Source organism: Pelophylax lessonae, assembly GCF_965119305.1.
Source record: "Pelophylax lessonae genome assembly, chromosome: 11".
NCBI lineage: Eukaryota > Metazoa > Chordata > Amphibia > Anura > Ranidae > Pelophylax > Pelophylax lessonae.
Window position 1 is genome coordinate 170005504 of NC_138778.1, and position 121896 is coordinate 170127399.

General features: G+C 43.2%; 1 protein-coding gene across 2 annotated transcripts; it reads left to right on the top strand.

Moving 5' to 3' along the window:
* Positions 1-4079: 4079 nt before the first annotated feature.
* On the top strand, positions 4080-106607 carry LOC309566679 (lysozyme C-like). 2 transcript variants are annotated; one of them, XM_082271934.1, is made up of 4 exons: positions 4080-4232; positions 95496-95645; positions 99107-99185; positions 106398-106607. In XM_082271934.1, the coding sequence occupies exons 1-4, from the start codon at positions 4094-4096 to the stop codon at positions 106462-106464; spliced, it is 435 nt and encodes a 144-aa protein (XP_082128060.1). In that variant the 5' UTR covers positions 4080-4093; the 3' UTR covers positions 106465-106607. The 2 variants fall into 2 exon arrangements, with proteins under 2 accessions (XP_082128060.1, XP_082128061.1); XM_082271935.1 differs by lacking the exon at positions 4080-4232 and adding an exon at positions 87548-87704.
* The last annotated feature ends 15289 nt before the right edge of the window (positions 106608-121896 follow it).

Below are 121896 nucleotides of genomic sequence, written 5' to 3' on the forward strand. Positions count from 1 at the left end.
GCCGACAGCCGACAGCAAAAGAGCAGAAGACCGGAGAGGAGAAGAAAAGAAGAGAGGACAGCAGAAGAGGGGACAGCAGAAGACCCCGGAGACAAGAACACAAGAAGAGGGGGACAGCAAAAGAGCAGAAGACCCCGGAGAGGAGAAGACAAGAAGGGCGGACAGCAAAAGAGCAGAAGACCCCGGAGAAGACCCCCGGAGAGGAGAAGACAAGAAGAGTCGGATGAAGATTTTTAATAAACTTTCCAAAACGTCTCTTGTCGTTATTTCCATACACTGCCTTTTATGGGGTGAATGGGTAGGGGTACAGTGTACCCCATACCCATTCACATAGGGAGGGGGTCCGGGATCTGGGGTGCCCCCTTGTTAAAGGGGGCTTCCAGATTCCGATGAGCCCCCTGCCCGCAGACCCCCACAACCACCGGCCAGGGTTGTGGGGATGAGGCCCTTGTCCTCATCAACATGGGGGCAAGGTGCTTTGAGGTGGGGGGTGCAGAGCTCCCCCTGCCCCAAAGCACCAACACCCCCCCATGTTGAGGGCATGTGGCCTGGTGTGGTCCAGGGGGGGTGGGGCCGCTCGCTCGTCCCCTCCCCTTTCCTGGCCTGCCGGGCTGCATGCTCGGTTAAGGGTCTGGTATGGATTTTGGGGGGGACCCCATGCCGTTTTTTCGGCATGGGGCTACCCTCAAATTCCATAACAGACCCGAAGGGCCTGGTTTGGAACCCTGGGGGGGACCCCCACGCCGTTTTTTTCCCATTTTGGCGTGGAGTTCCCCCTCAAGATTCCCACAGCGCAAGTCACCCCGCAAGTCGGATCCGACTTGCGGTGTTGCGGTGCGACCTCCATTCAAATCAATAGGATCCCATAGGGAACCATTGATTTTGAATGGAAGAAAAAAAAACGTATAACGTGGCTTAACGCACGTTAAGCAACGTTATAGCAAAGTTATTCAGCTTTTAGCAGCGTCAGGCGTTTTTAACGCTGTAACGCTGGTCCTCAGAACGCGCAGGTGGTGGGTTCTTGTTGCAGCCTAAAAACGTCTAAGCCACTTACAGCTCAAAAACGTCTGAGTGTGCATGAGGCCATAGAATAACATGGAGGGGCGTTTTTAGGCTGCAAAAAGAAAACGCCTGACGCTGCTTACAGCGGCGTTAAAAACGTCCCGTGTGCATGGGGCCGAAGTGTAAAGATCAGACAGATTAGAAAACCTTGTCCAACCACTATAGGTTCTTCTAATATATCCCTGCTCCCAGGGCTGCTGTTAGAAATCACAGGGCACTGTACAGCCTACCTGACAGGGACCAGGGACCCCCCCCCCCCCCCAAAATTATAGCTAAAATGCCATGGCCGCACTGCTATGCTTTGTACTCATGGCATAAATTATATCCTTGTTGAACCATACCCATTAGAGTGAATACCGCTGCTCAGCAAGTGCCTCGCAACCACAAGCAAAGCATTAGTGCAGGGTTAAAGCAAGTGGCCTCTTTACTGCCTGCCAAATAAAGAATGAAGAGTGATTCAAATGCTGACTACTCTTCAGACAACAAAGCAAAATTCTTTATTTTCCTTTTTGTTTAGAATTGTATTTATTTATTTATTTTTACAATTTTTTTTTAACTGCCCTTTTGGGGGCTTTGGTGAAATATCATGGGTCTAAACAGACCCCTGATGTCTCACATTTGAGACAAAGAAAGGGAATGAGGACATTGATTCCTCAGTTCCTTTATCTGTAACCTCAGCTGCACAGATGAATGAACAGGAAGCCCTCTGTTGCTTGCTGTTCATTCACAAACTGAAGCATAGTAAACAGTTTACTATGCTCCAGTAATAAATAGACACAAGAGTGAAAGGTACAAATCGCTCACTTTGTTCAATCAGGAAAGACTTATGACATATTTACCGGCCCCAGGTTCTCAATCCTAAAACAATCCCCTCCTGTAGGAGTCCCTGGAGGAGCTTCCAGTGGCAGGGGAGAGAAGCCAGCAGAGTTAGGAAGGAAATGGGCACACAAGGGTGCCCGACAGATAATAGAAGCCCCCTTCTATTAATAATAGAATCCCCCGCAGCCAGCCAGTAGGAGCCAGCCAGCATCACTGCAGGGGAAGGCACAAGGCAGTACAGCTGACCCTCCTGCTAAGCATTTTGAATAGATGGGGCCTGGGCCCGGTACGGGAGGTCCTGCCATACTGCCTTATCAGCAGCCCTGTCTCCACCAGAGATGTCTATCTGCCCTCCATTCTACCCATTTCTCAGGAATAAACATGCATGTCCTAACCATTGCTCTACCCTTCTCCACTCTATCCAAAGAACATAAAAGGTAGGTTTTTGTCTTTAACTGGATCTAGTTCAACTGTGATCATAAAATGTTGACCACACCACATGGTCACCATTTTAGTCATACATGTGTAGGTGCTTGGGTTAGAATGAGAGCGAGAGAAACACTGGCTGCAACTGCTCTCTATAGCTACTGCTCTGCAGTGCTGAACTGGATAACAACTGTGTCAGTGAGAGGAAGGAGCTGTTGGGAAGAAAGGGTTCAATAGACTGAGTCAGGCAGCACTTGCACTGTGGGAACTGTGGTCCATAGGAGAGAGACTCTACTGTAACCAAGAACTTTTGAACCGCATTTCCTAGAAAGAGAATGCCAGGAGAGAAAAATGTTGCATTTCTCAAGCTGTACAGGACACAGTTCTGTACAGAGATTCCTCTTGCCATGAGGGAGACCGGAGAGTGCACATCACTGTCCAGTGCACACCATCACTGCTGAACATCGGTGGCCTGAGCAGGATCCAAAGTGCTGAGTTTGGGGTGTCACCTGGGTGCAGAGCAGAGAGTGGACTTATCACTATGCGTGACTGGAGGGTGAGCTGTAATATCGCTGGGACTGATGAGTTTCTGCTTTGGGGATTTACTATCTGTTGCTAGAGAGACTGAGCCCTTTTAGAAATGACCAAACAGCTATCTAGTAGCCTTATTGCTGGCTGCAAGCTTGACTGGGATCATTCTCGTATGCACCAACAGTACCATTGAGACCCAACACTTGCAGACTGAAGAGTTAGGACTAAAGACTGCCCCTTTACAGCTGCTACACAGAGACCTTTACCTATTGCTTATGCTAAGATATATATCTCAAAGGACACTACACTGCATTCTAGCCTTCCCCCTACTGTGGACTGTAGACTAGTTATAGTATTATTATTCACTTTGCTGTTAATGTTTTTCCCTGACTTATTCCAAAGCTAAAAAAGTAATTATTGGCTGGAACTGGACTTTGTCTTGGGTATTTCAGTGTCATTATTGAATCCCTGAACTTCCAAACCAGAGACTTTTCCCAAAAATTACCAAATTCTAGTGTAAGTTCCAGATTGTGTTGTATTATTTCAGTAACCATTCAGTATGTCCATGTTACTACTAGTTAAGGTAAAGAGAGAAAAGGCCTAAGGCTAGGTTAATACTAGGTTCATACCTTCTGCAAGGGCTGCTGTACCACGTGAACCGCACAAAAAAAGGTACATACACCATTTTAAAAACCCGGTTGCAGGGAAACCGCATGGTCTTTTTGACCATGTGGTTTCCCTGGGGTTCCCGCACTCATGATCACGCTGTGCGCTAAGATGAATGGGGGTGCCATTCAGAATGAATGGCAGCCCCGCGTGTCTCGCAAGAGCAGTGTGATTCGGCTGCAGGTGGTTGCAGGTGCAGGAATCGATGGATGAATTAATAATAATTATTTAAACAATCAAAACGAAAATGTTATGAAGCCAACGCAAAAGTGCAAGTAGACAGGCAGTGACTGTAAGGGATTCCAGAAGATCAGCATTACTGATATACAACAAAAAAAATGAAAGAAAAGAAAAACTTTATTCAATTCAAAACATTTTCTTTGGCAACCAAATGTCATTCAGTTAGGGCTAATGTAAACAAAGAATTTGGTGACAACTGTCACACCTAAACATCTTTTTTTAGTTCTCGAAATTGGCAATTGAAGAACCTCCTTGTTACAACCCATCATTTCTGTATGCACTCCACCTAATGTTGCACAATGGTAACCCATTATATTCCCCAGGAATCAAGGCTCAATCAGAACTCATCATGGCTCTACAGAAGATCATCGCTTTTTCCCTGCTCGTTGTTGCTGTCAGCAGCGTGAAAATGAACCGTTGTACTTTTATTAATAATCTAAAGAAAGTTCCAGGTCTAATTGGCTACAAGGGTTATACAGCGGGGGACTGTAAGTAATTTTCCACATATTTAGATTTCTATAGCTATTTGTATTATAATAATGAGAAAACACTGTATTTCAGCTTCATGCAAAAATTGCAGTTTTATGCAATTATGCTTTCCTGTAAAGCCCAATTAAAGTTGTTTTTATTATTATGCAGTCATATGCTTTTTTAATCTTTTAAAAGTGCTTTAGAGCTAAGTTAGATCTGGGCTGCTGGCCTCATGCAGAGCACAGTGGACTTGGTCTCCAGCGGTCTGACACTCCCCCTAATCAGTGCTCCAATCAACAATGCTCACTTTTTCTGAATATTGTTGTTAATTGGAGTACTGTGCAGGGGAGTGTTTTTCTTGCTATGCTTTAGGTGAGAGCAGCAGTCCAGATCCCCAGCATGCTGCAATTGGTCATTAAAAATGTAGAAATTTATTTTTACATAAAGCCAGCATATTTACCTAAATCTGTCTTAATATTAGCTGCTATATATACCCCTACACAGAAGTTCAGATGTTATGCCTGCCTCCAAAGACATCCAAAAAATGCCCAAAAAAACGCCTGCTACAAAAACGCCCAGGTGTGTTGTTGCAGGCGTTTTTTTTGGGTATTTTTTGGGCGTCTTTGGAGGCAGGCATAACATCTGAACTTCTGTATAGGGGTATACACACACACACACATATATGTATTTATACACATACACACATATAGGTGTGATAGGAGCGAAGTCCTATGCCTGTTAATTATTTCATTAGCGCTGGCATAGTGTTCTGCTACTTTCACACCTATATATGTGTGTGTATATACTCCTACACAGAAGTTCAGATGTTATGCCTGCCTCCAAACACGTCCACAAAAAAGCCCTATAAACGCCTGCAACAAAAAGCCTGGTGTGAAAATAGCGAAGCCACTATCCTGTTCTACTGCAATTCTAATACAAACAAACTTTTTTTTCTGGTTCTGGACATGCTACAGAGCTGAAACTTCACAGGTACACTTTTTAAACTCCCCAGACACTAAATCCAAAGAAATCTCTTTTTTTTTTTTTCAATCATTTTTTTCAATAATTGGCTCTCTATCAAAAATGACAATTTTTAAGAACTTTTTTTGTGTGATTAATAGTCCCTGGGGCATGACCCAGAACCCTAGGCACTTTTTAGGGGCATTTATTGGGTTTTATGGCTTCAAAATGGTGTTTTTTGATTACCGAAGTTCGGGTCCCATTGATTTCAATGGGGTTTTGAAATCCGGGCCGAACTTTCGGGAAGTTCGGGTGTTCTGGTCGAACCGAACTTTTCAAAAGTTCGATCATCCCTACTCCCTAATGCAGTTAAAGCAATGAAAAACTGACAGTGGTTCTAACCACTCACTATTTTATCCAAAGCTAAAAAATGTTTAGCATTTAAATATTCTTGCTGGTGTCATCGTTTCAGTTGGGTTGGCCAATAAAACAGCTGGCATTTGTTTCAAGTGTTGTTCAGCCAAATTCTTTTTTTTTTTATAGATAGTGTGGGGGAGGATTGAAAGTGCCCCTGTTCTCCTTCATCCAGAGAGGGGGCACTCTAATACAAGAGGTGTGTTACTGGCCAGATCACCAGGTGAAAACAGAGAGTAAAAAAAGCCAAAAAATAAAACAAATACAACCACCACAACTAAGGATTGGTAACCTGCCATATACTGTATTACATTTTTGGTTTTGGATTTAATCTGGCTTTATGTTCACAATGATCATAAATGGAAAGCTACCTGGCCAGTTGATTTGGGAGTATTGGTAAATGGGATTTACCTAAAAAGCCCATCGCCAGCAATTTTTTTTTTAAGTAAGATAGAAAAAGGTACCGTTGCCACCTTTTTTAGAACTGCCTGTTTGCTGCTGCAAAAAAACAGCTGCTAATAAGTGTGCCTGTAAATTCTGTACCACAATCTTGAAATCTTGGGTCTATCTTTTGCTTTCTGTGCACCACTGAAGCCTTGATGAAAAAAAGGAGGGTGAGGGAGTTGGAAAATTCTGGCCTCCAACATGCTTTGGGTAATACACAGATTTTGTGGATATATCTTTGGATTCCAATTTTTTGATGTGGCATTCATGTACTTTCTCTGATTCCAATTTGAAACGGCCTTGCTTGCTTTTCTGTGCTTCATGTGAGAGGTGCCTTAACCACTTGCCTACAGTGCACTTTCACCCCCTTCCTGCCCAGACCGATTTTCAGCTTTCAGCGCTCTCACACTTTGACTGAGAATTACTCAGTCATGCAACACTGTACCCATACAAAAATTGTGTCCTTTTTTTCACACAAATAGAGCTTTCTTTTGATGGTATTTGATCAATACTGGGTTTTTTATTTTTTGTGCTATAAATAAAAAAAGACTGAAAATATCGTGAAAAAACGCATTTTTCTTTGTTTCTGTCATAAAATTTTGCAAATTAGTCATTTTTCTTCACAAATTTTGGCCAAAATTTATACTGCTACTTATCTTTGGTAAAAAAAACCCAAATAAGTGTATATTATTTGGTCTTTGTGAAAGTTATAGAGTCCACAAGTTATGGTGCTATTCATTGAAAATTGATCACACTTGATCACACCTGATGTACTGAAGGCCTATCTCATTTCTTGAGACACTAAAAGGTCAGGAAAGTACAAATACCCCCCAAATGACCCCTTTTTGGAAAGTAGACATTCCAAGGTATTTAATAAGGGGCATGATGAGTTTTTTGAAGTTGTAATTTTTTCCCACAATGCTTTGCAAAATGAAGATTTTTTTTTTTTATTTTTTTTTTTTTACAAATTGCCGTATTAACAGGTTATTTCTCTCACACAGCACATGTATACTTGCAACTACACCCCAAAACACATTCTACTACTCCGCCTGAGTATGGCGATACCACATGTGTGAGACTTTTTCACAGCCTGGCCACATACAGAGGCCTAACATCCGAGTAGCAGCGTCCGGCATTCTAGGAGCACAAATTACACATATCATTTCCTGACAACCTATCGCACTTTTGAAGGCCCTGGAGCACCAGGACAATGGAAACCCCCATAAAATGACCCCATTTTGGAAAGCAAACAGCCCAACGTATAATTTTTGAGGCATAATGAGTCTTTTGAATATGTCATTTTTTTCCACAAGTTTTTGGAAAATGTGGAAAGAAAATGAAAACACATTTTTTTTACACAAAGCTGTCCATTTATGCAATATTTCTAACACATCGCATGTACATAGCAAAACTTGCACCCCAAAATACATTCTGCTATTCCTCCTGAGTATGGCGATACCACATGTGTAACACTTTTTCACAGCCTGGCCACATACATAGGCCTCACATCCAAGTAGCGCTTTACACAAAGTTGTCCATTTATCCACTTTAAGACTGGGCCTATTTTTGACACTTGGTGTTTACAAGCTAAAATATTTTTTTTTTGCTAGAAAACTACTTTGAACCCCCAAACATTATATATTTTTTTTTAGCAGAGACCCTAGAGAATAAAATGGAGATCGTTGCAATATTTTTTATCACACCATATTTGCGCAGCAGTCTTCCAAATGCGATTTTTTTGAAAAAAATTCACTTTTTTGAACTAAAAAATAAGAAAACAGTAAATTTAGCCCAATTTTTTTCCATAATATAAAAGATAATGTTACGCCGAGTAATTAGATACCCAACATGTCATGCTTCAAAATTGCGCATGCTCACAGAATGGCGCCAAACATTGGTACTTAAAAATCCCCATAGGCAACATTTTAAAAATTTCTGCAGGTTACTAGCTTAGAGTTACAGAGGAGGTCTAGGGCTCAAATTATTGCACTCGCTCTAACGATCGCGGCGATACCTCACATGTATGGTTTGAACACCGTTTACATATGTGGGCGGGACTTGCGTATGCGTTTGCTTCTGCGCGCGAGCTAACGGGGACAGGGCGCTTTAATTTTTTTTTTTTTTTTTTTTCCTATTTATTTTATTTATTATTTTTTTATTTTTACACAGTTTAAAAAAAAAAATGTTTTGATCATTTTTATTCCTATTACAAGGAATGTAAACATCCCTTGTAATAGAAATTGGCATGACAGGTCCTCTTTATTGTGAGATCTGGGGTCAAAAAGACCTCACACCTCACAACTACACTAAAAAAGAAAAAAAAAAAAAAAAATTGTTGAAAGAGGGAAAAAAAAAAAGCAAAAAAAAAAAGCGGCCCTTTAAACCGGTTGCTAGGCAACGTCTTTTGACGTAGCTCCGGTCCTCCAAGACCATAGAGTTGAGTGAGGGCCATCTTGCCCTCACTCGACTTCCTGTCTCTGAGGATCCGGGACCGGATAGTTTTCCCCGCTGCCGGCGGGTCCGGTAAGCTGGGAAAACGTCTGGGACGCGGCAGGAGGGGGGGGGGGCACCTCTTCCCCTGCACCGTAAGGGTAATTCCGCGGCGAATCCGCCACTGGGACCACCCTTATCTGAAAGCCGACCGCCCGCCGTTTCAAAAAATACCGGGGTTATGGGGGCTATCTGCTGCCATAACCCCAGTATTTAGCTTTTAATGGCCGACGCATATAGTCGTTAGGCGGTCAGTAAGTGATTGCATGTATATGGCAAACAGGTGACGATGACTGACGGGGTGACAGGTGACGATGACTGACGGGGTGACAGGTGACGATGACTGATGGGGTGACAGGTGACGATGATTGATGAGGTGACAGGTGATGATGATTGATGAGGTGACAGGTGACGATGATTGATGAGGTGACAGGTGATGATGATTGATGGGGTGACAGATGACGATGATTGATGGGGTGACAGATGACAGTCACTGACGGGGTGACATGTGATGATGATTGATGGGGTGACAAGTGACGATGACTGATGGGGTGTCAAGTGACGATGACTGATGGGGTGACAGGTGACGGTGATTGATGGGGTGACAGGTGACGGGCGATGGTCACTGATGGGTGACAGGTGACGGGCGATGGTGCACGGCGGTACTGATGGCAGTCTCTGGTGACCGGTGAACTTTAGGCTATGTTCACATGTGAGCGTAGCGATCACGGTCAGAATCACTGCGATTCTGCCCGTGATCCAGAAATCATTGCAAATTGCGGGGCGCCTGTGCGTTGCCCGTGATTTGCAATAGCACCCCAAACGCTGTGCGATGTTGCTGCCATTTCCGCCTGCCGAATCGCAGTAACATCGCGCAAACAACGCATGACGCCCCAAAGAAACTCTTGTACCTTTTTTGGGCGTCATGCGATGTTTGCGCGATGTTACCGCGATTCGGCAGGCGGAAATGGCGGCAACATCGCACAGCGTTTGGGGTGCTATTGCAAATCAGGGGCAACGCACAGGCGTCCCGCGATATGCAATGATTTCCGGATCCCGGGCAGAATCGCAGTGATTCTGCCTGCGATCGCTGCGCTCACATGTGAACGTTATGGGTGTCAATTTCTGGGCACTGATGAGGTGACTGTTGGGTGACAGGTGACATTGGGGGGGGCTGAGGACTGTGTGGGGACCTTTATTTGTGTGATTTTTACTTTGTGACATGTGTACAGAGCAGTAACTCACTATTTCTAGCTCTTCTCCCCTCATACTGGAAGCTGTATGAGGAGAGAAGAGCTAGTAACACTGAGTTACTGCTCTTTGTTTACATTTTCTGATCGGCTGTGAATGGATTCACAGCCGATCACATAGTAAACAGTCACTGTCAGTGACTGTTTACTACCGCCGGTGACAGCTGTGTTCCTACGGAACACAGTGCCACCGACATGACCGCGCTGCGCGCTCCCGATCGCGCATGCGCGGTCATCTAGTGGGCGCCTTCATTGTGATCGGCTGTGTCATTGGAACACAGCCGATCACGTGGGAAACAGCCGCGCCCATTGGCTGTTTCCCCCCTGCCGGTGACGGGGGGTGTCCCGGGGACACCCCGACACCGGCAGTGCAGGGCGGCGCGCCCGCGATCGCGCGCCTGCCCTGCTTAAAGTGCCGCCGTCATATGACGGCGGCCCAGGATAATGGTCGCACCGCTCCGCCGTCATATGACGGCGGGCGGGCGGCAAGCGGTTAATGTGTCAAAATGCTGTGTGCACCACCAACTCCACAACACTGCGTGGTGGTAGAATTACCTTGGAGAGGCAGCATCATCTACCTATCTCTCCTTTAAATAAGTGTTAAATATTGTAATATGGACACATTTGCATACTTCTTGCTCATACTTTATGTTCTCCCTTCAGTGTTTTATGTATGCTCTTTACCTGCAGATACTTGCTTGGCAAGTCACATTAGTGGCTATGAAACAGCACTCCACAACAGTCCCACTGAGTATGGATTATTGCAGATAAACTCCTATTTTTGGTGTGATGATGATCACACAGCTGGCCGCAAGAACCTGTGTGGAGTTAAATGCAATGGTAAGAATTGAACGAAAAGACGGGTTTGGAAAACAAAACATACTGGACTGAATATTTTTATAGGTACCTAAAAAAACTAGTTGGCAGCTGGTTGTAAATGCCTGATTGCAATTGCAAATTGTAATAAGTGCAGAATGCACAACAGTGCTATGTATAGTAAGTCTATGTCAGCTTCACGAGTTTTTCTCAGACATTGATAAGAATAGGTGTAGCTTATATTGCTCTCAATAATGATTTGCTTTAAAGCAGAGCTCCACCCAAAAGAGGAAGCCCTGCTTGTGTGCCCCCTTCCCCCTCCGTTGCCACATTTGGCACCTTTTGGGGGGGGGGGGGAGCAAGAACTGGTTTTAACAGGTACCTGCTTCTACTTCCAGCTAAGTTTCGCAGTTCCCAAAGTGAGCCGGAAGTTCACCCCCCTTCCCCCTACAGCTGGCCCATTCACAGAGCGCAGCACGATTCACACATGCTCAGTAGGAAACCGACCATGAGGCTGCTGATCATTATGCATGAATCCAATAAAACTGGTGGGCCATGAGTTGAAATCAGCCCTGGGCCAACAACACAGTTAATGAATTAATCACTGCCCAACTGCCAAAGGAACATTATGCAAGTATGCATATTCAGATTAGATAAATATGTGTATTTAGGCCTTTAAAGTAGAATTTGGAGCACTGTATATCCACTCCTCATGTTGGCTCATTTCTGGGTGAACACAAAAGTTATCATCTGGGAACATTCAATCGAACTGTTAAGTTCCTTCCTTGATAAGGCTCATGTGGTACATATACAGTAGAAATGCAATTGTTGCCAAGTTTGACCATAACTTGATCTAAAGTCTGTAGATATAACACAAATAAGGAATAGGTCTACTGCCCAAAAAAATGTAACTACAGTAGTAGCAGCCAATGCAGGTGCTTGGAGCCTTTGGGCAAAGAAGGCCCAGTCCACATCAGATAAAGGATTAGAAAAAAATAAAAAATTGATTGCCTGCTGTATTCATCAGTTTCCCCAGTGTAGCTTCTGATTTACTAGGCATTGATCCAACTGTCGAAACCAGCTTGGCTCTGGCTAGCCAAAAAGGAGAATTTACTCTCCACAGGGTCCATGCAACATCATCTACCAAGGAAGAAGCTGAATCTATAAGTAATCCTGACTTTCCCTGCAAACTGGGAAGTGAATCTTTCAGATTATCTGGTTACAGCTTAAAAATGTTTGATCCGTGGCCACCATTGTTGAAGAGTATCAACCGAACCCCAATCGGGTTTTTGTTGTAGGCCATGCCCAGCTGACCACCAGTGGCAAGAGACTGTAAATAGCCCTGTCTTCAATCAGGGTATACAGCCCAATTCAAGTTTATAAGAACTCCCTGCGTGGCCACCAATGGAGAAAAAAATTCAGGCTGAAGGATGTTGGGATGCCATAACTGTCATGCGGAGGTAAAAAAGCAGCTGGGAAGAGAGTTTCCAGGTTAGTTTAGGTTAAGGAGGTGTAGTTGCATGAGTGGCAGTGATGGACTAAATTGAAAGAATTGGTTTTAGATAATTGGTAGTTAGCAAAAGCAATATCGCCCACATGTTTTGGGGGTTTGAGTTTCTCCTACTTTAAGGCTCTTAGAAACAAGAACAGAACCTGCTGTGGGTGCTTGGGACGCTTTGTCTCGGACTTAGATTGTTCCAGGGTGTCTGTGTTTACTAAAAGCATTGACGAAAGAGAAACCCAATCCTCTGAAATGCATTGGTTGTATCGGTTCTACTTATTACCCATAACGCCTGCAACCAAACTTTTATTGTGTATGACTCTTTGCTTGAAGTGCTTCTAACTGAACACCACATACATAACATATTATCAATTAGTTAAGAAGCACCATACAAGGACACACATCAATTAATTAAAAGGAAGCCAGTGCCACAAATAATATGAAAACCAATGCAAACTTAGTGTGCCGCTCAGACTCTGTTGAATCAGGGTGTGTATGGATTTTTGAGTACCGCCACTGGGAGTGTCAGCATGGGATGGAGCTTGTCCCAGCTCCTGCTATGGCTTGTACAAAAGAAAAGGATACCTATAGCTGCACATCCGTGTGGTCCCTGAAATCAGTGTGAAAGTGGAAACCACAGCCTGGACTCCAGGCAGGCCATGCCCCCAGAGTGGGAAATTCTGATTGAAGTCCCAAGGGAAGGGATATCTACACATAGGGCTACCAGCCCAACATATATCAATTTTGCTGACATTTAGGTAAAATACCCCTGCCCCGTCCTTTCTCATTAGTAGGTATAATTTCTGTGGCTGAGGACTGCTGTCTTTGCTGGCTTCACCAACTTCTCCTGCGTCCACTCCACTATGCTTGCTCAGAGTCTGCCCACAGTCAGAGAGCTGGGAGAGAGAGACTGGGGGGATACGTGCAAGAAGGTTGTAGAGACCAAGTACATGTCGTATAAAAAAAGGGCATTTGTACAGAAGAACAACACAGCACAACACTAACACCTTTCCAGACTTAAGCTCCATCCTGGACCTGCTGTTTCCCAGGCTCATTAATAAATATAAATAAAGCAGAAGCAACATCTCTGCATACAACACCATACATGGAAGACATCAAAGGACCCTTAAGGCCTAAGTGTTTTTTTGAATAGGATTCTTCTCATTCTAAATCGGTGCTGCATTTTTTTCCCTTCTATTGTCTCCTAGAGTTGGTTCTTACTCTAATGGCTGGTTTTTTTCCAACAGGATTCATAAATATGGACATTATATGGGCTTTTGTTTTCTTACTAGTTTATTTGTTTTATTGCACTCCCACTGATGACTGCTGGGATCTAAATGCTTCATGACAAGAACCAAAGGGCTTCCTGTGGTCCTCAGGCTAGCACCAGGAGAAGTGCCTCTGAGTGCTTGTATTGTACTTAAAGTTCTAAAAGCTTGCCTAATAAATATATGCTGTGCTAAATTTAATAAGGATTAATATCACCATTATTAACACAATGTTTCATTATTTTTCTTCTTCCAATTTAGCCTTACTGGATACTGATATTAAAGATGATTTGCAGTGCGTTAAGAGAATTGCACAGGATCCTAATGGACTGGGGGCTTGGTAAGTGATCAATAGAGATATAGAATATTTTTCTTTTCTTTTTTTTTTTTTTCCATAAGAAATTTTTATTAAGATTTAAATAGGAAACATACAAAATATACACGTTACATGAGTACAGATACATGGAGTGTATACAAAAAAAGGGCTGGTATGTTAATAAAGGATTGACATAACATAGCAAAAACAACTAGAATATACATCAGTATGATTGTAGCGGGTTTATGCAGAGCATTCACATATATAACATGGCCAGGTGCTGGTCTAACCTGTATGACGGGGTCCCTTGACGCAGGGAGCCCGTCTAACTGAGGACAGGCAGGAAAAAGGAGTCATGAGCCACAGCGGCATCTTTTACTGGGTACTGTTAGCCAGGTTGTATATAGGGTAGGGGTTGATTTTGGCCAAGAGGCAAGAAAGGACCCACTGGCTATAGAGTAGTGAGTCATTTTCACCAGATAAAGAGGACGAACAACAGATTGGGTGGGAAGGATGGGAAGGGAAAGGAGGGGAGGGGGGGTGGGAAGATAGAAGGGGGGAAGTGAGGAGAGGGTAAAGAGGAAGGGGGAGAAAGGGAGGGGTGAAGGGATGTAAAGGGGTGATAAGGGGTTGGGGATGGAAAAGGTAAGAGGGGATGAAAGCAGGGCGGTACGTGGTCAAAGGTGTTTCAGTAATCAACATTAAGATGGGAGAACAAATGGGAATAGAACGTGATTATATTCTCAAATCCTGGTAGAATGCTTGAGTTTATGTTGGGGGGCCCTTAGTCTCCATAATCGTTTTGTATGTGGTGGTATCCTTGAACCGGATCCAATCTATCCATTGGGCTGAGAATCTGTGAATTTGATCATTTGAAATGCTGATTAGTTCTTCCATTTCCTCAATTCTATTGAGTCTAAGAAACCACTCCTTAGACGATGGAATGGAGGTTGATTTCCAGTGGCATGGTAGGCATAGTTTGGCAGCGTTTAGCATGTGACGGGCAAGAATCGGCCTGCGCGCGTTGTGTGTATCTAGGACATGGTTGAGAAGGAAATGGCCAGGGGTCAGGAGGAGATCACAAGACGTGACCTCACGCACCAACCTGTGAACCATCTCCTAGAAGGGCTGAATAATGGCACAGTTCCACCAGATATGGAGCATGGAGCCGGGTTCCTTCTGACACCTCCAGCAGGTGTCTAGAACTCCTGGTTGAAATTTATGAATTCTGTCTGGTGTTCTGTACCAGCGCGTTAGAATTTTATACCCATTTTCTTGGGTTGTGACGTTGACAGAGGCCTGATGTACTGAGCGACATATAGATTCCCATTCTTTCTCAGAAAGAGAGAGTTGGAGGTCACGGGACCAGGCCTGTGTAAAGGGGGCCAGAGAAGCTGAAGGGGCGTCAAGTAAGTGGCCATAGAGTTCAGAAATCAAATGTCGCTGGGGCTTGGCTCGGATACTGATAGCTTCCAGGGGAGTCGGGGATCTCGACCAATCTCTAGAGGTGGCTGACGTGGTAAGAAAATGTCGTATCTGGAAGTAGGACCAGAGTGGGAGAGTGTAAGGGGCTAGGGAACGATTGATCTCCTCCCACGATAGGAGATTCCCATCTTTAAAGAATTGTTGGGCAAGTATTTCTTGGTGGGGCCAACTGTGCCGAAGGAAGTTTATTAAATTGCCAGGTGGAAATGCGGGGTTCATCCTCAAGGAGGTCAAGGGGCCAACTTGCGGGTTGATCTGGAGCTTTTTCCACCACTTGTCATGGGCCAGGAGCGGTGGGCCAATTAAAGGGTGGCATTTAAGGGTTGGAGAGACTGAAGAGAGGGGCATCCAAGCCAGTAGGTGAAGTGGGATCTCCGAAAAGGTGTTTTCAAGATTAACAACCGATTTACAAGAGGAGTGGAGATTCCAGTCCAGAAGTCTAGCCAGGATGCAGGCCTTGTGATAGATTTGTAGATCAGGAAGGCCCAAGCCACCTTTGTGTTTAGGTGCCGTCAGGCGGGTGAATTTGATCCTGGGAAGTTTCCCGTCCCATAGGAATTGAGAACTGCTAGCCCGGAGGGTCGAGAAGAATGATGTCGGGAGTTGGATGGGAGCTGCCTGAAAAAGATATAGCAGTCTGGGGAGAATGGACATCTTGAGTAGGGCAGCTCTGCCAAACCACGAAATGCGTAAATTCTTCTACGTCCGCATGTCACAGCAGATAGATGATATGGTGTCAAAAAGAGGGAATCAAGGCGACGAGGTATATGTATGCCCAGATAGGGGATGGAAACCGGTGCCCACAGGAAAGGAAAGTTGGCTTTGCATCTCTCCACGCCTGCATCAGGGAGAGTGACATTCAGGGCCATGGACTTGGAGTAATTTACTTTAAGGTTTGAAAGAGAGTGGAAGAGTGCTAGATCTTGCAGCAAGTTGGGTAAGGAGATGTGCGGTTGGGAGAGAAAGAGCAGCATATCATCTGCAAAGGCCGCTACCTTGTGGGTGGTGTCGCCTATCGGAATCCCGCGGACATTGGGGTTTGAGCGGATCATATTTAAGAAGGGTTCCAGAGAGAGTACAAAGAGGATGGGGGACAGGGGACATCCCTGTCGAGTACCATTGGAAAGGTGGAAGGCGTCCGACAGGTGGCCATTGACCCGTACTCAGGCTATCTGATTGGTGTACAGGGCGCGTATGCTCAGTAACATTCTCTCTCGTAGTCCTATAGATGTCAGCATAGATGAGAGATAATCCCAGGCCACTCTGTCGAACACCTTTTCCGCGTCCAGGGAGAGAAAAATCCAGGGGAAGTTGTGGGAGGTAAGCCAATGGTGGACATTTAGTGCCCTAGTAGTGTTGTCCCGCGCCTCTCTCCCCAGGACGAACCCAACTTGGTCTAAAGAGACCAGGGAAGGGAGGAGCGGGACAAGACAGTTTGCCAAGATTTTGGCATAAAGTTTGGCGTCAACATTTAGAAGAGAGATAGGACGATAACTGGAAACAAGCGTATCATCCTTACCTTCCTTCGGGATCACTGTGATGTATGCCTCTGGAAGCGACGTAGAATGGTGTTGGGATTCTGCAAGACTCCTAAAAGCTCTAACAAAGTGAGGTTTAAGTATGTCTTCAAAGGCTCGAAAGTAAAGCAGGGGAAGACCGTTTGGTCCAGGTGCTTTATCCGGTTTCTGTTCAAACGGTTTTTATTAAGGCAGAAGGAATGTAGTACAAAACAATACCAATAGGTAACAGTGGTGCATAACAGATGAATACACGTCAAAATGACATCATGAACAGCAAGTAGTAGCATAACAATCAGGTTAAGGTATAGGAAAGGGGCAAGCTGGGCGCCCGGAATACAGGTACAAGGGATAAACACAGTGCACAGGGGCGGCTGGGGGTAGGGCAAAAAGGGAAGCCGTAGTGCAGCAAAAGTTCGTGGTCCAGCCACAATAGGGAAACAAATTAGGTAGCGGCCAACTCGAGGCAACAAAGGGGGGGGGAGAAAAAGAAGGGAGTAAGAGGGGCAAGGAGGACGGGGGGGGCTTTATCCGGTTTCATCTCACGGAGAACCCTAGAAAACTCCTCTGTGGTGATGGGGGATTCAAGAGCTTCGGCATCTTGGGTGGAGAGGGGAGATAGGCCATGAGATTTGAAAAAATTCTCGAGTTGGGCTGTCCTTGAGGCAGTCTGAGAAGGGCTGCTCGGGGTGGGGGAAAGGTTGTATAAGCCCTTATAAAATTCTTCGAATTGGCAGGCGATAGCCACATTAGAGGAGTGTAGGGTACCAGCTGAGTCTCCGATTGTGTGGATGGAGGTAAGGTTGGTTTTAGCACAGGTGGCCCGAGCCAGGAGGCGACCACTTTTATTTCCTTGCTCATAAAACACTTTACGGCTAAGGACTAGCCTACGATGTGCTTGGAGACCCAGTAGATCTTTCAAGCGTGTACGGATCTCGAGGAGTTCCGACCCGGCCGTTTGAGCGTTTGTAAACCGTCTCAAGGGTGGTCAGTCGGGAGTAGAGGTCTTGAAGTTCACGTTGGCGTGCTTTTTTCAGGGATGCTGCTATAGATAGGAGTTTGTCTCTAATTACGCACTTATGTGCTTCCCATTGAACTAGAGGTCCGGTGTCGGCGGTGTCGTTGATCTCGAAATAGTCTTTAAGTTTAGACGTCAAACTGGAGAGAACTGCTCCGTCTTTGAGGAGCGAGGGGTTCAACCTCCACGTTTTGGTCTTTGTGACGAGTTCAGGAAATCAGAGTGTCATGGTTATAGGACTATGGTCCGAGAGGACCCTAGGCTCAATAGAGGCTTCCGAAAGGAATTGCAGGTCTGGCTGTGAAAGAAAGATGTAATCGATCCTCGAGAATTTTGAGTGAGGGGCGGAGAAGAAGGTGTAATCCCTATCATTAGGGAAGAGTGTCCTCCAGGAATCATGGAGGTGCAAGGATCGAAGCTGGAGGTGGATTTGACGTAGTGCCCGGAATGGCAATACTGAAGCACTGGTTGAAGAATCTAGGAGGGGATTGAGAGGAGCGTTAAAATCTCCTCCAAATATTAAGAGCCCCGTAGTGAAGTCTGCGAGTTCTTGGCATACTGTTCGGAAGAAGGGTACTTGTTTGGTATTCGGTGCATAAATATTGGCCAGGGTGACTGGTCGGGTGTTGAGGTGGCCTTTAACAAAGAGGAATCTGCCCTCAGGATCCGATCTAACATCTAAAGGCTTGAAGTCAACTTGTTTGGAGAGTAAAATAGAAACACCACGTGACTTGGAGCCTTCAGATGTAGCATGAAACGCTGTGGGAAAGTGTTTATTAGAAAAGGAAAGCGGGTCGCCCGTTCTGAAGTGAGTCTCTTGTACTAGTACTATTTGGGCCCGTAATCTTAAGGCTTCGGCTAGGAATTGTGAGCGTTTTTCGGGGACGTTCAATCCCTGGGCGCTGGATGAAAGAATCTTGATAGTGCGTTGTGTTTTGATTACTGCAGGATCAGGCATGGTGGCGTCCACTCGAAAGGGAAGTTGGGTTAGGGAGTATGAAAGGGAGTGTCGGAGGGAGGGAAAGGATGAAGTAGGAGGGGGGGAAGAATAGGGAGGAATGGGAAGAGGTGGAAGGGGGAAGAAGTAGGGGGAAGAAAACAGGTAGGGGGACAAAGGGAAAGAGGCAAGAGAGGGGGTGGGGGAGTAGTGTGAGGAGGGACGGGAAGGAGGGGGCAGGAAAAAACACAAGGATGGAGAGAGCAGAAAAGGTCCCCTAGCCGACCTCTATCAGCAAATCGGATCAATCAACCGCTAGAGGAGGGGTAGGGGGGAAGACACAAAGTGTCACAGGTCAACAAACAGTTATGAACTGTCGTTGAGGTGGGGAACAATAGTCTGGGCACGGCCCCAAGTCAGGCATGGGACGGCTCTGCACTGGGGATCAGCAGAGCAAGTATGGCAAATGTTGGTAGGTGCCTCATGCAAACTGGCTAAGAGGGTCATTGGGTGCATTAAGGTGGTGATGTGAGGTGGGGATCAACGGATGCCCATCAAGGAAAGAGTTTTTAACCATTGCAACTGTAACAAAATCAAGTGAAATATGGCACAACATAAAAAGACTAGCAACGGTAACTGAAACAGGTAAATTGTACCATGAGGAGGGAGATAATAAAGTCAACAACATAACAGGTCTGTATATGCAGTAAGTAGTTAGTGGGTTAGCGGTAGGTACTCCCAACCCAGTCCAGTCCCCCAGTCTTCAAGGGTCAATGAGGGGGAGGGAAAACAAAACAAAAAGCCCCAAGGGAGATTTAGGGTCAGTCCTGGGAATGTAATCTGGGGGGGAGTGGCGATCCCCTCGGGATTATGCAAGGTTAAGCAGAGGTTGGCCAGGAAGGGGGGATGTAGGTAGTCGGGGGGGGGGTGAGACTGTGGTAGGAGCACTGTCAATCTGGTAGGAAGATCGGGGCTGCACAGGGGGGGGAATAGTCATAGGAGGCCAGAGGGAGAAGAGGGGGGGGGGATGAGGAGTCTGAAGGAGAATTGCAGTAGTCATTAACAGGAGGGGGGAGGGTGTGGGAGGGACAGTGGCAGAAGGTCTAGGATCTACTCTTACTCATTATCCCATAAATGACAATCCTATGGTACATAACGTCCCGATTACACTTTGTCACCTAGATGTGGTTATGGCAAGTTTACAAGTAAAGCAAAGCGGATCATCCCCCCCCTCCCCCCACACAGCATTCAAGTGTTAATCCCCATATACGATACATTTGTCAGGAGCTAGTGGTAGACCGGCATTTAGATTGGACAGTAATTGACTAATATAGCAGTAAGGAGAAATCTTTTGCAGCAAGTGGTGATGCGGGGAGTACGATATCCGGGGGGAGGGTGTTGAGCATCGCGGTTTGTGAAGTAAGGTCTGTCAGACCAATAGTTCCGGATCTTCAGAAGAGCTGCATCGGCAGATTGGAACCTGTGGAAAGTCAAGGGGAGAGAAAAACAAAGGGGGAATATTGGGGAGGATGAGGGTCAGTGACAGTTCCATGGGTGGCATATGGAAGGGACCGAATGATCAGGAGGGGGGGGGGAAAGTACGAACACTGGAACATGAGGGACAGTCTAATTCGAAAGGTGTCGGCTGCCAGCTGGCAGTAGTCAATGGATCAGAGGGGGCAGCAAGGTCCGTGATTATTAGTTGGATGAATCCACAATGGTGATGTCCAGGATAGGGGAGCATATGGAACATAAACGGGCAGGAGCAGGGGGGGATAGGGTAGGAGTACCTTTATAGGTGTTGCAAACAGACATCAGCGATCATCCTGAGAGTTCAAAGGTTCAGTTTCTCCCGATGGCGGGCTGGAGATCGGAGAGGGCTTGAGCGACGATCTTCTCTGTAGCGCATTGGAGTTGCATCATGTTGAGAATGGCGTCGTCTGCGCTGTCTACTCCTTTGTGCTTTAGTGGTAGTAGAGGCAGTAACTGAGATCCAGGGGTCCGGTGCATAAAACTCACCATACCAGTCAGGTAAGTCCATCACTGGAATCTCAAAGGCATCGCAGAAAGCAGGAATGTCATCAGGGACTTTCAAGGATGCGGACCTGCCTCGGAAGGTAGCAAAGAGGCAGAAAGGGAAGCGCCATCTGTACGTAATACCTCTGGTGCGGAGTGCTTCTAGTAGGGGCGCAAGGCTCTGCGATTTTGCAGAGTGATGGGCGAGAGGTCCTGGAAGAGTTTCAGCTCCGTCCCCTCGAACTGCACACGATCCCGGCCCCTTGCTTTCCGGAGAATGGCTTCTTTAAGGGGGTAACTCACCAGGCAACATATCACATCACGAGGTGGATCGGATTCTCCCGCTCGTGGGCATAGGGCCCGATGCGCCCTCTCAAAATTGATCGGGGTGTCAGCTGGCCTTTCAAGTAGGTCGTTAAAAATTGTGGTTAGCGAGGTGGTCAGGTCGGGGGGATCCACGGACTCTGGGAGGCCTCGTAGCCGGATATTATGCCTCCTACCTCGGTTATCCAGATCTTCCAGGTGGCGGTTAATCTCGATGAGGTGGGATGTGTACAGGTCTGTACCCCTCTGGAGTTGCTTGATGGCGGCCGCATGGGTGGCAGAGGCCTTCTCTGTGACGTCTAATCTGGCAGACACTGAGCGAAGTTCCGCTGCAAGTTCCTAAATGGCGGAGCCCAAAGTTTATTTAATATCAGCGGCCACATTTTGGAGATCCGTGAGGCTCGGAAGAGGTACCGCTGCGGTCGGCTGGGCTTGGGATCCAGTGGAGGTGGAGGAATGCTCCACAGGAGAGCTGGGCGCGGGGGCCGGGGAGGCCACGCGGCGGTCATTCTTCTGTGTGCGGAAGATGGCCAGGATGTTTCCCATGAGCCGGGTTTCTTGATCAGGCATCACCCGGCTGGCTGAAGCGCTGCGACCCGATCTTAGCATAGTAGGAAGGCTGTAGGCACCCGAAAAAACGAATTATAGATCCCCAGTGCACGGAGCCAAGCTAACATGCGGCCATTCGAGTCCGGTGCCAAGCCACGCCCCCAGAATATTTTTATTTTCTATACCTAGTTCTGAATGTTATATGTGTTTTTTTTTATTATTATTTTTATTATAAAATATGGTTTTTACATTTTTCCTCAGTTCTTCTGATCTTCAAGGCTCTTTAAGCCACTTTCTATATGCACTCATTTCAGCATCATTTGGACAATCTGTTTCAGCATGGCCAATTGTAGTCTCTTCCAGGGGCATTTGTAACAGCGTAATAACACAAAATAGAAATTGGGAGACAGGGACAGAGTGATGCCACCTTATAAAAGGAATTTTTTAAGCACAGCAACTTTCACCTTTTTTGCACATTGCATATTGTTGCACGAGGATTTGGGATCATTGTTTACTAATATTTTAATTTATATTTTTAATTGATATTTGAGCGCTGTCTCCTTGTATTGCATTATAAAAGGAAGCGCCTGTTTCTGATTCAAGACCATTTACTTTTTTTTCATTGGAAATTTTAGATGAGTTATATCTTTATTAGCAGCTATATATCCTAGTAATCCTTTAACCACTTCAGCCCCGGAAGGTTTTACCCCCTTAATGACCAGGCTATTTTTTGAAATTCGGCACTGCATTTCTTTAATGGAAAATTGCGCGGTCGTGAGACGATGTACCCAAATAAAATTGATGTCTTTTTTTCCCACAAATAGAGCTTTCTTTTGGCGGTATTTGATCACCTCTGAGGTTTTTAGATTTTGCACTATAAACAAAAAAAGCGACAATTTTGAAAAAAAAAATGCAATATTTTTTACTTTCTGTTATAAAACATTCCCAATAAAACTTTTTTAAAATTTTTATTTTTTTATCAGTTTAGGCCAATTTGTATTCTGCTACATAGTTTTGGTAAAAAAAATCCCAAAAAGCGTATTTTAATTGGTTTGCGCAAAAGTTATAGCATTTACAAACTACGGGGTAGATTTTTGGACTTTTTTTATTAGTAATAGCGGCAATCTGCCATTTTTAGTGGGACGGCGGACAAATCGGACCCTGACATTTTTGACACTTTTTGGGGACCAATGACACTAATACAGTAATCAATGCTAAATATTATGCTATTATACTGTTACTGTATAAATGACACTGGCAGGGAAGGGGTTAATACTGGGGGTGATCAAAGGGGTTAAATGTATGCCTATGTGCTTACTCACTGTGTGTGTGTAGGGGGGTGTTCTGTGACAGGCACAGACAGATCGCAGTTTCAGCTTAGCTAAAACTGCTGATCTGTCCCTGCCTGTCTGAGAGAAAATCCGCCTGCTTTGTTTACATAAGCAGGCGGGTCTTCTCTCTGTTTCCCGTACAATTGCGGGAGGAAGGCGGGAATCGCCGCCTCTCCTCCCATGGCCCGCCTCCCGCTGTGTCTAAACACACATGCACTCCAGTCACGTATTACTTTGTGACTGGACGAAGCCGAGCCCCCCTGCTGCAGTAAAAAGCCGGCGGGCGGTCAGCAAGTGGTTAAGACTGTCATCCCCCTGAGGAAGACTTAATCATTCCAAATGCGTTGGGACTCTAGATCTGTGTAAAGGGCACTACCATGTTTTCACCCCACGTTTTCACTGTGATAAGTGGTGCAATGATATGATATAACATATCTTTTTATTAATCTATGATATTATGTATGCAGTAAATTTATATTTTGTTTACACTTTTAATAGTTTGAGGGTATCACAAAGTCCCATTTCTCCCCTTTTCTCCCCTTTGTGGGTTTTCTACATTCATACAAGGGACTGATACCAAAGTTGTACAGTATACAGGTACACAAGGGTTATATCATGATGAAATGAAAATATCTTTAAAATCTTGGAAATCATCCCCTAAACCCTGTCATCTAACAACTAAGAGCTACCCTAAAAAAAAAAAAAAAAAATGTATGGGTTGAAGTAGAGAATGGGTGCAGTAAAGATTGCTGACTTTTTTACTTTTCAAAAGTGTTTATAATTAAGCTATTTACTTTTATGTTGTGTATTGTGTTTTGTGGTTTTTTTTTTTTTTTTTTTTACTTTATTAAAAAAAATGAATTGCCATTTGTATATATTTTTTTTTTTTTAGGCCTGTTTGGACACAACAGTGTAAAGGAAAGGATCTAAGTCAGTATACCAATGGATGCTAAATATAAAAAGGAGTGCCAGACCACATTCATAAAGGTGTCCAAAATGATTTATTGATTCATAAAGCAGCCAACATGTTTTGGGGCCAAAACACGCCCCTCCCCCCTCAGGGCTCAGTTGTTTCACTGGCATAATTCTGCTCCACCTAATTTCTTTGCAAGCAGTTTGTTTAAGATTTATTTGGCATCTCCTTCCTTGAATCCATTTAACCCCTTTGCTGCCACTGATGTATGTCTTATTTCAGCAACAGTGGGAGTTTTACACACAATGATCTTCAGGCCTAAAAGGATTATTTTAATGTGTGCAAAAATGGCAGCAAAAGGGTTCAGCACCTGTAGATATTAATGGACCCTAATAAAGGGGAATGTATTTTGCCCCAATAAAGGTTGGATATTTTATGAATCATTAAAGCTGTTTTGGACTCCTTTATGAATTTATTATTGGATTTCTGCTTTTGGTTTAAGCTCTGAGTCACGTTCTTTGGTGCCCATTGGAGGGTAATCCTTGTTACAAGTGAATCCCCTAACCAGAGCCAGCAAGCTTTTTGAATGATTTTCTTCTTTCCCTTTATTACTCTGTATTAATAAGCACTGTCCTAGTGCCTCTTGGATGTATCCCAATATAAACAAATAAAAAAGCAATGTAAAATGTTAATAGTGGTGTCATTTCTGTTACTATAATTATACATGCACTGTATGAAGTAACTATGGCATGTCTTGTTAAATCTATACATGTGACAAATTCCTTCCTGGTTTTTTTTTCCGGGAATTTTCCCCACCCTTGTTTCCGGCCCCTACCCACCTCCCAGCACTGTTTTTGTCTCCACCCCTTCCCAGCACCCCCAATTTTAAAGAATAAATTCCACAAAAGCAACAATAAATCTCCCAGCAGCATCAATATTAACCACCTAAGCCCCGGAAGATTTTAGCCCCTTCCTGACCAGGGCCTATTTTGCGATTCGGCACTGCGTGACTTTAACTGACAATTGCGCGGTCATGCAACGCTGTACCTAAACAAATTTGATGTCCTTTTTTTCACATAAACAGAGCTTTCTTTTGGTGGTATTTGATCACCTGTGCAATTTTTACTTTTTGCGCTATAAACAAAAAAAGAGCGTCAATTTTTGCAAAAATAACAATATTTTTCACATTTTTTTATATGAAATCCCCCCCCCCCCCCAAAAAAAAATGTAAAAATCTAAATTTTTTAACATTTTAGGCCAATTTGTTTTATGCTACATATGTTTGGTAAAAAAAAATCGCAAAAAGCGTATTTTGATTGGTTTGCGCAAAAGTTATTGCGTTTACTAACTAAGAGAAAGATTTTTGTCATTTTTGGTGTTTTTTTTTTACGCGTAATGGCGGCGATCTGCGATTTTTTTTTTTTTGCGGTACCCTTGACTGACATTTTTGACACTTTTGGGGTTACCAGTGACATTACTACAGTAATCAGTGCTATACATATGCACTGTTACTGCAAAATGACACTGGCAGGGAAGGGGTTAACTTTATTGGGGACGGAGGGGTTAAGTGTGTCCCTAGGGGCGTGATTCTAACTGTGATTGGACATGGCTACTGGTGTAGGAACAGTGATCAACGGTCCTACATAGTAGAACCGTATGATCACTATTCATACACAGGGGAGAATGACAGGCGGCTTGTTTACATTAGCCGCCTGCCTTTCTCCCTTCACGGCGGATGATCGCGAGTGACATCGGGTCCGCCGGTCACACGCACGGACTTCCCAGGGAACGAGCCGGGGCGGGAGCGCGCCTCCTATTGGCTCACAAGCAAGTGACAGGCTAGTGACGTATATATACGTCACTTTGCCTGGCCGGGGCTGACCGCCGCAGTATATGTACTTGTGGCGGTCGGCAACCGGTTAAAAGAGGCGGTGTGGAATAGGCAACTTACAGCATGGCATATGGAATAAGGGAGTGTGGAATAAGGAACATACAGCATAGCATATGGAATGAGGCGGTGTGAAATAGAAAATGTACACCATGGCATATAGAATGAGGCAGTGTGAAATAAGAAATGTACACCATGGCATATGGAATGAGACAGTGTGAAATAAGAAATGTACATCATGGCATATGGAATGAGGCGGTGTGAAAAAGGGAGCATACAGCCTGGCATATAGAATGAGGATGTGCGGAATAAGGAACATACAGCATGGCGTACAGAATGAGGTGGAGGGGAGGAGGAAACACACAGCAAGGCATATGGAATAAGGCGGTGCGGAATAGGGAACATAAATTATAAGATATGGAGTGTACTAGTAGAAATATTTGTGCACCTTAATAGAATGATTCTGGCCCATTCAGACCCCAGTCAGCATGGTCTTTGATTGCTTTTGGTCCCCCAGATGAGAATTATTTGTCCCTTTAGTTAGGCTATGTCCCATTCAAACCGCCTGTCAGTGCAGACATGCAGTGATAGATAGCTTCACTGATCATTGCTGTCATATGTAAATAGGCATCGGGGCAGAGGAACACTTACACTACCCACTTCCACTGCTAGGCTTGTCACCATCACCAGTCATAACGCTCACCTAAAGAAGTAAGCAGAGTAACTTCCTTGGTCCCGGGTCTTTGTTCTCATTGAAAAAGAGCCATAATTGCTTCTAATATAAGAACATGCTTTTTATAAAAATATGATTTAATGCTGGCTGCTAGGGATGGCCTTGCGGTTTGCCCGGCGGTTGGTTCGCGGCAAATTTTGCTTGTTCGCAGCCCGCCAATTTTGTAAACACATGGCGTTGTTTGCGGCAGCCATATTAGTTTACATTGGGGAGAACTTTGACCCATGACACAGCCGTCAGGTGGAACGGGACAGCCAATTGAAACATTTCAGCACATGGCCAAGCCCCCTACCTTATAAACAGAACAGAGCTGGCGGCCATTTCACATTCTGTTTTTTGTCAGCGTAGGGAGAGGTTGGCGAGTGCATCAGGGACAGATTGCCAGTGACACAAATAGCTCTGTTAAGATCCACAAAAGTCCTTTTCACGGCTGGTATTTGGTATAGGTCTACAGTCTCTTTTCAGTGTAGGGACAGGTATGCTGTGTTCATCAGGGACAGATCGTCAGTGACACAAATCGCTCTGTTAAGGGCTGCTATTTGGTATAGGTCTGCAGTCTCTTTTCAGTTTAGGGACAGGTATGCTGTGTTCATCAGGGACAGATCGTCAGTGACACAAATCCCTCTGTTAAGGTCCACAAAAGTAATTTTAAAGGCTGCTATTTGGTATAGGTGTGCAGTCTTCTGTCAGTGTAGGGACAGGTATGCAGTGTGCACTAGGGACAGATCGTCAGTGACACAAATCGCTCTGTTAAGGTCGACAAAAGTAATTTTAAGGGCTGCTATTTGGTATAGGTGTGCAGTGCACTATATAGGGGTGTAATACACATATAATATACTTTGTAATATAGAAAGCATATTATAGTGGATTTGCATTGTGCAGCATTGTGACTGGTGTGGTGAGTGTTTCTGCAGCAATACTACAAACAGTGACAAAAGCACTTTTAATGTATTATAACTGGTGTGATAGACCAGTTGCCCCCAATACCACATATTGAAGTGGGGTGCTATTTAACAGTATACTTTTCTAAGAGTGTATTGTAGTCCTGCAAAAATCTGGCCTCTTTTGCTGTGTTAACTGTGCTACACACAGAGACAACAGTTACTGGCCAATTATTTGTAGAACTGGTGTGATAAAACTTTGGCCCCCCAATACCACAGATTGAAGCGGGGTGTTATCTGAGTATACTTTTATAAGTGTATTTGTGTCCTGCAACAATATTGCCTCTTTTGCTGTGTTAACTCTGATACATACAGTGCCAAATTCACTGGCCAATTTTTTGAACAACTGGTGTGATAAACCAGTGGCACCCCAATACCACATATTGAAGTGGGGTGTTATCTGAGTATACTTTCAATGTTAATGGTGGGGAAGGTGACGTGGATGATGACTTGTCTATGGACGTCACGTGGGTGGCCACAAGAGAGGAAGAGGAGGGGAGTTCAGAGGGAGAGACGGACCAGCATATAGGGAGGAGAGGCAGGCGGAACTTGCATTGCACAAGAGGTACAAAGCAGACTGCAAATGTATCAGGAGCGAGCCATCAACCATGTACAGTCACATCTGGCGCTCCCAGGACGCCGGCACATGGCTCTGCAGTGTGGGCTTTTTTTAATGTGTCCTTTGCTGACAACAGTTTTGCCATCTGCAGCCTTTGCAATCAACGCATAAGTCGCAGTAAGCCCAACACTCACCTAGGGACGACCGCCTTAAGAAGGCACCTGAACTCCCATCACCGAGCCCAGTGGGAGCAACACCGTCAGAACCCACAAAGCCACACTCCAGGCTCTCACCGTCCAGCCTCTTCTCCTTCTCCTCACTCCTCACAATTGTCCTCCACTCCTTCCATGATGCCGTCGTCACGTTGTTCTGGAAAAAGGCAGGCTTCTGTGGCCCAAATGTTGTAACGGAAAAAAATGATGACGCCAGATGAGATAACCCTCTTGCCCAACTGCTGGCTTGTCGGAACTGATAGCCTGCCAACTACTGACATATCAACTGGTGGACTCAGAGGCCTTTTCGGAAATTTGTGGCCATTGGAACACCAAACTGGAAGGTTCCAGGCAGGAAATATTTCTTGCAGAAGGGCATTCCAGAGCTGTATGGCCATGTTAAGCGGCAAGTGAATATATCTCTGGCACACAGTGTTGGTGCCAAGATACATCTGACCACAGACACATGGTCTAGCAAATACAGGCAGGGAAGGTAAATCACTTTTACTGCCCACTGGGTGAACCTTCTGACGGCCGTCAAGCATGTAACCTGTGGCTCCCGTGTAGATTTAGTTGTACCGCCACGGATTGCATGCAGGCCTGCCTCTTCTTCTCCTCCTCCTCCATCCTCCCTCTCCTCCTCGGCTGACTCCTCCTTTTCCACTGCTACTGTCTCTTCCGCTGCGCTGCCCAAGATCCCCAGAACCTACGTTGCATATGCTTGATAGGCTGCTCCAGCAGAAAAGTACAGTTAAGGACTACCTGTACGAACTCTGCGGCAGGACAGGTTCTGGGGAGCTTGGGTTTTTTCACCTCGCCAGTGGCTGCTCATGCGGGACGCATGCAGACTTCTGTGGCCATTTGATGAGATCACCAATCTGTTTAGTCACGGCCAGGGCGCCATCAGTGACATCGTACCTTACGCCTTCTTTCTGGAGCGTGCATTGCGTTGTGTCATTGATCAAGCCGTCGAGGAGCAGGAAGATGAGGAAGTCGCAATGTTGGATGAATTCCCAGTGGGTGCTACTCCATCTGAGACAAGTCAATAACAGGATTCTGAAGAATAGTCAGAAAAGGATGGAGCCGTGGTGGATGAGGAGGAGCAAGAAGAGCATGCTTTAAACCTTTCTGGGATCCCTGGTGTTATCCGTGGATGGGGGGAGGAGAACGAGGACGACATTATCCTGGATGATGAGCTGGAAGCAGGCCACTACACCGCTTCCAGTTTAGTGCAAATGGGGCCTTAATGCTCCAGTGTTTTAAGGGGGACCCTCGTATAAAAAGCATAAAGGGCAACGACCAGCACTGGGTGGCAACGTACATAGACCCCCAGTACAAACAAAAAATGGCGGAAATGTTACCAGCATCACAGAGGGTGGTCAGAATGCAGCACTTCCAGGCCTTGCTGCGAGAAATGCTGCATTCTGCTTTTTGCATGTGCTGGCAGAGGAATTTCCAGTCACAGAGAGACAGTTGCGGGTAGCAATCCAACAGCGCCTGCAAGAAGAGGGCGGTTTGAATATGTTTTGGTCACTTCAGATATGAGATCCTTCTTTCAGCCGACCCATCGACAGCTGTACTCTGTATCCAGCATCAGGGAACGCCTAGACTGACAGGTGTCTGACTACATCGGGTTAACAGCCGACGTGGACGCTCTGAGGAGTGATGAACCCCTGTTCTACTGGGTGGGCAGGCTTGACCTCTGGCCAGAGCTTGCACAATTTGCAATGGAACTGTTGGCTTGCCCCTCGCCCAGTGTCCTGTCCGAAAGGACGTTCAGCGCAGCAGGGGGGCTCATGATAAGCGCACTTGCCTAGCTCATGACAGTGTAGACTACCTCACATTTATAACAATGAATGAGGCATGGATCTCTGAGGAATTCAACACATGTGACCAGTAGACCATGTTTCATTGAAATTCCTCATGACAGGCCACAAATATCCGCCAGACCGGCATCCACCCACAACAATTCCTGGTCCTTGTCTTCGCTAAATACTGCGGCATGAAAGGCATTTCATGTCCATGAAATGCCTAATTTTTGGGGCCTTTCATGGCCGACAATTATTTTTTCTGTCAATGCCTAATGAACCTTCAGCCACAGAATACAATGTTCTTAGCTGTCAGGTAAACCCATGTGGGCTAATTTTTGGGGCCTATACTGGCCAACACTTACTTCTTTATCCTGTGAATGCCTAATGTACCTCCAGTCACCAAATACTATGTTTTTAGCTGTCAGGTAAACCGATGTGGGCACATTTTTGGGGCCTATACTGGCCGACACTTACTTCTTTATCCTGTGAATGCCTAATGTACCTCCAGCCACCAAATACTACATTCTTAGATGTCAGGTAAACCCATGTGGGCTAATTTATGGGGCCTATACTGGCCGACACTTACTTCTGTATCCTGTAAATTTCTAATGTACCCTTAGCCACAGAATACAACGTTCTTAGCTGTCAGGTAAACCCATGTGGGCTAATTTTTGGGGCCTTTCATGGCCGGCACTTACTTATTTATCCTGTGAATGCCAAATGTACCTTCAGCCACAGAATACAACGTTCTTAGCTGTCAGGTAAACCCATGTGGGCTAATTTATGGGGCCAATACTGGCCGACACTTACTTCTGTATCCTGTGAATGCCTAATGTATCTTCAGCCACAGAATACAACGTTCTTATCTGTCAGGTAAACCCATGTGGGCTAATTTTTGGGGCCAATACTGGCCGACACTTACTTCTGTATCCTGTGAATGCCTAATGTACCTCCAGCCACCAAATACTACGTTCTTAGTAGGGATGATCGTACTTTTGAAAAGTTTGGTTTGACCAGAACATCCGAATTTCCCGTAACTTCGGTAATCAAAAAACACAATTTTGAAGCCCTAAAACCCAATAAACGCATCTAAAAAGTGCCTAGGGTTCTGGGTCATGCCCCAGGGACTATGAATCAGGCAAAAAAAAAGTTCTTAAAAATTGTCGTTTTTGATAGAGAGCCAATTATTGAAAAAATATTTGAAAAAAAAAAGAGATTTCTTTGGATTTAGTGTCTGGGGGGTCTAAAAAGTGTACATGTGAATTTTCAGCTCTGTAGCATGTCCAGAACCAGAATTTCAGTAGCGCAGGGATGGTGTTATCCTCCTTTCACACCTTTAAACCCATGTGGGCTAATTTTTGGGGCCAATACTGGCCGACACTTACTTCTGTATCCTGTGAATGCCTAATGTACCTTCAGCCACAGAATACAATGTTCTTAGCTGTCAGGTAAACGCATGTGGGCTAATTTTTGGGGCCTGGAATGGCCGACACTAACTTCTTTATCCTGTGAATGCCTAATTTTTCAGACTTGTATTGAAAATCAATGGGTCTGTAAACGTTCCGCCAAATTTTGGAATGGATGCGGACCCATTTTACAGATGTGTGAATGGACTATATATGTATTTGACATGTATTTACCGGCTGCTGTCAGTTCTGGCTGATTTATGAAAAAAGAAAAAATGTTTTTGCTGTAAAAAAATTAAAAAAAATTTTAGGGCAACTTTTCCAATTGCAATACTTCTGTTATGACATTGTCCATGTGGTGGGGTTATTTTTGCACAGCTAGTAAGTCTTTTGTGGCTGCAAATATGACCTAAAGGTTTTTAAAGTTCACCTCCCATTAAAGTCAATGGGGCCCGCCGCTAACATGCGGTTCGCGGACATTTGAGAAAATTTGCGGCTGACGTTTGCGAACCTCCCCGGCCGATGTTCGTCCATCACTACTGGCTGCACCTATTGCATCAAACAGGTCATATATATATGTCAAAAGATCGAGTTAGTGTTGACCATTCCTTTTACAGCTGTTGACCAGAACACCTGTAAAAACAATAGAAGAGAGGACAGCTTATGCAAACGGCAAGAAGGGAAGCTGCTGTATACTTCACAAAACCTTACACACTCTAGGCCCAGTCCATAGGTGGCCCTGACCTTGAGTCCCTGCTTCTTAGACAGGTAGAATATACAGCCACCAAATAACCTTTCCGAAAGAACTTCCAACACAAGCCACTACTGCCTCCTACCCTGAACTGGCTGCTTTTACTTCCTTTCCACTCTTTGAAGAAAAGAAGGGTTTCTATATGCTCTATGAATAATAAAAAATTGCATTAGGCTATGTGAAGATGACACAGATGGACCGCACCATACTACCCCTCCCCCCGGGACTACACCAGGCTGCACACCATACCACCAACCCCCCCCCCCCTCCTCCCGCCGGCTCACTCACCTTGCCTGGATATGTGGAGGGAGGGCAGGCAGCAGCAGCACACGGCGGTGATGGCAACTTCAGCTTCGGCTTCTTCCCCCTATCTTCTGCGTCTCCTCCCTCCTCCTCCATGGCCAATGGCATGGCTTCTCCTTTTGGCTAATCGGGAAACGGGTCTCAGATCCACTTCCTGATTGGCCAGGAGGAGGATCCGTGTGACAATAGCGATTTGTCACACGGATTGTCTGCGCCCCGAGCTCACCCATTTTTTTGCCTATTAGAGCCTCTGGCTCTAATCACATGCTAAAAAAAAAAAAAAAAGCCCCATTGAATTTCATGCGTCCGGCGCCCCGCATGTAGATTAGGGGGCTGGACGCATGGATGGGGGGGCGGTGCCCCTGCACCCCCAATCCACCAGCCGCCACTTCCTAAATATTTGTGATAAAGAAACAGCCTTCACCAAACACACAACCTCCAAACTATGCTCTGCTTTTATATATGTTTACCCAATTATAGACCTCCAAACTGCAGGAGGTCTAAAGAAGCCAGATGAAGAATCTTAATCGAGATGCACCATACACATACAATCTTTATTTTGTGTGATAATCCAAGCTGAAAGCTCTCGTTAACTCAAGGTTCTCTCATTATACTCCATGGCATATGTTTTCCGCAAGCCCCCTCAGTAAACAAAACAGAAAAAAACATCTAGTGTAGAGTTGAGCGGACACCTGGATGTCCGTGTTCGGCGGGTTTGGCCGAACTTGAAAAAAAAGTCCGTGTCCGTGACCCGGACTTTTTCCGAACTTTACCCGGACACCGAACCCCTTTGAAGTCAATGGGGACCCGAACTTTCAGGCACTAAAATGGCTCTAAAAAACAATGGAAAGGGCTAGAGTGCTGCAAATGGCAGCAAAATGTAGTTAAGAGCATGGCAAGTGCTCTTAAAAAAAATTCCCCTTTAAATTTGTAATTTTTAAATAGCAGATTAGAACTGCACTCTGTAGTAAAATATAGCTGAACGCTGCACACAACAGACTGATAAAAATATTTTTTTTTCTCCTTCCTCCTCCTCAGTGGGCTCAAGTGAGGGCAAAAAGATTGTTCACTGCACCACTCCCCCACACAGCAAAATCGATGTAGATCACTAACGGACGATTGTTCTGTCCTGTGTCTCCTAATCTCTCCCTGCCTACTCTCTCCAGCCTGTCCCTAAAATGCTCAAATATCTTTCCCTGCCTACATTCCGACCTGTCCCTGCATTCTTTTTGGGCACAATGTTGTTTTTCCCTGTCTGTCCCTAATCAGCAGCAGCCAGCACCGTTATGTGTGCTCTCTCCCTACACTACAGCAGACTGACGCACAGCGCACTGTGTCTCTAGCTTATAAAGACCTGGGTCACATGCTTCAGCTGGCCAATCACAGCCATGACATTAGTATGCATGGCTGTGATGGCTTCTATGGCACACCAGTTAAACGCTTGTTGATTGGCTGTTGAAAGCCCGCCATTAAAACCGCGCCATTACATACAGGAAATAAAATTACCGAACACGGATTTTAAATCCGAACATACAGTAAAGTTTTCGGGTCCGTGTCCGGGTAACAAAAATCCAATTATCCTGTACGGACCCGAACAATACAGTCCATGTTCACTCAACACTAATCTAGTGTACTCTGTGCATTTATTTTATTAAAAGATAAAGCAGCAAATGTACTCACACAGTAACAGATTTTCATCACTCATACAAGCTTTTCAATACATGCTAGCAACTTAGGTAGTACTGCCACTGTTTACCAAACTCCCAACAGCTGTCCCTAGATCGAACTCCTGTAGCATGATGACGTCACAAGCTGGGCTCCACCTTACGCGTTACGTCCAGGGTCTGGACTTCATCTGAGTTTAGAGAGCTCTCTGTTTCAATTTACTTTACATAGTCCTACACTATATATTAAAAAAGAGATGAATCCAGCTTTTCTAACCCTTGGAGATAATACTCCTTGCTGGGAAAGATGTTCAAATGCACTACAGGAGACTCCTCCTATATCCACTTGATAGTGGACACTGATAGAGTACAGGTGTGTGTGGGGGGCAGGACCCACTGATAATAGGTTACTTTGACGTAGTGGTGGGCTTGAGCACTATATGGCCATATGGTGGGACCAAATCCTCATTTTTATTTATGGATTGTCTTCAAATTTGGTAGTAATTTCTTTTGCATGTGTGCGCTATTCTTTTTTAATATACATGTCTTTTGGTTCATAGCTGCACCAGCTTTAGAAATACATGGGTATGCTCCCCCAAATTTTTTGCTTGTTTATTATGTATTCGGTCTGACCAGACTACCGAGGTTGAGCAAACCCACCCCACCCCCCACACACACCTGTACTCTATCGGTGTCCACTATCAAGTGGATATAGGAGGAGTCCCCTGTAGTGCATTTGCACATCTTTGCCAGCAAGGAGTATTATCTCCAAGGGTTAGAAAGGCTGGATTCATCTCTTTTTCATGGATAGTGTAGGACCCACTGATAATGGGGTACTTTGACGTAGTGGTGGGCTTGAGCACTATATGGCCATATGGTGGGACCAAATCCCCATTTTTATTTATGGATTGTCTTCAAATTTGGTAGTAATTTATTTTGCATGTGTGCGCTATTCTTTTTTAATATACATGTCTTTTGGTTCATAGCTGCACCAGCTTTAGAAATACATGGGTATGCTCCCCCAAATTTTTTGCTCATATATATACACAGTGCCAATAAATATGCTAGTGCAATGAAATAAAAATTTGTAATTTTTATTACTATATATTTTTAATAAACTGCTCACCTCAATAATGAGACAAATACGCTTGTATTTTAAACGCCTGGATCATGTGTCTACTCCACTCCTTAATCTCCTCTGGGTTCTCAGGTGACTGCAGATTTCCCTTACAGGGGGGTTCCTTTCCTCTCCTTAATCGATCAGGGGGGTACGATTAAGTAGAGGAAAGGAACCCCCCTGTAAGGGAAATCTGCAGTCACCTGAGAACCCAGAGGAGATTAAGGAGTGGAGGAGACAGATGATCCAGGCGTTATTACTGAGGTGAGCAGTTAGAGCACATAAAAGTGCCAGCACTGAAGAGCACCTTGTTCATGTTTCTGAGGTGAAGGAAGTAGTCTTTTTTTTTGGTAAATTTCTGTTTATTGTTTTTTTTTTTTTTTTTTAACAAGAATATAACAGCACAGACACAATGTCACGCAGGGCAAACACATATAACAAACAGTTGACAACAGGTCAACAAACCCCCCCCCCCCCACCCACCACTCCAGGCTCCACCCAGCAGGTCCATCATTCTGACAGGTACGCCTCGAGGTGGCTACAGAAACCCCCAATGTAGTGCCAACATACCTACAACATCCCCATAGTGCAAGTATATAGTAAATATAGTAAACAGCAGACACTAGCAATCTCCCTTAATTATAAAAGAATGATGGATTATATGAAGAGAAACTTCCCATGTCCATGCATCAGGCAATCAACATATGCATGCAACAGTCCACACCCACAACCACCCCAGCATAGAATGACACCATGGCATTTATGACTGTTGGGCAGAGGTCGAAGCCGGAGAATCCAGCCACAGCTTCCATACTTTATTAAATTTGCGAGGACAGCCCCTACTGAGATACGTAGCCTTATAGAGTGGAGTCACCTTATTCACCAGACCCTTCCAAAAGAGGGCGGTGGGAGCCAACGGGCTCTTCCAGTGCAGTAGCAGGGCCTTGCGGGCATAAAAGAGTAGTAAGCTCACCAGCGTGCGAAGGGCCCTGGTCGGGGCCAATCCATCAACCAACCCCAATATACAAACCTCGATAGAGTTAGGAACCGTTATTTTCACTAACTCTGCAATACAGGCCAGCACAGCAGTCCATAAATATCGGACCACCGGGCAACGCCAGAAAATATGCCCAAAATCCGCTGGTTAATATGAGCAGCGACAGCACTCAGCAGAGGATTCCAGATATATGCGAGCCAACCGTGCCGGCATGTAATAGATCCTATGCAGGAACTTGAAAAGAATCAGACGATCCCTCGCAGAAACCAGGTAAATGAAAGGGGAACACCACATATCATCCCAATCATCGCCATCCAAGTCTGGTACCTCCTCCACCCACCGTTCCCTACACCTACGTACCGCCAATGGGGAAGTGACAAACAGCTCCTTGTAGAGCTCAGAGAGAGGCTTCCGCATATCCTCAACCTGCACAGCAGTCTCCAACACAGAAGGCTTAACCTCCACACATGGAGAACCAAACTGAGCAAGAAAAGCATGACGAAGCTGAAGATAGCGGAAAAGGTACTGAATCGGAAGATCAAATGGGGTTTTCAGGGCATCAAAGGTGCGAAGCACTCCGCCGGATGTAATATCACCCAGCGTCTTGACCCCCCTGGATGCCCATAGGACCGGATCAGGTATCAAATCAAAATGAGGAAACCAAGGGTTCTGCCACAGGGGGGAGGTCGGTGAGAACCAAGTCGCTCCAGGTTCTACCAGTGCCAGCATTTGTTCCCAGGCTTTGATAGTGGAACGCATCATCCCCGTCAGGGGAAAGTCAGCCTTTGAGCTGCGATGCAACAGGAGACGGAGACTCTCATAGGAGCCCAAAATAGCTGCCTCTAACACTGTGTCAGAATCCCCACCATCCCCCCGAAGCCACTGGCGTGCAAACACCCCCTGTCCTGCCAAAAAATATTTATATAAATCAGGTAAGGCAAGACCCCCCCTGTCCAATGGCTCCTGAAGCACTTGAATGCCAATTCTAGGAGGGGAACTACCCCAGAGAAAAGACCCAATCAGGCCATGAACCCTGCGAAAGAACGAGCGGGGAACCCACACCAGGGAATTTCGGAGAAAGTATAGGAAGACTGGAAGAATTTTCATCTTAACTAGATTGATATGCCCCAGAACTGATAAGGGCAAGTCCCTCCACATCTCCGCCCTACGCTTAAAGACATCCAGAAGAGGTAGCAGATTGAGGCCGAGGTAATCCTCCACCCGGGCTGAAACCCGGACCCCCAGGTAGGTGAACTCAGTAACCCATTTCAGTGGCAACGTCCCATCGGCTGCAGCCCGAGTGCCAGGGTCAAGTGGCAGAATGGTGGATTTGTCCCAATTCACCCTGAGACCCGAGAACTTAGCAAAGGTGTCTAAAATAGTAAAGACCGCCCACAGAGAGCTATTGGGGTCCCTCAAGAATAACAGCATATCATCTGCATAAAGAGCTAAACATTCCTTGATCGAGCCAACCTCCAATGCACCCACCTCCGAAGATGTACGTAATGCTATAGCCAAGGGTTCTATCATCAAGGAGAACAGGAAGAGCGAGAGAGGACAGCCCTGCCAGGTCCCCCTACCCACCGCAAAAAAAGGAGACAGGGAGGACCCAATCTTCAGTGCCATTTCGGGGGCAGAATAAAGAAGGGAGATCCACTTACATAACTTGGGGCCAAATCCCATGCGCCTCAACACCAGCCCCATGTACGTCCAGTCCACTGTATCAAAGGCCTTGGCTATGTCCAAAGATACCACCGCTCTAGTCCCTGAGGAGTTATGCGCTATCTGCAAATGAGTAAACAGGCGGCGGAGGTTGGTATCAGTGGATTTACCTGGCATAAAGCCCGTCTGGTCTATGTCCCCCAACGAGGGCAGGACCACAGCCAGTATAGTAGCCAAAACCTTTGTGATGATTTTAAGATCCACATTAAGCAGAGCTATGGGGCGGTATGAGGAGCAGAGGGTGTGGTCCTTACCCGGTTTGGGCAGGAGAACAACATATGCCTCCAGCATGGAGCCCGGCAGAGCCCCCTCGTCAAAACATGCAGCATACAGGGCCTGGAGCCTGGGAGCCAGGGAGTCTGAATATTGCCGATACCATTCCACCGGGAACCCATCCGGGCCCGGGGATTTGTTGGGAGGAAACGAGAGGATAGCCGTCTCTATCTCCCTCAACGTAATGTCATTGTCCAACCAGGCACTATCATCCCCCTCCAAGACCGGCACCGGTAGGCCAGAAAGGAGTTGCTCCAACTCCCCCTGGTCGTAAGCTGGCAAGGGTGAGTACGTGTCAGTATAATAATCCACAAATACCTGTGAGATCTTTCCCGGATCACTGACCAATTCCCCAGTGCTTGACCTAATACATGGAACACTTACCGAGGCCCGCTGATCCGCCACCAGAAAAGTCAGCAGTTTACCATTTTTGTCTCCCTTCTCAAAGAGTGACTCCACTCTATGACATATATTGGCATGTGCAAAATCAGTATCCAGCAAAGCTAAGCATCTCCTGGCCTCCTCCAGAGCTGCATAAGCATCAGGCCCGAGGCAGCCGAGTACTCCTCCTCCAACCTACGGACCTCAAGCAGAACAGTCTCCCTATCTGCATTAACTTCCCTACGAGTTGCCTTGATTGCCGAAATGTAGTGCCCCCGCATGACAGCTTTAAAAGCATCCCAGACCACTACCCCCGCCGTGGAAGAGGCATTCTCCTCCCAATATGTGGACATGTGGGGTTCCACCTGCTGCACCACCTTCTCAACCTGCAACCAGCCTGGAGACAAGCACCATGCACCCCCCCCCACCCCTGTCCGCCAACCGAAGTGTCAGCAGTAGGGGGTTATGGTCTGACAAACCCCCCGCCAAATAGGCAGCATTTTGTACAAGTGGCAGACAATTCTCATTAGCAAAGGCCATATCAATCCTGGATGCCGTCCTGTGAACTCCCGACCAGCAGGAATAACCCCCGCACCCCAGGATTTTTCCAGCGCCACAACTCAGTGAGCTGTGCCGCGGAAGCCCAGGACAGCAGCTCAAGGGCAGATGCCCTCCGCGGGTTAGAGGTGTCCAGACCGCCATCCAGGATCGCATTGAAGTCTCCCGCCATCAGGAGGGGGAGGTGCATGTAGGGAGCCAGGGTCACCAGAAGGTCCAGTAAAAGTTGTGACTGAAAGGGTGGAGGCAGGTAAATACTCACCAACACCATTGTCTGCTGATGAACATCCAAGGTAACAATAGCATATCGTCCTCCAGGATCAGTAATCACTTTCTGAACAGAACAGGGCACACTCTTACCAAGCAGAATAGACACCCCACGAGCATAGGTGGAGTACGTAGCATTAAATACACGCTGAGTCCACGGCCGCTTTAAAGAGAGTACCCTGCCCCCATCCAAGTTTCCTGGAGGAGAATAATATGAGGCTGAACAGTTTTAATATAGTTAAATACTGCCGTTCTCTTCACTTTATCGTTAAGACCCCGCACATTCCATGACATAACCTTAATCATCCCAGCCATATTGCAATGATAGGGTAATTGGGCAAGCGGGAAGGCCAGAGACAGCCCGAAACACTGTCACCACCTTCCAGCAACGCCTGTGGTAAAAAGGAACAATTCTTGAGGTAGTAATACATAAAGTGACCACTAGATGGAGCCTGGAGCCTAGCAAAAAAACATTCCTGCTGTAATACCCAAAACCTGAAAAACAAAAAGACAAAATTTGGTATTCAGCCTAATCCCAAAACCCAGAACATTAGTTAAAGGCATGACTGTGTCATATAACAACAGCCAGCATTACCCATGTCTAAAAAGACTGCCCAACTAGCAGGCAGTCAGTCCATGTCCTTCTCCCATAGACAATCAGCGATCACACAAAAAAGAAAAATGCAAAATGTAAAAAACAAAAAACAACCAGTCATAAAAATGAGAAAAAGAGAAAAAAACAAAAAAAAAGGGTAATTCCAAACCATGTGCAAGAGCCAGAGCTCCCATAGATGAGATCCGACTCAATGGCCAACCGTGGATGAGCCAGAAGAATAACTAGGTAGATCCGAAAGGTGTCCAAAGGCAGAAAGAGAAGCAGATTAGATTAGGTGCAAGCAGCAAGTATGCATCCCGAGTACAGGAAAACCATGTGGACAGACTCTAGATAGATCCATAGACAGGAAGGCACAGCAAGTTACCCCTCAGCAGGCATTGCACAGCAGTAATCCAAGAGGACAGGGAAACAGATTAGATGGAGTCTAGCCAGTCCGCAGTCTCCCCCGCTGAATTAAAGAACAAGGCCGAGCCCTTATAATCCACTCTCAGCCGACTCGGATACATAATCCCATATTTCAGACCTTTGGCCCTCAGGCGTTTGCGCACCTCAGTATACGATCTGCGTTTCTTCTGCGTTTCAAGCGAAAAGTCAGGGAATAACATAATTCTGCTATTATCAAATTGCAGCTCCTCCTGCTTGTGGGCTTCAGAGAATATATGGTCCCGGTCGTGGAAATTCAAGAACCGCACCAAAAATGGACGCGGGGGAGCCCCAGGCGGGCAAGCCCCTGGCGGGCAAGCCCCCCGTAGGCACCCTGTGGGCCCTCTCCACCACATAGGTAGGGGGGGTAGGCAAGTTGAGCAAATTACAGAAAAAATTTTCAGCAAACTGAGTAGGATTAAAACCCCTTCGCCTTTTCAGGTAAGCCCACCACTCTGACATTATTGTGGCGCTGCCTATTTTCAGCATCTTCCATCTTGTCCGCCATAGCAGTCACCTGGGCCTGCATGGCAATAAGCTGTGCAGAGTGAGAAGCAGTAACGTCCTCCACCTCAGAAATGCGACCCTCAGTTTCCATCAGGCGCCCCCTTATTTTGTCCAAGTCATGGCGGATCAGTGTACATTCTGAGGCCAGATGGTCTATGCATATCATCAGGGAAGTTTTGCAGCCATCAATAGCAGCTAAAATAGGAGCAGTAATGTCCTCACCTCCAGGGCCCCCCCCCCCCCAGAAGGCCCAGCAGACCCCAGTGCAGATCAAGAGGTGCCTGACTCCTCAAGCTGCTCCCAAGGAGGTGTGCCAGCCAGATTTGACATCTTCCCCGCTGGTGCAGCGGCCCGAGCAGCCGGAGATAGAGAAAGAGGAAGCGCTGCCAGAGCAGGCAAGATGACAGCGGCTGCGCACGCGCCACATGGCTGAGTGACACGCTGAGGCCGCGGGGCTGAAGCTGGAACTCCAGTTTTTTGGTCGGCATTGATCCCCTACTGGTGCCTGAGGATGACCAGGGCAAAATCGCCGCAATTTGGGAGTTGGAAAGCCACAGATGGATGTAGATCAGGACAGGATGCAGCGGAGCTCCAGCAAAGCACGTCCGGCACCGTCTGCATTCCGGCCACGCCCCAAAAGAAGTAGTCGAAGGAAGATCGGAATTAAAGAAGCAATTATTGGGAATAACCACTTATTAATTGGACACTATAGCACTTTCTGTCTGTGAATACCATACAATTTATGAGTTCACACGGGAGAATACTTATTGATTTATTGCACTAATTTATGAATTTGCACTTTTTATATATATTTATATTTACCACTAATTTTTATTTCATTGCACTAGCATATTTATTGGCACTGTGTATATATATTATACATCTACACATACCCACCACTGGAGTTATATGTGAAGCACTTTATATGAATTAGTCTTTTATTTGCACAGAAGTAATGCACTTTGCACAGCTATCTATATTGTTTTAATTTTGAATAGATTTATTTTAATAGTCCACTACTTATATGAGATTATATTTGTTTGATTGAATGAGAAACAATAGCATAACCTTCCCCTCTCATATAAGTATATTAATTACTCACTGTGAACATTATTTATGAAATATAACAAATCTGTATATGCATCGATTCACACCCTATTATCTCTGAAGCGCAGTACTCCCCCCTACATTTATAGTCCTTGCCTTGTTACCCAAACAGTAAACAAGTGGTCAGTTCGCACTATATACAAGGAACTTTGCGCAAACCCTACCAACCTACTATATATGTTCGTTTTATTATTACCCATTATTATATACATATTATAATTACATTCTCATGCATGAATTTATTATCCTATAAATTATCATTAGCATATGAGTATGCAAAGAGGAAATGATACCCTTATAGTCTTCTGATCTGATCAATTTATTCAAAATACCTCTTCCTCTTTTCAACTAAATAGAGGAACTAGATAGCGGTGTCCACTCTCCCCTTTATTATTTGCAATTGCTATTGAACCACTTGTGTCTTTGTTGAGACAAGATCCAACAGGGTTGGGATTTAGGAGAGGATCAGAATAAGAAAAAGTAGCATTATAGGCTGACAACACATTGTTTTTTCTGTCTGATACAAAGTCTTTCTTAAGAAGAGCTATGGCTCTTATAAACAATTTTAGGGTTTTTTTTCTGGCCAAGGGGTAATTGGTGTAAATGGCTGCTTCTTCCTTTTTATCTGCTGAGTGAATCTCTAGAAGAATGATTAGCTTATTTAAGTGGAATAACAAATTTCATGTATAAATATTCAAATCACTTCATCCAATAATCAATATCTACTGTAGACCTAAATGTAATTCCTTGTGTGTAGAATTTTCTTTTTCAAATGATTTACTGAAGTTTTTTATAGAAGAGACAACAATATCGAACAACAGGCATCGTAAACAATGACAAGCATTCGAGAACAAGGACAAAAAAAGGACAAGAGAGGGGTATAAAGGGGAGGAGGGAAGGGGGGGGGAGATACAAACAGCAAAAGTATTCTTATTATAAGAACACTTATTAGAATATATCTATTCCGCACATTAAGTGATAGATGGAAGTCAGTGACCAACTCCACCCTGCCACCCCAGATGGGAACAATCTGTGACAGTGTGGTGACCATCAACCACACTGTTATACAGTATACTGTTTCTAATGATATTTGTTGAGGTTTTTGGGGAATATATACATTATTGCAGAACCATGAAACAAAGAAAATTGCAACAGAAAAAAACAGGGATCCGACGACCATCTCGGCCATTATAAATCGAGTAGAGTTACAGAACAAAATAGGTGGTTGAAAAAGGTAAGAACTTGTTGCCTGGTGTGTTTATTAGCAGATTATAATGATGGACTGTGATGCGACTTGAGAGATGAGCCACCAAGTTAGTGTAACTACCTATGGAATCATAGCTTTACTGTATCCAGTTAGGTTGTGAATTTGTGAAGAGTCAAGCTCTTTGTGGTTACTACCACTTTGGGTGTTTAGTAGGGTTGAGCGAACCCGGACTGTATTGTTCGGGTTCGTACCGGACTTTTGGGTATTCGTTACCCGGACCCGAACCAGAACATTTCACTGTATGTTCGGGTACTGTCCGATGTTCGGTAACGTTATTTGATGTTTTGGCGCGGTTTTAATGGCGCGCTTTCAACCGGTGCAAGGTAGCCAATCAGCAAGCGTTTAACTAGTGTGCCCTAGAAGCTATCACAGCCATGCCTACTAATGGCATGGCTGTGATTGGCCAGTGCAGCATGTGACCCAGACTCTATACAAGCTGGAGTCACATAATGCCGTGCGTCACTCTGCTATAACTATACTAGATAATCGAACGGTTCGAGTCGACCATCGGTTCGACCCGAACATTGACTGTTCGAGGTTCGGCCGAATTCCGAAATTTTTGCTGAAAAAGTTTGGAATTCGGCAACCAGAACCGACCAAAATGCAATGGGTCAGGAACTGGGCTTTAAAAGCCCATGATTGGACCAGAACCATCAGTAAAAGCCAATTGAGGGGGCAGGAGAATGCTAGGAATGTGATTGGAGTGACTAGGGGGTCCAGAGGCCAATCATTAGTGAATATGCCCCCCAGTATATAAGATAGCCCTGCCAAATCTCTACCATTTTAATACAGGGCTGTGGAAAAGAGTGGAAGCAGTTCTGTTACTTCTGCTATCAAAGTGTCATTTAGCAATTATTAGTGTGAGGAAAGGGATATCTAGTGTAGTTAGGATACTATTTTCCACTATAGTTAGATTTAATAATCTAGTTTCTGTAGGGAAAGTGTTAAGTGTAAGGGGACCGTAGTGTAGTGTAGGCTTAACTGACTCTGACTGCTATGGCAGGGTGACAAAACCCTTCCATGTCAGGGTGACCGCTATAGAGAAAAGATTGTTTCTCTTAGAACACTTATAGAACCGGATAGTGGCTTCGCCCCTGTCACCCTGCTTTTTGTTGCAGGCGTTTATAGGGCTTTTTTGAGGACATGTTTGGAGTCAGGCATGACATCTGAACTTCTGTGTAGGGGTATATATACACACACACATGTATGTATATATACACATACACATATATAGGTGTGAAAGTAGCAGAAACCTATGCTTGCGCTAATGAAATAATTAACACCCATATGGCTTCTCTGCTATAACACCTATATATGTGTATGTGTATAAATACATATAAGTGTGTGTGTGTATATATACCCCTATACAGAATTTCAGATGTTTTGCCTGCCTCCAAAGACCCCCAAAAAATGCCTGCTGGGCGTTTTTGTAGCTGGCGTTTTTTTGGGCATTTTTTGGGCGTCTTTGGAGGCAGGCATAACATCTGTACTTCTGTGTAGGGGTATATATACACACACACATGTATGTATATATACACATACACATACTGTATATAGGTGTGAAAGTAGCAGAAACCTATGCTTGCGATAATTAAATAATTAACACCCATATGGCTTCTCTGCTATAACACCTATATATGTGTATGTGTATAAATACATATAAGTGTGTGTGTATATATACACCCCTATACAGAAGTTCAGATGTTATGCCTGCCTCCAAAGACCCCCAACTATGCATACCAGCACTATGGTATATGTGATAAAAATTATTATATACAGTATATACAGGGGTAAGCTGCCACCAACCTACCCCTGTGAAACAAGGGTACAAATGTTGAAAAAGGTGGAAAAAGGTTGGAAAAGGCGCTACCTGTTAAAAGGTGTATAGTGCAAAAAATCCTATAAATACATTTCCATCATAAAAAGGATCAAACATACAATTAAATAAACAAATGAACGGTATACTGGTGGTAATTAAAGTGCATGTGCCAAAAAGAAACGTTGGTTAGGCTTAATATCAAAGCCCATAGTGGCGGAGTTCTCGTACGTTAGCGTCACTTCCGGTTTTGAAGAGTTGAGCCGTGGAACGCAGAAGTATCCCGGCGTCTCGTACAGAATGTGATCAGCCTGAATTGTGAGTCATATACACTTGTTTTCATCCGTTATTATGTACTACACCGTGGGGATTCTTGTCTGTTTAAGCACCTAGATCAAGTGAACGTCTTTTGGAGGCCCAGCTGAGCCTGCTCACTTCAGACATAGAGGACCCCCGGATTACTCATTCCTTTTTTGGAGACTACCAAACAGCAACAGCCAAATATCCTGTATATAGGGGTTATGAAAGGTGAGTGAGATACCTAGTGGGCATCACGGGTATAGGCACTAGACTCGCCAACATCATTCACTTATTAACCTTTTGAACTTTTTCACGGGCACCACTCTTATCACCCAAAAAGGGTTGGATCTATTTATTTATTTTGATATGTATTTTTTTCTTATGCACATTGTCACTTTATAAATAATGAGATAATAACTAATTGACTACCAATTACACTGATATATTTATTTCCCGCACCGAAATAATCACCACAAGCACTGCGCAAGATGATACATTTTATTACACTCTGTGCACTTTTGCTTTATTTATAGTGCATATAATAATAATGTTTTGGGCACTGAGCAATTCTTATGGGCTTGGATATTAAGCCTAACCAATGTTTCTTTTTTGCACATGCACTTTAATTACCACCAGTATACCGTTCATTTATTTATTTAATTGTATGTTTGATCCTTTTTATGATGGAAATGATTTTTATGATTTTTTTGCACTATACACCTTTTAACAGGTAGCACCTTTTCCAACCTTTTCCCACCTTTTTCAACACTGGTATATCACACCAGTTATAAAAAAAATTTCCCAGCAACTTTTGTCACTGTGTGTAGCAGAGTTAACGCAGCGAAAGAGGCAACATTTCTGCAGTACCCAAATACACTATTATGAAAGTATATTGTTATATGACACCCCGCTTCAATCTGTCATTTTGGGGGGCCACTGGTATATCACACCAGTTATGAAAAATATTTTCTAGTAACTTTTGTCACTGTGTGTAGCAGAGTTAACGCAGCGAAAGAGGCACAATTTCTTCAGTACCCAAATACACTATAATATGCTTTCTATATTAGAAAGTATATTATAAGTGTATTACACCCCTATATACTGCACACCAAACAATAGTACACTTATACCAGTCCTTTAAAGGACTTTTGTGGACCTATTACCGAGCGATTGGTGTCACTCAGTGCCGGTTCACACTGATGCGATGCGGGAACACTGCCCTACGCGATTCGCTAGGGGTGTCAATTCAAAGTTAACGACAACCCCAGCTCAGATCCCATATCGCAGTGCAATTTGACAGTTCGCACAGAATCGGATCACACTAGTGTGAACCACCATGCAATCCGATTCTGCTGCGGACCAAAAAAAGGGTCCTCTGTGTGTTTACTGCAATTGCTGTGCGAATTCAGCCATACAAACTGTATGACTGAATTTGCCCCGCAAAGACATAGCATGTAATTTTAAAAGCAGTGCGCCCCGAATTACATGCAATCTCTGTGATCGCATCAGTGTGAACCGACACACACTGATGCGATCACAGCGATGGCATGTTATTCGGAGCGCACTGCTCCTAAAATTACATGCGATGTCTGTGCGGTGCAAATTCAGCTATACAGTTTGTATGGATGAATTCGTACCGCAATCGCAGTGAACACGCACAGGACCCTTTTTTTGGTTCGCAGAAGAATTGGATCGCATGGTGGTTCACACAAGTGCGATCCAATACTGTGCGAACTGTCAGATCGCACTGCGATATGCGATCTGAGCTGGGGGTGTCGTTAACTGTGAATTGTGCTGCGGATGCGATGCGGGAACACGCAGATATATTCAACGCATTTGTGTCACTGACAATCTGTCCCTGCTCCACACAACAAACCTCTCCCTACACTGACAAAAGGCAGAATGTAAAATGGCAGCCAGGTCAGGTCTATTTATAAGGTAGGGGGTATGTCCATGTGCTCAAATGTCTCAATTGGCTGTCCTGTACCACCTGATGGATGTGTCATGGGTCAAAGTTCTTCACAATGTAAAAGAATATGGCGGCGGCGAATATCGCCATATGTTCACATGATCGGCAGACAGCGAACGAGCAAAGTTCACCGCGAATCGACCGCCGGGCGAATCGCAAGGCCATCTCTACAGGGGAGAACCTCAGGCCTGATCAACAAACAAAGATCAAGAGACCAAGAGGTCCCAAACGCAGTGTCACCGTGTTCTCCTCCTCACACACTAGTTACCACTTACAGTGCACCCCAAACACACTGATTGCCCCCCCCCCCAATAAAGAGCACCTGTCACTAGCCCATCAAAGTACCTGTCACTAGCCCATCAAAGTACCCAAGTACCTGTCACCAGCCCATCAGGTACTCTGATGACAGGTACTCGGGTACTCTGATGGCTGGTGACAGTTATTCGGGTACTCTGATGAAGGGTACTCGGGTACTCTGATGACGGGTACTCGGGTACTCTGATGACGGGTACTCGAGTACTCTGATGACGGGTACTCGGGTACTCTGATGACAGGTACTCGGGTACTTTGAGTACCTGTCACCGGAGTACCCGTCATCAGAGTACCCGAGTACCTGTCACTTACCCATCAGAGTACCCGAGTACCTTCCACCTGCTCATCAGAGTACCTGACGCCTGAAGTACCCAAATAGCTGCCATAACCCTGGTATTTTTTTAAACGGCGGATGGTTGGCTTTCCGATAAGGGTGGTCCCAGCAGCGGATTCACCACGGGATCACCATCCCGGGATGGCGGATGAGGTGCCCCCCCTCCCGCCGGCAGTGGGGAAACCGATCGGGTCCCGGATCCTCACAGACAGGATGTCGAGTGAGGGCAAGCTTGCCCTCACTCGACTCTATGGTCTTGGAGGACCGGAGCTACGGCAAACGTCGTTGCCTAGCAACCGGTTTAACGGTCCCTTTTTTTTTTTTTTTTTTTTTTCACTTTATATAATTTTTTTTTTCTATCTTTTAGTGTACTTGTGAGATCTGAGGACTTTTTGACCCCAGATCTCACAAAAAAAGAGGTCCTGCCGTGCCTATTTCTATTACAAGGAATGTTTACATTCCTTGTAATAGAAATAAAAATGATCATTTTTTTCAATTTTTTTTTTAAACAGTATAAAAATAAAAAATAATAAATAAAATAAATAGTAAAAAAAAATAAAAATAAAGCGCCCTGTCCCCGTGAGCTCGCGCGCAGAAGCGAACATATACGGAAACCCCGCCCACACATGTGAGGTATCGACAGTCCTCCTCTGTAACTCTAAGGTGGCAACCTGTAGAAATTTTTAAATTGTCGCCTATGGGGATTTTTAAGTACCAAAGTTTGTCGCCATTCAGTGAGCGTGCGCAATTTTGAAGCATGACATGTTGGGTATCTATTTACTCGGCGTAACATTTTCTTTCACATTATGGAAAAAAATTGGGCTAACTTTACTGGTTTGTTATTTTTAATTAAAAAAAGTGAATTTTTTCCCAAAAAAATTGCATTTGGAAGACCGCTGCGTAAATACGGTGTGATAAAAAATATTGCAATAATCTCCATTTTATTCTCTAGGGTCTCTGCTAAAAAAAAATGTTGGGCCCCTCTATATGGCTAGGCTGTGAAAAAGTCTCACACATGTGGTATTGCCATACTCAGGAGGAGTGGCAGAATGTATTTTGGGGTGTAATTTTTGCTGTGTACATGCTATGTGTTAGGAATATCCTATAAATTTACAACTTTGTGTAAAAAAAAAAGTTTTCATTTGTTTCCCACATTTTCCAAAAACTTCATAGAATATACGTTGGCACGGAATAGATATACAAGTTTTTGGAGGACGGTCATTTTGACAGCAGTTATTTTACCTAGCCGCTTGCCGACTGCTCACAGTATATTTACTGCGGCAGTCAGCCCCTCACAGGCAGAGTGACATAGGTCTACGTCGCTCGCCTGTGAGGCTCTGGGGAGCGAGCGCGCGCCCGCGGAGGCGCGCTCCCGCTCCCGCGCGGTCACGGACCCCCCCGCGCGTGTGACCAGCGGACCCGATGTCTGCCGGTCACTCGGCGATCGGCGGGGGAGAGGGAGAATGTCAGGCAGCTTGTGTAAACAAGCCACCTGTCATTCTCCTCGCTGTAAAAACACTGATCACATGGATCTACTATGTAGATCCGTTGATCAGTGTCCTTACAGCTCAAGCCACAGCCAATCACAGTAGAAAGCACGCCCCTAGGGACACACACAGCCCCTCCCTCCCAAATAAAGTTAACCCCTTTACTACCAGTGTATTTTTACAGTAACAGTGCATATATATAGCACTGATTACTGTAGAAATGTCACTGGTAACCCCAAAAGTGTCAAAAATGTCAGTCCGATCTGTCCGCCCCAATGTCGCAGTACCGCAAAAAAAATCGCAGATCGCCGCCATTACACGTTAAAAAAAAAAACACCAAAAATGACAGAAATCTTTCCCTTTGTTAGTAAACGCAATAACTTTTGCACAAACCAATCAAAATACGCTTTTTGCGATTTTTTTTACCAAACATAGGTAGCATAAAACAAATTGGCCAAAAATTTTAAAAAATTTTGATTTTTACATTTTTTTTGGGGAATTTCATATAAAAAATGTGAAAAATATTGTTATTTTTGCAAAATGTACGCTATTTTTTTGTTTATAGCGCAAAAAGTAAAAATCGCACGGGTGATCAAATACCACCAAAAGAAAGCTCTGTTTGTGGGAAAAAAAGGACGCCAAATTCGTTTAGATACAGCGTCGCACGACCGCGCAATTGTCTGTTAAAGTCACGCAGTGCTGAATCGCAAAATACTCCCTGGTCGTTTAGCAGGAAAATCCTCCGGGGCTTAAGTGGCTAGGAAAGATAGACGGTAAGTGGACCAAATGTGGAGCATATTACCTATCTTGGTCCATAGTGGTGGGAAATTAGATTGGAAGAGAGATTTATCATCTTTGCTCAATTGGATGCCCAGATAGGAGATTGTCTCTGAGGACCAAACAAAGGGGAACTTGTTTTTCAAGATTATTGTGTCTGGTATGGAAATGTTGATAGGTAAGGCTACTGATTTTGTCATATTAATATTGAGACCGCTGCAAATTTCTCCAATATCATCAGCAAGTGGGGTATGGAATGTAATGGGTCTGGGGTAAATAGTAAGGCGTCGTCTGCGTATAGACTTAATTTGTAGGATTCTGTGCCCTTGCTGTAAACTGTCACTCCGGGGTGTCTTTTAATTGCTATTGACAGTGGCTCGATAGCTAAAGCGAACAATAGTTGAGATAGGGGACATCCCTGCCTAGTTCCTCTACCAAGTGGAAAAAAGGAGGAGTTGCAGCCTGTAATCTTGATTCTTGTTTTAGGGTTTTTATATAGGGCCATAAAAACATTCAAAAAAACTCTCCAGTAAGGCCAAATCTAGGTAGTATTTGCCTAAGATAATCCCATGAGACACTGTCGAAGGCCTTGTGGATATCTAGACCCAAGATTAATAATTGTTTTTTAAATAAGTTTGCATCTTGTATAATATTACAAGCTAATCGAATATTATCGGTGATTTGTCGGTTTGGGATAAAACCTGACTGACATGTGGAAATGAGTTTGGGAATCAGATTGGAGAGTCTAGTGGCTAGAATTTTACTGAATAGTTTAAGATCGTTATTGATAATTGATATCGGTCTGAAATTTTGAGAGTTGGATAAGTCTTTGTTTGGTTTCGGGAGGAGTGTCATGTTAGCTAGTGACTTTTCTTCTGGGAATGTATTACCTTTTAGTATGTGATTAAAGAATTGTGTAAGTTTAGGTGAAAGTATTTGTGTGAATTTTTTGTAGTAGATAGCTGTATACCCATCGGGACCAGGTGCAGATGAGTTTCGAAGGCGTTTAATATTTTGTGACACCTCACTTTCCGTGATGGGAGAATTCAGTTGCTCACCATCTGCAGAAGTGAGAGATGGAAGAGGGATTTCCTCAAGCCAGCTTTGGGAATCTATTGGGGATTCTGTGGATGGAGGTGATAGAAGGGTTGAGTAAAATTATTCAAAAATGCTCAGCACTTCTTTGGGGTGAGATGTAGTTAAGCCTGAAGAAGTGTTTAATTTATAGACATGTAGTGGTTTGATGGTTTGGTTAAGTTTCCTAGCTAGCATTGTGGAGGCCGAGTTTCCATACAGGAGGAATTTAGATCTTGAATATCTGAGAGATTTCTCTGCATTCTCAGAGAGAATGTTATTCAATTCTGTTCTTTTTTGGTCAATTTGATGTCTAACATTTTGGTTGTGTAGGGTATTATGATTTTTGCATAATTGCTGTAACTCTTTAGTCATTTCAAATATTTTGGTGGTGCGTATACGGTTTTTCTTAACTGCCATTGCAATAAATTTGCCCCTAATGAAGGCCTTGTGGGTGACCCATGTATTTGGAATTGTGGTGTCTTCAGTAGGGTTAAGCCTAAAAAAATCAGTGAGTGCATCGGAGATCTCCTGGGATTCCAGGATGCCTGTTAATAGGGAGTCGTTTAATCTCCATGAGAAAGGCGTGGGAGAGAGACCAATACATTTCGTATCATAAAGCACCATGCTATGATCCGACCATACACATGGGAATATGTCCGCAGAGATTGAGTTAGCTAGTATTACCTGTGAAGTGAATATGTAATCTATTCTTGCTGAGGAGTTATGAGGGTTGGAATAGAACGTATACTCCTTAGCGCCCATATTCAGACATCTCCAAGTGTCAACCAGTTGTAGATTGCTGAGGCTGCGTTCAAGAGTTTTAGGAAATGTTTTGGATGCAGAGGAGGGATTGCTTCTATCCATGGTTGGGTGTGCCACCATATTGAAGTCCCCTCCCAGAAGTGTGTGGGAGGAATGATACTTTTCTAATTTAGTAAAAAAGTCAAGAAAGAATTGTACAGTTGCTACGTTCGGAACATATAAGTTAGCTATAGTTAACTCCTTTCCCATGATGCGTCTCTTAACAATTATAAAACGACTTTCTGGGTCCCTGAAGACATCCTGTGTCTCGAAAGGAAAATAATTGTGAATAAAGATTGCCACTCCTCTTGGGGTGGTTGTTTTCAGGAAAATGAGTTTCTTGCAGTAATAAGATTTTGGCATTCAGACGTTTATATTGATGAAATGCCTTGTTACGTTTATTTGGGGAATTAAATCCCTGAACGTTATGTGAGATAGTCCTGATTGCCATTTTTAATAGGGGTTTCAGCTTTATGCTGGTAAGTTAAAAAGGTGATGAAAAAATGCAATACTTTGATAAGATTGGTATCTTTACTGGAGATTTGGAGAGTTGATATAGATGCACGATGGGAACTGAGGCACCCAATAATAAACATAATCATTATCCATGCCCAGGTGAGGCTAGACTGAGCACTAGATTGACATAATACCTTGAATATCATGAGGTAGAAGTAATAAGTGAGAACATAAAGTAGCAAGAGTGAAGAGAAATAAAAAACTTGTGAAAGTAGATTAACCAGAATGAGAGAACAGTGAATCAGTGAACCAGTCAGGTACTGATAACTAAATAACTGAGCTGGAGGACAAATTCCTCCTAAACAGACGATCGAGAGCCAGCAGCCCGCCAGAAAAAACAACAACAAAATGGGTCTCGGAAAGGAAAACAGAAAAGTGGAGACCACTTCCTGCAGGCTGGAGTCTATCAATCGGCTGAGTGGGTGCAACATGTACAAGCGTGAAACCATGGATATTGCCATTTGAAAATTTCTTAGGTAAAAACGAACGGGGAAAAAAAAGAAATGAAGCCTCTCGTGCGAAGCCTGCTATTGAGGTAACCTGGAAAAGCCTGAGTTGGAAAAAAGGAGAAATTATACATGGGGAGGGATTTTGGCAAAGGAAAAAAAAAAAGCATTAAGTGTATGTTATAATTCTGATATTTAAGGGTATGCATTTCTATGATAGCCGTAATATAGAGAAGAGCTTATTCAGGGCTGAGGTTCGTATCAGAAAGTATTGTATCCAAAATATAGTACAGTAAACCCCCCTCCATTGCGGGGGTTACGTTCCGGACCCAGCCGCGAAAAGGGAAAATCCGCGAAATAGAAAAACCCTATTAAAATGCATTGTAGGCATGTTTTTTTTAATGTCACTGTATGTGTAAAAGCATTTTAAGGTCTTTAAACACACTTTTGAAACAATATAAACTCATTTAAACACATAAAAGATACTGAGAGACATAGCAAGAGCTATGGAAAACACAAAAATATTTCATTTTTAATGATTTATATAGTAAAATAACATTACAAAAAAAAACGCAATATACCGGGACCGCAAAAACTGAACCGCGATGGAGCGGGGGTTTACTGTATATTTATAAGGTAAGTGATACTTGCATATCTGAAAAAGGACATCGGGTGGCAGTAGAGGATCTGCTATGCGACTGATGAGTTGGAAATGAAGTTTGCTTGAGAAAGTTTCTTGTTGATCTATAACAGGCCAGTAGGTGTCACCATCTGTCCATAAAGGTGCTGGTTATGAAATCCTCTTGTATATACCAAGAGAAAAAAAAAGGGGAATAGAGGTGGGAGGGAGTAAAAATTTGCAAAAAAATAATGTTAATAGCTTATGGGCTTTCCATGGAGATCTTGCTCAGCCACAGAAAAGAAAAAAAAAAAAAAAGGGTCTATGAAATTGAATCAAGAAATACAAAGGTGAAGAGGAAATAAAGCTGTGGTGGAAGGGGTTCAAGGCTCGTGTGGTAACTTTCCTGCTAGAACAGTTAGGTGATTTCAGCCCACGTCATTACGCCTTCTTCTGCGTCCCCTTCTGGAGGCCGGAGTCTGGCAAAGTGGGGATGGTCGAGGGGCTGGAGAGGGTGAGGGAATTGTTGCGAGGTCAATCAAACCCAGTTTAATAAGGGTTTTGTGCCCCTCCTGGATGTTAGTGACCATGTAAGTGCACCCACTATGGGGTATGATCAGCTTGAAAGGGAAGCCCCACCTATAGCGTAAGCGAGCCGATTGTAGCACAGTGGTGACTTCTCTCATGACACCGGTTTTACGGCCGTAGTGAGCGGAGCTCTCTCCTTAAGCCACCATCGGTCCTGCGCCGCGCATGCGCACTCATGGTCTGAGTCTTTTTAGGTAGGAGTGCTACCCACTAAGCCATTGAGATGAGCACTATTATACTTAGATTATACTTAGATTATACTTAGAATATACAGTAGTACCATGAATAACGAATGAACATAGATCAAGAGAATCTGTATTCCCCTAAAATACAAATGCAAGATCATTGCTAAATCATCAAAAATTAGTGGATGTGTTTTGCTTCTTTTGCTGATATTTATAATAATATCATTCATTTATGTAAAATTTATATCTCTATTCTATATATGGAAAACTTTTTCTATGTCTAATTTGTATTTTATGAAAATGTTGAGTTCTATTTATATATGCTCATTCTGTGATCATGGTACTTCTTTCTATGCGAGGTATACTTGTACTCAGCACAGTGGCTTGTTCTTTAGCACTCTTAGCTAGCAGCACTTAGGTCTCAAGTTCAAATCCCACCCATGTTGCCACCTTCCTAGAATTGCAATGGCAAATGCATCAGCGAGCGATAAATTGTATCACGCTGATGGCAAATATGCTTTCACCAACGCACATATCCATTCACCATTGAAACTTTAGGGAGGTGATAGGCAGGATTTGAACCCATGATCTGACTGTTGCTAGATCAGAGTGCAAACCATTAAGCCACTGCGTTGAACAGATTTATGCCTAGAATATATACAGTAGTAGTAAAAGCATAAACATGTATACCTAGAAGTCAACATTCTAATAAAATTCTATTTAGAGGTTGACAATTATTTATCATATAATAGAGACCTAAGGGCCTGGTTTGGTTGGGGGGGACCCCCCACGCTGATTTTTTTTCCCGATCAAATTCGTGTTGTTACACCCTCTTGTGGCAGACAGCACAACTCCACTCCACAAAGCTACGTAGAGTTCCCTTGACACAATTAAGAGCTATCCCTAACTTTCTACATGTTACTGAAGTGGATTTGTATTTTGAAAATGTTGTTGCAAGGCAAACAAGGATTAGAAGTAGTTAGCAACTAGTTCATTTTAGGTGGCTAAAGGTGACAATACACTACACAATCTCATTGTACAAGCTTTGTACAATCTCCTTTAGATTTACCAAAACTATATAATGGGAGAACACACCAGCTATGCGATCACTCTGTATGCAATCAGGCAGGCCCTAGCACTACATAATTGATGACAGATCTAAAGGTGATTGTACAATAAGATTGTATAGTGTATGTTGAACTTAACAGAGCCCAGGACATGCTTCTTCTGTTTACAATACTACAGCTCTATTCATACAGTCAGTTATCTGATTTCTCATTTCCTGCACTCTCCAAATGAGCGTATCTATGGAAGATGAATTTAAGACAAAACAAAAGTGTCTGTATTTAATGAGACCAGTGATCACTGATAAATTGTATAAGAAAAGTGTGCACTTAGCTGGGGGTGGTTGGTAACTGCTGGAAGGAGGGAACACAGCCACAGGTGTGTGCTAATGACATTCCTTCCTCTGTCTTATGCTGGCCATACACTATATGAAAAATTGGCAGAAATTCGCGTTGTTTGGACAGTTCGTTTTTCAGCCAGTTAATGGGCAGAAATCGGTAATCGGTTGTGACGTTTTTGAGCCAAAAAAAGAAGGACAAGTTTGGAAATTTTCTGCCGAATGAACGATAAATTGAAAGGTTAACGCGTTTCTCGTCTAAACTGTTTGCACTAGGTATATTTGGGAAGAAAAAAACAATCAAAAAAAGGATTCCTTTATGTCCATTGAACGATTTATCAGTCATTACATGATAGCACGATCATCTGCTTTCACGGCCGAGTGTTCGTTTTTTGAAAATGAGTTCGAACTATTTTTTGGAATAGTGCATGGCCAGCATTACTGGCTTCTATGTCTGTTATCTACATAAAAGCAAGAGATGAAACATTCTAAGGAAACACAGCAAAAGCACAGGTAAGGCCTTCCCTCAATTAAAGAAATTGTGTATTGTTTTGCAACAGAGGTACATTAATAGTCTATTGGTACATAGAGGAGCTGGAATTTAGCAAAATAAAAAGTGAACTTAGCCTTAAAGTGGGGAATATGAAGACACACTCAGCTGTTAGGGCAACTGGTAAAATGTGACCAGAGATGACTCATCTGTGGCATTTTCTGTGAATGGTGAACATTTGATTGGGTCACAAGTGAACATCACCAGGATGAGGCAACCATAAACAAGACACGTATGTATGGGGTGGTGACAATTGCTAGCTAAGTTACATGTGCTTAGAGTTCATTATGACTATACAGGATTTGATTTTAGCCAACAGTTTGTGGATCACTTGATAAAAGGCATACACACATTCTACACTGTATTTACATGTACAAATGCAGGAAGTCTACTGTGCATAGAATCAGGAAGTGACATGTGTTCTTGAGGATCTATAAACACAAAATTTCAACACTACCATGTTTCCCCGAAAATAAGACCGGGTCTTATATTAATTTTGGCTACAAAAAACACACTAGGGCTTATTTTCAGGGGATGTCTTATTTATTTACGGCATGTACAATAATTGACATTTATTCAAAAACAATCATGTCACCATGACAATCTTAAAGTGGTTGTAACCCTAACAAAAAAAAAATCCAGATTTTTTTAAGGCATGATAGACAGCACAGTGCTTGTATTGTGTTATTTACCCCTCTCTTTGTTCTAAAAAACCTGGAATAAAACAATAAAATGTTTTTAAAAAGGTTCCTGCGTCCCCTGTCTTCTCAGGAGTCAGCATTAGGACATTCAGTAATCCCAAAAATAAACCTTGATTAAAGGCATTATAAAATTATATAATCCGTTTTGTAAAAAGATTATAGAGTGTGCAGTGTGTCTCTTTTTGTAACTTTATAGTAGAAAATACATTATTTACAGTGCCACTGGGTGCTCACATGACCCACCAAAGCTCTTCTTCCCCGCTTTCAGCACTGCAGAGTGAGGGGCCACTGACGTAAACCGTGAGGAAAGGAGATCTACCTCGGGTCATATTAACGCCCAGCGCGCTGTAAATCTATTTTTCACAATAAAGTTACAAAAGGAGACACACTGCACATTATATAATCTTTTTACAGAATGGATTAAATGTTTTTAGAATGACTTTAACTAGGGCTTATTTTTGGGGTAGGGCTTATATTGCAGCCATCCCCAAAATTAACGCTAGGTCTTATTTTCAGGGTAGGGCTTATTTTCAGGGAAACAGGGTATATCCCCGTAATCCCTGGGAACACCAAGACATCTCCCACACTTACCTTGCAAATCCACAACATCTTCTCTAAAAGTAATCTTACCATGTGTAGCACCCTCCTAGGTAGGTGCTAATGTGAAAGTATAGTTTGAGCTCTGTCTGCTTACCAGAGGGACTGTAGGTAAATCTATATTGTTCTCTGCCTACCAGAGCAGGATCTGTTAGTGAGGTCTGCTCATGGTGCTCAGGATGCAACTCATTCTGTCTAGATAGGGAGGCATGTTGGACAGTGGGAGGAAACCTGACAAATGGGTGCATGGGCTTTTGATATAGTCCTGATGATTGGCAGAGGGAAAGTTGCCTTGGTGCGTGTTGGGATACTGTATAAAAGCCCGGAGCACATGTGCTCGAGGTCTTTTGGCTGGATAGCGTGGAGTCCCGGAGGGAGGGGGCAGCTGCCTCCTCCTCTGTAGAGATGCCATGCAGCCTCAGGGGGTCATCCTGAGGGCCTGAAGAGTAGCAGTGAGGAGCTGAACACAGAGGTCCAGAGAAGCTGACTGAGAGGGGAGATACTGGAGGATCTGTCTCTGCAGTACAGTGAGTACAGAAACTTGTGTCAAGGGGCCTGACCTGAGCCCCCCCCCTGCTCCTAGAATATTCAGTGGACTGGTGTCAGTGGGAAGAGGATGCTAGTGAGAGTATCCTGAAGATAAGTTATCGTCCATCAAGTCATCTTGTCAGGGAGAAAAGAGAGCAAGAGACTTAACCCCATCTACACTTGTGGCAGTGTGGATCAACAGCCTGGCTGTTCCAAATTCTCAAGAAAAGTTCCGAAGATAGAAGTCCTCAACCAATGTGAATAGTTCAATTGGAGTATCCCACTATTCCCTTCTCCTAACTCAACCAATAAACAGCAAAAAACCAACACCCCTAGACTGTTCATTCGTGTGATGAGCCATCAGGAACAAGGTGGGATCCAGGGACTTATTTCAAAGTGCTGGTAACCAGGGGCAGTTTCTGCGGGGACAGTGCTACACATGTTAACTTGCTGACAACTCTGAGCAGCACTAACACTTGCAAGTGCGCCTGAACGTCCTTTCAGACACGAGGATGCATTTCCAGGCCAGGGCCAGTCCTGGCAACCAGTTTTGTGCCATTGCGAAAAGATATGCGCAATCACAATAAATTCACATTTGCTAGCATCTTTTCACGTGTGTTCAATATGCTTATTTCACTAAATGATTATTTTAAAAAATGGTGTTTATTTGGGTTGAGCGAACACGGACTGTATTGTTCGGGATCGTACCGGACTTTTGGGTGTTCGGTACCCGGACACGGACCCAAACATTTTACTGTATATTCGGGATACAGTCCGTTGTTCGGTAATTTTATTTCACGTTTTGCCGCGGCTTTAATGTTTTGGCGTGGTTTTAATGGCACAGTTTCAACAGCTGCAGGGCAGCCAATCAACAAGCGTTTAACTACTGTGCCCTTAGAAGCCATCACAGCCATGCCTACTAATGGGTGTAATTACATGGCTGTGATTGGCCAGTGCAGCACATGACCCAGCCTCTATATAAGCTGGAGTCACGTAGCGCCGCACGTCACTCTGCTCTAACTACTGTAGGGTCAGGTTCCTGCTGCTGCTGATATGAGGGAGAGATAGGAGATTATTGTAGGGGCAGGCTGGAGATTGCTTTCAGGGAAAGAATAGGAGCATCTTCTTTAATCAGACAGCGATCTACATCGATTTTATTGTGTGGGGGTGCAGTGCACGATCTTTTTGCCCTGACCTGAGCCCAGTGAGGAGGAGGGAACAAAAAAACTTTTATCAGTCTGTTGGGTGGGCGGCGTGCGGCGTGTGGCAGCCATGTAATGCAAGCTCAGTGCATATGTGTCTGATTAATCTGGATTAAAAAAAAACAAAAAACGTTTTCCTTCATATTTTACTGTGACATACAGTGTTTAGACACTGCTGTTCTAATCTGCTATTCAAAAATCAACAATTTAAGGGGGAAAAAATAATTTTTTGTAGGTTTTTATTCAAATGGGCTTTTTTTTACTCAATAGCGGAATACTGTAGAACAACAACAGTATCCAACCTGTTAGGCGTGCGGCGTGTAGCAGCTATGTAATGCAAGCTCAGTGCAGCCTAGTCTGCATATTTTACTGTGAGATACACCCGTTGGATACTGTTGTTCTATTCCACTTTTCAATAAAAACCCATTTAGGGAAAAAATATTAAATTGCAGCCTAGTCTGTATCTGTACATGTGAGATACACCCTTTGGATACTTTTGTTCTATTCTGCTATTCAATAAAGACCCATTTAGGGGAAAGAAAGATATTAAATTGCGGCCTAGTCTGTATCTGTACATGTGAGATACACCCTTTGGATGCTGTTGTTCTATTCTGCTATTCAATAAACACCCATTAAGGGGAAAGAAAGATATTAAATTGCGGCCTAGTCTGTATCTGTACGTGTGAGATACACCCTTTGGATACTGTTGTTCTAATCTGCTATTCAATAAACAAACACCCATTTAGGGGAAAGAAAGATATTAAATTGCGGCCTAGTCTGTATCTGTATGTGTGAGATACACCCTTTTAGATACTGTTGTTCTATTCTGCTATTCAATAAACACCCATTAAGGGGAAAGAAAGATATTAAATTGCGGCCTAGTCTGTATCTGTACATGTGAGATACACCCTTTGGATACTGTTGTTCTATTCTGCTATTCAATAAACAAACACCAATTTAGGGGAAAGAAAGATATTAAATTGCGGCCTAGTCTGTATCTGTATGTGTGAGATACACCCTTTTAGATACTGTTGTTCTATTCTGCTATTCAATAAACACCCATTTAGGGGAAAGAAAGATATTAAATTGCGGCCTAGTCTGTATCTGTACGTGTGAGATACACCCTTTGGATACTGTTGTTCTATTCTGCTATTCAATAAACAAACACCCATTTAGGGGAAAGAAAGATATTAAATTGCGGCTTAGTCTGTATATGTACGTGTGAGATACACCCTTTAAGATACTGTTGTTCTATTCTGCTATTCAATAAACACCAATTTAGGGGAAAATTTATAATTTTGCAGCGCTTGCTGATTATGTTACTGTGAGATACACCCTTTAAATATGTTTGGCGCATCTCCTTCCACCCCCGAGGATTGCAGGGCACTTCAGTTTGCCTCCTTTTGCTAACTCCTCCTACTCCACTTCCTCCACTACCGCCTCCGCATCCGTAGCAGTGATCATTTCCAAGGCTTTTAGTGCAGTGGCTCCGAGGGTGGGTTCCTGCACTCACAAACGCCAGGTACACAATTGTCCAGCAAGGGCACAGTTCTGGAGGATGACGAGGTGGAGGATGAGGAGGAGGAGATGGAGGAGGAAGAACCATGTTCACAGCAGGGTGGCAACCAGATAACTGATAAAAACAGATACTACACTTGATCTTAGCCAAAAGGTCGAGAAGCGATGCTGGTGGCATTCCCACCTTACAGCGGGGGCACAGTGGAAGCACAAGGCGAAGGCAGAGGAGGAGGAGGTTGCCAACGCAGCCAGGGCACCGCCAGCACCTCAGAAGGCAGAGTTAGCATGTATGAAAAGTGGAAAAGCTTTGTCGGCATGCCACAACAACCTGGACCACCAGCTGTTTTTTTTTTTTTTTTTTTAAGCCCGTGGTGTGTGTACACACTCAGACTATCACCTGGTGGGTGCATAAAAAAGTACACAGGGTGTACACATGGTCCCTGACCCTGATCCCCCGGGGCGCAAGGCTCCTGACAGGGACTGGGGTACTTACACTGGCTAACCTGACCGAAACCCGGCAGCCCCGTTCTTTAGGAGGTCTGCTGAAACAGACCACCCCAAGTACTAGGTGGTTGCTCTCCCAAAGAGAGACCCCATGAGAGAGGGCGAACCAAGCCAGAAGGCCATATCCACCCCCTCCCAAGACTTTCAGGGACAGGCCCAAGGACCTACACCCTACTAATCACGCTGTGCAAAATAAAGTGTACCGCCACAATAAAAAACACAAAACGCGAGACACACAACACATAAAAGTGGGGAAAGGGATGGTGAAGAAGTGCAAGGTTAGTGCCACGTTGCAATACTATGGCAGGCCCTTCGGCCAGAAATAAAAAATTCCTCTCCAAAAGGCCCGGCCCTAGAGGCAGGTGTGAAAAACGTGTGTAGGAAGTGCAGTGTCCTTGGTGCCATACTCATAGTGTTGCCATCCACCATGAATTATGGCACCCCTGGACTGCCACTCCAGGGGCACATACACCACAGGCTTTTCAGAATCCCGGTCCCTGGCAAGACCAGTGCAGCCCCGTCCCTACCAGAAGGCCTCAGAACTTTGGGAGAGCCTGGCCCACAACCAGGGACACATACCTTTTCCAAGGCCAGACTCAACCCAGAAGGGGGAAAAAAGCCCCCCGCCGCCATCACCGTTCCTTACCATATACCATATACAGTTCCTTCCCGTTCCTTACGTACTATACACGTACTGAATGACGGGTCTGCCCCCTTCAACTCCTGGGTCTCCAAATTGGGCACATGGCCTGAGCTTGCCCTTTACGCCTTGGAGGTGCTGGTCTGCCTGGCAGCTAGTGTATTACCTGAACATATATTTAGCACAGCTGGGGGCGTTATCACAGACAAGCGCAGCCACCTGTCCAGAGCCAATGTGGACAAGCTCACGTTCATTAAAATGAACCAGGCATGGATCCCACAGGACTTGTCCGTACCTTGTGCAGAATAGACATGTATGCCGGCCTTACCCAGCCATTGTTGTATTTTTGATCTTTCTCACTCTTTTGGGGTGTACCCTAATTTAAAAAGAAAAATTTAAAAATTAAAAACAAAAACCAGTGTTGGCTACCTCGTCCTCCTCCACCGCCGCTTCCACCTACACCGTCACCTCAACCTCCTACTTCATATGGGCCTCATCCTCCTAGATCAAGATGATTCTTTTTTTATTTTTATGTTTTTTATGTTATTTTAAGTTATTTTCCTATCCACATTTGTTTGCAGAGCACTTGCCATGCTCTTAAGAAGATTTTGCTGCCATTTGCAGCCCTCTAGCCCTTTCCAGGTTTTTTTTTAGAGCCATTTTAGTGCTCAAAAGTTTGGGTCACCATTGACTTCAATGGGGTTCGGGATCGGGGTAAAGTTCGGGTTAAGTTCGGGTCACGGACATCCAGGTGTTCACTCAACTCTAGTGTTTATGGGATGGGCAACTGAGGATTAGAGAAAATAAATACTTAAATTAACATGTTCAATAGTTTACCTAGGCCATAGCACAAATCATTGGAACCTGAAAATCAGCACTGGAGCTGTTAAAAGCTTGCTCTTTTATTTTTTTTTCTCTATTTAATGACTTGCTTTTGTGCAGCATACAATTATTTAGTAGCAAAGCAGATTTAATAGAGATTGGAAGGTGTGTTAACAAGACATTCCACTTCTAAAATATATTATTAAACCTCAACAAAAAACACAGCACTTTACAATATGGTTAGAAGAGCCCCGCTCTAAAGAGCTTACAATCTAAAAGAAACACTTAAATTGGACACCTTAAATTTCATAGAGTACAGCAGAAACAAAAATAAGGTGATGAGCACTAAGCATGTCAAACAGGTATAACAACTGCCAGCACCCCACGTCCATCAAAAGTTTAGGAGCAGGGTTAAACAAACAAAACAGACAAGATATAAAATTTGACATAATAAAAGGCAACGCAATAACTACACCCCACCCAATTCACACACACACATACATTTTTGGTTAGGGTTAGCAGGAAGCTTCACTTTTATAAAAAACTATTTTGGAAGCTAGATCAATGTTAGCAGTTGTCTAACACATGAGATTTGTAAGTAACAATCAAAAGAGAAGGGTCAGCTGATGCTCACAAGCAAGAAATGCATGGTCACACTGGACAAAAAAATACAATAAAAATAAAAATTCAGCGCTTAAAATCAAATGGATGGGTAAGCAGCTGTACACCAGGATAGGTCAAACCTACCAAAACCTATAATATGCAGTAAAAGAAAATAAAGTGCAGCGCTATAAAATTACAAATAGTGCATAAAATCATTCACATTAAAATGTATAAAATGCACAATAAAAAGCATGTGGATCATAAATCATAAAGTCCTTAAAAGCTGATTTCCAAAGTGAAAAGCAGGAATAATTAAAACAACACTGCAAACGTGACTCCTCCACCACAGATGGGGAAACATATTCCCCTCTCACGAGTAATCCTATGGTTAGGTTTAAAAAGGAGTTGGGAGGTCTTGTGGATAGGGGCAAAGTACGGGGGATTTTAAGCTCTAAGGAAGCGGCCTATCTAAATCCCCGTTTTTGTAGAACCCCTATAATCTACTTCCTACCCAAAATCCATAAACATCAAACCAGGCCTCCGGGCCGTCCGATCGTTAATGGCATTGAGTCTGACGGCCAGACTTGGTCAGTACATCGACTGTTTTCTCCAACCGATAGTAGTTGGCACCACTGCATACTTAAAAGACACTAAGCATGCGATACAAGTGTTGTCTGACTTACCTGACATTTCGGATAGTATATTAGTGACCGCAGATGTGGGGTCACTATATACTATCATTAATCACGAGGATGCCCTGACCTCGGTGAAATGGGCCCTATCCAAGTCTGAATTACCTTCTAGGCATTGTAAATTCCTGCTGGAGTGTCTCGACTTCTGCCTGCTGAAAAATTACTTCTGGTATAACCAGAGGTATTTCTTACAGACAAAGGGAGTAGCTATGGGGGCACAGTTTGCTCCCAGTGTGGCTAATATCTTTATGTCACACTGGGAGGAGGAAGCAATTTTTGCTAACCGTCCCCCCCAGTTAAGCTGCTATCGTCGTTATATAGACGATCTGGTCTTGGTATGGAAGGGTGATATGTCCAGTTTGGAATGTTTTATGCAGAGGCTTGATGCCAATACCAAAAACATTAAGTTAACATGGAATGTTAGCGATTCAAAAATCGTGTTTTTGGATCTGGAGATATTTAAGCAAAATGGAGCCCTAAAAACTCACACCTATTTCAAGCCGACGGACCAGAACTCCTACATACCTAAGAACAGCTGCCATCACCATCTGTGGCTATGTAATATCCCGAGAGGGCAATTCATGCGCATTAAGCGCAACTGCTCCTCGGAAGAGGATTTCCGGTCTCAGTCGCAAGTACTTGCTAAGAGGTTTCTTGAGAAGGGTTATGATAGTGAAGGTCAGCTCAGTGAATAGGGAGGTAGTTCTTGCTGGAACGCAAAGGACACCTGCCAACAACGAATTCAGTCTGGTTCTGGACTATAATGTCCAGTTTAAAAAGTTTGAGGGCATTGTAGCTAAACATTGGCCCATATTAAAAAGCGATCGTATTTTAGGCCCCGCCCTTCCAGAACGACCTAAGTTCATCTATAGGAGGGCTCCAACTCTCAGGGATCGCTTAGCACCTGGGGTTGTTGACCCCCCGTCTAGAGCTGAGAACAGGTTGTTCCCAGATTTAAAGGGGTTTTACGCTTGTGGCAGATGTGCCGTTTGCAAGACTTCTAAAGCAAATCTAAAAAGGAGAAAGGAGTTTATTGCTACTGCCACTCATGAGACCCACGTAATAAAAGATTTTGTCACCTGCACCACGCGGGGTGTAGTTTATATGCTCCAGTGTGGGTGTGGGTTGCAATACGTGGGTAGAACTACTAGACCGCTCCATGTACGCATAGGTGAGCATATGAGTAAGATCAGGAAAGGAAAGACTAATCATAGCATGCCGAGACACTTTAAGAAACACCACAATTGAAACCCTACCAGTTTAAAATTTTGGGGCATTGAAAAAACAGCCCATCATTGGAGGGGTGGGAATTTCGTGCGACAATTGAGTCGCAGAGAATCCTTCTGGATTTATCGGACCCATGTGCTGTCACCAGGAGGTTTAAATGCCGATTTTGATTTGAATTGTTTTATCTCTAATAGTTAATAGATCTGTTTTATTATTATTCCGTTTTTCTTTTGGAATTTTAATGCATGTATCATGTAGGTCATGCATATTGTATGTTTTATATTTATACATATATGTATTTCTCTATGTGCAGGTTTTATATGTATATGTTTTTAATCTGTGTGATGAGAGCTGCGGTTGTTGTCATATTCCGATTTTATATTGGTTTAAAATTGGATATTTATTTTAATATTTAATATTTTGCTCGACTGTCTATGTTAGGCAGTGAATTATTCAGGCATTTCCAATTATATTGCCATAATTTATTTAGTCACTGATGGTGAGCTGCAGCGGAGCTTCAGGGGTTAATCCGTGTTGTATATTTCCTCTGACCACTGCTGTTCAGCTCTGTTATTCTTATTTCCTGTGTCTACAGGAAGCTGGGCTGGTCCTTGGTTGAAGGGGGCGGAGGATTTCCATTCCCCTTCACTTCCTGCTTCGTAACGACCTGGCTTCTGGTTGCTATGAGACGCCTTTATAATGAGCGGGTGCGGTCTCCCTCCTTACCCCTGCTGAGGAAGTCATGCCTATTGACGTAATGCATACGGGGGAAGGAGTCTGACGTCACCCGCAGCTCTCGGAGATCCTGGAACACATGTCTGCACTTTCGCTTTCATCTGGCACTGTGACAGTGCCTTGCTTGTGAGTGATGCTTTATTTTTTACTTTAATAAATGTCCTTAATTAAGCAGAGAGCGTTAGATCGTTTTATTTATCTTTTCCGGATTGCCATACATGAGTTTCTGAGAATCTGTTGGATCCTGGATATACAGATCTTCTGGCTGTCTCTGGCTTACTGATATAAAGTGTTGTGACCCCTAGTGGTCGTTTTAATTATTCCTGCTTTTCACTTTGGAAATCAGCTTTTAAGGACTTTATGATTTATGATCCACATGCTTTTTATTGTGCATTTTATACATTTTAATGTGAATGATTTTATGCACTATTTGTAATTTTATAGCGCTGCACTTTATTTTCTTTTACCACACTGGACAAAGACACACAACAATCTACTTTTGAGGGCCGAAATGCAAAACAATTACAGCAAACAGACAAAATGTTCATCAAACCAGAGCCAGTGGGGGTCATTATGCACACTATCCCACCCTGCCCACAAATAATTTGGCCTCTTCTCAGGCAAAGCAAACCGCACTAGTGCAGGCCTTTATATAACATAGGTTGAATTGATAGCACACCTACACCGACCCAGTAAAGGACACACCCACCAGTGTAATTAATTCTGTCTCTTCGTGTGTGCCTCACGTACTCACACCTGCTGATCAGGAGCACAAACTCTTGGCAAATGAAAGAATGCATCTGTGCAGTGTATAATGGAAAAGATCAAATGTCCAAGTCTCTGGCCATGATCAGTGATACCAAAAACAAAACAATTCAAGTTGTAATTTGTTTGGCATGTGGAGGGTACAAAGCAGGAAATGTCAACTTTGTGAGGGCTGCTTCACACAAATTGTTGACAAGCACATTTGTCATCAGCATCCAACATTTAAATATGGGTGCAGGATCACACCATACTTATAAATCCATAACTGACCAAAAAAAAAAAACCAAACTGTTATAGATTTGGTGTAAAACCCACACTCGCTTTATATACAATGTAATTTCTTTTGTTTCCATTATGTGAAACCCATCAAAAATATAATACTTTGTGAAAAAGAAGTTATAACAGAGGAAGACCATAAAAACATCTAACCAGATAGTGGCATGCTTAGGATTCGAACCAATGACCCTAGTGCTGCAACGCAGATGTGCTAACCAGTTAGAAACTGTGTTGCCACATGCATGGGGCCTCCATCTCTGAAGTGTTAAACAGCCCTAAGCCCCTGGGGTGCAAAAAGTTATTCAATGCAGATGTATCCTAGAAGTCCTGAGTGCCATTGACCAACCTGTTTCTGTGATATGCCATCTGGTTCAAAGGCTGGGTATGGCTTATTACTGTCAGCATGCTCCTATAGGACCATCTATCATTTTGGGGCTTTTTGCTTGGTAAGAGGCTGCAATTGATGCTGGTGTGAAATTCACAAGGCTGCTTCTTGTCCTTCCCCGTGGAACACATATGGCAAGATTTGTAATGGTGGTGGAACCCTCCTACACCTAAATACTACATTTCTTTAGGCATTTACCTATAGGTGGTGGAATTACATGAGGCAGGAGTTATGTTTCTATTGATTTAATTTGTGATATTTGGTGTTTATTGGTGTGTGAGTGTAGAATATTGGTGTTATCCTCTGAATTTTTGTAATGACATTTTGATTTAGATTATTGATGTTGGTACATGTTTTACATGTTTGTGGTGGAAATTATGAACATTTGGAAATACTAAACTAGTGTTTCTCAACCTTTTTTCAGTCAAGGCACCCTCTAAAAGGATGGACAATCTCGAGGCACCCTCTAAAACTATGGACAGTCTCAAGGCACCCTTTAAAATTATGGAAAGTCTCGAGGCACACAATTCTAAAATGCAAAAAACTATTCTAATAGTTTTACATAATGCAGCAATATCCACATACACAAACAGTACTCCAATGTTTCTCTTTTACCTCAGTTTTTCTCCATCACTCAGCCAATGTGACCCCAGCGCTGATGGAGAGGGGCAGGGGAGGGTCAAACAAGGATGCTGTGCAGGCAACCGTAATCCTTCTTATGAACTGATAATGTAATTGGTTGTTAGGACACTGGCGGCTAGAAGGTCGTAATGGTGCACAAGAAAAATCTGTGGCTTTGTGTAACTATAAAAAAAAACATTGGCGAAAGTTGCAAAAATAAACTCTGCCCCATGTATTTTTGCAACTTTCGGCAATGTTTTTTTCCAATACGAGGCTTGGTTTTAGAAGTATCAGTTACTTCCTGTTTCAGTACCTCCACAACGAGGCTTGGCTTCTCTTTCTCCTATTTGATCCTTTAGTGAGATCCATATCGAGGCTTGCAAAGCACATTCCAAGTTCACAATACTGTGCTATGGCATCCAAATCGAGGCTTGGAACACAAGCCCCGTCGCCATTTTGGGAGAACCAGGGAGTAACACTACAAACACAGGTGAGGAGATTTATGACGATATTGGAGTGCCTAATTGAGGGGTACCTCCCCTGAAGGGTATATATGACAACAACACTGAAAGCTTGATACCCCAGATGATGTCTTTTAAGATGAAATGCGTTGGGTCAGCTACAAGTGTTGCAACTATCTCTACCAATTACAAGCACTTTTTCATTACCATTTCTGTAAGTGTTCTTACCTTTTTACAATAAATGTTTTTATACTGGTACACACTATGTGAGCTTTTTATTCCATTGAGCTCCTGTGGTAGATATCCTGGCTGTGGTCACCTGAGGTTACTTATCGATTATATCATACGGATGACGTGTTGTCTGTGAAGTCGTTTTTTTTGTGTACTGAAGGCATTTTGACATCAGCAATACAGTGAAAACCACGATTCTTTTTCATGTGAGACAGACCTAAAGAATATATACTCTTTTGGGTCCAATCCATCTGGTAAGCCTCCTACCTACTTTGTTCGCCCATGGCGGTTACTCACTTGGCATCACCGTTGTTATATATATGAGGAGATCCATTTGCACGTTGCACTTTTTGATACCACATAGACAACATTATATATATATATATATATATATATATATATATATATATATATATATATATATATGTAGCACTGCCCCCATGAGGGTTGCTGGATTTTAACACTTTTGGATTCCCCTGGGTTACCTGTAGCAACTGCATGCAGACATTTTAACACTTTACGTCCTTGGCTCAGTCAATGATCAGTCTGGGGGTAGATGTTTTTGTTGTTTTTATTTTTTATTGGGATGGGAAAAGGGATGAGTGGGATACTCCAACGCTTAAACTAGTCACAATTCTGAGGACCTCTAGCTTGAGGATGCGGCAAGGCCGCTACTCCCTCCTGCCACTGAATGAATCTGAGGTAAAGGTTTATTATAGTATTTCTCTTCAGGACACACATTTAGTACCCCCTTTCCTCCAACTGACACCCGTCCACTGACTACACTACTCCGGAGGGGTCCTCTTCCTGGGCAGACCCTTAGGCAAGATCCTCTGTACTCACGATACTGCTTTCCAGATTCTCGCAGTACCTTAACTCCTCCAGTCAGCTCTCCAGGACCTCTGGGCTCAGCTCCACACCTCTGGTTCACCAGGCCAACTGCCTGTGACCACGCACAAACTACTTCAGAAGAGGAGGCAGCCGCCACCCTCCTTCTGGGACTCTGCTTCCCGCCAAAGACCTTGAGCACCTGTGCTTTTTATACTACACCCCACAATGCACCAAGACAGCAGTCTGTGACAATCCCTGGGGCTGTATCAATGCCTGTGTCCTCATTGGCCAGGTTTCCTCCACTGTCCAACATGCATCCCCATTGGGCACAGTGGGGACACTCCCTCAGACCAGATGAATCACACACTGGGAACATTGAGTAGACCTAACTCACAGATCCTGCTCCCTGTTAAGCAGAGTGCAATATAGAGTTTACCTGCTGCTCCTCTGATAGGCAGACAGAACCAAAAACTATACTCACTCTCTAGCACCTACCTAGGAGGGTGCTACATATATGAACTTGATGGACTATGAACTTCCAATTTTTATTTATTTATAGCATATATGCACTTTTATGAATACATACCCGTGTCATATCACTGATGCACTTTAATTTATGTTTGCAATAATTTTTGCTTGATTTTGCATATAGATGTTTAGGAGTTCACACCACTTGTGTCAAATTTTGCACATATTTATATCATCTATCACTATTTCACCAATACTAGCGCTGCAATATTTTTTCTTATTCTCTATCTTTTACAAATTGTCTTTCGTTTTTGCTGGCTGCAGGTTATTAGAGTTGATGTGGTATATTTTTTATACATTAATAAGTTAAATGTTGCAAACTCTGTATAAACCAGGGAGAGGGAGAACTCACAATCAAATGATGACACCCACTCGACTCAACCCCTCGGTAAGATATCCATGTAGTCTAGAAGAGGGTGCCTTGTACGGGGTCTAACAGGCGTCGCAAACCGTGAGGGTGAACAAAATTTGGGCATGGAAGACACACATGGGAAACTATCAGAAACAAGGAGGTAAAAAATTCCGCGCTTATGGACAAGAAATTGGCTGCAGCCAACCTCAAAATATAGTCCAAAAGGGCTATATTAGTAAGTCTGGGGTAGGCCGAGGTAGGTGGTGCTGCCTATAGGTGATAAATGAATAAATATGTATGGAAAGGGATAGTCTGGGGTAGGCCGAGGTAGGTGGTGCTGCCTATAGGTGATAAATAAATAAATATGTATGGAAAGAGATGGATTTTAGCACTGGATTAAATAAAATATAAAATCCTAAAGTGCTGATGTGCGTATCCAAATAACAATATACAAAAAATATGCAATAAAACCAATAGAAGTAAATATATAAATAATATAAAGTGCAAAACTTTATATTATTTATATATTTACTTCTATTGGTTTTATTGCATATTTTTTGTATATTGTTATTTGGATACGCACATCAGCACTTTAGGATTTTATATTTTATTTAATCCAGTGCTAAAAAATCAATCCCTTTCCATACATATTTATTCATTTATCACCTATAGGCAGCACCACCTACCTCGGCCTACCCCAGACTATCCCTTTCCATACATATTTATTCATTTATCACCTATAGGCAGCGCCACCTGCCTCACCCTACCCCAGTATCAGAAACAAGGAGTGAAAGCTTCTAAACTGAGAACGAGAGAGTGAGCAAACAACAGAATATGAAAAACCTGGAACACGTGCAACCCTAAACTAGGACATTCAATTGTAAGCATCTGAGTTTCAGCAAGCGCAAGAAGGAGACTACAGGTGAGAAGGAGGCGGAGTGTTGCTTAACTACTTGAGCTACCTCATGTCATTGTTAAAAAAAAAAACACTTGCCTCTCCATTAGTTTATCACTCCACAATTCTACATCTACCATAAAAGGAAAAAGCTCCAATGTCATGTTCTGTACAAGTCCATTTGGGCCCATAAGGAGCGGCCAAGAATCAGCAGACCATTCACAGTTAAAGACAAGAATGACCCTTAGGTGTGCAGGAAGAACAACTATATCTCCAAGCCATCAATTATGATGAAGAGACAAAACACCCTACATCGTCCATGATAGCCATCTACGGATGACCCGGCCCGTCGACCCAACAGGGATCCTGCCAATTACGCCAGGGACAAAAGCCTGGTCAGTTTATCATCAGGAAGCTGAAAGACCATCTGTACATTGTCAATCTCCATGCCCAATAAAGAACAGAACATGGACAGGGCCATCAACTTTATTGGCTGACAACGGTATACCCAGTCAACTACAAACCTCCAAGAAGGCAGGCCATAACTGTGGACAATGGTCAATGTTTGTTGGAACCAATAAACCTATAATCTTCCAATAAATGCATGACTGAGTGTAAGCCAGAAGACTGGACTAACACCCACCCCAGAAAACTATTGTATAATTCAAAGTAGTGTGATAAAGTGCAAACAGATAGAGACAGCGCTCAAGTGCTAGTGCATAGAAATGCTTCCCCCAAATATTGCAATATAAAGATTAAATATATAAAAAATTGATTATATAAATAAATAAATTCAACACCAATAGTGCTCATAATATATGGCGTAGGAATAAAGTGACTGTGCACTGAGTGAATATTTGTGGGCTTGTAAACAACACGTCCTGAGTGCATATACAAATAACCAGGGCTTTTTTTCAGCGGGAACGCGGGGGAACGCAGTTCCAGCACCTCCAGCAGTGAATATATGTAATGGCAAGGGGTGCTGGAGGGTCTGTTAATGCTGGCTGCTGGGGGGCTCTATTGTTCCAGGAGGGGGATCTATTTTTGCATGATGGAGGTCATTGTTGCTGCAGGGGGGGGGGGGGGCTTATGTTACTGGTGGGGTTTAGTTGTTGCTGGAAGGGATCTACTGTTGAGTGAGGGGTCTGTTCTTGCTGGCTGTTGGGGATCTATTGTTGCTGGAGAGCATCTATTTTTGTGGCAATCTATTATTGTTGGGGAGATCTATTGTTGGTGGGGGAACTATTGTTGAGGAAGTGGTCTATTGTTGCTGGCTGCTGGAGAGTCTATTGATGCTGGGCAGGGCTTTTTTTCAGCGGGAACGCGGGGGAACGCAGTTCCGGCACCTCCAGCAGTGAATATATGTATATGTAATGGAGAGGGGTGCTGGAGGGTCTGTTAATGCTGACTGCTGGGGGGGCTCTATTGTTCCAGGAGGGGGATCTATTTTTGCATGATGGAGGTCATTGTTGCACTTTATCCAACTTTTTGTTGTTTGGACTATCAGCTCATATTTATTTACTTAATTATTTGTGACACATTTCTATCCCCACATACATATTGATCATAGTGATTTCCTAGGCGCGACCACCTGAGTGGTTATCACTCATTTTTTTCTATAATTCAAAGTGCAACCAATGGTAGACACATATCCACAAAGTACAGTAGCTACCTCGGAAAAAGCAACCCAAATGGTCAACAGTCAGGTTGGAGGCAGTGAAAGGAAGATGCTTTTCCAGCCTTCGCAAATAGCGCAGAAGCACCCGAAGACTTCACTAAAAGGTTTTATCAGAAGAGACGTATGGGACTTGGTATTCCTCCTTATCATTATCATTGTTAATAGATGAGTTTGAGAGGAAGGAGGGAAAAAAAAACATGATCAATTTCATCTAGAGTTGAGTGGACACCTGGATGTCCGTGTTCGGCTGGTTCGGCCGAACTTGAAAAAAAAGTCCGTGTCCTGGACTTTTTCCGAACTTTACCCGGACACCGAACCCCATTGAAGTCAATAGGGACCCGAACTTTCAGGCACTAAAATGGCTCTAAAACACCAATGGAAAGGGCTAGAGTGCTGCAAATGGCAGCAAAATGTAGTTAAGAGCATGGCAAGTGCTCTTAAAAAAAATTCCCCTTTAAATTAATTTTTAAATAGCAGATTAGAACAGCAATCTGTAGTGAAATATAGCTGAACGCTGCACACAACAGACTGATAAAAATAGATTTTTTTCTCCCTCCTCCTCCTCCTCAATGGGCTCAAGTGAGGGCAAAAAGATTGTTCACTGCACCACCCCCCACACAGCAAAATCGATGTAGACTGTCCCTGCCTAATCTCCAGCCTGTCCCTAATATGCTCAATAAGATCGTTCACTGCACCACCCCCCACACAGCAAAATCGATGTAGAAGACTGACCCTGCCTAATCTCCAGCCTCGCCCTAAAATGCTCTAATAACTTTCCCTGCCTGCACTCCAACCTGTCCCTGCATTCTTTTCGGACACAATTTTTCACAGAATCACTGTCTGTCCCTAATCAGCAGCCAGCACGTATGATGTGTGCTCTGTCCCTAAACTACAGCAGAATGACGCGGCGTGCTGGGGCTCTCAAACTTATAAAGACATGGTCACATGCTTCAGATGGCCAATCACAGCTACTAATACATTAGTAGGCATGGCTGTAATGGTGCACACCAGTTAAATGCTTGTTGATTGGCTGTTGAAAGCCCGCCATTAAAAGCGCGCCATTACATACAAAACAGAAATTAAAATGACCGAACACGGATTTTAAACCCGAACATACAGTAAAGTTTTCGGGTCCGTGTCCGGGTAACAAAAATCCAATTATTCGGTACGAACACGAATAATACAGTCCGTGTTCGCTCAACACTAATTTCATCTCGTGAGACAAAAGCATTCTTGTTGAGGGCATAGTCACCTAGAAAGATCAAACTTGAAGCAGAGTTTAGAGGGTAGCAATGTGTCCCCCCTTAAAAAAACCTGACTGCTGAGAGGTGTCATGGCAAAAGGAACACTCATGTTTAAATTGACATGTAATGTACCAAGTACAGTGGATTAACTGAAACATCCAGCAGATGCCTTTGTTTAATACTGCTGATGTGCTGACCAGACTGCTGGTAGGCGACTGAAAGGAAGTGGGCCTTTGAGGGCACAAGAGTAATAGCCAGAAACTACCATCTTAACAGACAGCATAGTAGTTCCTTCCCGGTGTTCAATTGTTGGTGAAACTGTGTATTTGCAATCGAACCAGCATTGCCCTCCCAATAGTCTATTAGCCCCTAAATAAGATCCTGGTAGATGAAACGGGGAAACCTATTCCTGAAATGTTTACAGAGCACCCCTGCAAATGTGCAGAAACCCAGCAGCCAGTTCCCAAACATGTGAGGAAGCTGCTATTATTTCCGTCCTTAGAGCGATGACCAGGTTTGGGACCATAGGACATTGAGGTGCGTGGAGGAAGATATGGCATCAGGCGGTCACCTCCTAAAGGAGCTGATGAGACCCCCATGGTGTCCAGGTGGACCTGCTGAGCTGAAGGCTGTGGAGAGAGATGGTCAGGCAGAGGTGCTTAATAGGCACAGACAGTGGTGGTAGTGCAGAGCAGGTGAAACAGGCACATGACAGGTTAATAGCAGTGGCGGCTGGTGCTCAAAATTTTTTTTGGGGGGGCACAAACAAAAAAATTTAATAGGCATTGCTTCGCTGCAAAAAAACGCAGTAAAAAATTGTGTGAATTTGAGGTCACACAAGTGTTAAAAGGGGCCTTCAGTAATCAAGGTACAAAAATATGTAGCAGAAACCAAATTGGCCTACAATGTTAAAAAAAATTTGATTTTTTTTTGGGAATGTTATATAGCAGAAAGTAAAAAAAATATATATATATTTTTTTTTTCAAAATTGTCGCTCTTTTTTAGTTTATAGCGCAAAAATTAAAAAAATCGCACAGGTGATCAAATACCACCAAAAGAAAGCTCTATTTGTGGGGAAAAAAAGGACGTAATTTTATTTGGGTACAGCATCGCACGACCGCAGTGCCGAATTGCAAAATAGGGCCTGGTCAGAAAGGGGGCAAATCCTTCTGGGGCTAAAGTGGTTAAAATATATTTAAACACTAACAATACATTTCTCTTATTTGCTCCTCTAAAAATACAATTAAAAGCATTTTATTTTGTTGGGAAAAAAAAAGCTGTTCATGCACACAGGAATCGTGTGAGCTGATAACTTTATGAGCTTTCTGGACTGTTATCAGCTAGCATTGTTCCCTGTTATCCCCAATGAACTACAAAACACCTCCCCTTGTTATGAAGAAGAGAAGGAGGCCTTACCTCCACTCACAGATTTTAATCAAACAATTTTATTTTGTAAATGAGGTCCTATTAATTGAATGCATTTAAAATGTATGTGATTTTACCTTTTACATTCTCTTCAAATGCCTCCAAAAAGTAAAACAGGAAGTCTGATTTAGGCTCCATTTCCACTATTGCGACTTGTTGTGCGTCTTGACACATGTGAAGTCGCACAGCAAGTCAAAAGCCATTAATTTCAATTTGGCCCGTTCTAACTGCTGCGACTTGAAAAATAGTTTTTGCACTACTTTTGGGCCGACTTCAGTGCGACTTGTCCCTCATAGAAGGAAGGTCGCACTGAAGTCCCCAGAAGTAGCCGCAAACAAGTCACACTACAAAGTCTGTTTCTGTTGAGGTGTATGGCATTGATGGATGTCTTCACAGGGTTGTGAGCAGAGCAGTGAGCTGTGCAAGTTGTAGAGCAGCCAACACCATCAGTGCCAGTAGCTGTGGTGAAGGGCCCCATCCTATGCAGGAATGGGCATAGGGTAGGGTTGCCACCTACTCCCCTTAATCCAGGACACATATTAATTATGCAAGTTCTGAGGCTAATATAATGCACATAAGGCACTAATTGAGTTTAATTACCACCTTAATCAGCCATAGAACCTGTGTAATTAATATGTGTCCTGGTTGAAAGGGATGAGGTGGCAACCCTAGCATAGGGGAAGTCCGGTGAGTGTAGAGGAGAGACGCATTTTGTTCAGAGCAGCAGTTTTTGGGTGATGTGATGGCTGAGAGACACACTCTGGTTTAGGTAGCAACAGGGATCCATGAATTATAGGAGGGGTCAGGACTATGTAAATGGCGGGAAGATCCTGGCGAGCTGTGGGCAGAGTAGGGATTGTAGGAGTGGAGCAATCAAATTCATTGCCAGTGGCTCCAGTACTAATCTATGTCTATGAGTGAATTACTGGGGACCCTGCAGGGTCTATGGCTCAGCCAGTATGGTGGATAAGAGCACCTGTGGGATTTGGTAGTGAGGGGCGTGGGAAGTGGGAACCAGGGGAGGACTGGGCCAGGGGGCAGAGGGGCAATTGCCCCCTGGGCTGCTCTGATGCCCTGTAAAAAGGCTAAACCGCTTCTGCTACAGACATGCCTAAAGGATTCCTGGTGAAGAGAAGTAAAAAGTCGCTGCCGCTGACCTACTGAGTGCAGGTTGAAGACAAGGAGAGAGCGCAGGCCTCCTCCACCCCCACCCCCCCCCCCCCCAGCATGGATTGTGTAAACTTTGTCTGAGCAGAGGCCAGTTTAATACCCCACTGGAGACTTCCTCCCCCGGCCAGCCCCAACCAAGCTGTCCCAACTGCCCCCTGCTGGCCAGGTCGGGAACCGGGATTCAGCCGGTGAGTAGAGAGTACCTGGAGCGGATCTTCAGCCCGGAATGGAGGTCAGGAGGAGGACAGGAAGAGGGAGAGTGGGAGCGGGGCTGAGTCACTGCACTGTGGGCCTCTGGTTGGAATTGCCCCCTGGGCTGAAAGTTGCCAGTCTGCCCCTGGTGGGAACAGAGGAGGAATACTCACCTAGCAACTCTTCTGTCAGCTGAATCTCCTCATGTCAGAGGGACGTGCCTCAGTGTACATTTTCTAGAGTTCTGGCTCTGCCCCATCACATCGTGTCCTGGTAGCCAATCTTAACAGAGCCACAACCTCCTTGATTTAGGATCAACTCCCACTGTAATGTAATGCTTCCATCAGTCAAGGCTCTTTCCCTAAAGCAGTTCAAGGGGCCTTCATTCTTTTGGGGAAATTCGCTTTGATATAAGAGTGCTTTGGATTACAAGCATGTTTCTGGAATAAATTATGCCCACAATCCAAGGTTTTACTGTAGTGTGTGCAAGAAAACATACCCGAATTCACAGGTATATTGCCTGCGCCAAGGGGGGTCTAATTGCCAAAAGCACAAAGAACCCCACATACACAAAGAGAAAAACATAGATCTGGACCACCCTCTAACCTACCTGTGAGGTATAACGTACCCACATTTAATTCCTTTCAACCACTGGGGAATACACAGAATGGATACTATACCCCAGATAGACCCCAACCTCGGGATTTTCCCAGATGGGAAAACAGGGAACCCCCGGTATGGAACAATTACAGGAATCAAGCACCGTACCATTATCACCCACCTTATGGCAACCAGGGTTGGAACCAAGGCTGGAATTGCCCATACTATGGAAGAGGACGGGGAGGCAGAGGAGGACATTGGCACTCCCAACCCCCACCACCATACCAGGGATACCAACCTTACCACCAGAATCAACCCAATTACCCCCCTCCTGCACGAAAAGAACAAGAGGTGGAAAAAGACGTAGAGGATGCAGAGGTGGCAGGAGCAAAAAGGAAAAGGGCCAGGTAGGCTTTGGGATTTTTAACCTGAGCGGGGTTACATTCTCAGAAAAGGAATTAGAGATACTTGATATGGGATTAAAATATGCTCCCGACCAACTTTTAGATTCTTTTAACGTATTTGTGGACATACAGAAATTTGTAAGAAAAATTAATATAAAAAAACATTTTTATAATAAACCTGATTTTAAAGTTTTAAATAACGAGAGTAAATACATGAGAAGTGGATTAAAAAACAAATCAATTTTTAACCCCAAATGTGGGAATAACCATTTTGTGGACACGTTTAAATCATTAGTCAAACAGGATCTGAAAACGCTGAAAAGAAAATGGCATAGACCTAAAGAAAACATAAAACTAGGATACGAGAATTGGAACAAAGAAAAAATGTTGTGATTCGCCCGGCGGATAAAGGCGGGGGCATCGTGATCCTCAATAAAGAGGACTACTATGAGGAACTTAACAGACTGGTACATGATGAAGATACATACACAAAATTAAAGAGTAATCCTTTAAATATTTACCGAAAAAATGCAAGAAATATTTACAAATAAAGAATACCGTTATCTACTCCCTGAAGCCCCCAGATTACCCGTTATTTACCAACTACCAAAGGTTCACAAGAATTCCGAAAAACCTCCGGGTAGACCTATAATCAGTGGGATAGACTCCCTGTATTCACGGATCGGAGAGTACCTAGATGTTTATCTCAACCCTTTAGTTACACGGTATCCATCTCACCTACGAGATAGCAAACACCTCATCAATTTGATTAAGGAACAAAGTTGGGATGAAGATATTATTTTAGCCACGGTGGACGTGGAATCTTTATACACCAACATCGAACAGAAGGATGCTCTAACAGCCATTGAATGGGCCCTGGAGGACCAGTTGAACTTGGAATTGGAGCAAAAAGAGTTCATTCTAAAACTTCTAAAAATGGCGATGAGAAGCAACTACTTCTGGCACCAGGAAGAATATTACCGGCAACACAAAGGAGTTGCCATGGGGGCACGTTATGCCCCCAGTGTTGCCAATATATTCCTGAGCAAAAGAAATTTTTGGAAAAAAACGGAAAGAGGTGGTGATGTACCGAAGGTACATAGATGACGTGTTCATCGTGTGGAAAGGCTCGGAAGAATCATTGAAAAAATATATAGAAGACATGAATAATAATATTTATAAGATCAAATTCAGTGGCACATGGGATAGAAATGAGATTCATTTTCTTGATCTCACGGTATTTAGGGGTGAGAACGGACTATGCACAAAAACGCACTTTAAACCCACGGACAGAAATGGGTACATCCCCACCCATAGTGGGCATCACCCCAACTGGATTAGAGGAATACCTTAAGGACAACTGATGCGGCTAAGAAGGAACTGCACCTATGAGCAGGATTTTCATTACCAAGCCGACATGATTATCAAAAGATTTCAAGAAAAAGGCTACAAAGAAAACACCCTTCTCAAACTGAAAGAAGACGTCATAAATATGGATAGAAATACGCTTTTAAAGGATAAGCCAAAAGAAAACAAGGATTACTCGCTGAATTTTATTACCCAGTATAATGTGAGATATAAGGACGTAGAGAACATCATTAAAAAGCACTGGCACCTTTTACTCAGGGATGAGAAATTAAGGGAGATTATCCCTAGTCACCCTAAGTTCATTTATCGTAGGGGGCCAAATCTTAGGGATAGACTTGTGAAAAATGTAACAGATCCCCCAAAACGCCTTTTAACATTTTTAGATTACAATGGTTTCTACTCATGTGGAAGATGCAAACCCTGTAGAACGGTCAAAACGAGAAAACGTCAGATTTTGGAATTTCAATCCAATGTGACCAAAAACAATACAAAATAAAAAAATTAATTACATGTAACAGCACCCACGTCACATATCTTTTGACGTGCCCTTGCGGGCTACAATATGTAGGCCGTACTACAAGAGAACTCAGGGTTCGCATTGGAGAGCATATTACCAACATCAGAAATGGATTCAAGAAACACAGCGTCTCCATGCACTTTAGATTAGTACACAACAGAGATCCTACACTTCTATCATTTCAAGGTATAGACAGAATAGAGAAAAACTGGAGAGGAAACAACATGCGAATCGCAGTTTCACAAAATGAGTCGAGATGGATTTTTGAATTGTCCACCCTACAGCCCAAGGGTATGAACATTGACATGGACATCAATTGTTTCATCTCAAACCCATGAATTAGCCCCCGTGGTTTTTATCTGTCTAATTAATTTATCTGTCTAATAATTTTTTAAAGGATGCAACACAATAACCTTTAGGAATTTTACTCTTATCAATTTTAAACAAATTCAAAATAAACTCTAGTTCATTTAATTAAATAATAACACGTGAATGATATTTAATTTAAATGTTTGTTTTCCACATTAAAGTATATTTACATTAGTCATATGGGATATGTATTTATTAGGAATTTACTGTATGTCCACTATATTATTAAAAAATAAAAATAAAAAAATATATAATAATAATTTAATATTTTATATTAAATTATTTATCATTATACATTTAATATCACCCCCAATAAAACACTTCCTTTAATTATTAGTCATTAGTAATTTAATATATTTTTAATCAATATGAATAAAGAATTTTTTAATACTTAATTTAATTTATAACTTTTAATATTCAACTAATCAATTCATGTAGCGCCGATATATTGTATGTTACAAAAGTGTTATGAAGTATATTAAGATCACATTTATATTATATATGAGCACATATGTATATTTATTATTATTATTTTTTTTGGAACCATTGAGAAGGGTTCATAATACTAATTAACAAGGATGAAGCCGCTCCCCGAAATTTCTTTATTTGTTAGTTAATGTTGTTTGCATTGCGCGGGAATAGACCTCTTTTATTCCTTCCCAAAGTCTTTTTTCTATATGAGGATTTAGTCCGCTATACCAATCTATGTGATGGGGACACGTATATTGCGGCTATTTCCGGCATTAACGAGGGGCGGAGTGGACAGCGGTGGCTCCAATAACAAAAGATCTGGATAGACGTGCTGACTCCACCTCTGAAGACGTCTAACCAATGACGAAACGCGTTAGGTAGAACGCACGTCGTGACGTCATACGGCGCTCGGTGGAACGCAAGCCGGAACTACCGCTCTCCACTGCAAGCCCACGTGTATGACGGCTTGTTTGCATGTGTATGGACCGCTACTCTTTGATTTTACCATACCAGTTTGGATTTTTACCACGATTTGTTACATTTTGTGTGTGTTTTTTGCCCACTTTGCACAATTTTTTACTTCTTGGGACTGCATGTATTTGAAGTGAACCGGGGGTGTGCAATAAATCCTATTATATACAGTACTGCACTATCCGAGTTTTTTTGTCCCTTAATACCCCGTGGCTGGAGCTGACCCTATACAGGAGGACCTTTTTTCCCGCTGAGCTGTACTGGGACCATCACCCCCTTCCCGGAGAGAGTCAGTAACGGAATTTGGCACTGCAGAAGGGATATCTGGGTCCGTCAGGAGTGGACGTTCCTGTATCTGGAGATTGTCTCGAAAGCAAGATTGGCCCTGATGCCGTAAGGCATACAGGACCCACGTCTTCTGAGTCTGAATTTCACTTATTCTCCACGGTGAAGGGTCACAATTTAATGGGAAGAAGAGAAGAAGAAATATTGGCACCTTATTTAATTATTTATTGATTTTATTGTTTGGAATTTACACCATTCACTGGACTATTTTCATATATATTTATATATTTATTTATTTTTTATATTTTTTCGTTTTTTTTATATTTATTCCACACATGGACTTGATTGATATTTATATGTAATTTATGGTTATAGCTTTATGTATGTCACAATATAAAACATATTGATTTATCACATCACAGCAAGCGCTATAGGTAATCGATCTATATTGATTACTGTTTTTCCACAATTTTACTGTAGTGTGTACCACACTTTTCTGATTTATCATGTTACCGGAGATCAGCAGTGCTGATATGCAACAAAAAAATGAAAGAAAGGAAAAACTCTTTTATTTAAAACATTTTCTTTGGCAACCCAAATGTAATTTAGTTGGAGCTAATGTAAAGACCTTGGTGAAACTGTTGCACCTAGTTCTCTTGCATAATTGGCAATTAAAGATCCTCCTAGTTACAGGAATGGGTCCAACCCATTGTTCCTGTAAGTACTCCACCTAGTGTTGCACAATGGTAGCCCAATATATTCCCCGGAAATCAAAGCTCAATCAGACCTCATCATGGCTCTACAGAAGATCATCGCTTTCACACTGCTCCTTGGGGCTGTCAGCAGCACGTTAATGGACCCTTGTACTTTTCTTAATAATCTAGAGAAAGTTCCAGATCTAATTGGCTATAAGGGTTATAAAGCGGGTGATTGTAAGTAATGTTCCACATATTTTGATTGTCATAGATATTTGTATTCTATAATTATAATAATGAGGAGATACAGGATGTCAGCTCAATACAAAAAATATGCATTTTATGCAGTTGTGCTTTCCTTTATAGAAGTACAGCCAAAGCTGGTTTGGTTGTACTTCTCCTGTGGATCACAGGAGTGCAGCTCGTTCTGCACTCCTGTGACCCATTTTCAGCAGACAGTGGGCAAAAATCTGCTGTCGGCTGACATCACAGAGCCGGTTCAGGCTCGGGCAAGATCGCGACCATAGAGTAATAATCTGTTCACATGCCTGGACCCGCACCTGGCTCAGCGTCTGAGAGCCTGAGCTCCCGCCCCCTCCACAGCCCAGTGCTTCAGTGAGCGCAAGCCATAGATGCAGGGCCGGTGCTACCTGTAAGGCAACCTAGGCAGCCGCCTAGGGCGCAACTTAGCAGGGGGCGCCAGCATCCTGCACCCGGAATCAGTAATTGGCCGCCGGCTGGTGCGGCACTCCTCATGCCGTGCGACACCTGAGCGCTACAGGAAGCCAAGCTATGTGAGGGCTCCAGCGTCGCTGAAATCCCCATAGGAAAGCATTGAATAATGCTTTCCTATGGGGAGGTCTAATGCGCGTGCGCGGCCATTGCCGCGCATTCGCATTAGGTCTTCCCTGCTGGGGGAGACCTAATGCACATATGCGGCAAAGGAGAGTAGGCGGAGTCTGACCCAGAGCCGAGGTAAGTCACTGAAGGGGTTTTAACCCCTTCAGGACCTTGGGATGGAGGGAGAGGGGCACTACAGGGTCCTGAAGTGCCAGGAAAACGAATATGTTTTCCAGGGGGCGGCAATTTTTATTTTGCCTATTGCGGCAAAAATCCTTGCATCGGCCCTGCATAGATGAGTTGAAAATCAAACGAAAATTCTTAGTCGTTCGTCTTTCCCATCATTAATGTGCCAATTGCGACATGCACTTTTTGTGTCGCAATCAGAAGTGCCCGATCCAACATGCTGGATTTTGCTTCAAAAAACAAAACAAATGATGGCAAACCTATGCGCCATTTTCATGTTTCAATCAACAAAATGTTCAGTATTAGACTTGTCTATGGCCTGCTTTAGGCTTTAACCACTTCAGCTCCAGAAGGTTTACCCCCCTTCCTGATCAAATAATTTTTTTTTTGTGGTTCGGCACTGCGTTACTTCAACTGACAATTGCGCGGTCGGGCGTGCGACGCTGTACCCAAATACAATTTTTGCCTTTTTTTTTTATTCCCCACAAATAGAGCTTTCTTTTGGTGGTATTCGATCACCTCGGCGGGTTTTTATTTTTTAGGGCTATAAACAAAAAAAGACCAAAAACTTTGAAAACAATATTTTTTACTTTCTGCTATGAAACATACCCAATAAAAAATGTAAAAAAATTAATTTCTTCATCAGTTTAGGCCAATATGTATTCTGCTACATATTTTTGGTAAAAAAAAAAAAAAAAAAAATCCCAATAAGTGTTTATTGATTGGTTTGTGCAAAAGTTATCACATCTTCAAACTATGGGATTTTTTTTTTTACAAGTAAACGTGGCAATCAGCGACATAAAGCAGGATTGCGGGATTGTGATATTGCGATGGACAAATCAGACACCTAACACTTTTTACACTTTTTGGGCACCAGTGACACTAATACAGTAATCAGTGCTAAAAAAATTTGCACTGTAATTGTACTAATGACACTGGCTGGGAAGGGGTTTGATCAAGGGGCTAAATATGCACCTAGCCTGTGCTTACTCACTGTGTGGGAGGTGATTTGACTAGAGGAAGGCAAAAATCTGCCTTGTTTACATACTGTAGGAAGACTGTCATTCTGCCTGTGTCCTTGGCGGGTGCTGGCAGACTTCAAGTCCGCAGTACCCACCGCTGGGCTCCCACTGTGTGTGATCACAGTAGGAGCGGGCTGGCAGGGGGGCGCCGCAGCCCTGGAAGTGTCAAATTATGTACTAGGTAATTGCCGGCATTTATTTCTTTACATTCTGTCAGTGGGGAAGCCCACTGATAGATGATGACCCATGGTTATTAAGGACGCGGGCTGCCGGCTTAACAACCAACACAGAATTCAAATCGGTTGATCGTTTTTTCGACCGATCCAAATTCTAATCTTTCTGAAAAGTTGGAATTCATTCGAAAATGAATAAACAAAACTAATTTTAATGGATTTTAATGAAATTTGTTACTATTCGTTACTATTTCATTTGGAGATTTGGACACATCTGAATCTCTGAAAAATCAAAAATTCTTACGGCTTTGTAAACAAATTGTAAACCTCTTGTCATGAAATCTGAGCAAAGCATAATATGTGTAGTGTTTACTTATCCTTCTCCAAAGCTCTGAGTGTCGTTGCTCTCTAGTGCTTCGTTCCTCTGGTATGAGTCACTTCTGAGAAGTTTTCCTGAGACATGGGAAAAATTTGTGTGTGGGGGGGGGAGGCTCAGAACGGAGCTTGTCTATTCAGAACACAGTTCTCTGTGAAGGGGGGGTGTGTGCCTCTCCAATCAGCTCTCACACACTGTAGCTGCAGTCTCTCCGCCCCTCCTCTGTGCTCCTGACAGATGAAGAACGATTTTCAACACAAGGGTTGTAGAGAAGTTAAGACTGCAGATAAACAAGTAAAACCTACACTATATTACCAAACGTTTTGGGACACCTGCCTTTTAAGATTGGCCAAGCCTTCCCATAGACACACTCCTAAACCTTGTGGACAGCTTTCCCAGAAGAGTTGAAGTGGTTATAGCTGCAAAGGGTGAGCCAACTCAATATTGAACCCTACAGACTAAGACTGGGATGCCATTAAAGTTCATGTACGTGTAAAGGCAGGCGTCTCAATACTTTTGGCAATATAGTGTATGTGTCAGGTACACTGTTCACTTTTAGGGCTCTAGCAATCTATAGGTGCACAGTCATGTTGGAACAGGAAGGGGCCATCCCCAAACTGTTCCCACAAAGTTGGGAGCATGAAATTGTCCAAAATTTCTTGGTATGCTGACGCCTTAAGAATTCCCTTCACTGGAACTAAGGGGCCAAGCCCAACCCCTGTGGAGCAACCCCACACCATAATCCCCCCTCCACCAAATGATTTGCACCAGTGGGTGAGCGAGTTTGGGGTGGAGGAACCCCCAATAAAACACTTCCTTTAATTATTAGTCATTAGTAATTTAATATATTTTTAATCAATATGAATCAATATGAATCAATATGAATAAAGAATTTTTTAATACTTAATTTAATTTATAACTTTTAATATTCAACTAATCAATTCATGTAGCGCCGATATATTGTATGTTACAAAAGTGTTATGAAGTATATTAAGATCACATTTATATTATATATGAGCACATATGTATATTTATTATTATTATTTTTTTTGGAACCATTGAGAAGGGTTCATAATACTAATTAACAAGGATGAAGCCGCTCCCCGATATTTCTTTATTTGTTAGTTAATGTTGTTTGCATTGCGCGGGAATAGACCTCTTTTATTCCTTCCCAAAGTCTTTTTTCTATATGAGGATTTAGTCCGCTATACCAATCTATGTGATGGGGACACGTATATTGCGGCTAACGAGGGGCGGAGTGGACAGCGGTGGCTCCAATACAAATAGATCTGGATAGATGTGCTGACTCCACCTCTGAAGACGTCTAACCAATGACGAAACGCGTTAGGTAGAACGCACGTCGTGACGTCATACGGCGCTCGGTGGAACGCAAGCCGGAACTACCGCTCTCCACTGCAAGCCCACGTGTATGACGGCTTGTTTGCATGTGTATGGACCGCTACTCTTTGATTTTACCATACCAGTTTGGATTTTTACCACGATTTGTTACATTTTGTGTGTGTTTTTTGCCCACTTTGCACAATTTTTTACTTCTTGGGACTGCATGTATTTGAAGTGAACCGGTGGTGTGCAATAAATCCTATTATATACAGTACTGCACTATCCAAGTTTTTTTGTCCCTTAATACCCCGTGGCTGGAGCTGACCCTATACAGGAGGACCTTTTTTCCCGCTGAGCTGTACTGGGACCATCACCCCCTTCCCGGAGAGAGTCAGTAAAGGAATTTGGCACTGCAGAAGGGATATCTGGGTCCGCCAGGAGTGGACGTTCCTGTATCTGGAGATTGTCTCCAAAGCAAGATTGGCCCTGATGCCGTAAGGCATACAGGACCCACGTCTTCTGAGTCTGAATTTCACTTATTCTCCATGGTGAAGGGTCACAATTTAATGGGAAGAAGAGAAGAAGAAATATTGGCACCTTATTTAATTATTTATTGATTTTATTGTTTGGAATTTACACCATTCACTGGACTATTTTCATATATATTTATATATTTATTTATTTTTTATATTTTTTCGTTTTTTTATATTTATTCCACACATGGACTTGATTGATATTTATATGTAATTTATGGTTATAGCTTTATGTATGTCACAATATAAAACATATTGATTTATCACATCACAGCAAGCGCTATAGGTAATCGATCTATATTGATTACTGTTTTTCCACAATTTTACTGTAGTGTGTACCACACTTTTCTGATTTATCATGTTACCGGAGATCAGCAGTGCTGATATGCAACAAAAAAATGAAAGAAAGGAAAAACTCTTTTATTTAAAACATTTTCTTTGGCAACCCAAATGTAATTTAGTTGGAGCTAATGTAAAGACCTTGGTGAAACTGTTGCACCTAGTTCTCTTGCATAATTGGCAATTAAAGATCCTCCTAGTTACAGGAATGGGTCCAACCCATTGTTCCTGTAAGTACTCCACCTAGTGTTGCACAATGGTAGCCCAATATATTCCCCGGAAATCAAAGCTCAATCAGACCTCATCATGGCTCTACAGAAGATCATCGCTTTCACACTGCTCCTTGGGGCTGTCAGCAGCACGTTAATGGACCCTTGTACTTTTCTTAATAATCTAGAGAAAGTTCCAGATCTAATTGGCTATAAGGGTTATAAAGCGGGTGATTGTAAGTAATGTTCCACATATTTTGATTGTCATAGATATTTGTATTCTATAATTATAATAATGAGGAGATACAGGATGTCAGCTCAATACAAAAAATATGCATTTTATGCAGTTGTGCTTTCCTTTATAGAAGTACAGCCAAAGCTGGTTTGGTTGTACTTCTCCTGTGGATCACAGGAGTGCAGCTCGTTCTGCACTCCTGTGACCCATTTTCAGCAGACAGTGGGCAAAAATCTGCTGTCGGCTGACATCACAGAGCTGGTTCAGGCTCGGGCAAGATCGCGACCATAGAGTAATAATCTGTTCACATGCCTGGACCCGCACCTGGCTCAGCGTCTGAGAGCCTGAGCTCCCGCCCCCTCCACAGCCCAGTGCTTCAGTGAGCGCAAGCCATAGATGCAGGGCCGGTGCTACCTGTAAGGCAACCTAGGCAGCCGCCTAGGGCGCAACTTAGCAGGGGGCGCCAGCATCCTGCACCCGGAATCAGTAATTGGCCGCCGGCTGGTGCGGCACTCCTCATGCTGTGCGACACCTGAGCGCTCCAGGAAGCCAAGCTATGTGAGGGCTCCAGCGTCGCTGAAATCCCCATAGGAAAGCATTGAATAATGCTTTCCTATGGGGAGGTCTAATGCGCGTGCGCGGCCATTGCCGCGCATTCGCATTAGGTCTTCCCTGCTGGGGGAGACCTAATGCACATATGCGGCAAAGGAGAGTAGGCGGAGTCTGACCCAGAGCCGAGGTAAGTCACTGAAGGGGTTTTAACCCCTTCAGGACCTTGGGATGGAGGGAGAGGGGCACTACAGGGTCCTGAAGTGCCAGGAAAACGAATATGTTTTCCAGGGGGCGGCAATTTTTATTTTGCCTATTGCGGCAAAAATCCTTGCATCGGCCCTGCATAGATGAGTTGAAAATCAAACGAAAATTCTTAGTCGTTCGTCTTTCCCATCATTAATGTGCCAATTGCGACATGCACTTTTTGTGTCGCAATCAGAAGTGCCCGATCCAACATGCTGGATTTTGCTTCAAAAAACAAAACAAATGATGGCAAACCTATGCGCCATTTTCATGTTTCAATCAACAAAATGTTCAGTATTAGACTTGTCTATGGCCTGCTTTAGACTTTAACCACTTCAGCTCCAGAAGGTTTACCCCCCTTCCTGATCAAATAATTTTTTTTTTGTGGTTCGGCACTGCGTTACTTCAACTGACAATTGCGCGGTCGGGCGTGCGACGCTGTACCCAAATACAATTTTTGCCTTTTTTTTTTATTCCCCACAAATAGAGCTTTCTTTTGGTGGTATTCGATCACCTTGGCGGGTTTTTATTTTTTAGGGCTATAAACAAAAAAAGACCAAAAACTTTGAAAACAATATTTTTTACTTTCTGCTATGAAACATACCCAATAAAAAATGTAAAAAAATTAATTTCTTCATCAGTTTAGGCCAATATGTATTCTGCTACATATTTTTGGTAAAAAAAAAAAAAAAAAAAAATCCCAATAAGTGTTTATTGATTGGTTTGTGCAAAAGTTATCACATCTTCAAACTATGGGATTTTTTTTTTTTTTTTTTTACAAGTAAACGTGGCAATCAGCGACATAAAGCAGGATTGCGGGATTGTGATATTGCGATGGACAAATCAGACACCTAACACTTTTTACACTTTTTGGGCACCAGTGACACTAATACAGTAATCAGTGCTAAAAAAATTTGCACTGTAATTGTACTAATGACACTGGCTGGGAAGGGGTTTGATCAAGGGGCTAAATATGCACCTAGCCTGTGCTTACTCACTGTGTGGGAGGTGATTTGACTAGAGGAAGGCAAAAATCTGCCTTGTTTACATACTGTAGGAAGACTGTCATTCTGCCTGTGTCCTTGGCGGGTGCTGGCAGACTTCAAGTCCGCAGTACCCACCGCTGGGCTCCCACTGTGTGTGATCACAGTAGGAGCGGGCTGGCAGGGGGGCGCCGCAGCCCTGGAAGTGTCAAATTATGTACTAGGTAATTGCCGGCATTTATTTCTTTACATTCTGTCAGTGGGGAAGCCCACTGATAGATGATGACCCATGGTTATTAAGGACGCGGGCTGCCGGCTTAACAACCAACACAGAATTCAAATCGGTTGATCGTTTTTCGACCGATCCAAATTCTAATCTTTCTGAAAAGTTGGAATTCATTCGAAAATGAATAAACAAAACTAATTTTAACGGATTTTAATGAAATTTGTTACTATTCGTTACTATTTCATTTGGAGATTTGGATACATCTGAATCTCTGAAAAATCAAAAATTCTTACGGCTTTGTAAACAAATTGTAAACCTCTTGTCATGAAATCTGAGCAAAGCACATATATGTGTAGTGTTTACTTATCCTTCTCCAAAGCTCTGAGTGTCGTTGCTCTCTAGTGCTTCGTTCCTCTGGTATGAGTCACTTCTGAGAAGTTTTCCTGAGACATGGGAAAAATTTGTGTGTGGGGGGGGGGGGAGGCTCAGAACGGAGCTTGTCTATTAAGAACACAGTTCTCTGTGAAGGGGGGGTGTGTGCCTCTCCAATCAGCTCTCACACACTGTAGCTGCAGTCTCTCCGCCCCTCCTCTGTGCTCCTGACAGATGAAGAACGATTTTCAACACAAGGGTTGTAGAGAAGTTAAGACTGCAGATAAACAAGTAAAACCTACACTATATTACCAAACGTTTTGGGACACCTGCCTTTTAAGATTGGCCAAGCCTTCCCATAGACACACTCCTAAACCTTGTGGACAGCTTTCCCAGAAGAGTTGAAGTGGTTATAGCTGCAAAGGGTGAGCCAACTCAATATTGAACCCTACAGACTAAGACTGGGATGCCATTAAAGTTCATGTACGTGTAAAGGCAGGTGTCTCAATACTTTTGGCAATATAGTGTATGTGTCAGGTACACTGTTCACTTTTAGGGCTCTAGCAATCTATAGGTGCACAGTCATGTTGGAACAGGAAGGGGCCATCCCCAAACTGTTCCCACAAAGTTGGGAGCATGAAATTGTCCAAAATTTCTTGGTATGCTGACGCTTTAAGAGTTCCCTTCACTGGAACTAAGGGGCCAAGCCCAACCCCTGTGGGGCAACCCCACACCATAATCCCCCCTCCACCAAATGATTTGCACCAGTGGGTGAGCGAGTTTGGGGTGGAGGAACTTGACTAGCCTGCATAGAGTTCTGACTTTAGCACAATACAACACCTTTGGGATTAATTAGAGCGGAGACTGTGGGTCAGGCCTTAAGGGCAGTCTTCCCAGAAGAGTTGAAGCTGTTATAGCTGCAAAGGGGGGGTCAACTCAATACTGAATCCTACAAACTAAGACTGGGATGCCATTAACATCCATGTGCGTGTAAAGGCAGGTGTCCCAATACTTTTGGTATTATAGTGTATGTAGAAGGATTTTTTCATCTCTGTGTATCATCTGAGGCTGTTCACATCACTGGGTATATGTGAGGGTTTACAACCACTTGACGGCAGTCACAACAATAATAAACTGACAGTGGTTCTAACCCTTCACTACTTTATACAAAACTAAAAAAAAAATGTTTTTCCCAGAGGCCTGGTTCACACCTATGCAGTTTGCTTTTGAGCAGTTTCTGCAGAGCTTTTTGCGGTGCGTTTTTGCACATGTGTTTTTGACAAGTTTTTGGAAACTTTTTTCGATGCGATTTGTGTTTTTATGCTTTTTTGGGGGGAGATTAAAAATGTTGCAAAATCACCCAAAAATGCACTACACTTTTCTGCAGCTTCTTCACTGAAGTCTATTGAACCAAAAACGCACTGTTTTGCAATTAAAAAAGTCCCTGACCTTTTACAAAAATGCAACGGCTGCAAAAAGCATAGATGTAAATATGTCCCATAGGAAACCATGTTAAATGGACTGTAGTGTGTTTCTACAAAATGTACTAAACACGCATATGTGTGATCCAGGCCTTAGTTATAGTTGGTGGTGTCATCCTTTAGGTTATGTTTCCCTGTGCCTGATAAAATAGTTGGTATTTGTTTAACCACTTAAGCCCCAGAAGATTTTACCCCCTTCCTGACCAGGCCCTATTTTGCGATTCGGCACTGCTTGACTTTAACGGACAATTGCGCGGTCGTGCGAGGCTATACCCAAATGAAATTGACGTCCTTATTTTCCCACAAATAGAGCTTTCTTTTGGTGGTATTTGATCACCTGTGCGATTTTTTACTTTTTGTGCTATAAACAACAAAAGAGCGACAATTTTGAAAAAATAACAATATTTTTCACATTTTTTTATATGAAATTCCCCAAAAAAGAAGTAAAAATCAAAATTTTTTAACATTTTTAGGCCAATATGTTTGGTAAAAAGATTGCAATAAGCGGATTTTGATTGGTTTGTGCAAAGTTATTGCGTTTACTAACTAAGGGAAATATTTCTGTAATTTTTGGTGTTTTTTTTTTAACGAGTAATGGCGGCGATTTATTTTGCGGGACTGCGACATTGCGGCGGACAGATCGGACCCTTGATTGACATGTTTGACACTTTTGGGGGTACCAGTGACATTTCTACAGTAATCAGTGCTATACATATGCACTGTTACTGTAAAAATGACACTGGCAGGGAAGGGGTTAACTTTATTGGTGATGCAGGGGTTAAGTGTGTCCCTAGGGGCGTGCTTCTTACTGTAAAGGGGTGTGGCTAGTGATGTAACCACAGAGACATACGATCCTACATAGCAGGATCGTATGATCTCTGCAGTTAAATCAGGGAGAATGACAGACGGCTTTGTTTACATCAGCCACCTGCCTTTCTCCCTCTCCAGCGGGAGATCGTGAGTGACCAGCGGACATGTTAGGGAACGAGCGGGGGCAGGAGCGCACTTCTGGCGGCGCACGCTTGCCCCCTAGAGGCTCTCAGGCTAGCGAGGTAGTACTACGTCACTTTGCCTGTACGCGGCTGACTGCCGCAGTAAATATACTGTGGGCGGTCGGCAAGTGGTTAAAGTGTTATCCAGCCACATTTTTATTTTATTTTATATTGTGTGGAGATGGATTAAAGGATTAGAACCCCTGCCCCTACTACTAAGTCCCAATGGCAACATAGACAGAAATACACATTTTGGGAGGGGGTTATAAAAGTTGGGGACAGCTAGAGCCCTATTACTTTTTTTTAATTTTGTAAAACAGCTTGCACCAAAGGTGTGACTGCATTTGTCTTTCATTTGTGTTGGATTTGGGGGTACTGTCTGTGAGAGTCTCTATTCTGAACATCAAGTTGGTTTAGGTATACTGTATACTGTACTGTTCACTTACCTTTTCTTACCAATTCTTAAATTTGTTGGCTGCATTAGTTTTCTTTTTTAGGCTTTCTTTCCTTTATTTTCACCTGGTGATCTGGCCAGTAAGTCTGTTTTTTTTTTTCCCACAAGAACATGTCTGATAGATGTAGCAGTTAGAGGATTGAGTTACTATAGGTATTTCCAGTTACTCTAGGTACTCCCAGTACCCTCAGTTACATACATAGTTACATAGTAGTTGGTGTTGAATAAAGACAACAGTCCATCCAGTTCAACCTGTACAGGTGTGTGTATCAGTGTCATGATCATTTCCCATAACCCTGAATGTTGTAATCTGTGAGATGTATGTCCAAGAGTCTTTTAAAAGTAGCCATACTCCCCACATCTACTACCAATTGTAGAAGAGAGTTTCACATTCTCACCACCCTTACAGTGAAGAACCCCTTACACAACCCCTTTAACAAGGTTAAACCGCCTCTTCTCTAATCTCATTGTGTGGCCATGTGTCCTCTTACACGCCTTGAGATTAAATTGTTTTTTCCTATGCTGGGATCACCATTGAGGTATTTGTAAATAGCTATCATGTCCCCTCTCAGACGTCTCCTCTCCAGGGAGAATAAATTAAGCGCTTGTAATCGCTCCTCATAATTATGGCCCTCCAATCTCTTTATTAGTTTAATTTACCTTCTTTGGACTCTCCAGTTCCAGCACATCCTTTCTGAGGATTGGTGACCAGAACTGGACAGAATACTCCACATGCAGTCGGACCATGGTTTTATAAAGTGGAAGGATTATAGATTTATCTCTGGAATAAATCCCCTTCCTTATGCATGCTAATATTCTGCCGGCTTTGGCAGCTGCAGCTTGACATTGCATGCTATTGCTTAGTCTATCTTCTACTGGAACCCCAAATCCTTCTCCATCCTGGATTCCCCCAGAGGTTCCCTCTAGAGCGTGTTTTGCGTTTATGTTTTTGGCCCCCAAGTGCAATACGTTACATTTCTCTACATTAAACCTCATATGTCATATAGTTGCCCACTCTGTTATTTTGTTAAGGTCATTCTGTAAGATTTCTATATCTTGATGAGAAGTTATTGCCCTGCCTATTTTTGTGTCATACTCTCGGTTACTCTTGGTACTTTCAGTTATGCTAGGTACACTCAGTTACTCTAGATAATCCCAATACCCTCAGTTACTCTAGGTACTCTTAGGTAATCCAAGTCTCCCCAGTTACTCTAGGTACTCCCAGTACTCCTCAGTTACTCTAGGTATGCTCAGTACCCTCAGTTCCTCTAGATACTCCTGTACCCACAGTTATTTTAGGTACTCCCAGTTGCTCTAAGTACTCTCAGATTTGGGCCTAATACCACTTTAAAGTGGAGTTCCACCCTAATTTTATACTTACCTCCATCTTCTCGCTCCGGGTCACCTGAAAAACAAATGGATAATCGCAATTTTTTTTTTTTTACTTACCTTGTAGAGAAAATATACTTACCTTACTTCCTTCTTCCTCCCCTCGGCGGCCGCGGCGATTCGTCACTTCCTGGCTTTTGCAATGATTCCTGGGAGCTGAACGTCATCGCTCCCAGGAATCATTGCGCCTGCACCGGCCCCGACGTCAGTTCCGGCACGCGCGTGTCATTCCCTTCTAAACAGCTTCTGGGCATGCCCAGAAGCTGTGGAGGGATGACGCGCGCGCACCGGAAGTGACGTCGGGGACGGTGCAGTGCATCGTGGGACCGAAGAAGAAGGAAGAGGACGCCGAAGAGGATCGCGCTGGCTTCAAGCTGCCCACACCTGAGATGGCAGCGCTGGAGAATACTTTTTCAAGGTAAGTATTTCTCCTAAAAGGTAAGTGCAACCCGGGACAGATCAGAGGATAGCCATTGTGGAATGTACTAGCCCTGACTGTCCCGGGGGTACTAATTTTTAAAAAATTAGTAGATGGAGCTCATCCAAAAACTTCAACTCCAGTCAAATAGTTTTTTTTTTTTTTTTTTTGTATTATAGGATAGAAACAGTTTTAAACCATTGTCAGATTTTTATTACTGCCTGTTTCCTTGTAACTACAAAACAAAAAAAAAAACAGCTGCCTGTGAATTCTTTACCACCCCTTTCTTTCTTTGCACCACCGAAGCCTTGAAAGCAAGGAGGATGGGGGGCCCCAAAACACATTGGGTAACACAGAGTTTACCTAAAAGAATTTTGTGGATATATCTTTGGACTTCAACATTTTGATGTGATGCTCTTGTACTCTGGTTCCATTTTGAAATGGCCTTGGAAGCACTTCCGTGCTTCACATTAGAGATGCCTGTCTAGTGTCAAAATGCTGTGCGTACCACCAACTTCACAATACTGAATGGTGGTAGAATTGTGTTCAAGAGCCAGTCATCTACCCATCTCTCCTTGAAATAACTGTCTGCTTAAATATTGTAACATGGACATATTTGCATACTTCTTGCTCATACTTTATGTTCTCCCTTCAGTGTTTCATGTATGCTCTTTACTTGCAGATGCTTGCGTGGCACATCACATTAGTGGCTATGACACATCACTGCACGACAGTCCCACGGAGTATGGCTTAATGCAGATAAACTCAGAATGGTGGTGTGATGATGGTAAAACACCTGGCCGCAAGAACCTGTGTGGAATTCCATGCAAAAGTAAGGACTGCATCTAAAAAAAAGGGGTCTGTACAACAAAAAGTACTAGATTGAATATTTTAGAACTAAAGGTACCTACAGAAACTAAATGATGGTTGTACAAGCCTGATTGTATTGGCGAATTGTAATAGGTTCAGAATGCATTATTTAGTTATGAGTCAATGTCAGCTTCACAAGTCTTAGGACTTTTTTTTAGAGGATGATAAGCAAACGCATACCTTGTATTGCTCTCAATAAAGATTTACTGTTTACTGTAAGCATGGGTGTAGCATCAGGGGTTTGCAGGAGTCGCAATAGCGACCCAGCCCATGTTCTAGGGACCCGTGTGGCCTCCTTGTCAAATTAGCATCCACCCCCTCTACAAAATCCCATTGTCCAGCTCAGATCCTGCAGTGTCCCTGCTTCTTACGTCCCCCGGCCAAGTGGTGGAATGCTTGCTCTAGTATTCGGCTCACACTTTGCCTTCTGTTCCACACCCCTCCGCTCTTATTGACTGAGGAGAAGCTTTGAGCTTGCAGTGCTATTTCCTGACTGGAGCAAAGAAGCGGATGGGGTAAGAGCAGCCCAGGACAGAGAAAGAAGTGTTAGTGATGACAACAGGGTGGGACGGACATCAAGCTGTCACAAAGCTGAGCAAAGCAGGAGGAGGAGAAAAAGACAGCCACTTGGTAGCCAGGGCCGCTGTCACTGGTGTGGAAACACACTGCTTGGGTCTGTGTTACCTATCGGTGCCTACCCCTGCTCCAGGGTATTTAAAAGACTTGGAGAGGTATGTCAAAATGTACACAGTTTCTCCAAAATCTTTTGAATTACCCTCTCAATATCTAAAAAAAGATCTGAAATAATTCTTTAGGCTCTTGGAGTATCTTGGTGCTCAATGAAAGCAGCAGCTGGTAGTGGGGTGTAGTGGGGTGGGGTGTAGTGGCGTGGGGTGTGGGGGGTTGCAGGTGAACGTTTGCATTAGGGCCCACAAGCTTCAAGCTATGCCTCTGACTTTGATTTATCAAATTATCATGCACAATATGTTTCCATGTTCAATGTACCAGAAGCATTGTTTCAAAATGATATGTCAACATTTTGAGAGTAAGTCATACAGAAGATACAGCTGCCTAAGATTTAATAAAAAAAATAATTAAATAATGAAACACGGCATTCTAAATCCTGCAGAATTGTTTCACACATCCATGTTAGAAACAACATACAAATATATGCTGATCATTATGCATGGATCCAATAAAACTGGTGGGCCTTGAGTTGAAATCGGCCCTGGGCCCATAGCACAATTAATTTATCACTGCCCAACTGTCAAAGGATCATTGTGCAAATATGCATGTTCAGGGTTGATGAACATACAGTATGTTCTTATGGCTTAGGACTTTAAAATAGAAATAGGAGCACTGTATATCCTCTCCTTATGCTGGCTCAATTCTGGGTGAACACAAAAGTGATCATCTGGGAATATTCAAACTAACTGTTAATATGATAAAGGATTTAAAAAAATTAAGAATTGATTACCTGCTATATTCACCAGTTTTCCAAGTGTAGCTTCTGATTTACTATGCATTGATCCAACTGTCAAGACCGGCTTAGCTCTGGCTAGCCAAAAAATGGAAAATATACTCTCCTAGAACAGGTTAAGCGCAAAAATAATCTTTCAAGGGGGACGATTAATCTATAAGTAATTCTGACTTTCCCTGCAGACTGTGAAAATGTTTGATAAATAGCCACCACTGTTGAAGGGTATTAGTAGGCATCCTGTAGGGTTTCAATGTAGGCCATGCACAGCTGACCACAAGTGGCAAGAGGCTGTTAATAGAGGTACAGGTACGTCTTTAGTCAGGGTATACAGCCCAATTCAACTTTATAAGAACTCACTGCACGGCCAGCACTGAAAAAGATTTCCTGATGGAGGATGTCATGCTAGTCAACTAAGCAGCTGGGGAACTGTTTCCAGGTTGGTTTAGGTTAGGGAGGGTGCAGAATTGCACTTTTTACTAAAAGTGCCCATGTCCACTAATGGTTTGCATCCTAAAGGTCTAGTCTCTATTATCAACTGGGAATTTTCTTACGTGAGTGGCAGTGTTGGACTAAATTGAAAAGCTTGATTTTAAGACTATTTATAGTTAGTAGAAACAATACCTCCAACATGTTTTGGGCGATTTGAGTTTCTCCTTCTTCATGGCTCTTTGGAATAAGTACAGAACCTACTTTGGAAGATTAGGAGGCTTTGTCTTGGACTTAGAAAAAGAACAAGGGCGCCAAGTCATAAAGGTAGATGAACAGCTATATAATTTAATGTAGTAACTTACATGTTAAAAACAGGTATTCCAATAAGACAGCATGCATGGTGCAAAAGAACAGTCCCCACAGTGAATCCAATGAAAGAAGATGCAAGATGAAGGATGATCGCATCTGGGTCCTGTATAATGGTGAAGGCAGTCCTGGATACCGGCAATACCGGGTGATGCCGCAAATGGCGTGGGCTCTCTGGCTGGGCAGCCTCACTGCAATCCGCCGTGCAGCAGGGAGGTAATGACCCGGAAACCGGAAGTAGAAAGGACAAGTCAAGAAAGGACAAGTCACTTTTTGTCTTGGACTTAGGTTGTTTTCATGGTGCCTGTGTTTACTAAAAACAATGAGGAAGGAAAAACCAAAATCCCCTGAAGCAAATAATACCAATTACCTATAATGTTTGGAACCAAACTTTTATTGTGTATGACTTGAACCACTACTAACTGTATAGCATACACAAAAACTATTATCAATTAGTTAAGGAAACATTGAACAATGACACATAACAAGCAATTAAAGGAAGCCAGTGCTAAAAAGCCATGGCATATTGTCACTCATATAATGGTTCTTTTGCTAGTAGTGGTTGTCTACTGTAGATATAAGGTTAAGAGGTCTCAATTGCGCCCCCTTCCCCCTTCAACATCAATAAAGATACAAACATATAGTAATGTTCAGTGTATGTATGGCTACAGAAAACGGTCAAGAGTCTGCAGTGAGACTAGTAAGAAGCTTTGGACATAGTTACAAAGTTAGTCTGGTTGAAAAAAGACACAGGTCAATCTAGTTCAACCAATAAAAAGGTATATATATAAAAAAAAAATTTAACATGCTACAGGTGGGGTTGGAGACATGCTGTATATGACAGTCAAAGAGTGAGGACATGTTACATGAGACTGCTATATCTGTCATAACATCTTACAAAATCATCACTCCCACTGATGACTGCTGGGGACCAAAGGCCTTATGGCAAGAACCAAATGGCTTCCTGTGGCCCTCAGGCTGCAGGTTAGGCACCAGGAGAAGTGTCCCTGGATGGTTGTATTGTGCTTGAAGTTTGAAAATTATCATACATCTATAGCTTGCTTAATAAAGATATCATGCGCTAAGCTTAATGAAGATTATTATCACCATGAATTTAATTGATGATTATTTGCCTTCTCCCAATTTAGAGCTTCTGGATGATGATATCATTGATGATTTAAAGTGTCTTAAGAGAATTTTGCGGGATCCTGATGGAATGGAGGCTTGGTAAGAGATTGACAGAGATATAAATTACTTTTATTTTAAATATCTAGTTCTAAATATTACATCGGAATTATTTTGTTTTATCACAAAATACGGTTGCGGACAGTGGACCATGACTACACAATGTGTGTCAGGCATGGGCCATTGTAGTCTCTACCAGGGGCACTTGTGACAGTGTATTAACAATAAAATGAAATTGTGAGACAGAGACAGAGTGTTGTCACCTTGTAACAGGAAGTACCCGTTTCTGATCGAAGACTTTATCTTTTTCCTGTCAGGAGCGTGCAGTACTCCTGCTCCATCATAGCTGCTGGTTCATGCATAATGGTTTTGACTATGATGCATTTTCCCTGTCTGTGCCATCTGCAAGGTGATTTATGCAGTCCATTTCTGAGTGGAGACCAAACCTGATTTAAGGCAGCCAAGCCTGCAGTCTCATGCTTGTGGCAGAATCTCCAGTAGGTGCTCAAGATCTCTGTCTGTCCTGCTCTGCTCTTTGGATTCCCCTGTCTATGACCTTGGATCGCATATTGACTATTCTCTGAACTCTGCCTGCCTTTTGACTATGGATTAGACCCTGCCTGCGTTGTACCTGGACTGTCATTGAATCACTCTGCCTGTCTGCAAGAACCCGTTTGCTTTGCTCAGTTTGTGCCTGACCCGGTGTGGTGGCCAGGCACTATAGCATTATGTATAAGACCTGGGGCAACCAAGTACCGTTACGCCTGCTTGCCTTATGGGAAAGGGGGCTGCTATAGGTGAAGAAGCCAGCTATAGTGTCCGACCACCTGCTTTAGGAGTAAGCTTGACATTTCCAAAGGAAATGTCACTCACTCTGATGTGTTACATTTTGATTATCTGCTACAAGCACCTAAAACTGTTGCTTGCCTGATGCAATTGCAAACAGTTTTTATTTTTTAATATTGTGGCTGAGAGTGAAAACCCATGCCAGGTTTTTTTTTATGCAGTTTATGTGCCATTGAGAACATTTCCATTTACTTACTGTCCTGGAGACACAACAAAAAGGAAGAAGAAATCTCCTAAGTGAGGGTATTTCCCCATTAAGGGCCCTTTCACACGGGCGCTTCGTATGTCCGCAAATCATCCTATTTTTTTGCGGATGATTTACGGACATAATGAATGTCTATGGCATTGCGGATGCCAGCAGATGACCATCTGCTGACATCCGATTTTCTTCCTTTCAGTTCTGTTCCATTTTTTTGGAACGGAACAGAACCCTATTTTTCCTCCGTTAAAAAAACGGAAAGGAAGCAAAATCGGATGTCAGCGGTGTCATCCGCTGACATCCGCAATGCCCATAGACTTACATTATGTCCGTATATCATCCGCAAACGGATGGGATGATATGCGGACATACGGAGCCAAAAAACTGAACGGCCATGTGAAAGAGCCCTAAGACAGTTTTCCTCTCAGGAACAGGTGTCCCTGTTGGACAATTTTCCTTTACCTCTCGTTCCAGTGACAGTTTTAAAGTTTTGGATTTCCCTCCCACTTTTGTTCCTAGTGATAATGGCCACCTGTAAAAACAAAAAGGTGAATCTCCCCAGTGGAAACAAGGACAGCATTATAAACTTGACAGAGGATCTAACCATTCTCTACTCTACCCAAAACCTCAAAATAAGATTGATTGCTATCTCCGTTTGTAACCTTTCCATGTACATTTGATTACAAAGTCTTTTGTCATTTTCTACGTGAAGAAAAAATGAAGAAATAAAAGAGCACTCCATTTTTCGGGAGACAAAGTAAAAGCATGGTTCAAGATTTAGCAAGCAATGGTTAGAACACCTGTTGGGGTTTTATTGCTGTCTGTGCCTTTACTGAAGAGATATACCCTCAATCTCTGTAAGTACAATAAGTTATGGAAAAACCCGCAGTGCGGACAAATATAGCAATAAAAATCCTAGATTTTATTTATGGAGGAATACTACATACAGTATTTCCCCTAATGGATGTGTACCAACATCCTTAATAACAAGACCAAAGAAACAACCAACTGGGATGTTCTCGGTGATACACTGTCTACACATATTTTTACTGTAAAAACATAACAATTTTATATACGTATAGAAATCTTTAAAGATTAAAAAAGGCTAATACATATAGAAATTGAATGTTTATGAATAGAATGTGAAAGGGAGAACAGTGAGATATCAACATTTCACAAACCAAATGTCCAAGTCATCGGTGAGCACCAAAGGTAGGATCTGTGAATTACAAAAACGTAATGTAAGACAAACACCACAGTAAAGGATATCAAAGTGCAACAATGCTAACATTAACATTTACTTAACATATACCTTATGTATTAGACTATAGTTATAACAATCTTCAAAACCACTCATATGTAACATTTCAATTGTCTAGGAGGGACCACCATCTGAAAAATTTGAAACAATCTATCCAAATTCATCTTGTAAATCAGGTTAATAAGAATTACCTGACTCTTCCCTAACAAAGCCTTAAAAAACGTTTAGCTGACAAAAGTACAAATTTCTCTTCTTACAACCCAAATCTCTCATTTAAAAAGAGAAAGTTTTGGGGGTAGATCCAAACTCAACAAAAGTAGTATAAAATCATGCCATCCCAAGTTGTCCAATTCTCAGGAAAGGTATTAGCAAAACAAATGGTCAATACTACCCATCCTACCCATCTCCATCAGTGTGTACCAACAGCCCTGAAGAAGAGAGAGGCAATTCCTCCGAAATGCATTGGTTCGCTCTAAGCGATTGTATTCTTCCATCAAGAGTCACATTATTCTGGACACTTGGCACGCCTCTTTCCTCATTAAAGTATTGGGAAATTAACCAGTAATCTAATCTAATCAAAGTAATTGGAAGCAGAAGACCTACGGCCACCAGCATATAACTTTATCCATATACCTTTACACGCACATGAACTTTAATGGCATCCCAGTCTTAGTCCGTAGGGTTCAATATTGAGTTGGCCCACCCTTTGCAGCTTTAACAGCTCCAGCTCTTCTAGGAAGGCTGTCCACAAGGTTTAGGAGTGTGTCTATGGGAATGTTTGACCATTCTTCCAGAAGCACATTTGTGAAGTACTCTAGGAACAATGCACCATTACCACACACCATTGCATAGGCAAGGCTGAGGATTTGCATATACAGTTTTTTAAAGTGTGAACAACATCCTGGTATAGCAGGCACCTACAGGACTTATCTGTTAGGCCTCAGTGGCTTAGGGCTGTTGGGTCCAGTGCAGTATCCCTATCCTCATCTTGTGATTATATTATATATTCACATATCAGCTATTTTCTACTTGCATGCTAAGTTCCTGGGAATGTGTTTTTAGCCATACATGAGCCGCTAATGTGTTTGGATTTGTCTTGAAGAAAAAGTGGTAACCTTTTAACTGTCATCCCCATCAGGAAGTTGATATAATGTTGTGCAGCCAAAGCTTAAGTGGGTGCATGTAGACAGTTGCATTAACAGGTCTTTTATTTCTGTCTGGAGTTGAAACAGCCGTAGACGATTCTAGTCCATACACAGAAACAAACAGGGCTCTGCATTCAAATTTCCTAAGGGTAACTAAAACTGACACTGAGCACACTGGCTCTGGTTCAGCAGCACTCTAAAAAATGAGGACTCCTATCAGGAACAGGGAATGGGATACAGAGATGAGAATCAAATATGTACAAACAAAAATGCAGTTTTTTTAAATTTTCCTTGCATGTGATTGAGTATTCTTTGCAAAGTGAAGTTTTACCCCATTTACTAAACTCTGGAACAAGTGCACTTGCAGTGCACATTACATTTGTTTTTAGTAAATCAAACCCAATGTGTGATAGGTTGCCATGGGTTTAAACACTTTGCTGATCCCCACTGGCCTTTTTCATCAAAACAGTTAATCAGAATTGTTTGCGCTGCCTGGATGTGTCCAGTATGGATGAGCTTGGGCATATTCGGACTAGGATCCAAACCAGGAAGCTGTCACCTATATGGGCCAATCACCTGCAGCCGGGGCATTCCCCACCTCACAACAGCACATACAGATGCCCCTTGTGTAAGTGCAGCTGAGGGGGTAAGGAATGCCCTGACAGCAGATGATTGGCCCATACATGTGATAGCTTCCTGGCGGGCTTGTACATGTGGGTTCGGATCCTAGTCCAAACACTCAAGGTCATCAACATAACTCCCAACTGTCCCTGATTTTGAGGGACTGTCCTTGATTTGGAACAAAGTCCCTCTTTCCTCTTCATTTGTCCCTAATTTTAGTCTGATCTATATAGTGGTCACAAGCCTTTAACCTATAACTAAAGGCAAACCTTTTTTCTTCGTTTTTAATGGAGTGGAGAGGGACAAGAACATCTGTCAGTTTTTATTGCTGTCTGTGTCCCCGGATTTATCCTCTGTATTTGTTCTGTTTACCATTATCATTAAGTGTGAAAGTATAAGAAAATCCACATTTTTAGTTGTCCCCAGAAAAGTAATAGAGGGGGGAAATGTTCCAATGGGGACACTAGTTCTGGTGACCTGGGGGTCCCAAAGGAATTCCCTTGATTTGCAGAGATTTCCTCCCATTTCCTGTTTGGCTATGGGACAGGAAGTGAAGGTAAATCTCTTCAATGGGACACAGATGGGGGGGGGGGGGGAATCTGACAGGGGTTATGACCAATCCTTGTTCTATCCAAAATGAAGGTTTGCCTATAGTTTTCAAGTTGTGGGTGGCGGCAGCTTGCATATTAGTGTGTGTTTGCTTTAGCGGTCACTACTTGTGTCCGGAATGGGGGTTCAAATGATGTCTGGCCAGTGGTATCCAAGGATGAGCGACAATGTCCAGCTTTACTTGTCCCTACACTCCTTTGGTACCACCTGAACATTTAAGTTTGATACCTGCTACACCCCTGAGGAAGGAGCCTAGACAGCTCTAAAATGCATCGGGTGAATGACATCAATCTATATTTCCTATACATTGGTGTTTTTACAATTATGCATTCCATGTATATTCTTGTAAACTGTTTTTAATTTTATAAACAATAAAACGATATTGTACTACTAAGTTCTATTTACAAATTTAAGTGCCTAAAAAGTCCCAACCAAAGGGGAAGTTTACATTTTCTGGGAGAATGATCAAACATTCCCATGGGCACACTAAACCTTGTGGGCAGCCTTCCCAGAAGAGTTGAAGCTGTAAGAGCTGCAAACGGTGGGTAAACTCAATATTAAACCCTACGGCCTAAAACTGGGATGCCATTAATGTTTATGTGCTTGTAAAGGCAGGCATCCCAATACTTTTGGTAATTTAGTGTATGTCCCTGTAGCACACTTACGCCTTGCAAAGATATCCGATGGGGCAGAATAATGCTAGTAAAAAAACTCAGGCCTGATGAAGGGGGGCATGTTTTGCCCCCAAACGTGTTGGCTGTTTTGCAAATGGTTAAGGCTGTTTTGGACCTGTCACGTACCTGATCCGAGGCCGAGATGCAGAGAGGGCTCCCCTTGCGGCTGAGTGCGGCACACCCCTGGGGTTGAGACAGAGGGTGTAGCGCCCACAGAAGCACTGAGCAGGGTCCTGATGGTAGACAGGCGGTCTCTAGCAGAGTGCTGGGCAGGAATACACCGGACAGTCGAAGGAGGAACCAGGAACACCCAGGCAGTAGGTGTAAGACCGGCCGGGGGTCAAACACAGGGCTCGACAGGAAGCTGCAACAGGTGCAAGCCAAAGGTATAGCAGGAAGGCCAGAAGCAGACAAGTCCGTGGGAAAGCCAAGATCAGGTACTGGAGGGCAGGTAGACAGGAAGCAAGTCTGTGAGCCAAGCCGAGATCAGATAACTGGAGAGCCAAACTGGAGCAGGGATGGTCAGACGAAGCCGAGGGTCAAAGCCAGGAGAGAGCAGCAGACAGGTCAGGAACAATCCGGGTCAAACTAGAATCCAGGAAGTAGCAATGCTCAGGAAACAGGAATAGCTGAAGACAATCCAGCAATCTGATGGGCTGAGCAGAGTCCTTTTATAGGCCAGTAAATTAGTCTATGGCCTGAGTCCATTGCGGCCATTGGAAGTACTGGCGGAGTTGCCAGTTGCAGCATGGCCGTTTCTCTGACAGGACCGCTGTTATCTCCCCTCAACTCCACTGAGGCTAATGGAATGAAGATCGCTCTCCATTAGTTTCTTCTCGTGGGTCCCAAGCCAGCAGGTGGCATGGCAGAGCCTTAGAAAAATAGAGAGGGAAAGTAATGCAGGAGATGGGGGGGCACACATTCAGAGGGGTTCACGGAATTCAGAGGTTGTGTTCAGAACTCATATTGAAATAATGCAAAGATAGTTCACAAACACCCAGTGGGAAGGCAGCCAAGCTGGGAACACACACAGTTCCAACAGCGAGTAGGAAACAGGTTTCAGCTGAACAGGCAGCATCTGTAGAAAGGGGAAAAATGCGGCCTGGCCATCTTGAGCCCAAGGTGACAGATGTCCAGAGAGGTTGTGAACCCTACTCTTTCCCTCCTTTGTCAGTACTCTTTCCCTAACATTGGTACTGTCTCTAACAGATGGGGTACCTGTCCCTACTCTGTCAACTTGCATAAAGCACACCAAACCCAAGGGCCAGGGTCTTGAATAGCCAAACCTAAGATGGCCGCCTCTAAGTGGATCACTGCCCCAGTGACTCAGGAAACTATAGAGGAGCCCTGATACTCTTGACTTCCTCTCCATCTGCAGTGTCGCTGTGAAAGAGCCACCTGCAGGGGAGAAATCAGACTGCACCTGCCTACACACTCATGGCACACTCCCAGCACATTGACTTAGCTGTCTCTCACAGCTCTCGGTGACTCGGTTTCAGTTTCTTCTCAGGGGCCAGTGGGATGGGCTCCTAATCATGTGGCCGCTGCAAGATCCAATCACAGCAGTTGTGATCTAGATGCTGCTCTGCCTCCCGACATTAAAGCTTACCTAAAGGGCCACAGGGAGGCGTCATGAAAAGGTTAATACCCAACTGATAGGATCAAATAAAATAATCTATTAAAAGTTGCATTTTTTTTGTTGATGCTGGAATGCATCCCCTGAGCCTCGTCACCTATCAAATGAGATGCTTGTAAAGCAAAACATACTGTAGGTTGAAAGGTTACAGTGGAAAATTTACATTTTTTCTTTGCAAATTTTTTAGGAGTATGCTACTATTTCTTATTTTGTGTTTTATTTTTAATTAATTTGCACTTGCACTTTTTTTTTTTTATTTACAGGCCTGTTTGGACAGAAAAATGTAAAGGACAGGATTTAAGTCACTATACCAATGACTGCAGCAGATAAAAAGGAGTGCCAGACCACATTCATGAAAGGAGTCCAAAACAGTTTAAAGATTCACAAAACTACCAATGCCTTTTGGGTCCCCTATTTGAAATCAATAAAGTGAAAAAAAGTATAACAAATGAAAGATACATCCCAGCATTTAACCCCCCACCCCCCCCCAAAAAAAAAAAATGTTGAGCCCCCATGTACATTCACATACATACATAAATGCATGCATTGGGGACACCTATGGATAAAAACATTGATTGTGCTACATGGTACATATCACCGCGCACGCCGGAGAAAACGCAACATTTCTAGGGCCAATATTCTCGGTTAACTCTAAACTGATCACTTCTGTAGGCTTTAAAGTGTCTCCTATGGACAATTTCGGGCACCAAAGTTGATCACCGTTTCATGGGCACATTCAATTTTAAGGCTTGACATGGTATATATATGTTTTTACTCGTCACAACCTCACCTTTTAACATAAAATGGGGTAATATATTGGTTTTGTGTGCACTAAAATTAACTTTAGTGTATTTTTACCAAAAACTTGCACTTGATAAACTGTTATTTTGTGACATAAAAAACTGGAACTACCACCATTTTCAGAAATGATATATATGTTTGGAGGTTTAAACTAATCTTCAGGCGTAAAAGGTTTATTTGAGCATGTACAGAAACAGCTGTGGCAGAGAAAGGGTTAAACACATGCAGACAGTCCTGATGAAGGGGGGGGGGGGCGTGTTTTGCCCCCAAAACACACAGAATATTTTGTGATTCATTAACCGCTTGCGGACCGTGTAACCTAGATATGCGGTGGCAAGGCGGTTCAGCTGCTCCAGATCACGCACCTAGTACGTGATCTGATACTTCCGGGTAGGAGGCGCCCGACCATGCTGTGTTTTTACACCATAGATGTCAATCAGCAGGTCCCAGCCAATAGATTACCGCCATTACCTGGTGATCGTCATGAATTTAAACAAGGCAGAGCTCTGTCCTGGCAGCAGGCAAGTCATAAAATTGCAGCAGTGCAAGGAATAAAATTGACTACTTCCCCTAGTAAAAGCACCTAACACAGTACACTAAAATACCTGCTAGGCACACATTTAACCCTTTGATTGCCCTAGATGTTTAACCCCTTCCCAGCCAGTGTCATTAGTACAGCATATTTTTAGCACTGATCACTGTATTAGTGTCAATGGTTCCCAAAAAAAGTGTCAAAAGTGTCAGGTAGTGTCCGATTGTCCGCTATCGCAGTCCCACTATAAGTCGGTGATCGCCACCATTACTAGTAAAAAAAAAAATGAATGAATAAAAATTCCAGTGTATATATTGAAATTAGATTTTGTACATTTTCTTTTTATTGGAAATGTTTTATAGCAGAAACTAACATTTTTTTTTTTTTTAAATGGTCAGTCTTTTTTTAAATTTGTTTATAGTGCAAAAAATGAAGAACGCAAAGGTGATCTAATAAGATCAAAAGAAAGCTCTATTTGTGGGGAAAAAAGGACATAGATATTATTTGTGCGGCCATCCAGAACTTTTCATTTTCTTGTCTAGATATTTTTTGGGTACAGAGTTGCACAACCACACAATTGTCAGTTAAAGTAGTAGGGTGGCCTGGTCATGAAGGGGGGTAAATCTTCCGGAGGTCAAGTGGTTTAAGCTGTTTTGGACATTTTTAAAAAAATGTGGACTGGGGCTTTCTCATTTGGTAGGGCTCTGCCTCTGAGAGATGTTCCTGGGTGCCAATTGGAGGGTAATCTTGGTTGCGAACCAAAGCCAGTTCGTTTTTTGAAAGATTTTCTTCTTTCCCTTTACTATTCTGTATTACTAAGCATTATCCCTGGTTCTCTTGGTTGTATCCCTTTAATACCAACAAATAAAAAACAATGCAAAGTGTTAAATTTGTGTCATTTCTGTTAATGTTATAATACATGAACTGCATGAAGTAACTATGTCATGTCTTGTAAAATATATAAATATGAAACATTTCTTCCTGGGCTTTTTTTTTTCCTCAAAAGAATAGGTGCAGGGACTTCCCCCAGCTCTGGGTCACCCTTGTCACTGCTCCCTAGCCACTTCACAGCACTGCCTCTTGTCTCTTTCCCTGCACACCCCCTCAGCACCATCACTTCCCCTAGCAGCAACAATAAACCCCCCAGCAGCAACAGCAAGGAATACGGCAGTTATAGAATGAGGAATGTACAACATGCCATATACAATGAGGTTATGTGGACTAGGGAACATGGAGCATGGCATATGAAATGAGGCAATATGGAACAGGGAACAGAGCATAGCATATGAAATGAGGCGGTATGGAATGTAGGGAATGACATATGGAATGAGGAGGTATGGAATAGGGAATGTAGAGCATGGCATAACGAATGAGGCAGTGTGGCATAGGTAACGTACAATACGGCATAGGGAAAGAGGCGGTGGGGCATAGGGAATGTACAGCATGGCATATGGAATAAGGGGGTGTGGAATAGGAAACATACAGCATGGAAAACAGAATGAGGCAGTGTGTTATAGGGAACAGAAACCATTTCATATGGAATGAGTCGGTGTGGTATGGGGAATGTTCAGCATGGCATACAAAATGAGGGGGTGTGGAATATGGAGCGTAGAGAATGGCATATGGAATGAGGCGATGTGGATTAAGCAACGTACAATATGGCATACAGAAAAAGGCGGCGTGGCATAGGTAATGTACAGCATGACATATGGAATAAGGTGGTGTGGAATGGGGAATGTTTTTTTTTGTTTTTTTTTTTGTTCCACATACAAACATTAATTTATAAAAGAAAGGCAGTATTCAATAACAGTAAATCTATAATACCGGTATTTTCCCCTTTTCTATCCCTTACTACCCCCCTCCCCCAGGACTCCCTCCCCTTCCTGCCTATATCTACCTTCCTCCAATATTCTCTAAAGTAGTATGTTTTAATCATTTATTTCAATATATTTACTTGATTTTTTCAATTCTATCCATTTTCCCCATTTTTTTTTTCATGTTTATTGGGATCTCCTCTTGCGTATTACAAATATATTCCATATTAAAGATGTTGTTTATATTATTACACTATTCCTTTAATTTTGGGCTGTCAACTTCTCTCCACTTTTTTGGTATTATTCCCTTTGCTGCATTTAACAAGGTTGGGACCAAAGTCATTTTATATTTTTTTTAATGACATTGTTGTTTTGTGAAAAAAGCAAACCCATGGGATGGGGAATGTTGAGCATAGCATATAGCAAGAGGAGGTGTGGAAAAAGCAACATGCAGCATGGCATACATAATAAGACAGTGTGGAATAAGGAACATTCAACATGGCATATAGAATGAGGTAGTGTGTTATAGGAAATGTACATCATGATATATAGAATAAGGCAATATGGAAAAGGTAACATGCAGCAGAGGATATGGCATGTACTAAGAGAAATATTTGTTTACTTTTTTTAAGTGAAAATGCCATTACCAGTGATGGTGGCCACAACATTTGGCCAATGAAACAATACAAAATTACAGTGTTCAGTTTTTTTACATAGTTTAAGAGCAAAGTAGCACTGCTGGGTCCAAGGATAAACATTAATAAGCACTTGAATTGAATGGATCACGGTCGGTCCTACAACTAACAGGTGGAGGAAAGGGGCAGGGCTCAGTTATTAGAGTTTAAAGTATATTTTGCATTAAGTGGAGGGTAGAATGTCCATTGGAGGATCATCGTTTAACAGTCTGGTTAGATACCCTTGGGTGTATTGGAAAAATTGTACTACAGATTGTAGGGTGTCTATAGGCAAGGTTTAAACTAAAGATTCTCAGACATCAAAGAATGTTTGGACTCGCTCCAGGTGTGCCTGTATGAAGTGGTTTACCCTACATATAAGATTCTTTGCCAAGATGGCTGCCTGAGATCTCAGGGGATTTTATTATCCAATCAGATAGCTGTATTCCCTAAGAAGACTGATGGTTTCATAAGGGGACAATTTCCTTATCAAACTCCTCTCCACCTGTAACAAGAACACAGTGACACCCACAGATTGGAGGATATATGTTGCAGTGTTGTCTATTACAGTGAATGCCCACTGATCAGTGGTCTGAAAAGGGCACAAATTAAATGAGGGCAAACACCATCACTGTTCTTGAGTGGCATAGCTGCCCTCAGCCAGGACTTGTGCCTAAAACATTGAGCACCATAAAATAAACATTCCCCAGTAAACAATTTGGTAGGGTTACAGTGTGGACACAGCATGGTTAGATGAGTCAAAGAGAAGCAGAGCAAGTGATCGCAAAGCTCCCTCCCTCCTCATGCCAGCCAGGGGCACTGGAAGTTGACATAATATAGTTCTGCATCTGACAGCCAACTGAATTCAGATCTTCACCTGTGTTTCCTTCACTCCACAGACATTTAAGAGCAGCAGAACATGGGGTTCTTTTTTACAAACTGTCCATCAAAATACAAATGGTTGGTAACCGTGAGGTGAGACGTGAATAGGATATTAGACCCATAGGGATCCGAATATTTAAAATTCCATTTTGGATAGAGTATGGTAGGGTAAAAAAATCCCTGATTTTCACCAGAAGCAGTGTCCCTATCGGACGATTCTTTCTTTTCCTGCTCTGGTGACTACCCAAAATTGAGGTGGCACTTATGGGCACTGATGAGGAGGTACTAATATGCTGCACTGATGAGCACTGATAGGTGGCACCAATGAGCACTGATAGTTGGCACTGATCAGCACTGATAGGCAGCACTGATGGGCACTGACAGGCAGCACTGATGGGCAGGCACTGACTGGCAACACTTTGGGCACTGATTGTGGGCACTGATTGGCACTATTTTTTTACTTTACAGTAATCAGGGTACTGATGATCAGTGCCCTGATTACCTGTCCTAGGCTCCCCTTTGAGGAGGAGCCGCTGATGGCTCTCCTCGCCACACACTCAGCACAAACGGCACTTCCTCATTTACATGTGACCGGCTGTGACTGGACACAGCCGATCGCATGGGTAAAGAGCCAAGATCAGGATCGCGCCATGTCCTAGCAACACGGCAAGGCCACGATCACCACATTGCGCGCCCCGCGGGGGCTGTTCTGGGACGCCGTCATATGAAGTCGTCCCGGAACGAAAGCTGCACCGCTCCGCCGTCATTTGACGGTGGGCAAGCAGCACATAGTTAAACAGAAAGGGACCTCTCAGTGGTGTCTGGACAAGGTCAGGTCATCTAGTGTCCAGGGCAAAGATGACAAACTGTGCACCCCAACAGATGTGTGAGCATTATGTCCTAATTATCAGTAAGCCAAAATTCTCCCCAAACAAAAATGCAAAAATTCCCCCTCCTCCCAGCAAAAATTCTCTTTTCAGCACATTTTTTTTGCCTCCTCAATCCCACCTCCCAGCTCAAATCCCTCTCCACCCCCCCCCCCCCCCCCCAGCACAAATCTACCCCCAAAATCACTCCTTCTAGCACACATCTTTTGTGTTTTCCCAGTATAGCATTGAATATTCAGGAGGAGGGATGGACCCCATCGGCAGTCAGCAGCATGGAGGAGGACTGGACACCATCAGCAGAGTCCAGCTTGACAGCAAATAGTGAATTGGCAGTCGGCAGCATTGAAAAGGAGGGCTGGGGCCCATCGGCAGCATTGAGGAGGAGAGATGGGCCCCGTCGGCAGCATTGAGGAGGAGGGATGGACCCCGTCGGCAGCATTGAGGAGGGATGGGCCCCATCGGCAGTATTGAGAAGGAGGGGTGGACCCCGTCGGCAGCTGTGTCTCGCTGAGAGCAGTAATCTGGGGTATGCTGAGCGCTGCTGTACCCTGAGCCAGAAGGCTGGTCTGAGTTAGTCTTGGCTGCAAAACTGCTCCAGTACCCATTTTGGATCGCCTTTCTGTGACTCAGGACACCACTGTTCAGGTCCATTGGAGGAACCACCAAGGTGTTTGTCATCTTTCCTGCCACAAGTAATGGTCAGAAAATGAAAAAAGCTTCAGCCTACCGCTATAGGAGGATCCTAGAGGTACAGTGGTGATCAGGTCATTGACTCAAAGATAAGCCAAACCTCTGCTAGTTTCACCAGTCTCCATTTGCAGGTATAAGCTACCCATACACTTATATTCTAGCTGTTGTTACAATTGCTGAATAAGGCCCAATGCAGTTAATGTATCTTCCTTTTCATCCAATTACTGCAACTATGCATACTTGTCATCCAATTACTGCAGCTGTGCATACTTTTCAGTTAACTACAGCAATTATACATACGTTTATTCAACTGCTGCAACTGTGTCTGACTTTCAAGTATCCAACAGTATCCAAAGATCCCTCCCCATTATTCAAACAAACACTCTGGATATAAACATATCCTTCTCCCCCATCTTTTGTTGTGCGCCAACATCTTCAAGGGCCCCAACCTAGCTGGCAGAAGACCCACATTAGGGACTGTAGTTAGACAACTTTATCCTGAGGGCAGATTTTTGTTTCCCTTATAGCTCTTACCCTTGGGCCTATAAACACAGTGCTCTTGTCTGAGAGATTTCAAGTGACATTTAAAATAAAATACTTGATAAGTGATGGAGCCATTTTTAAAAACACCCCAAAATTTTGTTAGTGCAGCTGCCCCCTTTAAAGTGATGGAACCACTTAGAAAATTACTGAAAAAAGAAAAGGTATGGCTATTAAATCAAATCATAAATCATATAAAAAAAAACATAAATTAAACTGTTTAATTTTGTGAAAGTCCCAAAAAGACTGTAACAAAACCTTCACAAAGCAATCCAATCACTGCGATGAAAAGATGTGCATTTTTTTAACTTTCCTTACACCGTGTTCCACCACAAAAAGTGCGTATAAAATGCACACTCAGCAACCGTCTATAACAAAATTCGCCCTATAATAATCCTGTTCATTGATCACCAGCCATCAGGGGGATCCTATGGTAACATCAGCTCTTAAACCCAGAAGTTTATCCAGGTATCTCTCTCATACATCACCGGACCGGGGAAAAGTATGTTAAAACATCATGTGCAGTACATTTATTGAAAACTAAAGCGAATCATAAAGAATATAAAATGTACACTTACATTTAAAGGAACTATAAGTCAGCACCAACATATACATCCTTAATGTGCACTTGCTGTATACTCCAAAAGCGGTGTGCGTTCCAACAGCCAGATGTGCGACCCAAGGTGAACCAGTAATGACGTCAGTAATGAGAAGTCCACCTACATCGCTTAAATTAAAGGCTAGGTGAAAAAGAAACAGTCCAATCTTTAAGAGAAGGGATTCCTCCATCAGCTGCCATGCATAGAAAAAGCACACCACCGTGAAGTATGGACGTCTCCTTACCAGAGGTAGAAAAAAGCTGGGCAGTGAACCAAGGGTCTCTAAATTCCACTATAAAGACTGATTCAGCACTCTAGCAGACCTTAACAGGACTCTCCAGAATGGCAGATAGGGAGGAGCAGATCCAAACTGGATGATCATGAATACTTCTCACTTGGCCTCACCGAGCAGCAGGAGAATTTCTGCAGTTCTAGCGTGCTCGTGTCCAGACAGAGCACCTGACGCGTTTCAGCCAATGAGCCTTTGTCAGGCCCATTGGCTGAAATGGAACACACTGGAACTGACCACACTACCGTGAACTATGCCATTGGAAACCATAAAACCTACTATCCATGTGTTTTTGATGAAGAAAAAAAATGCACTGGACTGCATGTGATATGAACTGGTCCTAAAAGAATTGGGCAGCTGTGAAGCCACCTGATCACTTCTACTAAATCACTTTTGCAAATTGCTGCATTCCCCTCTAGGTCCCCCATATCCCTGACATACATGCACAAAGTGATTGGGCTCATATGACCCCTTTATAAACCTGGGGAAGACAGCTGCCCACAAGTACAGGGTGCAAAGCAAAGGAGATTGGTGAACTTTATCTGCTTATCTCATCACAAAGTCTTTCCTGGTTCAGATCTTCAGAGAAGTGCAAGGTCTCGAACATCCACCAGCCCAGTGATGTCATCATGGAGGAGTGGAAGAGGACTCCAGTGGCAACCTGTGAAGCTATGGTGAACTCCATGCCCAAGAGGGTTAAGGCAGTGCTAGAAAAGAATGGTGGACCCAAAAATATTGACACTTTGGGCCAAATTTGGACATTTTCACTTAGGGTTGTACTCACTTTTGTTGACAGCGGTTTAGATGTGAATGGCTGTGTGTTGAGTTCTTTTGAGGGGACAGAAAATGCACACTGTTATACAAGCTGTACACTCACTACTTTACATGGTAGCAAAGTGTAATTTCTTCAGTTTTGTCACATGAAAAGATATCATAAAATATTTACAAAAATGTTAGGGGTTTACTTACTTTTGTGAGATATATACACACACACACACACACACGTGTGTTTGAGCTTTGGGTGCACTGTCTCAGCCAGTGAGTAGGGAGAGTCCCCGTGCACGTCGTTGGATTGCGATGGGGCTCAGGTAAAGATTAGCAGGGGCTGGGGTTTTTTACCTTCATGCATAGAATGCAGATCTCAGCTGAACTGACATTGCAGCCCAGCTGGTCCGTGTCCAGTAAGGGTGGAAAGTCCCTAGGGTTTTCCCTACTTGTTTGGAACCTTTCCCTGCCACTATTACTGTCCCTGACAGATGGGTGACCTGTAGTAATGAGCCAAACACCCCCCTGTTTGGTTTGCACCAGAACATCTCAAACAGGGGAAACGTTCTAGCGAACATACAAACACCTGCTGGTACAAGGATGCAAACTCACAGCCTCTCAATTGCTAGTCTGTTATTCTAACAGCTAGCCACCAAGGCAGCTGAGTAACCTAAGACTATTTCTGGGGGATAGTATTTTTTATTTTTTAATAAAAGACTTTTCCAAAACTGACTTTTGTCATTATTTTTGTACACTTTTTTGGTGAATGGGTAGGGGTACCATGTACCCCATATCCATTCGCATGGGGAGGCGGGATCTGGGGGTCCCCTTGTTAAAGGGAGCTTCCAGATCCCGATAAGCCTCCCCCCGCAGACCCCCACAACCACAGCCCAGGGTTGTGGGGAAGAGACCCCTTTCCCCATCAACATGGGGGCAAGGTGCTTTGGGGTGGGGGAGTAGAGCCCTCCCTGCCCCAAAGCAACCACCCCCCTCCCCATGTTGAGGCCATGTGCCCTGGTATGGTTCAGGAGGGTGGGGGCACTCGCTCACCCCCACCCCCATCCTAGCCAGCCAGGCTGTGTGCTCGGACTTACGTTTGAATCAAACTCGAAGCTCATCCCTAGTGACCTGTCTCTACACTACCAATACACTAAATGCATGCTAAACTCAGGAGTCAGGGTCCAAAATAAGCTCTGCCTGACCCAAGTTGGCCGCCAGAGTCACTTGGACTTTCAGCATCCAATCGGATCACTGCCCCAGTGACCTAGGAAACCATAGTGGAACCACATTCCTCTTGGCTTCCTCTCCTTCTGCACTGCCGCTGTGTTTGAGCACCACCTGAAGTGGAGAAAATAGGCCGCACCTGCCTACAGACTGTTTTCACGACTGATTGCCGAACCATGCCATATGGAGAGTTGGTCCAGAGAGGCACCATCTTACTTACTGGGTTGTGCTCAGAGAAAGCTAGAAGGAAGCAACTGTTTGGGGATTTGTGAGTAGTGACCTTAACCATAGGCGTGCGCACAGGGTGTGCCGGGTGTGCCTGGGCACAACCTAATCACCTAGGGAACATTAGCATTATCGCTCTGTTTGCCAGTGAGGAGATGGGAAAGATCTCCCTCGGACCTGCTCTGCCATAAGAGAAGTGCCACACACTTCTATTTCACTTTGCCAGCAGGGAAAGTAATGTACCGGGGCCATATACATGTAGGCAAACACATGCATGTGTATTTAAACTTTGGGGTGCACACCCTAATGCAATAGGCTGCGCACACCTATGACCTTAACCCCTTCATGCCTAAGGGTAAAACAAATCAAAATGCCTAATCCCAATTTTGTGACTTTGACATATGTTAGTAAAACTACACATATCATCACAACTTCTTTGTGCATTCAGGTGGATTATACCTTGTTTTTTTTTTTTTTTTCAGGACAAATTGGACTTTCATTTGGTGATAAATGGTTATAGATATATCATGCTTTTTTTTTTTTTTTTTTAATTATCAAAGGCCCAAAATAGTAAAAAAATAAATATATATTTTTTACATTTAGCTGTATATATCTTGGTACTACCATAACCTACCACCAAAGAACAACCCAAAATACATTTTCCTCTTCCCGACGATCACAGAGATATCACATATGTGTATGTTAGTTGTTATTTGTAACAACATAGTACAGCCCAGAAACAATAATGCACATTTTGCTTTTTTTATCCTACATAAAACACACTGACACTAACTGACACTAATACTAAATAAAAAAAACATTGCCCCCCCCTCCCCAAAAAAATACTGACCCTGACCTTGACACAGACACTAACCCTGACACACTGACCTAGATCAAACCTTGATCTAGGAGTTTTTTGGTATTTTTTTTATTTCAGTTTATTATTATTTTTACATTTTTTTTTTTTTTTTTTGTTTTACATGCCTCATTTTTTAATTTGTGCAAGGGCAGAGAGAGATACAATGTATCTGTTTCCTACATTCACAAAAAAAAAGAAAACGCAGGGGCGGGCTTCACAGTGACTGAAGCCAATAAGAAGCTATCATGGCGATCAGGAGACCCGAAATCTTGAGCTCCGGTTCCCTATTGTTAGAACAGGGTTCAGGACTCACGTTAAGACCTGGTCTCTATGCTGAAAGTACGCAGTGCAGCGTGGTCCCAGCACAAAGGGAGGTGCGCAAATGTGCGACCCCAGGGCAAAAAGTCCAGTCTAGTGGCACATATTTGTATGACGGGGTTAGTTGATAAGAAAAAAAACACCACTCTCCTGCGCTTAGAGATGGGCCTCAGGAAAGGTGTCGCTCAGGGCTCTAATACTTGTCCGCCCAGGAGAACACCCGGCTTGCTGCCCTCTCAAGACTGGGGGTGTCAAGATGCACTGGAATCAAGAAATAAACAGAGGGCGCACTGGCCCAGCGCATTATCCTCAATACAACAAGCTTTATTAAAAGAAAGTACAAATTCATATACACAAACGTAGATTTGACAAAGACACATCGACACTAATGTTACAGCATCCAGAGTGTCGCATCACAGATCTGAAGTCCTTACAGCGACTGGTTGACGCGTTTCAAGGTCTCGCCTCTTCCTCAGAGCCTGCTGTACTATATCCAGTGCAGCAGAAGAGTTGTAAACACGGCTAGCCCCTCCCAGATGGGTGTGTGAGATCCTATGGTGTCAACCCACCCGATCGTTGCTAAGTACCCTCAAAGCACATAATGCAAAGGCATATATTGGGTGTATAAAAACATTGCAAAAGGATACTTGTAAAATTCATCATGAGCAAAATACTTAAAAAGCATATACATACAATAATACATCATTGTCATATAATGGCTCACCTTTGATGTCATATGGGAAAGTGAGTGTATAGATGGTAACCCATGCATCTGTTCCATGACTCCAGTGGAGGGGGGGGGGGGTTTGTTGGGAAAAGAGACAAAACATTGGGGGGGGAAAGGAAAGGGGAAGAAGGGGGATAAGGAGACCAGGGCATCCAGATCGATATCCTACAGAGGCAATGAGTGGGGTCTCACATGATGTCAGGGCTCTGGAATAACTGGAACGCATGCTGCCGCTACCAGGAAGTGCGGGAGCCTCCTGCGTTCCAAGCCACTGACATCACTTCCGCTGGCGTCCCTTCCGCCCCGGGGTTAAGTTGATTCCTGAGACTGTGTGCAGGACATTGCACTGGGTACCAATAGTTGCACACTAGAGAACCAGTTACATAACCAGATACCCAAAAACTTGCCCCATGGTCTTTTGTTGTGGGGCCTTGGACTGTTCCTCCCTAGCTACTACTGCTGCTACTACTACTACCAGAAAGGACTGTCTTCTGGCTTTTAACTATCACTGAGCATCAGAGTTGTATTAAGTACTCGAAACCCATACTTGAGTAAAAGTACAAGTGCTCGATCAAAAAGTGACTTGAGTAGAAGTGGAAGTGCTCAATCAAAAAGTGACTTGAGTAGAAGTACTAAAGTATTCAACATTTTTTGTACTTAAGTATTGCAAGTAGTTTTTTTTAAAAATGTGCTACTCAAGTACTGAAAGTAAAAGTACCAGTAGTTTTGAAAAAAAAATTGCTACTCAAGTACTGAAAGTAAAAGTACAAGTACTGTGTTATGTAGTTATTAAAGAAAGAAGTCAAACGTTTGAACATCATATTGTTTTTTATTATTTCAAATGCAGCTTTTATTTATACATACAGTAGCATTTATTTTCGTATGCGCTGATAATACACATGTTTTGAGCTTCATGAAACCTGCCATCTACTGTTCTGGCATTGGTCATTTTTATAATTGTAACTATGCAGCACAAAAAAAAATATCGGAGTAGAAGTATTGAAATCATTGAAAGAATGTAGTGAAGTAAAAGTGGAAGTAGGAGAAAAAAATTCTACTCCAGGAAAGTACAGATACCTCCTTTCGGTACTTAAGTACAGTAGTGAAGTAGTTCTACTTAGTTACTATACATCTCTGCTGAGCATTTTTTGGAGTATCCCATGCCAAGTTAAAGAGGTTGTAAACTCGTTTGAGTTTTTTTTTTTTTTTTTTACACCCTGCAAAAGAAAGACATAATGAGCTAGTATGCATCGCATATTAGCTCATTATGCAATACTTACCTCAGAATGAGCCCCCGCCGTGCCGCTCACTCACCTCTATGACGGGCGACATGTCTAGTCGCCCGTCTTCCGGGATCGCGGCATCCGGCCATCTGATTGGCCGGAGCCGCGGTGACGTCACTCCCGCGCACGCGCGCTAGAGCCGACAGTCACGGCACGGGGCTCTGAAGGAACGGCACGATCGGCCGTTCCTTCAGAGCGCATGCGCCAGTGACGTCACTGGCGACATGTAAGGTAAATATCTCCTAAACTGTACATGTTTAGGAGATATTTACAGTACCTATAGGTAAGCCTTATCATAGGCTTACCTATAGGTACAAGTTGTAGAGGAGGGTTTACTTCCTCTTTAACACTCCCCAGTTAACGTTTTGCAATAAATAGACCTTTAAAAAGACATTCCCTAGACCAGTGATGGTGAACCTTGGCACCCCAGATGTTTTGAAACTACATTTCCCATGATGCTCATGCACTCTCAAGTGTAGGTGAGCATCATGGGAAATGTAGTTCCAAAACACCTGGGGTGCAAAGGTTCACCATCACTGCCCTAGACTGCTTATTGGAGCCAGAGCAAATGGACTGTTGCTTAAGTTATAGGTGGCCTCTGTACTGTTTGGGAAAGAACCGGTTCATCTCAGCTGCCCCTGTAAGGGAATCTCCACAAAAATAAATAAATATACAATTATAATTATATTTAGTATTAGTTTTTTTTTTTTTTGAAACATATGTTTATTGATTTTCAAAGATGACAAAAATAAGGCAAAAAGCAAACAGGACAAGGCAACAATAGATCAATAATCCAACGGTAAGGCAACATTCGACCAGTGTATAGAAAAGTAGCATTGGTCAGTGCAAGTAAGTCTCAAACAATTATAATCAATTAATTTGACTATAAGGGTTCAAGTGTACCACTCTACCCAGGCCTTCCATTGCTTGTCAAAAGGGGCAAGATAACCTTTCCTGATGGCTAACACTCCTTCGCACTGATAGTGGAGGTTGACTTGAGCCACCAGTTCAGACGGGTTAGGGGGATTTTCGTCTTTCCAGTGTCTATTGAGCGTATTAGTATTCGTTTTAAATAAACAACAAGAAAATGTATGGAAGTCATCATAGAAGTCTATTTAGACATGAAGTGACTGCATAGGGTTGCAGGAGATCAGCAGTGCTGATATGCAACAAAAAATGAAAAAGAAGAAAAACTTAATTTTATTTTAAACATGTTTCTTTCGCCAACCACATGTAATTTAGTTAGGGTTAATAGAAACATAAACCTTGGTGAAAACTGTCACACCCAAATATGTTTTTTTGGCTCTCACAGGGAAGCCTTTGGAGCCGTGCTCACCCGGTTTGCCACACCCAAACATGTAGTTTTGGTTTCCTTGTGAAATTGCCATTTTTTGTAGATAACTTGCTTGTGACAAGAAATGGTACACCCATCTTTTGACTCTTGTGCTCTACTTGACCAGCTAACACCAATTTCAGATCTAGTTGGCAATATAGATCATACATTGGGAGACTGTAAGTAATAGTCCACATATTTAGATTTCCACAGCTATTTGCTTTCCATTATTAGAATAGTGAAGACACACTGATACAAAAAATACCATTTTATGCAGTTGTACTTTTTATTATTCAAAAATTGTATATTTTAATCAGCACAATTTAACCATTCCTTGACCGGAAGGATTTGCCCCCTTAAAGAGGTTGTAAACCCTCTCTTTGAACTTGTACCTATAGGTAAGCCTTTAATAAGGCTTACCTATAGGTACCGTAAATATCTTGTAAACTTGCACCGTTTAGGAGATACAGTAATCCCCCGCTCCATCGCGGTTCAGTTTTTGCGGTCCCGGTAATTCGCGGTTTTTTTTGTAATGTTATTTTACTATATAAATCATTAAAAATGAAATATTTTTGTGTTTTCCATAGCTCTTGCTATGTCTCAGAGGGCCTGATTCATAGTACGGAGAATTGGCGTTTCGGCTGGATTTTGCGAACCGGTGAATTTTTAAGTCTGAAATTGGTATTCAAAGAACGGCGGGCGGAAAATAAAGCCAACTGTGAGATTCATTAAGATCAACTAATGTCAGAACTGGACTTAAAAACAGTCCAGCTAAAAGGTGGACTAATTTTTTCAAAATCACAAAATATGGCAGGAAAAAAATAAAAAATGTGTGGGAAAGATGTGTTATATGATTTTGAGCTAAACTGCTTTTAAACTGTGTGAAAATGTTAAGTAGAAAAAAAGATATTAATAAAAGTGTAAATTGCAAAAATAGCTCCAGAGTCAATTTCTGGCAGATAGCTCATGTGAGCATGCTCCAAACCAAAAACTAGGCTGAAAATAACGTTTTTGAAAACGTTAGTGGGAGTTTTATTGAATTTGCGGCAAATACCGCCGCAAATTCGCGGTAAAACGGCGCTATTCCGGCGCTAATAATTTTTTTTTTTTTTTTTTTTTTTTTTTAATTTTTTTTTTTTTGCACATATATATATATATATATTCTATTTAGACCCAATTCAAGCTCAAATAATTTTTATTTATTAAAATTTTTTGATGGACTAATTTAATCAAACTATATTAATTTTTAGAGCCCATTCACATTAGCGCGACTTGTCAGGCGACTTGTCAGCCTGACAAGTCGCGGTATGTCACGGTCCA

Coding starts and splice junctions, on each gene's coding strand:
- LOC309566679 (XM_082271934.1), top strand. CDS start 4,094: ATGGCTCTACAGAAGATCATCGCTTTTTCCCTGCTCGTTGTTGCTGTC. Junction 95,646..99,106: donor GTGTGGAATTCCATGCAAAA/GTAAGGACTGCA, acceptor CTCCCAATTTAG/AGCTTCTGGATGATGATATC. Junction 99,186..106,397: donor CCTGATGGAATGGAGGCTTG/GTAAGAGATTGA, acceptor TTTTATTTACAG/GCCTGTTTGGACAGAAAAAT.